Source organism: Aegilops tauschii, chromosome 5 (genome assembly GCF_002575655.3).
Source record: "Aegilops tauschii subsp. strangulata cultivar AL8/78 chromosome 5, Aet v6.0, whole genome shotgun sequence".
Classification (NCBI taxonomy): Eukaryota; Viridiplantae; Streptophyta; class Magnoliopsida; order Poales; family Poaceae; genus Aegilops; species Aegilops tauschii.
The window spans coordinates 55,595,686-55,739,864 of record NC_053039.3 but is presented as its reverse complement, the minus strand read 5'-3'; the positions used below and the strand labels follow the sequence as shown (position 1 = coordinate 55,739,864).

At 44.6% G+C, this 144,179-nt stretch overlaps 8 protein-coding genes and 1 pseudogene across 46 annotated transcripts; 3 read left to right on the top strand and 6 right to left on the bottom strand.

The window, feature by feature from the left end:
- Window positions 1–8,629: 8,629 nt before the first annotated feature.
- LOC109736382 (uncharacterized) lies at window positions 8,630–16,161 on the bottom strand. Of its 3 annotated transcripts, XR_012184063.1 has the most exons (4): window positions 15,227–15,988; window positions 11,528–11,773; window positions 10,813–11,010; window positions 8,630–9,188 (listed from the first exon to the last, which is right to left on the bottom strand). XR_012184063.1 is itself a non-coding variant. In XM_073499811.1 (3 exons), exons 1-3 carry the CDS (start codon window positions 15,917–15,919, stop codon window positions 10,879–10,881), a joined length of 1,071 nt encoding a protein of 356 aa, XP_073355912.1. In that variant the 5' UTR covers window positions 15,920–15,990; the 3' UTR covers window positions 10,298–10,878. The 3 variants fall into 3 exon arrangements, 1 of the variants encoding a protein (XP_073355912.1); XM_073499811.1 differs by lacking the exon at window positions 8,630–9,188 and having other exon boundaries at window positions 10,298–11,010; window positions 15,227–15,990; XR_012184064.1 differs by lacking the exons at window positions 8,630–9,188; window positions 10,813–11,010 and adding an exon at window positions 13,622–13,721 and having other exon boundaries at window positions 11,642–11,773; window positions 15,227–16,161.
- Window positions 16,162–19,187: 3,026 nt separating this feature from the next.
- Window positions 19,188–21,433, top strand: LOC109736389 (uncharacterized). The gene is made up of 3 exons (XM_020295610.4): window positions 19,188–20,368; window positions 20,575–20,784; window positions 20,936–21,433. Exons 1-3 carry the CDS (start codon window positions 19,217–19,219, stop codon window positions 21,239–21,241), a joined length of 1,668 nt encoding a protein of 555 aa, XP_020151199.3. The 5' UTR covers window positions 19,188–19,216; the 3' UTR covers window positions 21,242–21,433.
- A 26,559-nt stretch (window positions 21,434–47,992) lies between these two features.
- On the bottom strand, window positions 47,993–48,649 carry LOC109744551 (glutaredoxin-C1-like). The gene has a single exon (XM_020303705.4). The coding sequence runs from the start codon at window positions 48,540–48,542 to the stop codon at window positions 48,231–48,233; it is 312 nt and encodes a 103-aa protein (XP_020159294.1). The 5' UTR covers window positions 48,543–48,649; the 3' UTR covers window positions 47,993–48,230.
- Window positions 48,650–80,254: 31,605 nt separating this feature from the next.
- LOC109744552 (glutaredoxin-C1) lies at window positions 80,255–80,826 on the bottom strand. The gene has a single exon (XM_020303706.4). The coding sequence runs from the start codon at window positions 80,701–80,703 to the stop codon at window positions 80,392–80,394; it is 312 nt and encodes a 103-aa protein (XP_020159295.1). The 5' UTR covers window positions 80,704–80,826; the 3' UTR covers window positions 80,255–80,391.
- Window positions 80,827–88,955: 8,129 nt separating this feature from the next.
- Window positions 88,956–89,542, bottom strand: LOC109744548 (glutaredoxin-C1-like). The gene has a single exon (XM_020303701.4). The coding sequence runs from the start codon at window positions 89,406–89,408 to the stop codon at window positions 89,097–89,099; it is 312 nt and encodes a 103-aa protein (XP_020159290.1). The 5' UTR covers window positions 89,409–89,542; the 3' UTR covers window positions 88,956–89,096.
- A 5,250-nt stretch (window positions 89,543–94,792) lies between these two features.
- On the bottom strand, window positions 94,793–95,379 carry LOC109744554 (glutaredoxin-C1). Its single transcript, XM_020303708.4, has one exon. It carries the CDS (start codon window positions 95,259–95,261, stop codon window positions 94,950–94,952), a length of 312 nt encoding a protein of 103 aa, XP_020159297.1. The 5' UTR covers window positions 95,262–95,379; the 3' UTR covers window positions 94,793–94,949.
- Window positions 95,380–95,901: 522 nt separating this feature from the next.
- LOC109744545 (pentatricopeptide repeat-containing protein At4g18520, chloroplastic) lies at window positions 95,902–103,116 on the bottom strand. 37 transcript variants are annotated; one of them, XM_073499790.1, is made up of 7 exons: window positions 102,832–103,116; window positions 100,874–102,670; window positions 100,223–100,381; window positions 98,364–98,469; window positions 98,085–98,125; window positions 97,942–98,003; window positions 95,902–96,617 (listed from the first exon to the last, which is right to left on the bottom strand). In XM_073499790.1, the coding sequence occupies exons 1-2, from the start codon at window positions 103,099–103,101 to the stop codon at window positions 100,874–100,876; spliced, it is 2,067 nt and encodes a 688-aa protein (XP_073355891.1). In that variant the 5' UTR covers window positions 103,102–103,116; the 3' UTR covers window positions 95,902–96,617; window positions 97,942–98,003; window positions 98,085–98,125; window positions 98,364–98,469; window positions 100,223–100,381. The 37 variants fall into 37 exon arrangements, with proteins under 37 accessions (XP_073355891.1, XP_073355892.1, XP_073355884.1 ...); XM_073499786.1 differs by having other exon boundaries at window positions 96,178–96,617; window positions 98,222–98,469; XM_040388863.2 differs by having other exon boundaries at window positions 96,178–96,617; window positions 100,236–100,381.
- Window positions 103,117–128,745: 25,629 nt separating this feature from the next.
- Window positions 128,746–131,995, top strand: LOC109744549 (uncharacterized). Its single transcript, XM_020303702.4, has 2 exons — window positions 128,746–129,099; window positions 131,716–131,995. Exons 1-2 carry the CDS (start codon window positions 128,786–128,788, stop codon window positions 131,723–131,725), a joined length of 324 nt encoding a protein of 107 aa, XP_020159291.1. The 5' UTR covers window positions 128,746–128,785; the 3' UTR covers window positions 131,726–131,995.
- A 2,417-nt stretch (window positions 131,996–134,412) lies between these two features.
- LOC141022318 (uncharacterized) lies at window positions 134,413–136,172 on the top strand (annotated as a pseudogene).
- Window positions 136,173–144,179: the final 8,007 nt, after the last annotated feature.

Below are 144,179 nucleotides of genomic sequence, written 5' to 3'. Positions count from 1 at the left end.
TGTCCTTGGATATTACCTTGGGATGCCTTGGGAATCCCCAAGCTTAGGCTCTTGCCACTCCTTATTCCATAGTCCATCAAATCCTTACCCAAAACTTGAAAACTTCACAACACAAAACTCAACAGAAAATCTCATAAGCTCCGTTAGTATATGAAAATAAATCACCACTTTTGGTACTGTTGTGAACTCATTATTTATTTATATTGGTGTAATATCTACTGTATTCCAACTTTTCCATGGTTCATACCCCCGATACTACCCATAGATTCATCAAAATAAGCAAACAACATATAGAAAACAGAATCTGTCAAAAACAGAAGAGTCTGTAGTAATCTGTAACTCCCGAATACTTCTGTAACTCCAAAAATTCTGAAAAATTAGGACAACATAGGCAATTTGTATATATAAATCCTCTGCAAAAAGAATCAGTATTTTATCACGCTTCTGTGATTTTTTACAATTCTGGGACTGAGCACAAAAGTTTCTGTTTTTCAGCAAGATCAAATCAACTATCACCGTAAGCTATCCCAAAGGTCTTGGCACAAACACTAATTAAAACACAAAAAAACATCTAACAAGAGGCTAGATGAATTATTTGTTGAATAACAGCAAGGAAAAATATTGGGTTGTCTACCAACAAGCGCTTTTCTTTAAAGCCTTTTAGCTAGGCATTGATAATTTTAATGATGCTCACATGAAAGACAAGAATTGAAGCACAAAGAGAGCATCATAAAACATGTGATAAACACATCTAAGTCAAACATACTTCCTATGCACAGGCATTTTATAGGCAAACAAATTATCAAGGCAAGCAAAAACTAGCATGTGAAAGGAAGAAGAATAGAACATAGACAATCTCAACATGAAGAGAGGTAATTTAGTAACATGAAAATTTCTACAACCATATTTTCCTCTCTCATAATAATTACATGTAGGATCATAAGAAAATTAAACAATATAGCTATCACATAACATATTCTCAACACGATCCACATGCATGCGAAGTTGACAGTCTTCCAAAATAGTGGGATTAACATTAACTAAAGTCATGACCTCTTCAAACCCACTTTTATCAAAAAATTCATAAGATTTATCAATCTCCAAAGTAGTGGGATCATTATTTCCTAAAGTTGACACTCTTCCAAACCACTTTCAATATTATAGCAAACATATCCATCATGAGGCTTAAATAAGTTTTCAAGATCATAAGAAGCATTATCACCCCAATCATGATCATTGCAATAAGTAGCGGAAATAGCAATCCCCAAGCTTGGGGTTTTGCATATTATTAGCACAATTGCCATTAATAGAATTTATAATAACATCATTATCATGCTTTTGATTCAAGGAACTATCAAGTATGGGTGCAATAGCAACAATCTCATGTTTAGGAACTATAGCAAATTCATCTCCATAAATATTGGCATCATGGCCACAAGAATAGCAAGCATCATGTTCATCAAGGGGTATTTCAATCAAATCAACGGAATCATAACTATCTATAGATTCATGCATATCATTATTTTCTTCCAAAACCACGGTTATTCTCTCAATAAATTCTTTGACATAGACATTATGAGCATAGTTTTCATAGCAATATTTAAGTATGTCAAAATTTTCAGATTTGTAGAGAGTAATATCATACTTTTTAATCAAAGAAGCAACTTCATAAGCACCCTTAAAAGCAACAAATTCTTCAATTTGTTCGATATCATAGTAACTGTAAACACCCTTTTCATAAGAAGATAAGATTTCATTATCATTAAACTCACATAGGTAGGGAAGGTGTTTTTAGGGTTCTTAGAGCAACAAGTAAAATCATAAAGTTCAGAAAGATTCCAAGCATAACATAGCAAACAATTTATTTGATTCCATAAGAGTCTCCCTTTTTCAGACAAATGGTGACGCACAAAATGAGCATGCTCATCTAATAATTTTCCCTCAACTAAACTAGTTGGGGTTTCAGCACGAGCACATATGGATCTAAGATGATCCAAGTAGAAAACTTTAAGTGGATCCATATCAATAGATTTTTAGCAAGCAAAGATGCAAGCAAATATAAGGCACATGGCAACACAGGCAAATATAGCAAATGAGCAAAAAGGCATACGGAAAGAAGACGAATAAAAAGGCAAATATTTTTGTGTTTTTCTGAAATGTTTTAGAAGTGGGGGAGAGGAAAACGAGAGGCAAATGGTGAATAATTTAATGCAAGAGATGAGAGTTTTATGATGGGTACTTGGTAGGCTTTGACTTGGCGTAGATCTCCCCGGCAACGGTGCCATAAATTCTTCCTGCTACTTCTTGAGCTTGTGTTGGTTTTTCCCTTAAAGAGGAAAGGGTGATGCAGCAAAGTAGAGATAAGTATTTCCCTCAGTTAGAGAACCAAGGTATCAATCCAGTAGGAGACAGCGCACAAATCACCAATACCTACACAAACAATCAAACACTTGCTCCCAGCGCGATAAAGGGGTTGTCAATCCCTTCACGGTCACTTGCAAAAGTGAGATCTGGTAGAGATAGATAAAACTAAACAAAATATAAATTAAATATATTTGGGGTTTTTCGTATATAGATTGGAAAGTAAAAGATTGCAAAATAGTAGATCGGAAACTTATATGATGGAAAATAGACCCGGGGACCATAGGTTTCACTACAAGCTTCTATCAAGATAGCAAATAATACGGTGGGTGAACAAATTACTATCGAGCAATTGATAGAAAAGCACAAAGTTATAACGATATCTAAGGCAATGATTATGAAATATAGGCATCACGTCCGTGACAAGTAGACCGACTCCTACCTGCATCTACTACTATTACTCCACACATCAACCGACTCCTGCCTGCCTCTAGAGTATTAAGTTCATGAAGAACAGAGTAACGCTTTAAGTAAGATGACATGATGTAGAGGAATAAACTCAAGCAATATGATGTAAACCCCATCTTTTTATCCTCGATGGCAACAATACAATACGTGCCTCGCTACCCATTGTGTCATTGGGTGAGGACACCGCAAGATTGAACCCAAAGCTAAGCACTTCTCCCATTGCAAGAAAAACCAATCTAGCTGGCCAAACTAAACTGATAGTTCGAAGAGAATTACAAAGATATCAAATCATGCATAAAGAATTCAGAGAATATTCAAATAATATTCATAGATAAGCTGATCATAAATCCACAATTCATCGGATCTCGACAAACACACGCAAAAGAAGATTACATCGGATAGATCTCGAAGAACATCAAGGAGAACATGGTATTGAGAATCAAAGAGAGAGAATAAGCCATCTAGCTACTAGCTATGAACCCGTAGGTCTATGGTAAACTACTCACGCTTCATCAGAAGGGCAATAGAGTTGATGTAGAAGCCCTCCGTGATCGAATCCCCCTCCGGCAGGATGCCGGAAAAGGCCCCAAGATGGGATCTCACGGGAACAGAAGGTTGCGGCGGTGGAAAAGTGTTTTCGTGGATGCTTCTGGTGGTTTGGAATATATGTGAATATATAAGGCCAAGGGTTAGGTCAGAGGAGTCCCGAGGAGGCGGCAAGGCAGGGGGGTGCCCCCCTAGGGCGCGCCCCCCTTGCCGCCACCTCGCGGCTCTTCTGACTTGATCTCCAAGTCTCCAGGGTGTCTTCTGGTCCAAGAAAAATCATCACGTAGGTTTTATTCCGTTTGGTATTCCTTTTCTGCGAAGCTCAAAAACAAGGAAAAACAGAAACTGACACTAGGCTCTAGGTTAATAAGTTAGTCCCAAAAATAATATAAAATATCATATTAATGCACATAAAACATCCAAAACAGATAATATAATAGCATGGAACAATACAAAATTATAGATACGTTGGAGACGTATCACATTCATCCTTGAATCCATCCAATGTCCTTAAGGCATCACCTATGGAATATTCCTTCACATATATATCAATGAAAACATTAGTCCATAGGGATTGTCATTAATTACCAAAATTACACTTAGGTGCTCTATACGCCACTGGTGGCATGTTAGCAGTGGCAGCCGCCCTCCGCAAACCCGCTCGCCATTGGTGGGCCTTTTGCACCCGCCACTGCTGGCATGTTTTTGCAGTAGTGAGACCATTGTGAAATAAAAATAAAATATCTCAAACTAATGGATATGAGAGGAGCCATGCACCGAATCCAAGGAACATGAAAAACATTAGCACATAAGAAACATTTGGAAGATATGGTCACCATGGAGATGAAGTGAGGTGGTTCATGAGCAAGGGCCCAGTTTTGAGGAAGGCCCTAAGAAGGAGAAGATAGGGGAAGCCACACACGCCAAATATAGGAAGATCTAAACTATTATACATGTAAAAGGTCGCGGTTCCTGACTTCCTCACCTCGTTTTCATAGATGCCAAGGACCTTCGGGAGAGGGGGAAGTGAAGGATGAAAGAAGTCGAGTAGAGAGAGTGAATGGGTGACTACAAATATTTACTTTTCTTGATTTCAGAGATTGCATAATCACAAGTTCGCTAGAGGTGCAACTATGTCGGTCACCCTATATGTAGGAGGTAACTAGCTAGCATGGTCGAGAAGTAAGCAAGCCTAATTGCTCTAATCTAAGCAATACTATGAGGTGGGAAATGAATAACCAAAGGGGGAGAGAGACAATGATATATCCCGAAGTTCACGTCCTTGGAGGGATGTCAGTCTCCTTGGAGAGGAGGATGCCAACTAAAGCACCTCACAACACAAAATCTATCCTTCTTCTCCTTGAGCCTCAGACAACAAATGCCCAGCCTCAGACAACAAATGCCCAAGCGGAACAACCTTCAAGGTGGCTTGGAACCTTCACAACCTCCGGGGCACACAAGTGGAAAGCTCATGTGACACTAACCGCTTAGGGGTCTCCAACTTCGAAGAGCAACAAGATCGAGGAGGCTTGGAAAGTTACTCAAATGATTTAGGTCAAATTGGGGGAAAGCTTAGATCTCAAATGGGGAATATTTTCCTCTCTTTTCCCTCTCAAATCCACAACCCAAATTTAAGGATTTGCTCATATGGAAACTTAGGGGAGTGAGGACTAGCTTGGGGAGCTTAGATAGTCAAAGAGGTACCCCCTCCACGAATAAGAATGCTACATATATGTTAGGCCAAAACTAGTTGTTTTGCGAAAAAGTTGTATATTAATTACCTTTGATCCAGTTTTGGATGTAGATAGTCATGCTTTTACTCCGAGTGGTGACCTTGGATTATTGAACCCGCGGAAAGAATTGCTAATTGAAAGGTGATCTCAAAATTTCTCATCATAGCTAGAAGTTCCAATTCCTCGGACCAAAATCACACAGTTTTAAGAGATACACAACAATAGGAAAATAGGCTAGAACACCTGGTCAAAATGTTCGACTTTGGTCAAACAGCTCGACTTTTGTGGACAGTGCAACCAGTGGGAAGATTTGTGGGTTGACCTATATAAGCTCCTTTCTTCTTCCTTGAGAAGGGGACAAGTCCAACACATTCTCACCATTGATCCAAAAACTTCAGAGCTCGATTCCTCCCGGTCTAGTCACCCAATCGATCCCATATTTTAGAGAGAGACCAAGAGGTACACCTGATCTACAATCCACTAAAGCAAAACTCGAGTTCTTCATTCCCCACGAGATCCTAGCTAATCTTGTTACTCTTGGGTTTGTGGGGAACTCTGGATGGTTGGTGTTTCCTAGGAGCTTCCATTCGTGTGGTTGTGCACTGGGCTCATTTGTGAGGGTTTAGAGCTCTCCTCGAGAGCTACCCCAGAGGGAAATTTTCAAGATTCTCGAAGACATAAGGTGAGGCATTTGTTGTTCCTCACCTCTCCAACGGAGATTAGCACACCCTCAAGTATGTGAACTTCAAATTAGATCTTCATCTCCATCACTATCGGCTGTGTCTTAAGCCCTACCTTTACTTCTTGTTTTTACTTTGTACTTGCTTGTTTGTTCCCTTGTGTAGCTTGCGAACTTGCTGTAACACATCATATAGAGTGTATCATCTAGTTGCATATCTAGTGAACTTACATTTCCACACTTGCCTCTAAAAGCAACTAAGAAAAAGATTAATTTTTGTAGTCGCCTATTCACCCCCACCCCTCTAGTCAATTTCACGAGCATCTTTGATCCTTCATATCCTCTCTTACTTAAACAGGGCATAAGGTTCTTTTGTTCGTTTATCCTTCGTCCAACCTTGTACGCCCTCCCTCTCTTTCACCGTTTTGATTTTTTTTTTCTCTCATCTTTGTTCTTTTTCACTGGGTTCCCTTGTAAACTGCCTCAACTGTCTCAACAATAAGTGTTTACCAAATAAAATCCTATTTTGTTTACATAATCAAATTAATACGAACATGTAAACCACATGACAACCTAATATAAGATTTATGCCCCCGTCGCAACGCACGTGTAATTATCTTAGTTTCAACAAAAGTATGGTTATTGCGCATCCAAGAATGCAAAGAGCGGAGAGGAGGATCAACCTCTGTTCCTTTGTTTTTCCTTTTCGTTATCTCTTTTCTTTCTCTGTCTGCGGACCCATGCATATATGCGGTTTGTTTCTCCTTGCAAGCATCCTTTTACTGAATCTATTTGTGTCGGTACCTCAACCTGCAAGCGTTGATCAAAAGTAGAAAAGCACGACCTGCCCAAAACAGATCACTATTCACTTGCTGCCCTTGCTCTTGGTTGCCAAACTGTTGGAAAGTGCCCGACCAAAGAAAGTAATGGTACTGTCACTGCGAACCACTTCCACTCACCCAGGGAGATGAACCACCATAGCTAATGACACGTCAAAAGAAAGAATGAAAGAAAGAAAACAATACTATCTTGTCTCCATTATTCAAGTGAGACATATCTATGTGCCAGCCAACAAACAATCAGAAAACTTTGATAATAAAAAACAATGAGAAAACTCCAAAGATTGTGATTATCCATTTATTTAGGGGATCTATGTGCAAGGTGAGGTCAGTCACATGCGATGCACATGACTAATTATTGGGGAAGGTGCTACCAAATCATAGGGCTGCATGCTAAAGGTGAAAGAGAAGCAACCTCCCAGTTGACCTCTCCCATGAGCCGAGATGCTGCCATGTCAAGAAGCGTCTGCGTGACACTAGATTTGTTTTGGCTCAACCAAAGCAGCTTGCCATTTTCCTTTCTCTTTTCCCCCTCCTTTGATTTATTCCTCTTAACTTTTACATTTTTGCATATTTGATCCCTATCTACCATGCATTTTTGGCTATTTCTTTATAGATCAGTAAAGGATGATGCACCAGGGATTGCATCATGGGGTCTGGGGTCAGACGACCGAGGATCTGACTTTTCCTTGTAAATAATGAATGGCATGGAGCTCGACACAAGCAACACTGATACTGTTTCTTGGATCTTGACCTGGCATTCATGATCTGCATTCTGATTTTAAAGGTGTTTATATATATGTCCTCAACTCAAACTACTACAAGCTACCACCATAATGTAAAAGTTTTATGTCTTGAGCTTGACCTGATCTGGTGTCCTGGAACTCCTATTATATCATCCTCTCAAACTCAAATGATGAGAAAGTCAAACTATATGCACCTAGCGCGAACTTGCCAATACTTTTCTTGACTTGACTTGTGCTTACTGCTACTTAATCATCTGTTATCGCCATCACTGATAGTATTTCTCTACGCTCTCTAGCTAATTTTTATACGCGTCGTAATCCCCATCTGTCCAATCCTCTTCAAGCATATGATATATAATCCAGAGGCAAGAATTGGCCTCCTAAATTACGTGTTTTACGACCACGATAAAACTAAGATTATACGCTATAAATAAACGATGATTGCAGCAACAGTTGGCCAATCAACTTTGAGACAAATATGTCCTTGCAAGAGATTGGTTGAAACAGCTCAGCTGGATGGACAGTGATGGGGAGATAGTTGAAAGGAGGTAGAACTACTTCACAATTCACATGCTGTCCACAAGGCGCTACTTGCGCTCACCTGCTTCTCTCTTTCTGTCTCTAGATTCAGTCAAGGAGGAGTTGGATTAAAGGTAGAAGAAGAGGAGACGGCATCTAAGATCAAGGCTCCGACATTCATTCCTTTAGAGCAGGGATAACTTGTGCTTCAATCCTTGCTTGTCACGTCTTGATGATCTTTTTAGCTTCCTCTTTTCTTTGATTCTAAGATCCAACGGCTCACATTATGCCATGAATAACTTATCAACGGTTCAAATTTGCTTCATACTACAAGATAACATCAAAATGGAACCATTTTTTTTCCTCAGCAAGATGGTCAGAGAAGTATACTAAGGCTCAGTTTGCGATTGCTGAACTGTGTTGTGCGTGAGCTAGTTAAGTTGATTTTTTTGTAACAATGAAATAAGCAAAAGCTAATTAAGCAAACATGAATACCATATAATTCTAAAGTTCCAAAGGCAGCTTAAAACTAAGAACTTATTGGGCCCAGAAAAACAAAAACCACTCATCCTTGGCAATCGAGCTCTGCTCATCCGACACATACATAGATAAGCCAATGCGGTTGGTGACCGAATGTAACTAAGATGCAAAAACAGATCAAATGTATGATGCAACAAACTTCATGAGCACCATATTTCTAAAAGAGTTTAATGTTAATTTCAGTTATTCGAATGGCCATTCAAAAACACAATATATTTCTATTCCACGGGCTAAACATGTTGAGTTTTCAGCATATGATTTACCTGGAGATGGATCCAAATGGTGGGCAAGGAAGAGAAAACATTATCAGCAGGGGCAAATAATTAAGCACACCAGTCGCTTGTGGACGGCCGAATAATTTGGAGGCTACAAAAGCAGCCTCGCCCTCCAGATCACATCATCACAGACAGCCCAACACGCCAAAAAGAAGAATTGGGCACACATACCACCCCCTAAAAACAAATGCCAGGTACACCTTTTTGTATGCAAACTACTAGAAGACCTGTGTCCACCATAGCGTAGAGAAGCTTCCTTGGACCATCAATGGCAGCTCGGCAACAAAATACCATCTCATCTCACTCACATGCACAGGGATCATGATTGACTTGTACTATGTTATTGCCCACTACGACGCTTAAGCCGCAAGTGATAAGTGCCCCGGAGGGAATTATGTAATTGGGTTTTGCTCGCTTCTCGCTGAAGCCTGCCCAGAATATGAACATGGATACCGCCTTTTTCTTTTCAAACTGACAGGGGTCTGAAAAGCAGATGAAGAGAAAGAGCAGAGTTAGATATATGTCACGACAGAATATACAAGGAAAAGCACAGGAATGCACACAAATTCACGTGACGAGTTCTACAACTTTGGGACACACAGAGAAACATTATCTTTTTGCTTGAACCCACGATCAGTTCACACGTAGTCAGCATAGATGCAGCTTTGTGTGAACTTTGTTAACAATATCACTAACACCACTGTTGTGTTCCCCACATGAACTTTATAGTGGTGCTATCATGACTGCTAGGGCTGGAATTCAAGCCGAGTCGAGCCAGCTCGGCTCGACTCGCTAGAGCTCGTTTCGTTAACGAGCTAGCTCAACTCGACTCATTATTATAGCGAGCTCAAATCCAAGATTGGCTCGACTCGTATAACTCGCGAGCTGGCTCGTTTAGCTTGTTAAGCTCGTTAAAGATATGAACATAACACCCTCATATGTTATAAAATGATTATGTATATATTAAACATATATATCACTAAACAATAGTAATTTCCTTGTAACGCATGAGTCTCCTAGGTGGTTGGGCCTTCAACGACTAGGCCTTGTGTTGTGCGCCTAGGACATAGGGTGCTGACTGGCTGATCTTTTTTTGTATTGGGAGTGGCTGATCTTTTGTACCGAGCCTAATGAGTTACACGAGTACTCGTGAGATTGGCTCGTTTAACTTGGTCTATAAACGATATTTAACTAAAGCTCGGCTCAACTCGTATTCTTCGAGTTCGAGTCGATTCGAGCCGAGTCACGAGCTACTCGTTTAGCTCGCGAGCTTCGAGCTTTTTTTCCAGTCCTAATGACTGCAAAAAAAAAAACCTAGTTGCAATGCATATCAAAGCTCTACTGGATATGTTATTCGATCAGGAACCGGGTCAGCAGGGCTAGGAAGTTCAGACACCAAAATTCAGCAAACTTACGAGCGAAAACGAACTCACGTGAGATGAGGTTCCTACAATTAAACATTAATGGATATAATTGCCATCCATCAGGAGGTTCTCTCTTAAAAGTTTTTTATCTATGTGCAAGAGAAATTACATATGCACAGGCTTACAGTAAACTGCAAAACACCTCTTTGTTACACTAAGAGGACAGACGACGATAAGACAGCAATTATATCTTTCACAAAAGAGAGGTATCATTTAAAGCAGTGTTGTATCACTTGAATGACTAGGATATAAAGAAGCCATCATCTGAAGAAAAAGAAAAGGAACCTTAAAAGTTATATGACACCTTAGCAGTTAGCATATAATATGTCCCAAGCTGAGCGTCACTTGTCAGTTTTCCACAATCTAGCATATACTCCCTCCGTTCCTAAATACTTGTCTTTCTAGGCATTTCAAATGACTATCACATACGGATGTATGTAGACATATTTTAGAGTGTAGATTCACTCATTTTACTTCGTATGTAGTCACTTGTTGAAATGCCTAGAAAGACAAGTATTTAGGAACGGAGGGAGTAGTAACTATGGACTACCATAGAATAAGCACATATTTCACTAACTAAAGATCCACAAACTGCAGGGATGCCAGAGACAGAAGATGATGGTTGAAAACAACCAAGTGCTGCTGCTGCACTGCAAACAAGTCAGAAATTGGGCAATCTTACCCAAAATCACTAAGGAACAGAAGTGATCTCCAAGAATATTTCATCAGCATCCATGTTTTCTTTTTTTCATCTGCGGTACCCTCTTACAAAACGTTTGATGTCTGCAAAGTCTAAAACTGCCTCCACGTCGCAAAAAGATGAGCTCCACTTTGTACTAATGAAGTCGACAAGAAACTCTGACTGCTTGTTGCCATTTGTCTGCCACACAGACACAAAGAGATTTTTGAATCCTTCAGGACTTGCAAAGCAACAAATCCAAAAAAAGCGAAAGCATGATGTGCATCTGAGGGAATACCAATCAAGGCACTGTAGGGTAGTACATATAAAAGCAACACGGCTTGTTTCATGTTATGTGATATATATCAATATGTACGACATACAGACCGAAATGAGTGATCAAACACACTAAAATGCGTCTATATACATCAGAATCAGAAAAGAATTAGAGCATCTTATAGAAATGAATGGAGGGAGTATCTCTTTATGATCTTGTAAGCAAGTGCACAACCAATCACTTACAAAATAATTATCTGAAATCATAAAAACGAAATTGCCCTACAGCTAAACATAAAACATATTGGTAACAATTTAAGCCCATATTGGACTGAATTATTCGTTTGAAGTTATCTAGCAATTTACAGTGCCATGTACAATGGTGATGGTAGTTAACAAAAACATGCAAATCTAAGATACATGACATCTGAAGATGCTTTACCTCAAAAACAAAGAAACCTCCAGGCATCAGTGCCGAAGATAACCCTTCACATAGATGAAGCAAATGATCAAGGCCATCTTTGCCTCCATCAAGTGCCAATTTTGGTTCATGCCAACCAACTTCAGGTTGCAGGCCAGGTAGATCATCAGTTGGTATGTATGGAGGGTTACTAATGACACCCATCAGTTTTCCTTTGACATCTTCTAGAGGTTCGAACCATGAGCCGTGCCTTATCTCAACTTTATCCTATTTTCAGTACACGACATTAACAATAAGAATTCATGTACTTCTGCAAAGCAATACAAATTTAACTGTGCAGAACAATTAAAACCCGGAAGCAGCAGCCAATAATTTTGCTTCTGGGAGTAGCTGCAGTAGCATGTAGCTCTTATAAAAACGTGTAATAGACTGAAAGTAGAGTTACTAATAAAATGTGTTCTAACTCGAATATTTCCCTGAACATAAATCTCGGCTGCAACTTAGGTGGCCATTGTTTGGGCCCCAGCTACTGATTCTCAGATTCTAGGCCTTCCAAAATCAGAATCTCAAACAAACACATCAGATTCTTACCTAGCTTCCTATAATTGATTCTGGAAAATGAACTACCAGGCAAGCCAAGCTGGAAGCAGCGATTTCGGTGATTCTGCACCTTCCCGCAAAAGAAAATGGTTTATTTTCAGTCCTTGCACCTGTTTCCACTCAATATTACAATGAAACTGCCACCGCAGCCCTAAGCTATTCCTCCAGCAGCCGCCACTCTCACCCCGACCCGCCGTCTTTGCTCACCGCGTCCTCCACCCATGACTCCTCTCTCCTCTCATCTCTCCCGTCTGATCCAAGGGCCTCCCATAGGGCCTCGCCAGCCGTCTCCTCCTGTCGCTCGCGGCCGACACCTTGCTGCCCAGCATGCCGAACTCCTTGCCACCGTGATCCGAGACCTCCGTGAGCGGCAGCAGCTTCCCATCCTTATCCCCATCAGCAGCCATGGCCTCGTCGTAGTAATCAAATCGGGACCTGCTGGTGGCGTAGAAGTCCTCGGACTGGCTGGCGCCGTGGATGCTGAACAGCGGCTTGTTGGGCGCGATGCTCCACTCCACCTGCGACTACCCCGTCCTGGGCTGGAAGACAGACGCCGGGATCCTGTCCGGGTTGAAGACCTCGACTGCTGGAGCCATGGCAGCCGGCTTAGCCATTGTTAAGGCCTCCAGCGCCGACGACACCGTGCCTCCGTCAGACGAGAATGCTCCGTCGTCCTCCCACAGGGCCTCCAACCGTCTCCTCCTGCACCGCCCTCGGCGGTGGTCAGCTTCGTCCATGTCACGCCCTTCCATGGTCTAGTCCGGCCTCACCAACCCCACCACCCTGAGATTCCTCCTGCGCCGCCTCCTGCACCAAAATCTCCACTCTCCCCGAGCTGAGTAGTTGCTCAGACCATGTGTATTTTCTGTGTGCGTGTGCGTGTGCGTGTGCGCGCATGTGTGCGTATTGGAAGATTTGTGAATTGTTCAATGAATGTGATTACTTCTGCAAATTTCATGATTGACCAGTGCATTCAGGGGCGTTGCAGACGTTTCAAGCTGATTAGTCAGAAAATCTAAAATCCGGCAGTAGCCAATTTTCTTTTCTAAGCTGATTAGTCAGAAATAAATTTTAGCTGTGCAAACAAATAAAACCTGGTGGTAGTAGCCATTTCTTCAGGGTATAGTTGTGGAACTAACAGGAGCAAGTAAGCAGACTATGAAATACAATTACTACTAAATGGTGTTCCAACTTGAAGCATTTACCAAATGTAAATCTCAATTTTGGTTTAACTCGCTTGCTATCTAAACTAATAAGTCAAAAATAGAACATGAAACAACACCTCCGTTTTTGGCAACAAATCAAAATCCACCCTACGCTGAATTTATTATGCTACGAGCAATTATATTTTATTTTGCCAACAATGAATGCAGGAATTCTTACACCATGTGCTTAACCATATCGATTGCATTTAGTTGTTATATTCTGACATGAATTGGCATCTCCATTGAAACAAATAACCAAATAGAAACTTATCGACATGATCATTTGTGCATACTCAAGTCGGTTACTTACTGACATATCATGACTTCACTTATGGAAGTTGATCAGCGCATTGGTCACCTCCTTGATATCACCATGTCACTCAGCCCTTCATTTGGGCAGTCTGTTGCTTCTGGATTTTAATGTTAATGGGTCAGGCCTTGTCATCAACAAGCTTCAAGAATAGAAGCTTAAACATGCTGCGATGATTTGTGTCAAGTGCCAACACTTCCTGCCCCATGTACCAGTAAGAATCACACTTCTCCTTGAAGTGTTTCTCCAAAATACTCTCAGGCAGACCATGTTTGGCAACCTTAGCCGGTTGTATCCTCTTCAACTGAGGAGACAAGATCTTTTTCCTGGGCTCGGTTGGCTCGATGAGTTCGGCATGCAGCACCTTCATGTTGCGCTAGGGCTTCTTGGCCACATTCTACTTCGAGGGGAGCTGGCTTGGGCTGCACCATGTCAGCCTCAGACTCAATATCATGGGTCTCAATGTCCTCGGAGTCAGACTCAGAGTCTCTCACCTTGGCCTCAGGTACAAGATACTAAGTCTGAGACCTACGAGGTGGAACCCAAACCAGCGCCCTTTCAAAAGAGAAAGTGGCCAAGAAGGCCCAACGCAAGAGGAAGGCACTGCAGGCCAAACTCGCTGAGCCAATCGAGCCCAAGAGGAAGGCCTTCTCATTTCAGCTTGAAGAGGATGTGACCAACTAAGGTTGGCGAGGATGGTTTGTCTAAGAGTAATCTAGAGAAGCTCTGAAAGGAGAATTACAATTCGTGCCGGTGCCTCGGGCAAGAGGTGTGGACACGGGAGGCAAAACATCATGGCATGTTTAAGCTTCCGTTCTTGAAGCTTGTTAATGAAATGCCGAAGCCCTCCACACTAAAATCTAGAAGCAGCCCAAAACGAAGGCGCTGATCCGACACAGTAATATTAAGAAGGGGTTGACAAATACGTTGATCAGCTTGCTTAACTGAAGTCATGAACTCATGATAGGTTGCTAAACTGATCTTTTGTTATGAGCCTCCACTTGGTTAAAATTAAGTAATCTGGTTGATTATATATACAATGGTCATGTAGAATAAGCCTCTGTCTAATTATTTGTTTCAAATTTTGGTTGGTCGCATATCAGTTCATACTTGCTGTATAATAAATAAATGCAATAGATATGCTTAAGCACATGACACAACAATTGCCGCGTCCATTGGTGGCAAAATAGAAATGCTGGTAGCATAATAATAATTATCTGCATTTCACCCTACACCGCCAATTTATGTTAGCAGATATTTTGGTTGGTCATATATCAGATTGTACTTGTCGTATAACAAACAAATGCAATTGATATGGTTAAGTACAAGGCGCTATAATTGTTGCATCCATTGGTGGCAAAATAGAATTGCCAATGCATAATAAATGATTATCCACATTGCACCCTACACTACCAGTTTAACGGCACTGTCTTGGAGGGAGTACACTGTAACACAGATTCAGTTAGCTCACTACACCGATGGATGATAACCAGGAGACATCATGCATTATCTAGCAGGGTATAAGTGGCAGCATTTTAGTTTGATCAGAGTGGCTGTAAAACAGCTTAAATTTCCCAATCCTAGATACAACTGAGATCAACTCACCTGCACCCCGTACCTCTGGACGTTGAGCCGCGCGACCTCAACAGCCACCTCGCTGACGTCGGTGGCGAACACCCTCCCCCGGGGCCCCAGCATCCTGGCCACGGCCACGGCGATGGCGCCGCTCCCGGTCCCGAGGTCCGCCCACCACCCGTCCTGGAACCCCTCGACCGCCGCGACCATGTCCACGACGGCCTCCGTCTCGGGCCGCGGGATGAGCACGCCATCCCGGACGGCGACCACCAGGTCCTTCCAGTGCTCGTTCCCAACCACATACTGGAACGGGCGCCTGTCCCGGACGTGGCGGAGCCACAGGGCCTCGAGCTCATCGAGCGGCGCGCGGAGGAGGTGGGGCGCCGCCGGGTCGGCGCTGGACGGGGCGGGGGCGGAGGCGTCGGCGAGGAGCCAGCGGAGGTGGCGGTGGAGGTGCGGCGCGGATGGCGGGACGAGCGCGGCGGCCCTGCGGCGGAAGGCGGCGAGTGAGGCCTCCGGGACGGGGTGGGTCGGAGGGCGGAGGAAGAGCGGCGTGGGGTCTGCGTCCTCCGGGAGGTCGGGAGTGGTGGTACGCGGGGTGGGCGGCGTCAGCGCGGAGGCGGAGGCGGAGGAGTGGAGGGGTCGGAGGAGGCGGAGGCGGAGGGGTTTGGGCTTGGGGAGGAGGAAGGCGGAGAGGATGGGTCGGGCGGACAGCGAGAGCATGGCTTCGTGAGAGAGAGGGGAAAGGAGGAGAAAAATGGCGGCTGATGGGGTGAAAATGGACAGATTTGACCCTACGAGTTAGGGCATCTACGGGACGGGACCCTCGAATCGGATACTGTATCCGTCCGTGGACCAGTGAGGAATAATTCATGCATAATGATGCGGGAGCCGACCATCCAACTACGCCGGTATACGTTTCAAATAGAATGTCAACAAACCAGACAAGTTTCATCAAACACGACGTAATTCAAAAAAAAAAAGGCATATGTTCAACTAAACCAAGCCCACAACACTTAAAGTAGTAATTTTAGAAAATAGCACAGTTCAACCATGCAGATATCTCTAGCACAACAATAGTTTAAATTCAATGAGATAGCCTGATGTTCAACAAGTTTTCCAAAAACATATGTTCCAAATTCAACAATTCTAGAGTCAGACCCGGCACATGTCGTCCCACACAAATCTGCCCCTTAAGCTTCATCCAATAATGTATGTGCATGAATGGCGTGCCCTCGGTCATGTAGTACACCAGGGAAGCACGTGCAACCTATACATCATGTATATCAACATTGAGCGAATAAATGAATTAACCAACATATAGAATAACAACAAGCAACACTTACGATCTTCATGGTTGACGAGCTCAATGACCAACTTGTCTCCACTTGGTCAATTGCACCACAAAACTTCATGACGAAGATGCATACGCAATACATTAGTGAGTTCACATTACGTGCATGGATGACGTGCATGTTGTAGGGTGTTAAGTTCTTTCGCTCATGAAATGAAGCATGCAAGCTTTGCCAAAAGGTCAAGCTCTTGTCCATGTCTACAAACTCCTTAGAAACGGTCAACAACGCATCGCACAACAACTCATTCTTGATCACTAGCCCCCCCCCCCCCCCCGCCATGGTGCTTCTCACAACAAGAATTCAAAAAAAAAAGTGCAATGAATTTGACCGAACATCTGTCGAGCGCGGTGTCCGTCATGGACGATGTCAGCAAGGGTGCGGAGGTACCTAGCTACAAAGGGATTCCTAGGTGGACAACGACGTAATCCAAGGTGGACAGGCACGTGAGTGGGGTCTGCGGATGGCTGAGGATTCCTAGGCGGCGGTCGGAGAAGTACATCGACAATGCCAGATGATGAGTGTGCATATGAAAGAAAGGGGGAGCAGGGGCGGAGTGGAAAAAAGGGGACCGGGAGGGGGGGGGGTTGGGTGGACCGGGGTGTCGGTGTCCTACGTGGCTGGTGTCCGGACTCCTGCAGCCCCCCCCTCCCCTGAGTTTTCCTCCAGTTTGCGAGAAAACGAACGCCAGTACCAGCCCGCAGACGGATGAGGTACTACGTTGGATGGCAAAATACGTCTAGATAGCTCGGACCGAACGGATGCGAGTGGTTTGAGGGTCAGCATTGGAGATGCCCTTAGTTGTATCTAACGTAATTCGCATTGGTATGTATCTACGTAACATATGCCTTTACATAGTTCTAAACTGGATACTTGAGTCACTCTTGATATTTGTGATTGAGCGGATCCGGGTACAATATACGTTCTACTCTAGGTAGACTTCGTATCACACACGATACTACCGTAGTTTCCATGCTCCAATTCTCAGTACGGTAATTAAGGATTTCCCTGTAAAGGGCTCCCAGTTCTTCCCTATCAATTGTAAATGCGAGGTAGATAAGCTTTTACTGTCACCTCGAATTACCTCAACATCCTAACCTTTACAACAACAGTAATATGCTTCTTGGCCTTCCAGGAGAAATGCTTAGTGGGGCCCTTCATAACATCCACGAATGTTATTAAACCAAACATTCAACAAGGAATTGCATAACTTTATTAACGTCTCAGCTCTTATACATACCAAGGTTCATCCATATCCCTAACAACTGAGGTGGTAAACATCGATGGAACAAATGGGTAATACACGTAGGGATCAATAAAAGGGTCAGTATACAACGAGATGGATGGCGGTGAAGATGATGATGAAGATGATTGATGTCGTTGTCCCATTGCATGAGGTTGTGGTGACAGCGATCTCCTCCATGTCGATCCCCCCTACAGAGGCTAGGATTCTCTGTTCTGGAAGAGTTTCAGAAGTCTTTGGGCATCTGATCCATGATCCGATTGCGCGCAATGGGGGGGGGGTGAAGTAGGTGACCAGGCGGTAGCGACAACACATGGTACGACCAACAGTACGAGCGTGTGCGCTCCTCTTTTTTCATTTTTATCTTAATTTGCTGCGTTGCCTTGGAGCTCGTTTTACGCCCAATTTCAAAATTTGAGCACCACATTCGATTCCACACAATTTTTTTTATTAATTTGTTGTGTTGCCTTGGAGTTTGTTTTATGCCGAATTTCAAAGTTTGAGCACCGCATTCGATTCGACAGGCAGAAAGTAACGTAACACGCCGTCCTTTGCTTCCCCACCCCCTTCTTCTACTATATGTTTTATTATTTCGTGGTGATAATTTATCACATTAAATGACATAATTTCATCATCTTTTTGGGTGTTCTTTCCCTAATTATCCAAACACTTTGGAAAAACAACATCCCAAAGAAAACGGCAAAAAGAAGTGCGGAGACACGATAAAACCCGACAAAGCCTACTATGTAGGCACAAACAAAGGATAAAAAATCACATAGTTTGGACTCATGATCTACTACCCCCGTCCCGATTTATTGGTCCCCTTTGTAATTTGTGCCAATTTTTGACCAAATATTTAACTAACAAAATATTAATGCATGTCAACAAAAAATATATCGTTGGATTCGTATTTGAACATAGTTTCCAATGATATAATTTTTTGTGACATACATGACATTTTATTAGTTAAATTTTATGGTCAAAATTTGACACAAAATACAATGAGGATCAATAAACCAAGACGAATGTAGTAACTCTCAACAGGGAAAAATATCAGGTGATACCAGTCCTTAGATGATACCATGATACCAACTTGCAAAACTCAAATTTAAACATGTCAAAAAATTCTGAAAAAATCATGGATGTTCACAATACATATGTCGACAACCCCTAAAAAATTCAGATCAAAATTCGAAATAGAGAAGGAGAAAGAAAAAAAGACAAATCCATCATGAAAAGTGTCAAAAGAAGACAAAAGTTAGAATGCCACTATTCACATATGAATTTGTCTTTTTTGTTTCTCTTTGTGTATTTCGAATTTTGATCTGAATTTTTTAGGGGTTGTCGACATATGTGTTGTGAACATCTATAATTTTTTTCAGAATTTTTTGACATGTTTAAATTTGAGTTTTGCAAGTTGGTATCATGGTATCATGTAAGCAATGGTATCACCTTTTTTTTTTTCGAGCATCAGCAATGGTATCACCTGATACTTCCCCCTCTCAACAGGCTGACTTGGAATTACAAATTGTGGAAGGGCAGAGAAGCTCAATCGGCCCAAGCCCAACCGAACAGCCCCCAGTTCCAGAGCTCCCCCAATTCCTCTTTGCCGTCCATTTCCGGCCACCGCACTCGAAGTGGCGGAGTGGCGCGATGGAGTTGCCGTCGGGCAACCGCCTCAACCCTCCGTCGTCGTCCGTGTCCAGCCGGCGCCGGCGCCAGCGCTTCCTCTCAGAAGGCGGCAGAGTGGACCGGATCAGCGCTCTCCCCGACGACCTGCTCCTCCAGGTACTCTGCCGTCTCCGCTGCGCTCGCACCGCCGCCCTCACCAGCGCCGTCGCCCGCCCGTGGCGCGGCCTCTGGAGGCACCTTACCGAGCTCTCCTTCCGCGAGATCGCGCCGGACGCCCTCGAAGCCGCCCTCGGCCTGGTCGCCCGCCCCGCCATCTCCCTCCTCGAGATTGACATACCAGAGGAACACAGGGGCGAGATTGACCCTGCCCGCGTCTCGGCGCTGCTCCGCACGGCTGCGCGGCTGGCGCCCACGGCTCTGGTCTTCACTGCCTGCGGGAACTGTTCAGTGGCTCCTATCGAGGTTCCTGTCTTCCACCGAGCCACCTCCATCAAGCTGGAAGTGCACAACCTGTGTCTAACACCGCCGGCCCATGGACTTGAGTTCCCGGTGTTGGAGAGGCTGTCCGTCGGTGGCGGCTACGCCTTCGACACGGATGAGTTTATCCAGCGCTGCCCTCGCCTGCGCGTGCTGGAGGTGGGCAACCGCTGTCGTCTCCACAAGATCAAAGTCCACTCGACGACGATTGAGGAGCTTGTCGTGAGCGACGACTGTTGGGCGAACGGCATCGACATCATGGCGCCTGCGCTTAAGCAGCTGAAGCTATCGATCAGGATGGACTCGCAGTTCAGCGTGTCCTTCTCCGCGCCGATGGTGGAGAATCTCTGGTGGGACTTCTCGTGCCCGTCCCAAAATGTCGGGGACGACGGCTGGCGCATGCTCCACCTGAGCCTATGGAAGAAGGAGAGCGTCAACACCCTACGATTAACCATAGATGCTGGTCCGGTGCGTCATCTGTACTGCTCTATATATTTTCCTCTGCTCCAAATTTGTAGTATATTCATGTTAGAATGTGGTATGTTGCCAAATTGTTGTTCGTGTACTGTGATTTTCCCCCTAATTTTCTTCACTACATGCTTATACATTTGCGGGCTTATGCACCAGATGCAATCGTTGTTCTTATACTATGTTTTTTTTTCTATTTCCTTCAGTCCATGCTTATGGATTTGGAGGATTATGCTGAGGCTTATGCACCATTCGCGGATAGGAACTTCAGTGAAGAGATAGCATCACTTCCCAACTTTTCTGTTCTTCAGCTACATCTGATAAGACGGGGGCATGCTTTTGGGCCAGTGGTGTCGAATCTACTTGGGATATGCACCTTTATACAGAAGCTTAAGGTGGACATAAACGAATTCACGGTAATTCTTCACTTCAGCTGCCTGATATATACATTTATGATGAAATCTGTTTAGCTAAAGTGCTAGATTAATGAGATAACTGTATAAGTTAATTGCATTTGACATTGCATTTTGGTTACAAAGAATCAACAGTACTTCACTTGTATTTCAGTGCACGGGAGTGTGCCCACCAAATTGTCCTTGTGAGCAACCCCAAAATTGGAGAAGTCAAACTATCTCCCTGGCAGCTCTTGAAGAAGTTGAAATAGAAGGTTCAGAAGGAACTGGCGGTGAAATTGCTTTCTTGAAACTTCTGTTCAGATCCGCGCCTCTGATGAAAACAATGACCATGAAATTGCACCCTGAGAATTTACCAACCAGCAGAGGATGCAAGGAAACCTACAAAATTTTGAGGGAAAACCCATCTGTGAAATGCCGTGTTTATTGCAGCGGTGGGGAGGAGGTTCTGTACCCATGATGGTCCAATGCTTCTGTGTGTAATCAGAGATGGTATCTTCAAGCTATGTTGTCGAACTTGATGCCTGGTGTGTGTTACTTAGCCTAGCCTTCATGTTTTGCTGAAGATTTCAGAACAGTTCAATTAACATGTTTACTGTTCTGTCCGCTTGATTGAAATGTGTTGATGTGGATTAACATGATTGGTTTTAAATTTCCCAGACTTTTAGCTCTATGCTGAACCTGCATGTTCCTTTGGTTGAATTGATATCCACACCCCTATTGACTAGTACTCCCTCTGTAGTGTAAAAAATGTCTTACATTTGAGACAGAGGGAGTGGTATAGGTTTTGCATTACATAATAGTAGAGGTGTAGTCTTTTTTCCTGAGGTGCAGAGGTATATTTAGGTGAAGACCAAAGGTGATTTGGCACTGCCCCAGCTGACAGGACTCCAGGAGAGAAAGGGGGGAGGGGTGCTGCAGCTCGACCACTTCCAAGACTACTCTACTCTATCGCTGAAGAAGATCAAGAGGGACCAAAGATCTGGCCATCTCCTTCGGCTCCCACCATGTTATCAGACCAACCTGCCCAGAAAGAAATGAAGTGTTTGTGATTCTAATTGCAACAAAATTTATTCTTGTTCACAAGTTTGAGCTTTTCTAAACGCCGTCCTAGTGCAAGTCGTGGAGTAACAGAGTCCTGAGCTTCCTTTGGACAGCTGGGATTCCCGCTGCAGTTCATGATTCTTGGCTGTACAAGGGCAGTGCACTGCACTGGTTGATGGTATTCGGAATAACACTAACAAGGCTCTGTTTGGATGTAGATATTCGAGCCAAGAAATTGAAATGGGGTCCAATCCCAAAACTGGGTGGAAATGGAAATGGGCTTCAGTGGAAATGTTGTTGTTTGCATGTTCATGGAATCGGGGGATGGAGTAAGGGAGAATAGCCAATTCATATTCCTGCCTGGATGTAACAAAACTTGAAATTATAATTCTTAAAAGTGTTTGAAGATTGTAGAGTGATGTACATGTTTGGAATTTATTCTCCACAACAGTGCATATATTATTACGATGACTTGTCAATCTACAATACAATCATGAAAATGTTCAGAGCAGCCGTGATATTATTTGATAAACGTGAAAAATATCTTGAAAATGTGCATAACATCGATAATACTCCTGAAAATGAAAATAATATTATAGACAATTATAGAGCACAACAATTAAAACCGATAGTAGTAGCCATTATATTTTTTTGCTTCTCGGGATAGTTGTGGGACTGCCAGGAGCAAGTAGCACCCACAATCTTCAGGTGGACGTAAACAACAAAAGATGCACAAGATTATGGAGTACAGTCGCTACTAAATGGCGTTCCGACTTGAAGCATTTCCCAAACATAAATATCTATTGCACTTCAACCCGCTTCCTGTAGCCGGTGTCAACCCGTCCAATGTTACCCAGCAACAAATCAAAATCCACCCTACACTGAGTTTATTATGCTAGTAGCCATTCTATTTTGCCACCAATGGACGCAGGCGCCATGTTGTAGAACAAGTCCAATCTGGTATATGACCCCAAAATATTTTGCCACCAATTATAATATTCTACACCCAGTCTATTTTGCCACCAATTCTATTGTGCTTATAACCATATCAACTGCGTTTGTTTGTTGTAGAACAATTACAATTCGGTATATGACCCCAAAATATCGTTACATAATTTTGGCATCTTCATTGAAACAAATATCTATATAGAGGTTTATTCTACATGATCATTTTATATATAATCAAGTCGATTACTAGATCTTAACCAGATAGAGGCTAATAACAAAATATTAGTCTACTTTCCTATCAATGACCTCACTTAAGCAAGCTGACCAACGTATTGGCCATCTCCTTAATATCACCATGTCACATCAATACTTTCTTCTGAATTACCGAAAAAGGGTTTCCCCCTGTATTCCAAAGCAATCAACACCGATTACAGATCGCTGGGGCGAGCAGCACAACAAGCCCAAAAGAAAAAGAAGAAGAAACAAATGCCAACAACGGCAGCTCAACCAAGCGTGGATGACCCGCCACCGCTGCGCCCACCGGAGACAAACCACCATAGCCCGAGGCTTCGATCCGCCGCGTACCAAGCAGCACCCCCAAGAGGGAATGCGACGCCGACGACGCTGCTGCCCGGACGGGTCCTAGGGTTTCCCCCGGCACGCGGAGGGAGTTGGGGGATGGATAACAACGACACCCTCCAGGAAGGAATGGTGGCACCCGTAGGCGTCACCGCATCGGAGCCGAAGACCGGCAATGATTTCTCCCACACTCCAACCCCGCCGCCCGACCGAACCGGAGCCGACCAGCCAAACCTCCGCCCACCACCTTGCGCCATCACGATTGCGCCACCACCCACGCCGCCTCACCGCGAACACCACCACGAGGCCAAGAGACCCGAAGAGAAACGCCAAACGACGGAAGCAGCGGCACCGCTACCGAGCAGGAGGGACCCACCTCCCCCGCCAACGTGCGGGAGGCCCAAGCCCCCAGCACCGTCGCGGTCGCCGGCCGGACGCGGCAGCAGGGCACACCAAGCCACCCCTGGCCCGGCCGGCCCCAAACGAGCCCGCAAAGCCCCGCCGGCCACGCTGCAGCAATTCGGTATCCGCGTCGCCAGCCCGCCGCCGCTCGCCGCCACGCCCCGGCCTCCTAGAGGTCGCGCCGCAGGCTCACCCCACCGCCGTGTAACACCCCGGATGTAACTTTCCATATTTGTAATTCCGACTCTTGCCATTTTCGGCTATGTGTTATGATATTCCCTTCGTGGTCGGGTTTTGTTTTTCGTTTTGCATTTTGTTCATGTCATGCATCTCATATCATGTCATCATGTGCATCTCATTTGCATACGTGTTCGTCTCATGCATCCGAGCATTTTCCCCGTTGTCCGTTTTGCAATCCGGCACTCCCACGTGCACCGGCGCACCCCTCTTGTTTCTTTTCGTGAGCGGGTGTTAAACGTTCTCGGAATGGACCGAGTCTTGCCAAGTGGCCTTGGGATACCACCGGTAGACCACCTGTCAAGTTTCGTTCCATTTGGAGGTCGTTTGATACTCCAACGGTTAACCGGGTAACCGCAAAAGCCTTTTGTGTGTTGCAGCAAACCCCCCTCCAAACAGCCCAATAATCCATCTAAGCCCCCTCCATGCTCTCGGTCGTTCGATCACGATCGTGTGGGCGAAAACCGCACACCATTTGGAGTCTCCTAGCTCCCTCTACCTATAAATATGTGCTTCTCCCGAGATTTTCGCGCAGTCCAAACCCTAGCCTCTTCCTCCTCCGCGCGCCGGACAAAACCTCCTCCACTGCCGGACACGTTCGCCGCCGCCCCCGCCCAATCCGCCGCCGCCACATGTCCCGCTCTCGCCGTCTCCGCCGCCGCGGCCCGGAGAGCCCGGATCGGGCCCTCCCGGCCCATCTCCCTGCGCCGCTTCCCCGCCGCCCTCGCGCCTCCGCCCCTCCCGCGGATCTCTGTCGCCGCCGCCGTTCCCGCCGCCCGCCGTCTCATCGCCCGCCGATCGCCGCCGCCGCTCCTGCCGGCGCCGCCGCCCGCACCCGCGATCGCCGCGCCGCCCTCGCCCTCCGGTCGTCCTCCCGCTTGCCCGCGCCTCGAGGTGCCCCGTCGCCTCCTCGTCCCGCGCCGGCGCCTCCTCCCGGCCCGCTCCGGCCGTCTCCGTCCGTTCTCCGGCGAGCTCGCGCCGCCGCCTCGGTTCGCGTGCCCGATCCAGATCTGGGAGAGGTTGACCTCCCCCTCGTTTTCTGCTAAGTCCCGAGAATATTGCATTATGTGCTCATGTTCATCGCATCATATCTCATTGTATACTGCTCCGTTTTGCGTGCATGATATATCGAAATGTTCGTCACGAGATGCTCTTCATTTTGTTCCATTGTGCCATGCTTGTTTGAGTTCATCTTCATGCCCAAATCTCTGGTGCAAGAGTGCTATATGATGTTTACTACTGTTACTTACCAGAACTTGATGTTTTCTTATTTTTTTTGTATTTGATGTGTGCATCTTATGGGCATGAGATCTACAGGTGTTTTGATCTATGCCATGCCATCTTTACAGAGGTGTATGCCATGTATTTTTGTGATCTATGTGGTGACTAGCACAAGCATGCAAACTAGGCTTCGTGATGTTTCTGTTTTCAGGGACAGGATTTTTGCTGCCTGTTACTGCTGTTATTTTGTTGCCATGTATCCATGTATCTACAGAGATATCCATGTTTCTTTTGAGTATGTTAAGTAAGGATGTTTTGTAGATATAGTTGTTCTCTATCCATCCATGCGCCTGTTTGGAATTATGGAGTGCCATAGCATGTCGTAATCTTGATCTACTTTTGCTATAAAATATTCCTGGCAGATTGTTAACATGATATTCAATTTTGCCAAGGTTGTTGTAGTTGATCCATACATGCTATGAACTTGATCTTGCCATGGTTAGCTTCATAAACATGCCATCTTGCTGTAGGTATGCTTTTTTTGTCATGCATTGCTTTGTGATGAGTGAATCAATCTCACCAAGATGCCTTCATAATTCTGCTAATGCCATGTTCTGTTTTCTGCTAAGTCTGAAACCTGTTAACGAAACTTGCTATGTTTACATGGGTGCCATCATATCTTCTAATCCTTTTTGGTTTAAGGTCAGTAAGGGACTTTTGTTCTCTGCATTTAGTAGATTCATGACATGCCTTGTTTTACTATGTTAAGTTCCTGTAGCCTGTTGATTGCTTGCTCTGAACATTGTTACCTGATGCTGTTTCTGACATGTCCAGTATTTTCTCCCAAGTCTGTTAAGTTGATATCTTTTGCACTTTTGCCATGCTTGTTTAAGCCTGTTATGGTGTGATTTAGCCGTAGCTCAGTGTTCATCTTTTGTCAAGCATCTTCCGTAGATTACTGCCATATGCTTTGTTGCTATGTTGGGGTGCTGTAGCATAGTTACTTATTGTATTCTAAGTGCTATCATGCTGTTAATCGCAGAATCATGTCATTCTTGTTTTGCTTGCCATTTGCAAACCGTGCATCCGTTTCCGGTGATCTTTATATCGATTTCGACCGCAATCATCTCATCTTTCCAGTGGTATACTTGGTTTGCAAAGTTACTGCCTTGTTCATCATTTTTCTTCCGGAGCACGCATACGCATCGCATATCATATCTTACATATCATGCATGTATTGCATCATGTTGCTTGTGCTTTTCCCGTGTTTGATTGTGGTTCCATTGCTTGTGTTCTTGCTGTGGGTAGAGCCGGGAGACGAGTTCGTGAACGAGGAACCTGTTGAGTACGCTTACGAGGATCAAGCTTTCGACAACTCTGAGAACCTTGCAGGCAAGATGACCATACCCTCGAAATCACTTCTATCTTTGCTTTGCTAATTGTTCGTTCTATTGCTATGCTGCGCTACCTACCACTTGCTATATCATGCCTCCCATATTGACATGTCAAGCCTCTAACCATCCTTTCCTAGCAAACCGTTGTTTGGCTAAGTTACCGCTTTTGCTCAGCTCTTCTTATAGCGTTGCTAGTTGCAGGTGAAGTTGAAGTTGGTTCCATGTTGGAACATGTATATTTTGGAATATCACAATATCTCTTATTTAATTAATGCATCTATATATTTGGTAAAGGGTGGAAGGCTCGGCCTTATGCCTGGTGTTTTGTTCCACTCTTGCCGCCCTAGTTTCCGTCATACCGGTATTATGTTCCTTGAGATTTGCGTTTCTTACGCGGTTGGGTGATTTATGGGACCCCCTTGACAGTTTGCCTTGAATAAAACTCCTCCAGCAAGGCCCAACCTTGGTTTTACCATTTTCCACCTAAGCCTTCTTCCCTCGGGTTTTCGCGAGCCTGAGGGTCATCTTTATTTTAACCCCCGGGCCAGTGCTCCTCCGAGTGTTGGTCCAAACTAGAGCACCGTGCGGAACCGTCCCTTGGCAACTTGGGTTACATTGGTACCTGTACGTTTAGCTTATCCGATGTGCCCTGAGAACGAGATATGTGCAGCTCCTATCGGGATTTGTCGGCACAACGGGTGGTCTTGCTGGTCTTGTTTTACCATTGTCGAAATGTCTTGTAAACCGGGATTCCGAGACTGATCGGGTCTTCCCGGAAGAAGGTTTATCCTTCGTTGACCGTGAGAGCTTATAATGGGCTAAGTTGGGACACCCCTGCAGGGTATTATCTTTCGAAAGCCATGCCCGCGGTTATGAGGCAGATGGGAATTTGTTAATGTCCGGTTGTAGAGAACTTGACACTTGACTTAATTAAAATACATCAACCGTGTGTGTAGCCGTGATGGTCTTTTCTCGGCGGAGTCCGGGAAGTGAACACGGCTTGAGTTATGCATGAACGTAAGTAGTTTCAGGATTACTTCTTGGTCATTTCTAACTTCGCAACCATTGCGTTGCTTCTCTTCTCGCTCTCCTTTGCGTATGTTAGCCACCATATATGCTTAGTGCCTGCTGCAGCTCCACCTCATTACACCATCCTTTCCTATAAGCTTAAATAGTCTTGATCTCGCGGGTGTGAGATTGCTGAGTCCTCGTGACTCACAGATTCTACCAAAACAGTTGTAGGTGCCGACGACGCCAGTGCAGATGACGCAACCGAGCTCAAGTGGGAGTTCGACGAGGAACGTGGTCGTTACTATGTTTCTTTTCCTGATGATCAGTAGTGGAGCCCAGTTGGGACGATCGGGGATCTAGCATTTGGGGTTATCTTATTTTCATTTGGTTTTGACCGTAGTCGGTCTATGTGTGGATTTTGGATGATGTATGAATTATTTCATGTATTGTGTGAAGTGGCGATTGTAAGCCAACTCTCGTTATCCCATTCTTGTTCATTACATGGGATTGTGTGAAGATGACCCTTCTTGCGACAATACCTACAATGCGGTTATGCCTCTAAGTCGTGCCTCGACACGTGGGAGATATAGCCGCATCGTGGGCATTACACGCCGGCCCGCCCAGGAGGCCAAGCGGGCGCCGCCAGGACGCGCCGCCGCGCTACCCCGCCACCAACGGCGACGCTGCCGTCCAGCCATCCGCCCGCGTAGCGCCAGGACCCCGCCGCCACGCCGGACCGCCGCCGGACACCCCCCAGCCCGCTCCGTCCCGCGCCAGAGGAAGCCGAGAGGGGAAAAGCAAGGGGGCCGCCGCCGCCAGCGTCGCCCGGCCCAGGCCCGGCGGCGAGCACCGATGACGGCGGCGGGGAGGGAAGGAGGAGGGTGGGTCGCTGGAGAAGGAGATCGGGGTGCGGTCGGTCGCCCGCGAGGGCGACGCGGTCGCGAGAGCCCGAGTAGGGGGAGGGGAGAGATCTTTCTTCTGAATTTAGTCTTAATGATGACTCGAGCCTCGTTATCAACAAGTTTCAAGAAATAAAACCGTAAACATGCTATGATGATTTGCCTCCAAAGCAAACACCTCCTGCCCAAGCAGGTAAGGATCGCACTTCCTTTTCAAGAGTTTCTCCAAATTACTCTTTGGCAGACCATGTCTGTCAACCTCAGCTGGCTGCATCGTCTTCAACTAAGGCGACAAGGCCTTCCTCTTGGACTCAATTAGCTCGGCGACTTCAGAATGTAAAGCCTTCCTCTTGTGCTAGGGCTTCTTGGTCACGTTCTCTTTTGAAATGGGCGCTGGCTTGGGCTTTACCTCCTCGACCTCGGACTTGGTATCATGGGTCTCAATGTCTTTGGAGTCGGATTCTAAGTTTCTGACCTTGTCCTCAGGTCCATAATAATACCGAGTCCGAGGCCTATGAGGTGCAGCCCAACTTATCGCTCTTTCAAAGGAGAATGTGGCCGAGAAGCCCTGGCACAAGTGGAAATCGCAATCATTGTAGGCCGAACTTGCCAAGCCAACCGAGCATAAGAGGAAGCTTGTCGTCCCTGAAGAGGATGCAACAGTCAGTTGATTGCTGAACATGGTCTGCCTAAGAGTAATTTGGAGAAGCTCTTCCAAGAGAAATAGAATTTGTACCTGTACCTCAGGCTAGATGTGTTGGCACTGGAGGCAAAGCATCCCGGGTTGTTTAAAATAGCATTCTTGAAGCTTGTTGACGGCAAGGCCCGGTCCCTCAAGAGTAAAAATGTAGATTACCGAAATGACTGTGCTAATGAAACTTGGTGATATCAAGAAATAGATTGTGACATCCTGACTTAATAGGAATTATAGACTACTCATATCCACAAGGAATTTTTTTCTTTTCCGGAATACCGGGTGCGCACGAGTGAGAACAAAGTGCGCAGGAAAGGCTAGCATTGGCCCGTGGGGCCAGTCTAGATCCTGGGTGGTACTGTGATAGCCAACCGCAATGGCCAGGAAAGGCTCATCACTCATCAACTTAAGTGAAGTGATGATAAGTCAGCAGACTAATCTTTTGTTGTTGGTCTCTAGTGTTGGAAATATGCCCTAGAGGCAATAATAAATTGGTTATTATTATATTTCCTTGTTCATGATAATCGTTTATTATCCATGCTAGAATTGTATTGGTAGGAAACTCAGATACATGTGTGGATACATAGACAACACCATGTCCCTAGTAAGCCTCTAGTTGACTAGCTTGTTGATCAATAGATGGTTACGGTTTCCTGACCATGGACATTGGATGTCGTTGATAACGGGATCACATCATTAGGAGAATGATGTGATGGACAAGACCCAATCCTAAGCCTAGCACAAGATCGTGTAGTTCGTTTGCTAAGAGCTTTTCTAATGTCAAGTATCATTTCCTTAGACCATGAGATTGTGCAACTCCCGGATACCGTAGGAATGCTTTGGGTGTACCAAACGTCACAACGTAACTGGGTGGCTATAAAGGTGCACTACAGGTATCTCCGAAAGTGTCTGTTGGGTTGGCACGAATCGAGACTGGGATTTGTCACTCCGTGTAAATGGAGAGGTATCTCTGGGCCCACTCGGTAGGACATCATCATTATGTGCACAATGTGACCAAGGAGTTGATCACGGGATGATGTGTTACGGAACGAGTAAAGGGACTTGCCGGTAACGAGATTGAACAAGGTATCGGGATACCGACGATCGAATCTCGGGCAAGTAACATACCGATAGACAAAGGGAATTGTATACGGGATTGATTGAATCCCCGACATCGTGGTTCATCTGATGAGATCATCGTGGAACATGTGGGAACCAACATGGGTATCCAGATCCCGCTGTTGGTTATTGGCCGGAGAACGTCTCGGTCATGTCTGCATGGTTCCCGAACCCGTAGGGTCTACACACTTAAGGTTCGATGACGCTAGGGTTATAGGGAATAGATATACGTGGTTACCGAATGTTGTTCGGAGTCCCGGATGAGATCCCGGACGTCACGAGGAGTTTCGGAATGGTCCGGAGGTAAAGATTTATATATGGGAAGTCCCGTTTTGGCCACCGGAAATGTACCGGGACCACCGGAGGGTTCCGGGGGTCCACCGGGAGGGGCCACCAACCCCGGAGGGCCCTATGGGCTGTATGTGGAGAGGGACCAGCCCCTTAGTGGTGGGCTGGGCACCTTCCCTCCCAGGGCCCATGCGCCTGGGGGTTTGGGGGAACCCTAAGGGGAGGCGCCCCCCTTGCCTTGGGGGGCAAGGCAACCCCCCGGCCGCCGCCCCCTCCTCAGATTGGATCTGAGGGGGCCGGCCCCCTCTCCCTTGCCCCTATATATATGTGGGGGTGGGAGGGCAGCAACACACCCAAGTTCTGGCGCAGCCCTTCCCCTCTTCTATGTTCTCCTCCTCTCCTGCGGTGCTTGGCGAAGCCTTGCAGGATTGCCACGCTCCTCCATCACCACCACGCCGTCGTGCTGCTGCTGGACGGAGTCTTCCCCAACCTCTCCCTCTCTCCTTGCTGGATCAAGGCGTGGGAGACGTCACCGGGCTGCACGTGTGTTGAACGCGGAGGCGCCGTGATTCGGCGCTTAGATCGGAATCAACCGTGATCCGAATCGCTACGAGTACGACTCCTTCATCCGCGTTCTTGCAACACTTCCGCATCGCGATCTACAAGGGTATGTAGATGCACTCCCCTTCCCCTCGTTGCTAGATTACTCCATAGATTGATCTTGGTGATGCGTAGAAAATTTTGAATTTCTGCTATGTTCCCCAACAGTGGCATCATGAGCTAGGTCTATGCGTAGTTTCTATGCACGAGTAGAACACAACGTAGTTGTGGGCGTCGATTTTGTCAATTTACTTGCCATTACTAGTCTTATCTTGATTCGGCGGCATCGTGGGATGAAGCGGCCCGGACCGACCTTACACGTACACTTACGTGAGACAGGTTCCACCGACTGACATGCACTAGTTGCATAAGGTGGCTAGCGGGTGTCTGTCTCTCCCACTTTAGTCGGATCGGATTCGATGAAAAGGGTCCTTATGAAGGGTAAATAGAAATTGGCATATCACGTTGTGGCTTTTGCGTAGGTAAGAAACGTTCTTGCTAGAATCCCATAGCAGCCACGTAAAACATGCAACAACAATTAGAGGACGTCTAACTTGTTTTTGCAGGGTATGCTATGTGATGTGATATGGCCAAAAGGATGTGATGAATGATATATGTGATGTATGAGATTGATCATGTTCTTGTAATAGGAATCATGACTTGCATGTCGATGAGTATGACAACTGGCAGGAGCCATAGGAGTTGTCTTAATTTATTGTATGACCCGCGTGTCAATGAAAACGCTATGTAATTACTTTACTTTATTGCTAACCGTTAGCCATAGTAGTAGAAGTAATAGTTGGCGAGACAACTTCATGAAGACACGATGATGGAGATCATGGTGTCATGCCGGTGACGAAGGTGATCATGCCGCGCCTCGAAGTTGGAGATCAAAGGCGCAAGATGATATTGGCCATATCACGTCACTTTATGATTTGCATGTGATGTTTATCATGTTTACATCTTATTTGCTTAGAACGACGGTAGCATAAATAAGATGATCCCTCACTAAAATTTCAAGAGACGTGTTCCCCCTAACTGTGCACCGTTGCGAAGGTTCGTTGTTTCGAAGCACCACGTGATGATCGGGTGTGATAGATTCTAACGTTCGAATACAACGGGTGTTGACGAGCCTAGCATGTACAGACATGGCCTCGGAACACATGTGAAACACTTAGGTTGACTTGACGAGCCTAGCATGTACAGACATGGCCTCGGAACACAAGAGATCGAAAGGTCGAACATGAGTCGTATAGTAGATGCGATCAACATGGAGATGTTCACCGATGATGACTAGTCCGTCTCACGTGATGATCGGACACGGCCTAGTTTGACTCGGATCATGTATCACTTAGATGACTAGAGGGATGTCCATCTGAGTGGGAGTTTATTAAATAATCAGATGAACTTAATTATCATGAACATAGTCAAAAGGTCTTTGCAAATTATGTCATAGCTTACGCTTTAGTTCTACAGTTTAAGATATGTTCCTAGAGAAAATTTAGTTAAAAGTTGGAAGTAGCAATTATGCGGACTGGGTCCGTAAACTGAGGATTGTCCTCATTGCTGCACAAAAGGCTTATGTCCTTAATGCACCGCTCGGTGTGCTGAACCTCAGCGTCGTCTGTAGATGTTGCGAAACATCTGACATACATGTTTTGATGACTACGTGATAGTTCAGTGCGTAATGCTAACGGTTTAGAATTGTGGCACCAAAGACGTTTTTGAAACGTCGCAGAACATATGAGATGTTCCGAAGACTGAAATTGGGATTTCAGACTAGTGCCCACGTCAAGAGGTATGAGACCTCTGACAAGTTTCTTAAGCCTGCAGACTAAGGGAGAAAAGCTCAATCGTTGAGCATGTGCTCAGATTGTCTGAGTGCCACAATCGCTTGAATCGAGTGGGAGTTAATCTTCCAGATGAGATAGTGATGGTTCTCCATAGTCACTGCCACCAAGCTATTAAGAGCTTCGTGATGAACTATAACATATCAGGGATAGATATGATGATCCTTGAGCTATTCGCGATGTTTGACACCGCGAAAGTAGAAATCAAATAGAAGCATCAATTGTTGATGGTTAATAAAACCACTAGTTTCAAGAAGGGCAAGGGCAAAAGGGATACTTCATGAAACAACAAATCATTTGCTGCTCTAGTGAAGAATCCCAAGGTTAAACCCAAACCCGAGACTAAGTGCTCCTGTAATGAGGGGAACGGTCACTGAAGCAGAACTACCCTAGATACTTGGTAGATGAGAAGGCAGGCAAGGTCAACAGAAGTATATTGGATATACATTATATGAATGTGTACTTTACTAGTACTCCTAGCAGCACCAGGGTATTAGATACCGGTTCGGTTGCTAAGTGTTAGTAACTCGAAATAAAAGCTGCGGAATAAACGGAGACTAGCTAAAGGTGAGATGACGATATGTGTTGGAAGTGTTTCCAAGGTTGATGTGATCAAGCGTCGCGTGCTCCCTCTACCATCGAGATTGGTGTTAAACCTAAATAATTGTTATTTGGTGTTCGCGTTGAGCATAAACATGATTGGATTATGTTTATCGCAATACGGTTATTCATTTAAGGAGAATAATGGTTACTCTGTTTATTTGAATAATACCTTCAATGGTCTTGCACCTAAAATGAATCTCGATCGCAGTGATACACATGTTCGTGCCAAAAGATATAAAATAGTAATGATAGTACCACATACTTGTGGCACTGCCATTTGAGTCATATTGGTATAGAACGCATGAAGAAGCTCCATGTAGATGGATCTTTGGACTCACTCGTTTTTGAAAAGATTGAGACATGCGAACCATGTCTATTGGTATATATGCATAAAGAAACTCCATGCAGATGGATCGTTTGGACTCACTTGATTTTGAATCACTTGAGACATGCAAATCATACCACATGGGCAAGATGACTGAAAGGCCTCGTTTTCAGTAAGATGGAACAAGAGAGCAACTTGTTGGAAGTAATACATTTGATGGGTGCAGTCCAATGAGTGCTGAGGCACGCAGTGGATATCGATATGTTCTTACTTCACAGATGATTTGAGTAGATGCTGAGAATATTTACTTGATGAAACACAAGTCTGAATTATTGAAAGGTTCAAGTAATTTCAGAGTGAAGTTGAAGATCGTCGTGACAAGAGGATAAAATGTCTGTGATATGATCATAGAGATGAGTATCTGAGTTACGAGTTTGGCACACAATTAAGACATTGTGGAAAGTGTTTCACAATTAATACCGCCTGGAACACCACAGTGTGATGGTGTGTCCGAACATCATAACTGCACCCTATTGGATATGGTGCATACCATGATGTCTCTTATCGAATTACCACTATCGTTTATGGGTTAGGCATTAGAGATAACCGCATTCACTTTAAAAGGGGCACCACGCAATTCCGTTGAGACGACACCGTTTAGAGAAACCTAAGTTGTCGTTTCTTAAAAGTTTGGGGCTGCGAGGCTTATGTGAAAAAGTTTCAGGCTGATAAGCTCGAACCCAAAGCGGATAAATGCATCTTCATAGAATACCCAAAACAGTTGGGTATACCTCCTATTTCAGATCTGGAAGCAAAAGTAATTGCTTCTAGAAACGGGTCCTTTCTCGAGGAAAAGTTTCTCTCGAAAGAATTGAGTGGGAGGATGGTAGAGACTTGATGAGGTTATTGAACCGTCACTTCAACCAGTGTGTAGCAGGGCACAGGAAGTTGTTCCTGTGGCACCTACACCAATTGAAGTGGAAGCTTATGATAGTGATCATGAAACTTCGGATCAAGTCACTACCAAACCTCGTAGGTCGACAAGGATATGTACTACTCCTGAGTGGTACGGTAATCCTGTCTTAGATATCATGTTGTTAGACAATACTGAACCTACGAGCTATGGAGAAGCGATGGTGGGCCCATATTCCGACAAATGGTTAGAAGCCATGAAATCCGAGATAGGATCCATGTATCAGAACAAAGCATGGACTTTGGTGAACTTGCCCGATGATTGGCAAGCCATTGAGATAAATGGATCTTTAAGAAGAAGACGAACATGGACGGTAATGTTACCGTCTATGAAGCTCGACTTGTGGCAAAGAGCAATTTTTCACAAGTTCAAGGAGTTGACTACGATGAGATATTCTCATCCGTAGCGATGCTTAAGTCCGTCGGAATCATGTTAGCATTAGCTGCATTTATGAAATCTGGTAGATGGATGTCAAAAACAAGTTTCCTTACCAGTTTTCGTAAGGAAAGGTTGTATGTGATACAATCAGAAAGGTTTTGTCGATCCTAAGGATGCTAAAAGGTATGCTAGCTCCAGCGATCCTTCCATAGACTAGAGCAAGCATCTCGGAGTCAGAATATACGCTTTGATGGAGTGATCAAAGTTTTTGGGTTTATACAAAGTTTGTTAGAAACTTGTATTTACAATAAAGTGAGTGGGAGCGCTACAACATTTCTGATAAGTATATGTGAATGACATATTGTTGATCCGAAATGATGTAAAATTTCTGGAAAGCATAAAGGGTTGTTTGAAAGGAGTTTTTCAAAGGAAGACCTGGATAAAGCTGCTTACATATTGGGCATCAAGATCTATATAGATAGATCAAGACGCCTGATGATACTTTCAAAGAACGCACACCTTGACATGATTTTGAATGAGTTCAAAATAGATCAGCAAAGAAGGAGTTCCTGGCTGTGTTACAAGGTGTGAGTATTGAGTAAGACTCAAGACCTGACCACAGCAGGAGAGAGAGAAAGGACGAAGGTCGTCCCCTATGCTTTAGACGTAGGCTCTACAGTATGCTATGCTGTGTACCACACATGAAGTGTGCCTTGCCATGAGTTGGTCAAGGGGCACAATAGTGAACCGGGAATGGATCACATGACAGCGGTCGAACTTATCCTTAGTATCTAGTGGACTAAGGAATTTTCTCGATTATGGAGGTGAAAAGGAGTTCGTCTTAAAGGGTTACGTCGATGCGAACTTTGACACTAATCCGGATAACTCTGAGTAGTAAACCGGATTCGTATAGTAGAGCAGTTATTTGAAATGGCTCCAAGTAGCGCGTGGTAGCATCCACAAGATGACATAGATATTCGTAAAGCACACACGGATCTGAAAGGTTCAGACCCGTTGACTAATAACCTCTCTCACAAGCATAACATGATCAAACCAGAACTCATTGAGTGTTAATCGCATAGTGATGTGAACTAGATTGTTGACTCTAGTAAACTCTTTGGATGTTAGTCACATGGTGATGTGAACTAGATTATTGACTCTAGTGCAAGTGGGAGACTGTTGGAAATATGCCCTAGAGGCAATAATAAATTGGTTATTATTATATTTCCTTGTTCATGATAATCGTTTATTATCCATGCTAGAATTGTATTGATAGAAAACTCAGATACATGTGTGGATACATAGACAACACCATGTCCCTAGTAAGCCTCTAGTTGACTAGCTTGTTGATCAATAGATGGTTACGGTTTCCTGACCATGGACATTGGATGTCGTTGATAACGGGATCACATCATTAGGAGAATGATGTGATGGACAAGACCCAATCCTAAGCCTAGCACAAGATCGTGTAGTTCGTTTGCTAAGAGCTTTTCTAATGTCAAGTATCATTTCCTTAGACCATGAGATTGTGCAACTCCCGGATACCGTAGGAATGCTTTGGGTGTACCAAACGTCACAACGTAACTGGGTGGCTATAAAGGTTCACTACAGGTATCTCCGAAAGTGTCTGTTGGGTTGGCACGAATCGAGACTGGGATTTGTCACTCCGTGTAAACGGAAAGGTATCTCTGGGCCCACTCGGTAGGACATCATCATTATGTGCACAATGTGACCAAGGAGTTGATCACGGGATGATGTGTTACGGAACGAGTAAAGGGACTTGCCGGTAACGAGATTGAACAAGGTATCGGGATACCAACGATCGAATCTCGGGCAAGTAACATACCGATAGACAAAGGGAATTGTATACGGGATTGATTGAATCCCCGACATCGTGGTTCATCCGATGAGATCATCGTGGAACATGTGGGAACCAACATGGGTATCCAGATCCCGCTGTTGGTTATTGGCCGGAGAACGTCTCGGTCATGTCTGCATGGTTCCCGAACCTGTAGGGTCTACACACTTAAGGTTCGATGACGCTAGGGTTATAGGGAATAGATATACGTGGTTACCGAATGTTGTTCGGAGTCCCGGATGAGATCCCGGACGTCACGAGGAGTTTCGGAATGGTCCGGAGGTAAAGATTTATATATGGGAAGTCCCGTTTTGGCCACCGGAAGAGTTTCGGGCGTCACCGGGTAATGTACCGGGACCATCGGAGGGTTCCGGGGGTCCACCGGGAGGGGCCACCAACCCCGGAGGGCCCTATGGGCTGTATGTGGAGAGGGGCCAGCCCCTTAGTGGGCTGGGCGCCTTCCCTCCCAGGGCCCATGCGCCTGGGGGTTTGGGGGAACCCTAAGGGGAGGCGCCCCCCTTGCCTTGGGGGGCAAGGCAACCCCCCTGGCCGCCGCCCCCTCCTCAGATTGGATCTGAGGGGGCCGGCCCCCCTCTCCCTTGCCCCTATATATATGTGGGGGTGGGAGGGCAGCAACACACCCAAGTTCTGGCGCAACCCTCCCCCTCTTCTATGTTCTCCTCCTCTCCCGCGGTGATTGGCGAAGCCCTGCAGGATTGCCACGCTCCTCCATCACCACCACGCTGTCGTGCTGCTGCTGGACGGAGTCTTCCCCAACCTCTCCCTCTCTCCTTGCTGGATCAAGGCGTGGGAGACGTCACCGGGCTGCACGTGTGTTGAACGCGGAGGCGCCGTGATTCGGCGCTTAGATCGGAATCAACCGCGATCTGAATCGCTACGAGTACGACTCCTTCATCCGCGTTCTTGCAACGCTTCCGCATCGCGATCTACAAGGGTATGTAGATGCACTCCCCTTCCCCTCGTTGCTAGATTACTCCATAGATTGATCTTGATGATGCGTAGAAAATTTTAAATTTCTGCTACGTTCCCCAACATCTAGGTTAAAGTTAAGCAATCAACCTTATTGTATATATAATCGTCATGTAGAATAAACCTCTATTCTGTCATTTGTTTTAACAAAGATGCCAATTCATGTCTATTTTGGTTGGCCATATATCAGAACATACTTACTGTATTATAATTATAAGTAAATAAATGCAATTGATATAATTAAGCACATGGCGCAAGAATTGTTGCGTCCATTTCTGTCAAAATAGAATTGCAAGTAGCATAATAAATAATTATCAACAGTCCACCCTACACTGCCAGAATGACGGCACTGTCTTGTACTACATCGTAACACTGATTCAGTTAGCTCACTACACTGACGGATAATAACCAGGAGGACATCCATTAGCTAGCTGGGTATAAGTGGCGGCAAAAACAACAAATTTGACATGTGGAGAAAAAGAATTCACAAAATGAACAGTCCTTGAAAATTTTTCACTCCACTGACCTTTCATGTAGCGCCTGATAGCCCGGCGTCACACTACACTGTGCAGCGCCTAACTTATAGACGCTACATGCCTGGCCACTATCACACTCTGGACCATCTAAAAATTGCCAAGTCATGTGCAACGCTTAAGAGTTAGGCATTACACTATACAGTGTAGGGTCTGGTGTTTAGGCGTTGCACTAGTGTCCAGTGAATTGTGCGACCCGACACGCCCGTTCTTATCGTGGTTTGATGGATTCGTTTCCCAACCGACCGTCTCTGGTCTGGCAGGTGTGTGGCGCTGGGTAACTACGATGGTAACAGCAACTGCATGTTTTTCTAGTACTACAAAATCAAGCACTCTGCTGTGATCACTTTGATTGATGGAGTGATGACAGGACAGGTGAAAAGGCTTGAGCAAACAGCAGCCGCAGTTTTGCTATGCACGAGTTTTAGTACTCGACAACTGCCAGCCACTAGTACAACCAAACAACGATAAAAACACTACGCCCAATAATGCAGCGCACAGATGTTGTACATTGACTTAGTAATTTTTAAGCAGTCCGAGTTGCGACGCTGGCCCATGTAGTGCCTGTCAGTTAGGCGCTGCATAGTGTAGTGTGACGCCTAACTGTCGGACGCTACACAAAAAGGTCAGCCGGATAAAATTATTTCGTTAATAGTTTATTTTGTGAATTCTTTTTGTTCATAGATCAAATTTGTCATTTTTGCCATAAGTGGCAGCATTTTAGTTTGATCAAAGTGGCTATATAACAACTTAAAATTTCCAACTCCAAACAAAACTGAAATACCTCACCTGCATCCTGTACCTCTGGACGTTGAGCCGCGCCATTGAACATCCACTGAAAATTTTAGTTTTAGATACGCCTTAAATATATTTTAGTTACTTGCTGAAAATTTTAACTGAACGTATGCTAAACATTTGCCAAATGGACATTGAGCATATTTTATATATAGGTCTAACATTTTCTAAATAGACGTTGAACTTTTTCCGAATAAATGTTGAACATTTGTTAAATGCACATTGAATATTTTTAAAATACACGGCGAACATTTTGCAATAAAGATTGAATATTTTACATAAATTCCATAAATAATTTTTGAAAACGTGTGAAATATTTTTAAGTGTTACGAACATTTTTTACATTTTTTGTTTTTTTCAAAAAACCTGTAACAAAGATATTTTCAAATGTGTGAACATTTTCTTGATGTGATTTACATTTTTTTGAATGATATGAACTTTTTACAAGTTGCATGAACATTATTTTACATTACATGAACATTTTAATTGCACAGTGAACTTTTCCAAATTAATTAACTTAAAATTTTAAATATAAATTTTTCGAATATTTCAAAATGTATAAATGAAGAAATAAAAATAAAATAGGAAAAAGTGAATGAAAACAAAAGAACGAAAGAGACTAACAAAGCAAACCAACTGCTCTCTACTGGGCCGGCCAACTACAAGCTCCTTGAGGCGAATCGTTCTTCCATCTCGCTAGAAGACGCACGCGTGGGTTGTGGGGTGTTTGGGGTGGTGTGTGTGTGTGTGTTGGTGGGGTGGGGGGGGGGGGGGGGGGGAGCTTCGTTGTGCACCAGGAACATCATTGAGTTTTGGGCCTGGAGTGGTGAACGTCGGGGAAATTTTATGATCAAGTCAGCATATTGGATGATAATGAACATAAAATTACAGAGGGAGAATTGGATCAAGGAAAATGCTGGCACTTGCAATAATGAGACGCAGAGTAACGCATGGACGCATTTATGGAAAATTCGTGTCGTCTAAGCTGAAGGTCTTGTTGTGGCGACTTGCTCAACTATCACTTCCAACAACGAATATTATTCACCATATAAACATGTCCATGACATCTACCTGTCTTCTTTGAGGCACAGAGGACTCTGTTGGAACAAACCCACCGGCGACATACGCCGAACCGCCCTCCGGCGACAAACGCCGCACGAAGGTAGAAGAAGATGAACAGAATTTCCGGGCGACGAATGCCCCGACCGCCGAACAGCCTGTATGTTGGCTTCTATTTAACTCACCTACTCAAACACACATACATGGAGGTACACACGCACATACGCAGCACAACCCCGGAAGAACTCTCACATCGACTGGGCGCATACCACGGTCCCAACGGAGACTACATCTTCCTTAGGTCCCTCCCCCTCGGCTCGGCACATACCGTCACCGTGGCGCGGCAACAGACCGACGCACTACATTAATACACAGAGGAGGGGTTTATATAGGCTGGCTCAGGCTACGCCTCGCGCTCGCCCCCACTCCGCCTACGCATGCACGCAATCCGCCTGGCACGATTACACCCACGTCGCGTCCATTCGTGCATGACGTGAGCTGGCCACCAACGGATCCTGCATGCACGCACGATACACACAACTAATTGACCCACTAATCTCTCCACTCGAAGCTGCATGCACACACACGCACTGCCTAACCAACTGGAGACTAACCCTAAGTCATGATTATTCTAACAAACTCCCCCTAATCTTGACTTGCCTTCTCGCCTTGCCATCACAGGAGACATGGCTCATCGTCGACCATCGTCCACCTGATGCCGCCGCGCACCCCCACGCCCGCTGCGACGTGCCGTGTGCTCGCCGCGCCCGCGCCACACTTCCATGGCCTCCTCGCCATGCCGCCGCAGCCTCCACGCCACGTCGCCGCAGCGCGCGCACGTCTATGGGCCGACACACGGCGTGGAGCTCCGCACAGCCACGGTGAACGCCGCCACCGCCGGACTCGCCGTGCGTCGCCTTCGCCGCGCTTGCCACGCGCCGCAGCCGCGCCGCCGCGGACTCACCGCGTGTCGCCTCCACGTCCGCCATGACAATCGCAGCGCCGCGCACCTCCGTAGGCCGACAGATGGCCTGGAGCTCCGTCGCGTAGCCGTCCACGAACACCGGCATCGCCGGCACGCCTCCGGCACGGCGAACCACGTTAAGACAACCAAGCTCATGATACCAAATGTTGGAACAAACCCACCGGCGACATACGCCGAACCGCCCTCCGGCGACAAACGCCGCACGAAGGTAGAAGAAGATGAACAGAATTTCCGGGCGACGAACGCCCCGGCCGCCGAACGGCCTGTATGTTGGCTTCTATTCAACTCACCTACTCAAACACACATACATGAAGGTACACACGCACACACGCAGCACAACCCCGGAAGAACTCTCACATCAACCGGGCGCATACCACGGTCCCAACAGAGACTACATCTTCCTTAGGCCCCTCCCCCTCGGCTCGGCATATACCGTCACGGTGGCGCGGCAACAGACCGGCGCACTACATTAATACACAGAGGGGGGGGGGGGTGTGTGTGTGTGTTATATAGGCTGGCTCAGGCTACGCCTCGCGCTCGCCCCCACTCCGCCTGCGCATGCACGCAATCCGCCTGGCACGGTCACACCCACGTCGCGTCCATTCGTGCATGACGTGAGCTGGCCACCAACGGATCCTGCATGCATGCACGATACACACAACTAATTGACCCACTAATCTCTCCACTCGAAGCTGCATGCACACACACGCACTGCCTAACCAACTGGAGACTAACTCTAAGTCATGATTATTCTAACAGACTCATGGAGACACACTTTGGTCAACTGCTCAGACGAGGTGATGGTTGAACATATGTGTGCGAATCAGGATGGCAATGCAAAAACTGGCTTTCTGCTATGCACGATTCTCTATCCCAGGACGAGTTCATCCGCATGGTGGTGACTCTTTGGGCAATTTGGGGGCGAGGAGAAAGCTGTCGATTCTCTATCTCAGGACGAGTTCATCCACATGATGGTGACTCTTTGGGCAATTTGGGGGCGAGGAGAGAAGCTATCTATGAGGATATCTTCCAACGTCCACTTTCAACTCATCCTTTTGTTGTATCATTCCTCTCGGAGCTACAACAATTACAGAAGCTAAGAACACCCAACACAACTGAGGATACATCATCGAGACCAAAGGAGTAGATTGCCCCGCCGGCGGGATTGGCCAAGTTTAACATATAGACACCGCAGTCGCAAAGAATTTAGGAGTTGATGCAATGGCCGTAGTGAATCAAGATCATAATGGAGTTTATATGGGTGCTTCGGTGATTTTCTTCAGGGGATTACGAACCTTGCAACATTCGAGGCATTTGCTATCAGGGAAGCTCTCGCACTAGCCGAGGATCTAAATTCTAGAAGAATACATGTCGCTTCAGACTGCAAAGTGGTGCTGGAAGACATCAAGAAATGCAGTGCGTCCAGCTACGGCGCAATCATACATGAAATCATAGAACACTAGTATATTTAGTTTGTGTGATTTCGTTCACGAATTTCGGAGCTCGTATCTCGTGGCTCACAACCTAGCGAAGCATGCTTTATATTTAAGGGTTGGCGGGCATGTCTGGTTAGGCCTACCCGGTGATCTTGTTTTCATCCTTATAAACATTGCGACACATAAAATCTTCACATGATTGTCTAAAAGAAGTAATCGCGTAAGAAGAAATTTCCTAGGCATTTTCTATTCCGCTCTTGTGACGCCGATTACTTTGGTGATCATACATAGCGCACACACCACCGTGTTGGGAAACGTAGCATGCAATTTCAAAAAATTTCCTACGCTCACGCAAGATCTATCTAGGAGATGCATAGTAACGAGAGGGGGAGAGTGTGTCTATGTACCCTCGTAGACCGAAAGCGGAAGCGTTTGACAACGCGGTTGATGTAGTCGAACTTCTTCTAGCTCCGACCGATCAAGCACCGAACGTACGGCACCTCTGAGTTCTGCACACGTTCGACGCGATGACGTCCCTCGCCTTCTTCATCCAGCAAGGTGTCGAGGAAGTAGATGAGTTTCATCAACACGACGGCGTGGTGACGGTGATGGTGAAGTGATTCTCGCAGGGCTTCGCCTAAGCACCGCAAAACTATGACCGGAGGTGTAAACTGTGGAGGGGGGCGCCGCACACGGCTAACGATTGTTGTTATGTGTGCTAGGCGCCCCCTCCCCACGTATATATAGGTGGGAGGGGAGGAGAGGCAGCCATGGGGCGCCCCAAGTAGGAGGAATCCTACTTGGGGTCCTCCCCAATTCGGCCTTGCCCCTTTCCTTATTTCCGGAGGGGGGGGGGGGGGAGGGAAGAGGAAGGAGAGAAGGACAGGGGGGCCGAACCCCTTCTTTCCCTTCTCCAATTCGGCCTCCTTCCTTGGGGGGGGGGGGGGCACCCCTTGTGGGCTGGTGTGCTCCCGTCCTATGGCCCGTATCTTTCCCCCGGGGGTTCCGGTAACCCCCGGTACTCTGATAAATACCCGATACTATCCGGAACACTTCCGGTGTCCGAATACTATCATCCTATATATCAATCTTTACCTCTCAACCATTTCGAGACTCCTCGTCATGTCCGTGATCTCATCCGGGACTTCGAACAACATTCGGTCACCAAATCACATAACTCATATAATACTAAATCGTCATCGAACGTTAAGCGTGCGGACCCTACGGGTTCGAGAACTATGTAGACATGACCGAGACACCTCTCCGGTCAATAATCAATAGCGGAACCTGAATGCTCATATTGGCTCCTACATATTCTACGAAGATCTTTATCGGTCAAACCGTTATGACAACATACGTTATTCCCTTTGTCATCTGTATGTTACTTGCCCGAGATTCGATCGTCGGTATCCACATACCTAGTTCAATCTAGTTACCGGCAAGTCTCTTTACTCGTTCCGTAATACATCATCCCGCAACTAACTCATTAGTCACTTTGCTTGCAAGGCTTCTTATGATGTGTATCACCGAGAGGGCCTAGAGATACCTCTCCGATACTCGGAGTGACAAATCCTAATCTCGATCTATGCCAATCCAATAAACACCTTCGAAGATACCTGTATAGCATCTTTATAATCACCCAGTTACGTTGTGACGTCTGATAGCACACAAGGTATTCCTCCGGTATCCGGCAGTTGCATAATCTCATAGTCGAAGGAATATGTATTTGACATGAAGAAAGCAATAGCAATAAAACTAAACGAGCAATATGCTAAGCTAACGGATGGGTCATGTCCATCACATCATTCTACTAATGATGTGATCCCGTTATCAAATGACAACTCATGTCCATGGTTAGAAAACCTTAATCATCTTTGATCAACGAACTAGTCTAGTAGAGGCTCACTAGGGACACAGTGTTTGTTTATGTATTCACACATGTATTTGGCTTTCTGATCAATACAATTCTAGCATGAATAATAAACCTTTATCATGAATAAGGAAATATAAAATAACAACTTTATTATTGCCTCTAGGGCATATTTCCTTCACACCGATCAACTGGGTTGGCCCATAAGCGTGAACCGCTTATGTTTCATGTGTAGCTTTCTGGCCAGTTTTGAGAAGCTTAGCTTCCCACCATTTTATGTCTTTTCTTTACTTTTTTTTCATTTTAATATTTTGCACCTTTCTCAAATATGTTTTTTTAAATCATGAACAATTGGAAAATTGTGTTAGTGACTTCTTTATCAATGTTTTTTCAAATTTGCGAACAACTTATAATATCTATGAATAATTTCAAATTAGTGAACCTTTTCAAATTAGTGAACATTTTCTTAATTCACAAACATTTTTTTGATTTTCTGAAATTTGGAAATTCATGAATTTTTTTGAAATCAACAAATATATTTTCAAATCTGCAATTTTAAAAAAAATCCATAAATCTTTTCAAAGCTGTGAACTTTTTAAAATCTATGAACCTTTTCAATTCCATGTACTTTTTAAAATTCATTTTCTTCTCAAATTCATGAAAGTTTTTGAATTTCATGACTTTTTCAAATTTATGATTTTTTTCAAACCTTGAATTTTTTAAGGATGGTGATTTTTTTTCAAAAGTCAACGGTTGACCGGTTAACCATGGATGTAGCGGACCGAGCCAGCCAGGTCAACGAACGAACAGTTGACCATGCAAACAACGCGTGTTGGGCCAGCCCATGCAAGCGGCCACGCGCGCTATGTTTCAGAAACTCACACTCCAAATAAAGGAGGGCTCAATTTTCTCCGGACCACTAATTAAGGTATACCCTTTCAAAGGTCACACTACCTTTCACTAGCGCTGACAAATGGTAGACTGCATGTGCACCACTTATTTAACATGGGAGTTTTCTCTTCTTTTGTAGATGTATATTTTTTGAATCGATTTATCTCTTGAATAGTGCATCCAAATCATGAACTGTTTTCATTGTTGTCGAGATTTGCAAAACTTGATCTCATGTTAATAGCTTTGGATGAATTTTTTTCATGAAGAAATAAAAAAAAGGAAAAAGATGTAAATAAAAAACCAATAACCAAAAAATAAAACCGAATCAGAACAAGGAAAAGCAACCAAATAAAAAACCAAAACCCAGAAGCACAATTGTTATTTTTCCAAAAATAACAATTGGGAAGCACAATTGTACTTTCCTTTTATCAGGAACCACAGGTCGTGCTTCTCCTTTTTAGGGAAGCAGAGATGTGCTTTTGGGGAAAAGAACAACCATGCTTCTTGTGCAAGAACATGGTTGTTCTTCTCACAGAAGCACAATTGTGCTTCCTAAAAGCACATGTGTGCTTCTCATGGAAGCATGGGCTATGCTTTTCCCTTTTCAGTAGAAGCACATGCTTCTCGCGGAAAACTACTTTTTTCTCAAAAAAATATTTTCCTCCAAAATCTAAGGAAAACCAGGCAAAAACCGAAGTAAAAAACCTTGAAAAAACCCATCTAAAATTCAAAAACGCGTAAAAAGACAAAATCTAGAGGGAACGCCCAACGTGCAACACGTGGCGGCAGCTAAGTGCACCACTTACTACGCTCCCAGAAAGTAAAGACCTTTACGAGAATCAATAGTTAGTTGCTCCCTAGTTTCGTATTTGTCCCTATGTGTGACAAGATGTAACCCAAACGCTCAGAACGATCATCCATGGGCTAGCCCAGTGGCGAAGCCACACTTAAGCTGGGTAGTCAATTGACTACACATCTTATGGCAAAAACTACAAATATCAAGTAGAAATTATGCCAAAAAATATTATAAATGCATATACTTGACTATACAACATTCAATTGACCACACATGATTGGATTTCTGGCACCGCCACTGGGCTAGCCCAATTAAACATGTGGAGACGCGATATTGAGGGTAACTATTTTCCTTTTTTCGTTTCATCTCTATTTTAGGTGGTCTTTCTTTCGATAATTTCTTTTTATCCTTTACCTCTTTTAGAAATCATATTTTACAAAATTTAGAATGATTTTAGGAATACATGAATAATTATAAAATTCATGAACATTTTTGAAAACACACGAGCATTTTTAAAATTTATGAATATTTTTTAATTGGTGAACATACTTGAATTCAGGAGCATATTTAAAGTACCCCGAACATTTTTTTTGCAAATTCGTGGGAATGTTTAAAATTAAGCATTTTTAAAATATGACACGAATAATCCCTTAGTTCACTTTTTCTCGAGAAAACCGACTAGAAAACTAGAAGACGAAAGGGAAGCTATGCCCTATGCGCTCCGCCAATAACTGGCAATGAGCGACGTAGAGGGGGCCTCCATAAGGGGTCATTGCGCTGGCGCGGGCTTATTGTCGGCCTGTCGGGGGATTTAACACGAGCGCCCTACTCATGTCGGGCGGCCACACGTTTTTCTGAGGAGCTGCATGAACACAAAGAAGAGTTTCATGGTGGGGCCCACACGTGCAAAAATTTCATATTTTTTTCTATGCAACGTTCATCACAATTCTGAATATTTAATATTTCTATAAGTTCAAGTTTTCAAAAGTTCAATTTCGGAAAGTTGAATTTTACTTCACCTAGTTTGTTCTCAAAAGAAGAAAAAAAAACCTCAGTTTTGTTTACTTAACCTATTATCTTAAAGTCAATATTTTTGAAGTTTGAGCAAGGTTACAGAAAAAATATCACCATTCAGGATACCGAATATGTATCATTAGATCCATCATGTAATATATTTTCATATTGTATGTACTCCCTCTGTAAACTAATATAAGAGTGTTTAGATCACTATTTTAGTATTCTAAACGTTCTTATATTAGTTTACGGAGGGAGTATTTGGTACTCCCTCCGTTTCGAATTATAAGATATTTTCAATATTTGAAACTGGACTACGTACGGACTGAAATGAATGAACAAACACACTAAAACATGTCTATATTCATTCGATTCAGAAAAATGTTAGAACATCTTATAATTTAGAACCGAGGGAGTACTGTTCATATTTTAATGTAAGACTATTAGTACAAAGTTTAACTAAGACAACACTAATTATAATGCTTAACACTTTGACAGGACAGGTACTCCCAGCTACAGTTTAAAAAAAAGAAACACCTACATGATTTCCTTGGTCTCCACATCACCTAATACAGAAAGGATAACAGAGCACGTACACGTACGTGTATTACATTATTCTCTGCATCAGGCCGAATATCTACAAAACCTTCCCATGCACTACACCCAGACTGCACCTGCATGACGAAGCAGCGGGACAAGCTTGCCGCTGAGGTGAAGGGACATGACCTTGTCGGTGCATCCGACGAGCCTGCCGCCGATGAACACCGCCGGCACGGCAGGGTTCCGGCCGATGAGCCGCGCCAGCGCCTTCTCCATCTCCTTCCCCCTAGGTTCCTCGTCCAGTTCCACCACCGTCGGGTTCGCCCCGAGATCCCGGAGTAGGCTCGTCATCGTGTGGCACATGCAGCAGGAGCTCATGCCGAAGATCACCACTGCCCGCCGCCCCGCTAGCTTCGTCACCTGCTCCATCAGGCCGGCCAGGTCTTCAGTGTTAGTGCTAGAGAGCTTAATTTGTAGCTAAGCTTGCTCTCGTATACGAGGCTTTGACTTTTGAGTTGTGCTCGCTTGCTTAGAGTTGGGCACAGGGCGCGTTGCATATATAGCCATGGAAATGTGCACCGGCAGGATTATCTTCGAGCAATTTGACCGGAAAAAGGTGATACGGGAGCGTTCGGACAAATGCCGAGCTCCTTTGCACCACTCAGTGTCGTCTGTGGACTGTGGAGTATCGAATTTCTGGATGGCAATGGCGATGCGGCGACCTGATGCCAAAGGGGCCAAGATGCAATGGATTATATTGTGGATAAGGCATGGAGCTCTGACTTTTAGTAAATTCTCTTCTATCCCCTATTCGACAAGTCAGATGAGAGAGACATGGAGAGAGATCCTGCTGAGATCATATAGACCTTTGTTGATGGCGTCCGCCCAAAATCGCATTGAGGCCTTGTACTTATTAAGCATGATACCATTTTAATGAGCATCTGATTCTTCCTCTCCACCACTCCATTTTGTTGTGGAGTATAAGCTGCGAAGAACTTATGGTTGATGCCATAATCATCAAGAAATTCTTAGATATCTCCATGCCACTTTCACTTCTCACGTGCTTAATAGTGACTTCATATTCATTTTGAGCCTTCTAGGCGAAATGTTTCAAGATTTCCTGGGTTCTGAAATTGTTCTCGAAAAAGAATACTCGGGTGAATCGGGGAAAATCATAGAAAATGACGAGTCCATAGTGGTTGGCACCGAAGCTAGAGCAGTTCTGCGGGCCGAACATGTCCATGTGAAGAATTTCGAGTGGCCTTGTCATGGTTAGTCTTCACAGAATGCGATTTCTTCATGAGCTTGTCAGCTTCACATGCAGTCATGCACCACAGAGGCGATCTTTATCGAATTTAAGGCAATTCCTACGATGTGCTTTTTCTTCAGCAAAGTCTGCAAGTTTCCTGCACCTGCATGGCCAAGCCTTCAGTCCCACAACCAACAATCTGTAGTCTTTGCGGGCAAACATGTGATAACTGTTGGACCCTTAGAGAAATCCACAATATATAAATCACATTTTCTAACACCTTCAAAGACAAGGTGTTATCATTTTTCATGATAACCACACATCTAGATTTTGTGAATAAGACCATCATTTCCATATCACAAAGCTTTGAAATGGACATTAGATTCAATCCAAGAGATTGAACAAGCATGACCTTATCAATATGTTTCTCTTCAGATATGACAACTTAACCTAACTCAATTACCTTAACTTTGTTGGTGTCGCCAAAAGTGATATGCTTCTGTGAGGAAGTAATCAATTTAAGATCGACGAATAAACTTCTATGTCCGGTCATATTATTAGTACATCTATTATGTTAGGGAACGTAGCATGCAATTTCAAAAAATTTCCTACACTCACGCAAGATCTATCTAGGAGATGCATAGCAAAGAGAGGGGGAGAGTGTGTCCACGTACGTAGACCGAAAGCGGAAGCGTTAGCTTAACGCGGTTGATGTAGTCGAACGTCTTCTCGATTCAACCGATCAAGCACCGAACATACGGCACCTCCGAGTTCCGCACACGTTCATCTCGATGACGTCCCTCAAACTCTTGATCCAGCAAAGTGTCGAGGGAGAGTTCCGTCAGCACGACGGCATGGTGACGGTGATCGTGAAGTGATCCGCGCAGGGCTTTGCCTAAGCACTACGTGAATATGACCGGAGGCGTAAACTATGGAGGGGGGCGCCGCACACGGCTAACAATGTTTGTTGTGTGTTCTAGCGGTGCCCCCCACATATATATAGGTTGGAGGGGAGGAGAGGCAGCCAAGGGGGCGCCCCAAGTAGGAGGAATCCTACTTGGGGTCCTCCCAATTCGGCCTCCCCCTTTCCTATTCCTATTCGGAGTAGGAAGGGAAGAGGGGGAAGGGGGAATCCTATTCCCTTTTCCCTTTCCTTCTTCCCCTTTCTTTCTCCAATTTGGCCATGTTGGAAATATGCCCTAGAGGCAATAATAAAATGGTTATTATTATATTTCCTTGTTCATGATAATTGTCTATTGTTCATGCTATAATTGTGTTATCCGGAAATCGTAATACATGTGTGAATACATAGACCACAACATGTCCCTAGTGAGCCTCTAGTTGACTAGCTCGTTGATCAACAGATAGTCATGGTTTCCTGACTATGGACATTGGATGTCATTGATAACGGGATCACATCATTAGGAGAATGATGTGATGGACAAGACCCAATCCTAAGCATAGCACAAGATCGTGTAGTTCGTTTGCTAGAGCTTTTCCAAATGTCAAGTATCATTTCCTTAGACCATGAGATTGTGCAACTCCCGGATACCATAGGAGTGCTTTGGGTGTGCCAAACGTCACAGCGTAACTGGGTGGCTATAAAGGTGCACTACGGGTATCTCCGAAAGTGTCTGTTGGGTTGGCACGAATCGATACTGGGATTTGTCACTCCTTATGACGGAGAGGTATCTCTGGGCCCACTCGGTAATGCATCATCATAATGAGCTCAATGTGACCAAGTGTTTGGTCACGGGATCATGCATTATGGTACGAGTAAAGTGACTTGCCGGTAACGAGATTGAACAAGGTATTGGGATACCGACGATCGAATCTCGGGCAAGTAACGTACCGATTGACAAAGGGAATTGTATACGGGATTGATTGAATCCTCGACATCGTGGTTCATCCGATGAGATCATCGTGGAACATGTGGGAGCCAACATGGGTATCCAGATCCCCCTGTTGGTTATTGACCGGAGAGTCGTCTCGGTCATGTCTGCATGTCTCCCGAACCCGTAGGGTCTACACACTTAAGGTTCGGTGACGCTAGGGTTGTAGAGATATTAGTATGCGGAAATCCGAAAGTTGTTCGGAGTCCCGGATGAGATCCCGGACGTCACGAGGAGTTCCGGAATGGTCCGGAGGTGAAGAATTGTATATAGGAAGTCCAGTTTCGGCCACCGGGAAAGTTTCGGGGGTCACCGGTTTTGTACCGGGACCACCGGAAGGGTCCCGGGGGGTCCACCGGGTGGGGCCACCTATCCCGGAGGGCCCCATGGGCTGAAGTGTGAGGGAACCAGCCCCTGGTGGGCTGGTGCGCCCCCCTTGGGCCTCCCCCTGCGCCTAGGGTTGGAAACCCTAGGGGTGGGGGGCGCCCCACTTGGCTTGGGGGGCAAGCCACCCCCTTGGCCGCCGCTCCCCCTTGGAGATTGGATCTCCTAGGGCCGGCGCCCCCCCAGGGGCCCTATATAAAGAGGGGGGAGGGAGGGCAGCCGAACCCAAGCCCCTGGCGCCTCCCTCTCCCTCCCGTGACACCTCTCCCTCTCGCTGAGCTTGGCGAAGCCCTGCCGAGATCCCCGCTGCTTCCACCACCACGCCGTCGTGCTGCTGGATCTCCATCAACCTCTCCCTCCCCCTTGCTGGATCAAGATGGAGGATACGTCTTCCCAACCGTACGTGTGTTGAACGCGGAGGTGCCGTCCGTTCGGCGCTCGGTCATCGGTGATCTGGATCACGACGAGTACGACTCCATCAATCCCGTTCACTTGAACGCTTCCGCTCGCGATCTACAAGGGTATGTAGATGCACTCTTTTCCCTCTCGTTGCTAGAAGACTCCATAGATTGTTCTTGGTGATGCGTAGAAATTTTTTAATTTCTGCAACGATCTCCTTCAGTGGTATCAGAGCCAGGTTTATGCGTAGTTTCTATGCACGAGTAGAACACAAACTTGTTGTGGGCGTAGATGTTGTCAATTTTCTTGCCACTACTAGTCTTATCTTGTTTCGGCGGCATCGTGGGATGAAGCGACCCGGACCGACCTTACACGTACGCTTACGTGAGACAGGTTCCACCGACTGACATGCACTAGTTGCATAAGGTGGCTAGCGGGTGTCTGTCTCTCCCACTTTAGTCGGATCGGATTCGATGAAAAGGGTCCTTATGAAGGGTAAATAGAAATTGGCATATCACGCTGTGGTTTTGGCGTAGGTAAGAAACGTTCTTGCTAAGAAACCTATAGCAGCCACGTAAAAAACTTGCAACAACAATTAGAGGACGTCTAACTTGTTTTTGCAGCATATGCCGTGTGATGTGATATGGCCAAAAGGATGTGATGAATGATATATGTGATGTATGAGATTGATCATGTTCTTGCAATAGGAATCACGACTTGCATGTCGATGAGCATGACAACCGGCAGGAGCCATAGGAGTTGTCTTAATTTATTTATGACCTGCGTGTCAACATATAACGTCATGTAAATTACTTTACTTTATTGCTAAACCGTTAGCCATAGTAGTAGAAGTAATAAATGACGAGACAACTTCATGAAGACACGATGATGGAGATCATGGTGTCATGCCGGTGATGACGATGATCATGGCGCGCCGAAGATGGAGATCAAAAGGAGCAAAATGATATTGGCCATATCATGTCACTATTTGATTGCATGTGATGTTTATCATGTTTGACATCTTATTTGCTTAGAACGACGGTAGCTTAAATAAGATGATCCCTCGCAATAATTTCAAGAAAGTGTTCCCCCTAACTATGCACCGTTGCGAAGGTTCGTTGTTTCGAAGCACCACGTGATGATCGGGTGTGATAGATTCTAACGCTCGAATACAACGGGTGTAAGCCAGATTTACACACACAATACACTTAGGTTGACTTGACGAGCCTAGCATGTACAGACATGGCCTCGGAACACGGAAGACCGAAAGGTCGAGCATGAGTCGTATAGAAGATACGATCAACATGAAGATGTTCACCGATGTTGACTAGTCCGTCTCACGTGATGACCGGACACGGCCTAGTTGACTCGGATCATGTTTCACTTAGATGACTAGAGGGATGTCTATCTGAGTGGGAGTTCATTGAATAATTTGATTATATGAACTTAATTATCATGAACTTAGTCTAAAATCTTTACAATATGTCTTGTAGATCAAATGGCCCACGCTAATGTTGCCCTCAACTTCAACGCGTTCCTAGAGAAAACCAAGCTGAAAGATGATGGCAGCAACTATACGGACTGGGTCCGGAACCTGAGGATCATCCTCATAGCTGCCAAGAAAGATTATGTCCTAGAAGCACCGCTAGGTGACGCACCCATCCCAGAGAACCAAGACGTTATGAATGCTTGGCAGCAGCGTGCTGATGATTACTCCCTCGTTCAGTGCGGCATGCTTTACAGCTTAGAACCGGGGCTCCAAAAGCGTTTTGAGCAACACGGAGCATATGAGATGTTCGAAGAGCTGAAAATGGTTTTCCAAGCTCATGCCCGGGTCGAGAGATATGAAGTCTCCGACAAGTTCTTCAGTTGTAAGATGGAGGAAAATAGTTCTGTCAGTGAGCACATACTCAAAATGTCTGGGTTACACAACCGCTTGACTCAGCTGGGAGTTAATCTCCCGGATGACGCGGTCATTGACAGAATCCTTCAGTCGGAGCTTTGTGATGAACTTCAATATGCAGGGGATGGAAAAGACCATTCCTGAGGTATATTCAATGCTGAAATCAGCGGAGGTGGAGATCAAAAAGGAACATCAAGTGTTGATGGTGAATAAAACCACTAAGTTCAAGAAAGGCAAGGGTAAGAAGAACTTCAAGAAGGACGGCAAGGGAGTTGCCGCGCCCGGTAAGCCAGTTGCCGGGAAGAAGCCAAAGAATGGACCCAAGCCTGAGACTGAGTGCTTTTATTGCAAGGGAAGTGGTCACTGGAAGCGGAACTGCCCCAAGTACTTAGCGGACAAGAAGGCCGGCAACACCAAAGGTATATGTGATATAGATGTTATTGATGTGTACCTTACCAGCACTCGTAGTAGCTCCTGGGTATTTGATACCGGTGCGGTTGCTCATATTTGTAACTCAAAGCAGGAGCTGCGGAATAAATGGAGACTGGCAAAGGACGAGGTGACGATGCGCGTCGGGAATGGTTCCAAGGTCGATGTGATCGCCGTCGGCACGCTACCTCTACATTTACCTACGTGATTAGTTTTAAACCTCAATAATTGTTATTTAGTGCCAGCTTTGAGCATGAACATTGTATCAGGATCTCGTTTAATTCGAGATGGCTACTCATTTAAATCCGAGAATAATGGTTGTTCTATTTATATGAGAGATATGTTTTATGGTCATGCCCCGCTGGTTAATGGTTTATTCTTAATGAATCTCGAACGTAGTGTTACACATATTCATAGTGTGAGTACCAAAAGATAGAAGGTTGATAATGATAGTCCCACATACTTGTGGCACTGCCGTCTTGGTCACATTGGTGTCAAGCGCATGAAGAAGCTCCATGCTGATGGACTTTTAGAGTCTCTTGATTATGAATCATTTGACACGTGCGAACCATGCCTCATGGGTAAGATGACCAAGACTCCGTTCTCCGGAACAATGGAGCGAGCAACCAACTTATTGGAAATCATACATACTGATGTGTGCGGTCCAATGAGTGTTGAGGCTCGCGGTGGCTATCGTTATGTTCTCACTCTCACTGATGACTTGAGTAGATATGGGTATGTCTACCTAATGAAACACAAGTCTGAGACCTTTGAAAAGTTCAAGGAATTTCAGAGTGAGGTTGAGAATCAACGTGACAGGAAAATAAAATTCTTACGATCAGATCGTGGAGGGGAATATTTGAGTCACGAATTTGGCACACACTTAAGGAAATGTGGAATAGTTTCACAACTCACGCCGCCTGGAACACCTCAGCGAAATGGTGTGTCCGAACGTCGTAATCGCACTCTATTGGATATGGTGCGATCTATGATGTCTCTTACCGATCTACCGCTCTCATTTTGGGGCTATGCTTTAGAGACTGCCGCATTCACTTTAAATAGGGCTCTGTCAAAATCCGTTGAGACGACACCGTATGAATTATGGTTTGGGAAGAAACCTAAGCTGTCCTTTCTAAAAGTTTGGGGATGCGATGCTTATGTCAAGAAACTTCAACCTGAAAAGCTCGAACCCAAGTCGGAAAAATGCGTCTTCATAGGATACCCTAAGGAAACCATTGGGTATACCTTCTACCTCAGATCCGAAGGCAAGATCTTTGTTGCCAACAACGGGTCCTTTCTGGAGAAAGAGTTTCTCTCGAAAGAAGTAAGTGGGAGGAAAGTGGAACTTGATGAAGTACTACCTCTTGAACCGGAAAGTAGCGCAGCTCAGGAAGATGTTCCTATGGTGCCTGCACTGACTAGAGGAAGCTAATGATGATGATCAAGGTACTTCGGATCAAGTTACTACTGAACTTCGTAGGTCCACGAGGACACGTTCCACACCAGAGTGGTATGGCAACCCTGTCCTGGAAATCGTGTTGTTAGACAACGGTGAACTTTCAAACTATGAAGAAGCAATGGCGGGCCCAGATTCCAACAAATGGCTAGAAGCCATGAAATCCGAGATAGGATCTATGCATGAAAACGAAGTATGGACTTTGACTGACTTGCCCGATGATCGGCGAGCCATAGAAAATAAATGGATCTTTAAGAAGAAGACAGACGCGGATGGTAATGTGACCATCTATAAGGCTCGACTTGTCGCTAAGGGTTATCGACAAGTTCAAGGGGTTGACTACGATGAGACTTTCTCACCCGTAGCGAAGCTGAGGTCCGTCCGAATCATGTTAGCAATTGCCGCATTCTATGATTATGAGATATGGCAAATGGACGTCAAAACGGCATTCCTTAACGGCTTTCTTAAGGAAGAATTGTATATGATGCAGCCGGAAGGTTTTGTCGATCCTAAGAATGCTAACAAGGTATGCAAGCTCCAGCGCTCCATCTATGGGCTGGTGCAAGCATCTCGGAGTTGGAACATTCGATTTGATGAGATGATCAAAGCGTTTGGGTTTACACAGACTTATGGAGAAGCCTGTGTTTACAAGAAAGTGAGTGGGAGCTCTGTAGCATTTCTCATATTATATGTGGATGACATACTGTTGATGGGAAATGATATAGAATTCTTGGGAAGCATAAAGGCCTACTTGAACAAGTGTTTTTCCATGAAGGACCTTGGAGAAGCTGCTTATATATTAGGCATCAAGATCTATAGAGATAGATCAAGACGCCTCATTGGTCTTTCACAAAGTACGTACCTTGACAAGATATTGAAGAAGTTCAATATGGATCAGTCCAAGAAGGGGTTCTTGCCTGTATTGCAAGGTGTGCAATTGAGCACGGCTCAATGCCCGACCACGGCAGAAGATAGAGAAAAGATGAGTGTCGTCCCCTATGCCTCGGCCATAGGGTCTATTATGTATGCCATGCTGTGTACCAGACCTGATGTAAACCTTGCCGTAAGTTTGGTAGGAAGGTACCAAAGTAATCCCGGAATGGAACACTGGACAGCGGTCAAGAATATCCTGAAGTACCTGAAGAGGACTAAGGATATGTTTCTCGTTTATGGAGGTGACGAAGAGCTTGTCGTAAAGGGTTACGTTGATGCTAGCTTCGACACAGATCTGGATGACTCTAAGTCACAAACCGGATACGTGTATATTTTGAATGGTGGGGCAGTAAGCTGGTGCAGTTGCAAGCAAAGCATTGTGGCGGGATCTACATGTGAAGCGGAATACATGGCCGCCTCAGAGGCAGCACAAGAAGCAATCTGGGTGAAGGAGTTCATTACCGACCTAGGAGTTATTCCCAATGCGTCGGGCCCGATGACTCTCTTCTGTGACAACACTGGAGCTATTGCCCTTGCCAAGGAGCCTAGGTTTCATAGGAAGACCAGGCATATCAACCGTCGCTTCAACTCCATTCGTGAAAATGTTCAAAATGGAGACATAGATATTTGTAAAGTACATACGGACCTGAATGTAGCAGATCCGTTGACTAAATCTCTCCCTAGAGCAAAACATGATCAACACCAGAACTCTATGGGTGTTCGATTCATCACAATGTAACTAGATTATTGACTCTAGTGCAAGTGGGAGACTGTTGGAAATATGCCCTAGAGGCAATAATAAAATGGTTATTATTATATTTCCTTGTTCATGATAATTGTCTATTGTTCATGCTATAATTGTGTTATCCGGAAATCGTAATACATGTGTGAATACATAGACCACAACATGTCCCTAGTGAGCCTCTAGTTGACTAGCTCGTTGATCAACAGATAGTCATGGTTTCCTGACTATGGACATTGGATGTCATTGATAACGGGATCACATCATTAGGAGAATGATGTGATGGACAAGACCCAATCCTAAGCATAGCACAAGATCGTGTAGTTCGTTTGCTAGAGCTTTTCCAAATGTCAAGTATCATTTCCTTAGACCATGAGATTGTGCAACTCCCGGATACCATAGGAGTGCTTTGGGTGTGCCAAACGTCACAACGTAACTGGGTGGCTATAAAGGTACACTACGGGTATCTCCGAAAGTGTCTGTTGGGTTGGCACGAATCGAGACTGGGATTTGTCACTCCGTATGACGGAGAGGTATCTCTGGGCCCACTCGGTAATGCATCATCATAATGAGCTCAATGTGACCAAGTGTTTGGTCACGGGATCATGCATTACTGTACGAGTAAAGTGACTTGCCGGTAACGAGATTGAACAAGGTATTGGGATACCGACGATCGAATCTCGGGCAAGTAACGTACCGATTGACAAAGGGAATTGTATACGGGATTGATTGAATCCTCGACATCGTGGTTCATCCGATGAGATCATCGTGGAACATGTGGGAGCCAACATGGGTATCCAGATCCCGCTGTTGGTTATTGACCGGAGAGTCGTCTCGGTCATGTCTGCATGTCTCCCGAACCCGTAGGGTCTACACACTTAAGGTTCGGTGACGCTAGGGTTGTAGAGATATTAGTATGCGGAAATCCGAAAGTTGTTCAGAGTCCCGGATGAGATCCCGTCACGAGGAGTTCCGGAATGGTCCGGAGGTGAAGAATTGTATATAGGAAGTCCAGTTTCGGCCACCGGGAAAGTTTCGGGGGTCACCGGTTTTGTACCGGGACCACCGGAAGGGTCCCGGGGGGTCCACCGGGTGGGGCCACCTATCCCGGAGGGCCCCATGGGCTGAAGTGGGAGGGAACCAGCCCCTGGAGGGCTGGTGCGCCCCCCTTGGGCCTCCCCCTGCGCCTAGGGTTGGAAACCCTAGGGGTGGGGGGCGCCCCACTTGGCTTGGGGGGCAAGCCACCCCCTTGGCCGCCGCCCCCCCTTGGAGATTGGATCTCCTAGGGCCGGCGCCCCCCCAGGGGCCCTATATAAAGAGGGGGGAGGGAGGGCAGCCGAACCCAAGCCCCTGGCGCCTCCCTCTCCCTCCCGTGACACCTCTCCCTCTCGCTGAGCTTGGCGAAGCCCTGCTGAGATCCCCGCTGCTTCCACCACCACGCCGTCGTGCTGCTGGATCTCCATCAACCTCTCCCTCCCCCTTGCTGGATCAAGAAGGAGGAGACGTCTTCCCAACCGTACGTGTGTTGAACGCGGAGGTGCCGTCCGTTCGGCGCTCGGTCATCGGTGATTTGGATCACGACGAGTACGACTCCATCAACCCCGTTCACTTGAACGCTTCCGCTCGCGATCTACAAGGGTATGTAGATGCACTCTTTTCCCTCTCGTTGCTAGAAGACTCCATAGATTGTTCTTGGTGATGCGTAGAAATTTTTTAATTTCTGCAACGATCTCCAACAGGCCAGCCCATATGGGGGGCACACCAGCCCCTTAGTGGCTGGTGTGTTTCCCCTCTTGGCCCATTAGGCCCATATAGCTTGCCGGGGGTTGCCCGGAACCCCTTCCATTGACCCGATACGTACCCGGTACCCCCAGAACACTTCCGGTGTCCGAATACTATCGTCCTATATATGAATCTTTACCTCTCGACCATTTCGAGACTCCTCGTCATGTCTGTGATCTCATCCGGGACTCCGAACAACATTCAGTCACCAAATCACATAACTCATATAATACAAAATCGTCATCAAACGTTAAGCGTGCGGACCCTATGGGTTCGAGAACTATGTAGACATGACCGAGACACTTCTCCGGTCAATAACCAACAACGGAACCTGGATGCTCGTATTGATTCCTACATATTCCACGAAGATCTTTACCGGTCAAACCGTAATGACAACATACGTTATTCCCTTTGTCATCGGTATGTTACTTGCCCGAGATTCGATCGTCGGTATCTTCATACCTAGTTCAATCTCGTTATCGGCAAGTCTCTTTACTCGTTCCGTAATACATCATCCCGCAACTAACTCCACATTGCTTGCAAGGCTTCTTATGATGTGCATTATCGAGAGGGCCCAGAGATACCTCTCCGATACTCGGAGTGACAAATCCTAATCTCGATCTATGCCAACCCAACAAACACCTTCGGAGATACCTGTAGAGCATATTTATAATCACTCAGTTACGTTGTGACATTTGATAGCACACAAGGTATTCCTCCGGTATCCGGGAGTTGCATAATCTCATAGTCTATGGAATATGTATTTGACATGAAGAACGCAATAGCAATAAAACCGAACGATCAAATATGCTAAGCTAAAGGATGGGTCATGTCCATCACATCATTCTCCTAATGATGTGATCCCGCTCATCAAATGACAACACATATCTATGGTTAGGAAACTTAACCATCTTTGATTAACGAGCTAGTCTAGTAGAGGCTTACTAGGGACACAGTGTTTTGTCTATGTATGCACACATGTATCAAGTTTCCGGTTAATACAATTCTAGCATGAATAATAAACATTTATCATGATATAAGGAAATATAAAATAACAACTTTATTATTGCCTCTAGGGCATATTTCCTTCAGTCTCCCACTTGCACTAGAGTCAATAATCTAGTTCACATCACCATGTGATTTAACACCAATAGTTCACATCTTTATGTGATTAACACCCATAGTTCACATCGCCATGTGACCAACACCCAAAGGGTTTACTAGAGTCAATAATCTAGTTCACAACGCTATGTGATTAACACCCAAAGAGTACTAAGGTGTGATCATGTTTTGCTTGTGAGAGAAGTTTAGTCAACGGGTCTACCACATTCAGATCCGTATGTAGTTTGCAAATTTCTATGTCTACAATGCTCTGTATGGAGCTACTCTAACTAATTGCTCCCACTTTCAATACGTATCCAGATTGAGACTCAGAGTCATCTGGATTAGTGTAAAAGCTTGCATCGGCGTAACTCTTTACGACGAACTCTTTATCACCTCCATAACCGAGAAATATTTCCTTAGTCCTCTTAGGTAACTAAGGATAACTTTGACTGTTATCCAGTGATCCACTCCTGGATCACTATCGTAACCCCTTGCCAAACTCATGGCAAGGTACACAATAGGTCTGGTACACAGTATAGCATACTTTATAGAACCTATGGCTGAGGCATATGGAATGGCTTTCATTCTCTTTCTATTTTCTGCATGGTCGGGTTTTGAGTCTTACTCAACTTCACACCTTTGCAACACAGGCAAGAACTCCTTCTTTGACTGTTCCATTTTGAACTACTTCAAAATCTTGTCAAGTTATGTACTCATTGAAAAATCTTATCAAGCATTTTAATCTATCTCTATAGATCTTGATGCCCAATATGTAAGCAGCTTCACCGAGGTATTTCATTGAAAATTTCTTATTCAAGTATCCTTTTATGCTATCCAGAAATTCTATATCATTTCCGATCAACAATATGTCATCCATATATAATATCAGAAATGCTACAGAGCTCCCACTCACTTTCTTATAAATACAGGCTTCGCCATAAGTCTGTATAAAACCATATGCTTTGATCACCTTAGCAAAGCGTATATTCCAACTCCGAGATGCTTGCACCAGTCCATAGATGGATCACTAGAGTTTGCACACTTTGTTAGCACCTTTAGGATCGACAAAACCTTCTGGTTGCATCATATACAACTCTTCTTTAATAAATCCATTAAGGAATGCAGTTTGGACATACATTTGCCAGATTTCATAAAATGCGGCAATTGCTAACATGATTCGGACAGACTTAAGCATCGCTACGAGTGAGAAAGTCTCATCGTAGTCAACTCCTTGAACTTGTCAAAAAACCCTTTTTTGCGAAAAGTCGAGCTTTAGTAACACTACCATCAGTGTCCGTCTTCCTCTTGAAGATCCATTTATTTTTAATGGCTTGCCGATCATTGGGCAAGTCCACCAAAGTCCACACTTTGTTCTCATACATGGATCCTATCTCAGTTTTCATGGCCTCAAGCCATTTATCGGAATCTGGGCTCATCATCGCTTCCTCATAGTTCGCAGGTTCGTCATGGTCTAGTAACATGACTTCCAGAACAGGATTACCGTATCACTCTGGTGCCGATCGTGCTCTGGTTGACCTACGAAGTTCGGCAGTAACTTCATCTGAAGTTTCATGATCATTATCATTAGCTTCCTCTCTATTTGGTGTAGGCATCATGGGAACGGTTTTTTATGATGATCTACTTTCCAATTCGTGAGAAGGTACAATTACCTCATCAAGTTCTACTTTCCTCCTACTCACTTCTTTCGAGAGAAACTCCTTCTCTAGAAAGGATCCATTCTTAGCAACAAATATCTTGCCTTCGGATCTGTGACAGAAGGTGTACCCAACATTTTCTTTTGAGTATTCTATGAAGACGCACTTCCCCGATTTGGGTTCGAGCTTATCAGGCTGAAGCTTTTTCACATAAGCATCACAACCCCAAACTTTAAGAAACGACAACTTAGGTTTCTTGCCAAACCATAGTTCATACGGTGTCGTCTCAACGGATATAGATGTTGCCCTATTTAACGTGAATGCAGCTGTCTCTAATGCATAACCCAAAAACGATAGTGGTAAATCGGTAAGAGACATCATAGATTGCACCATACCTAATAAAGTACGGTTACGATATTCGGACACACTATTACGCTACGGTGTTCTAGGTGGCGTGAGTTGTGAAACTATTCCACATTGTTTTAAATGAAGGCCAAACTCGTAACTCAAATATTCGCCTCCGCGGTCAGATCGTAGAAAAACTTTATTTTCTTGTTACGTGATTCTCCACTTCACTCTGAAATTCTTTGAACTTTTCAAATGTTTCAGACTTGTGGTTCATTAAGTAGATATACCCATATCTGCTCAAATCATCTGTGAAGGTCAGAAAATAACGATACCCGCCGCGAGCCTCAACACTCATTGGACCGCATACATCGGTATGTATTATTTTCAATAAGTCATTAGCTCGCTCCATTGTTCCAGAGAACGGAGTTTTAGTCATCTTGCCCATGAGGCATGGTTCGCAAGTATCAAATGATTCATAATCATGTGATTCCAAAAGCCCATCTGCATGGAGTTTCTTCATGCGCTTTACACCAATATGACCTAAACGGCAGTGCCACAAGTATGTCGCACTATCATTATTAACTTTGCATCTTTTGGCATCAATATTATGAATATGTGTATCACTACGATCGAGATTCAATAAACCATTCATATTGGGTGTATGACCATAGAAGGTTTTATTCATGTAAACAAAACAACAATTATTCTCTGACTTAAATGAATAAATGTATTGCAATGAACATGATCCAATCATATTCATGCTCAACGCAAACACAAAATAACATTTATTTAGGTTCAACACTAATCCCAAAGGTAGAGGGAGTGTGCGATGGTGATCTTATCAACATTGGAATCACTTCCAACACACATCGTCACCTCACCCTTAACTAGTCTCTATTCATTCTGCAACTCCTGTTTCGAGTTACTAATCTTAGCAACTGAACCGGTATCAAATACCCAGGGGCTACTATGAACACTAGTAAAATACACATCAATAACATGTATATCAAATATACCTTTGTTCAATTTGCCATCCTTCTTATCCGCCAAGGTTTTTGGGGCAGTTCCACTTTTAGTGATCAGTCCCTTTGCAGTAGAAGCACTCAGTTTCAGGCTTAGGTCTAGCTATGGGCTTCTTCATGGGAGTAGAACTTGCTTGCCATTCTACTTGAAGTTCCCTTTCTTTCCCTTGCCCTTTTTCTTGAAACTAGTGGTCTTGTTAACCATCAACACTTGATGCTATTTCTTGATTTCTACCTTCGCTGATTTCAACATGAGCTTGGGAATCGTTTTCGTCATCCCTTGCATATTATAGTTCATCACGAAGTTCTAGTAACTTGGTGATAGTGACTAGAGAACTCTGTCAATCACTATCTTATCTGGAAGATTAACTCCCACTTGATTCAAGCGATTGTAGTACCCAGACATTCTGAGCACATGCTCACTAGCTGAGCTATTCTCCTCCATCTTGTAGGCAAAGTACTTGTGAGAGGTCTCCTACCTCTTAACACGGGCATGAGTCTGAAATATCATTTTCAGCTCTTGGAACATCTCATATCCTCCATGGCCTTCAAAACATTTTTGAAGTACCGGTTCTAAGCCGTAAAGCATGGTGCACTAAACTATCAAGTAGTCATCATATCGAGCTTGCCAAACATTCATAACGTCTGCATCTGCTCCTGCAATAGGTCTATCACCTAGCGGTGCATCAAGGACATAATTTTAATGTGCAGCAATGAGGATAATTCTCATATCACAGACCCAGTCCACATCATTGCTACTATCATCTTTCAACTTAGTTTTCTCTAGGAACATATCAAAAACATAGGGGAGCTACAACGCGAGCTATTGATCTACAACATAATTTGCAAATACTACCAGGACTAAGTTCATGATAAATTAAAGTTCAATTAATCATATTACTTAAGAACTCCCACTTAGATAGACATCCTCAAGTCATCTAAATGATTACATGATCCAAATCAACTAAATCATGTCCGATCATCACGTGAGATGGAGTAGTTTTCAATGGTGAACATCTCTATGTTGATAATATCTACTATATGATTCATGTTTGACCTTTCGGTCTCCAGTGTTCTGAGGCCATGTTTGTACATGCTAGGCTCGTCAAGTTTAACCCGAGTATTCCGCACGTGCAAAACTGTCTTGCACCCGTTGTATGTGAACGTAGAGCTTATCACACCCGATCATCACGTGGTGTTTTGGCACGACGAACTGTCGCAATGGTGCATACTCAGGGAGAACACTTATACCTTGAAATTTTAGTGAGGGATCATCTATAATGCTACCGCCGTACTAAGCAAAATAAGATGCATAAAAGATAAACATCACATTCAATCAAAATATGTGACATGATATGGCCATCATCATCTTGTGCCTTTGATCTCCATATCCAAAGCACCGTCATGATTTCCATCGTCACCGGCTTGACACCTTGATCCCATCGTAGCGTCGTTGTCGTCTCGCCAACTACAACTATCGCTAACGCGTAGTGATAAAGTAAAGCAATTACATGGCGTTTGCATTTCATACAATAAAGCGACAACCATAAGGCTCCTGCCAGTTGCCGATAACTTTTAAAAAACATGATCATCTCATACATCAACGTATATCACATCATGTCTTGACCATATCACATCACAACATGCCCTGCAAAAACAAGTTAGACGTCCTCTACTTTCTTGTTGCAAGTTTTACGTGGCTGCTACGGGCTTCTAGTAAGAACCGTTCTTACCTACGCATCAAAACCACAACGATGTTTCGTCAAGTTTGCTATTTTAACCTTCAACAAGGACCAGCCGTAGTCAAATTCGATTCAACTAAAGCTAGAGAAACAGACAGCCGCCAGCCACCTTTATGCAAAACAAGTTGCATGTCTGTCTGTGGAACCGGTCTCATGTAAGGTTGGTCTGGGCCGCTTCATCCAACAATACCGCCGAATCAAAATAAGACGTGGTGGTAAGCAGTATGACTATAATCACCCACAACTCATTGTGTTCTACTCGTGCATATCATCTACGCATAGACCTGGCTCGGATGCCACTGTTAGGGAACGTAGCGTGCAATTTCAAAAAAATTCCTACGCTCACGCAAGATCTATCTAGGAGATGCATTGAAACGAGAGGGGGAGAGTGTGTCCACGTACCCTCGTAGACCGAAAGCGGAAGCGTTAGCTTAATGCGGTTGATGTAGTCGAACGTCTTCTCGATTCAATCGATCAAGCACCGAACGTACGGCACCTCCAAGTTCTGCACACGTTCAGCTCGATGACGTCCCTCGAACTCTTGATCTAGCAAAGTGTCGAGGGAGAGTTCCGTCAACACGACGGCATGGTGACGGTGATGGTGAATTGATCCGCGCAGTGCTTCGCCTAAGCACTATGTGAATATGACCGGAGGCGTAAACTGTGGAGGGGGGCGCCGCACACGGCTAACAATGTTTGTTGTGTTTTCTAGCGATGCCCCCCACATATATATAGGTTGGAGGGGAGGAGAGGCGAGGAGAGGAATCCTACTTGGGGTCCTCCCAATTCGGCCTCCCCCCTTTCCTATTCCTATTCGGAGTAGGAAGGGAAGAGGGGGAAGGGGGAATCCTATTCCTTTTTTCCTTTCCTTCTTCCCCTTTCTTTCTCCAATTTGGCCAGCCCATATGGGGGGCACACCAGCCCCTTAGTGACTGGTTTGTTTCCCCTCTTGGCCCATTAGGCCCTTATAGCTTGCCGGGGGTTGCCAGGAACCCCTTCCGGTGACCCGATACATACCCGGTACCCCCAGAACACTTCCGGTGTCCGAATACTATCGTCCTATATATGAATCTTTACCTCTCGACCATTTCGATACTCCTCGTCATGTTCGTGATCTCATCCGGGACTCCGAACAACATTCGGTCACCAAATCACATAACTCATATAATACAAAATCGTCATCGAACGTTAAGCGTGCGGACCCTACGGGTTCGAGAACTATGTAGACATGACCGAGACACTTCTCCGGTCAATAACCAACAGCGGAACCTGGATGCTCATATTGGTTCCTACATATTCTACGAAGATCTTTATCGGTCAAACCATAATGACAACATACGTTATTCCCTTTTGTCATCGGTATGTTACTTTCCCGAGATTCGATCGTCGGTATCTTCATACCTAGTTCAATCTCGTTACCGGCAAGTCTCTTTACTCGTTCCTTAATGCATCATCCCGCAACTAACTCATTAGTCACATTGCTTGCAAGGCTTCTTATGATGTGCATTATTGAGAGGGCCCAGAGATACGTCTCCGATACTCGGAGTGACAAATCCTAATCTCGATCTATGCCAACCCAACAAACACCTTCGGAGATACCTGTAGAGCATCTGTATAATCACCCAGTTATGTTTTGATGTTTGATAGAACACAAGCTATTCCTCCGGTATCTAGGAGTTGCATAATCTCATAGTCGAAGGAATATGTATTTGACATGAAGAAAGCAATAGCAATAAAACTGAACGATCAATATGCTAAGCTAACAGATGGGTCATGTCCATCACATCATTCTCCTAATGATGTGATCCCGCTCATCAAATGACAACACATATCTATGGTTAGGAAACTTAACCATCTTTGATTAACGAGCTAGTCTAGTAGAGGCTTACTAAGGACACGGTGTTTTGTCTATGTATCCACACATGTATCAAGTTTCCGGTTAATACAATTCAAGCATGAATAATAAACATTTATCATGATATAAGGAAATATAAAATAAGAACTTCATTATTGCCTCTAGGGCATATTTCCTTCACATTATTCATGACCCATTCAGTGCCATCAGAGAAATAGTCCTGTAGAGTAATTAGTTCTTCTTAACCAGACATATCTTTATGGGCGATTGTGAAGATTTAGCTGGACGCTAAATATAAGAGTACATTGCTCAAGGAGCATTGGAGTTTTTTCTTGGAGAGTGGTAGCATGGTTGTAAGAATATGCAGATTTTTTTTCTTAGAAGCATGAATATAATGGTTAGAAGACTAGTGCTCATATTCATACAAGGAAGAATCAACATTGGAACCCTTTGAGGAATTTCCATTCTGGATCAGCGATGAATTCTTTCTGGATGGACAGTTCTTACAGTTAGATGATTTTGCCATGAAGCAGAATTCAGGTGCCTCGTCATCGCTTTCATAATTATCGAAGAACGAGCTCGATGTTGGTGTAGAGGCGTAATAAATACCTGCCATGCCAAAATCAGATTCCTTGGCAGATGATTCTAATTCGGCGGCTTTGGACTCAGAGGTTTCTTCCTTGGAATCCATCTATTTGTCAATATAAGACGGGTTGGCAATAATGTATCCATCTACAATGTTTCTCTAGAGTCGATGACGTTGATACGTCTCCAACGTATCTATAATTTTTGATTGCTTCATGCTATATTATATTCTGTTTTGGATGTTTAACGGGCTTTATTATACACTTTTATATCATTTTTGGGACTAACCTATTAACCGAAGGCCCAGCCCAAATTGCTGTTTTTTTGCCTATTTCAGTGATTCGCAGAAAAAGAATATCAAACGGAGTCCAAACGGAATGAAACCTTCGGGAACGTGATTTTCGGAACGAGCGTGATCCAGAGGACTTGGACACTACATCAAGAAAGCAACCAGGAGGGCACGAGGTAGGGGGGCGCACCTACCCCCCTGGGCGCGCCCTCCACCCTCGTGGGGCCCATGTTGCTCCACCGACGTACTTCTTCCTCCTATATATACCCACGTACCCCCAAACCAACAGACGCATCCACGAAAACCTAATTCCACCGCCGCAACCTTCTGTACCCGTGAGATCCCATCTTGGGGCCTTTTCCGGTGTCCTGCCGGAGGGGGCATTGATCAGGAGGGCTTCTACATCAACACCATAGCCTCTCCGATGATGTGTGAGTAGTTTACCTCAGACCTTCGGGTCCATAGTTATTAGCTAGATGGCTTCTTCTCTCTCTTTGGATCTCAATACAAAGTTCTCCATGATTCTCGTGGAGATCTATTCGATGTAATCTTCTTTTGCGGTGTGTTTGTTGAGACCGATGAATTGTGGGTTTATGATCAAGTTTATCTATGAACAATATTTGAATCTTCTCTGAATTCTTTTATGTATGATTGGTTATCTTTGCAAGTCTCTTCGAATTATCAGTTTGGTTTGGCCTACTAGATTGATCTTTCTTGCAATGGGAGAAGTGCTTAGCTTTGGGTTCAATCTTGCGGTGTCCTTTCCCAGTGACAGTAGGGGCAGAAGGCACGTATTGTATTGTTGCCATCGAGGATAACAAGATGGGGTTTATATCATATTGCATGAGTTTATCCCTCTACATCATGTCATCTTACTTAAAGCGTTACTCTGTTCTTTTGAACATAATACTCTAGATGCATGCTGGATAGCGGTCAATGTGTGGAGTAATAGTAGTAGATACAGGCAGGAGTCGGTCTACTTGTCTCGGACGTGATGCCTATATACATGATCATACCTAGATATTCTCATAACTATGCTCAATTCTGTCAATTGCTCAACAGTAATTTGTTCACCCACCGTAATACTTATGCTCTTGAGAGAAGCCACTAGTGAAACCTATGGCCCCCGGGTCTATTTTCCATCATATAAATCTTCCAACACTTAGCTATTTTTATTGCCTTTTATTTTACTTTGCATCTTTATCATAAAAATACCAAAAATATTATCTTATCATATCTATCAGATCTCACTCTCGTAAGTGACCGTTGAGGGATTGACAACCCCTTTATCGCATTGGTTGCGAGGTTCTTGTTTGTTTGTGTAGGTGCGAGGGACTCGTGCGTGGTCTCCTATTGATACCTTGGTTCTCAAAACTGAGGGAAATACTTACGCTACTTTACTGCATCACCCTTTCCTCTTCAAGGGAAAACCAACGCAGTGCTCAAGAGGTAGCAAGAAGGATTTCTGGCGCCGTTGCCGGGGAGATCTACACCAAGTCAAGTCAAGTCAAGACATACCAAGTACCCATCACAAACTCATCTCCCTCGCATTACATTATTTGCCATTTGCCTCTCGTTTTCCTCTCCCCCACTTCACCCTTGCCGTTTTATTCGCCCTCTCTTTTCCGTTTGCCTCTTTTTTGCTTGCTTCTTGTTTGCTCGTTTGTTGGATTGCTTGCTTGTCACGATGGCTCAAGATAATACTAAATTGTGTGACTTTACCAATACCAACAACAATGATTTTCTTAGCACTCCGATTGCTCCTCTTACCGATACTGAGTCTTGTGAAATCAATGATGCTTTGTTGAATCTTGTCATGAAAGATCAATTCGCCGGCCTTCCTAGTGAAGATGCCGCTACCCATCTAAATAGCTTCGTTGATTTGTGTGATATGTGAAAGAAGAAAGATGTGGACAATGATATTGCTAAATTGAAGCTATTTCCTTTTTCGCTTAGAGATCGTGCTAAAGCTTGGTTTTCGTCTTTGCCTAAAAATAGTATTGATTCTTGGAATAACTGCAAAGATGCTTTTATCTCTAAGTATTTTCCTCGCGCTAAAATCATCTCTCTTAGAAACGATATTATGAATTTTAAGCAACTTCATCATGAACATGTTGCACAAGCTTGGGAGAGGATGAAATTAATGATACGTAATTGCCCTACACATGGTTTGAATCTGTGGATGATTATACAAAAAATTTATGCCGGATTGAATTTTGCTTCTAGAAATCTTCTAGATTAGGCCGCAGGAGGCACTTTTATGGAAATCACTTTAGGAGAAGCTACTAAACTCCTAGATAATATTATGGTTAATTATTCTCAATGGCACACTGAAAGATCTACTAATAAGAAAGTGCATGCGATAGAAGAAATTAATGTTTTGAGTGGAAAGATGGATGAACTTATGAAATTATTTGCTAATAAAAGTGTTTGTTCTTATCCTAATGATATGCCTTTGTCTACTTTGATTGAGAATAATAATGAATCTATGGATGTGAATTTTGTTGGTAGGAATAATTTTGGTAACAACGCGTATAGAGGAAACTTTAATCCTAGGCCGTACCCTAGTAATTCCTCTAATAATTATGGTAATTCCTACAACAATTCTTATGGAAATTTTAATAAGATGCCTTCTGAATTTGAGACTAGTGTTAAATTTATGAATTCGCAAAAGAATTTCAATGCTTTGCTTGAAGAAAAATTGCTTAAAGTTGATGAATTGGCTAGGAACGTTGATAGAATTTCTCTTGATGTTGATTCTTTGAAACTTAGATCTAGCATGATATCAATGAGTCTCTCAAAGCCATGAAAATTTCCATTGATGAGTGCAAAGAAAGAACCGCTAGGATGCGTGCTAAGAAAGATTGCTTTGTGAAAGTGTGTTCTTCTAGTTTCTATGAAAATAAAGATGAAGATCTAAAAGTTATTGATGTGTCCCCTATTAAATCTTTGTTTTGCAATATGAATCTTGATAATGATGGGACTGAATATGATCCACCTTTACCTAGAAGGCGTTCCAAAAATTCGGAGTTGTTAGATCTTGATGCAAAAATTGGTAAAAGTGGGATTAAAGAGATCAAAACTCTAGATATTAATGAACCCACTATTTTGGATTTTAAGGAATTTAATTATGATAATTGCTCTTTGATAGATTGTATTTCCTTGTTGCATTCCGTGCTAAATTCTCCACATGCTTATAGTCAAAATAAAGCTTTTACTAAACATATCGTTGATGCTTTGGTGCAATCTTATGAAGAAAAACTTGAGTTGGAAGTTTCTATTCCTAGAAAACTTTATGATGAGTGGGAACCTACTATTAAAATTAAAATTAAAGATCATGAATGCTATGCTTTGTGTGATTTGGGTGCTAGTGTTTCCACGATCCCAAAAACTTTATGTGATTTGCTAGGTTTCCGTGATTTTTATGATTGTTCTTTAAACTTGCACCTTGCGGATTCCACTATTAAGAAACCTATGCGAAGAATTAATGATGTTCTTATTGTTGCAAATAGGAACTATGTGCCCGTAGATTTTATTGTTCTTGACATAGATTGCAATCCTTCATGTCCTATTATTCTTGGTAGACCTTTCCTTAGAACGATTGGTGCAATTATTGATATGAAGGAAGGGAATATTAGATTCCAATTTCCATTAAACAAAGGCATGGAACACTTTCCTAGAAAGAAAATTAAACTACCATATGAATCTATTATGAGAGCCACTTATGGATTGCCAACCAAAGATGGCAATACCTAGATCTATCCTTGCTTTTATGCCTAGCTAGGGGCGTTACACGATAGCGCTTGTTGGGAGGCAACCCAATTTTATTTTTAGTTTTTTGCTTTTTTGCTTCTGTTTAGGAATAAATATTTGATCTAGCCTCTGGTAAGATTTGTTTTTATGTTTTAATTAGTGTTTGTGCCAAGTTAAACCTATAGGATCTTCCTGGATGATAGTTATTTGATCTTGCTGAAAATTCCAGAAACTTTCTGTTCACGAAAACAATTGTTAAAAATCACCATAACGTGATAAAATATTGATTCCAATTTCTGCTGACCAATAAACAAATTGTATAGGTCGTCCTATTTTTGATGAATTTTTTGAGTTCCAGAAGTTTGCGTTAGTTACAGATTACTACAGACTGTTCTGTTTTTGACAGATTCTGTTTTTCGTGTGTTGTTTGCTTATTTTGATGAATCTATGGTAATAAAATAGTTTATAAACCATATAGAAGTTGGAATACAGTAGGTTTAACACCAATATAAATAAATAATGAGTTCAATACAGTACCTTGAAGTGGTGTTTTGTTTCCTTTCGCTAACGGAGCTTACGAGATTTTCTGTTAAGTTTTGTGTTGTGAAGTTTTCAAGTTTTGGGTAAAAGATTTGATGGATTATGGAACAAGGAGTGGCAAGAGCCTAAGCTTGGGGATGCCCATGGCACCCCAAGATAATTTACGGACACCAAAAAGCCAAAGCTTGGGGATGCCCCAGAAGGCATCCCCCCTTTCGTCTACTTCCATCGGTAACTTTACTTGGAGCTATATTTTTATTCACCACATGATATGTGTTTTGCTTGGAGCGTCTTGTATTATTTGAGTCTTTATTTGTTAGTTTGCCACAATAATCCTTGCTGTACACACCTTTTGAGAGAGACACACATGATTCGGTATTTATTAGAATACTCTATGTGCTTCACTTATATCTTTTGAGCTATATAGTTTTTGCTCTAGTCTTCACTTATATCTTTTAGAGCACAGTGGTGGATTTGTTTTATAGAAACTATTTTTCTCTCATGCTTCACTTATATTATTTGAGAGTCCTACAAAATAGCGTGGTAATTTGCTTTAATTATGATAGGCATTCGATATTAATAAAAAAATTCTTATGAGTGTGTTGAATACTATGAGAAGTTTGATGCTTGATAATTGTTTTGAGATATGAAGATAGTGATATTAGAGTCATGCTAGCTGAGTAGTTGTGGATTTGAGAAATACTTGTGTTAAAGTTTGTGATTCCCGTTGCATGCACGTATGGTGAACCATTATGTGATGAAGTCGGAGCATGATTTATTTATTGATTGTCTTCCTTATGAGTGGCGGTCGGGGACGAGCGATGGTCTTTTCCTACCAATCTATCCCCCTAGGAGCATGCGCGTAATACTTTGCTTTGATAACTTGTAGATTTTTGTAATAAGTATATGAGTTCTTTATGACTAATGTTGAGTCCATGGATTATACGCACTCTCTTCCTTCCACCATTGCTAGCCTCTCTAATACCACACACTTTTCGCCGGTATCATACACCCACCATATACCTTCCGCAAAACAGCCACCATACCCACCTATCATGGCATTTCCATAGCCATTCTGAGATATATTGCCATGCAACTTACCACCGTTCCGTTTACTATGACACGCTCCATCATTGTCATATTGCCTCGCATGATCATGTAGTCGACATCATATTTGTGGCAAAGCCACCGTTCATAATTCTTTCATACATGTCACTCTTGATTCATTGCATATCCCGGTACACCACCGGAGGCATTCACATAGAGTCATATTTTGTTCTAAGTATTGAGTTGTAAGTAAATAAAAGTGTGATGATCATCATTTTAGAGCATTGTCCCAAGTGAGGAAAGGATGATGGAGACTATGATTCCCCCATAAGTCGGGATGAGACTCCGGACTAAATAAAAAAAGAAAAAAAAAGAGGCCATAAAAAAGAAGAGAAAAGGCCCAAATAAAAAAATGAGAGAAAAAGAGAGAAGGGACAATGTTACTATCCTTTTACCACACTTGTGCTTCAAAGTAGCACCATGATCTTCATGATAGAGAGTCTCCTATGATATCACTTTCATATACTAGTGGGAATTTTTCATTATAGAACTTGGCTTGTATATTCCAATGATGGGCTTCCTCAAAATGCCCTAGGTCTTCGTGAGCAAGCGAGTTGGATGCACGCCCACTTAGTTTCTTTTGTTGAGCTTTCATATACTTATAGCTCTAGTGCATCCGTTGCATGGCAATCCCTACCCACTCACATTGATATCTATTAATGGGCATCTCCATAGCCCGTTGATACGCCTAGTTGATGTGAGACTATCTTCTCCCTCTTTTGTCTTCTCCACAACCACCATTCTATTCCACATATAGTGCTATGTCCATGGCTCACCCTCATGTATTGCGCGAAGATTGAAAAAGTTTGAGAACAACAAAAGTATGAAACAATTGCTTGGCTTGTCATCGGGGTTGTGCATGATTTAAATACTTTGTGTGGTGAAGATAGAGCATAGCCAGACTATATGATTTTGTAGGGATAACTTTCTTTGGCCATGTTATTTTGAGAAGACATAATTGCTTAGTTAGTATGCTTGAAGTATTATTATTTTTATGCCAATATTAAACTTTTGTCTTGAATCTTTCGGATCTGAACATTCATACCACAAATAAGAGAATTACATTGAAAATTATGCCAAGTAGTATTCCGCATCAAAAATTCTGTTTTTATCATTACCTACTCGAGGACGAGCAGGAATTAAGCTTGGGGATGCTTGATACGTCTCCAACGTATCTATAATTTTTTATTGCTTCATGCTATATTATATTCTATTTTGGATGTTTAACGGGCTTTATTATACACTTTTATATCATTTTTGGGACTAACCTATTAACCGAAGGCCCAGCCCAAATTGCTGTTTTTTGCCTATTTCAGTGATTCGCAGAAAAAGAAAATCAAACGGAGTCCAAACGGAATGAAACCTTCGGGAACGTGATTTTCGGAACGAACGTGATCCAGAGGACTTGGACCCTACGTCAAGAAAGCAACTAGGAGGGCACGAGATAGGGGGCGCGCCTACCCCCCCTGGGCGCACCCTCCACCCTCGTGGGGCCCACGCTGCTCCACCGACGTACTTCTTCCTCCTATATATACCTACGTACCCCCAAACCAACAGAAGCATCCACGAAAACCTAATTCCATCGCCGCAACCTTCTGTACCCGTGAGATCCCATCTTGGGGCCTTTTCCGGCGTCCTGCCGGAGGGGGCATTGATCACGGAGGGCTTCTACATCAACACCATAGCCTCTCCGATGATGTGTGAGTAGTTCACCTCAGACCTTCAGGTCCATAGTTATTAGCTAGATGGCTTCTTCTCTCTCTTTGGATCTCAATACAAAGTTCTCCACGATTCTCGTGGAGATGTATTCGATGTAATCTTCTTTTGCGGTGTGTTTGTTGAGATCAATGAATTGTGGGTTTATGATCAAGTTTATCTATGAACAATATTTGAATCTTCTCTGAATTCTTTTATGTATGATTGGTTATCTTTGCAAGTCTCTTCGAATTATCAGTTTGGTTTGGCCTACTAGATTGATCTTTCTTGCAATGGGAGAATTGCTTAGCTTTGGGTTCAATCTTGCGGTGTCCTTTCCCAGTGACAGTAGGGGCAGCAAGGCACGTATTGTATTGTTGCCATCGAGGATAACAAGATGGGGTTTATATCATATTGCATAAGTTTATCCCGCTACATCATGTCATCTTACTTAAAGCGTTACTCTGTTCTTTTGAACATAATACTCTAGATGCATGCTGGATAGTGGTCGATGTGTGGAGTAATAGTAGTAGATACAGGCAGGAGTCGGTCTACTTGTCTCAGATGTGATGCCTATATACATGATCATACCTAGATATTCTCATAACTATGCTCAATTCTGTCAATTGCTCAACAGTAATTTGTTCGCCCACCGTAATACTTATGCTCTCGAGAGAAGCCACTAGTGAAACCTATGGCCCCCGGGTCTATTTTCCATCATATAAATCTTCCAACACTTAGCTATTTTTATTGCCTTTTATTTTACTTTGCATCTTTATCATAAAAATACCAAAAATATTATCTTATCATATCTATCAGATCTCACTCTCATAAGTGACCGTTGAGGGATTGACAACCCCTTTATCGCGTTGGTTGCGAGGTTCTTGTTTGTTTGTGTAGGTGCGAGGGACTCGTGTGTGGTCTCCTACTGGATTGATACCTTGGTTCTCAAAAACTGAGGGAAATACTTACGCTACTTTACTGCATCACCCTTTCCTCTTCAAGGGAAAACCAACGCAGTGCTCAAGAGGTAGCAGACGTTTATGTGGATGCTTATCTTGTTCTTCGAGAATGGACAGTCTTTGCCATCAAAGACATGAATATTCTCGGATGACTTGAAATTGACTAGAGTCGGCATTCTGAAAACTCCAGGAGGTTAGACCAAAATGTGCAGAGACAAGTGAGTACCTTGCTCTGGTAGGAATTGTAGGATCACAAATCAACTAGAGGGGGAGGGGTGAATAGGAGATATAAAGTTTTTCAACAAAAGCAAGTTTCTCGGAGAAGCACAACAGGAATTCTCTCTAAGACAGAAACTAAACACAGACAAAATTGCAAAAGTAAATGACTTATAGAAATAACTAGGCAACTTCACTGAGATAAATCTATCAGAACGCAAGATAGAAGAATAACTAAGTAGAGGTAAATGACAACTAGGCGAGCATACAAGTACTGCAACTTCAAGAGATAAATATAATGCCGATATGTCTCCAACGCATCTATAATTTTTTATTGTTTCATGCTATTATATTATCAATCTTGGATGCTTTATATGTAATTTTGTATCGTTTTGGGAACTAACCTATTAACTCAGTGCCCAGTGCCAGTTCCTGTTTTCTGCAAGTTTTTTGCTTTTCAGAAAAGCAATACCAAACGAAGTCCAAACAGGATGAAACTTCACGGTGATTTTTTCTAGACCAAAAGGGACCGTAGAAGCCTCGGGAGGAGACCAGACGATCTACGGGAGAGCCACAAGCTCACACGGCGCACGCCCTAGGGGGCGCCTAAGCTTGTGGGCCCCATGCAACTCCCTTTGTCATAATTCCAAGCCTATAAATTCTCATAAATCCCACAGAGAGCCACCTGAAACAATTTGTTCGCCGCCGCAAACTTCTGTTCTTCCACGATCCCATCTGGAGGCCTTTTTCGATACTCTGCCGGAGGGGAAATCGATCATGGAGGGCTTCTACATCAACCTTGCCGCCCTTCCGATGATGTGTGAGTAGTTCACTATAGACCTACAGGCCAAAAATATTGAACTTTCTTTTGCTCCTGTTGGTTCGATAACCTTGGTTTAGCACTGAGGGAAATACTATCCGCTACTATATTGCTTTACCCTCCCTCTTCGGGGAAAATCCCACCGCAACTCACAAGTAGCAAATGCTAACATGACGAGCAAAATGGCAAGTACTTAGCAGTTTTGGCGAACTTGTCACAGAGAGAAATTGCGGGGGAGAAGTTTTTCGATAACAGGGGAAATTACAGAAAGTGATGTGAGTGAGCAAAAGAATCGCGGTGTTCGATGGAGACTCTAGATTTGTTCACACTGCCGTCACAATGCTACGTGTGGTTAGAGGAACTTGTGATTTAACACTGAAGAAAACCTCTCTTCGTCCTATTCTGCTTGACCTGAAATCCCTCGGACTCCGGCCAACTACTCTAGGTAGATCTTCAAGGTGACCTCCGACCTTCACATACTTGTTTTTGGTGATCCATGGTATCTCTTGGATACCCCGAACTGACACCTAACCGTCTAGTGGATGCATAGTTCACAAGAGTAACACGTACAAGCTAAGATTCAATCTAGTTCATCATGATGCTCAATCACTTGACATATTTTAGGCTCTGGGTTTTCCCTCATTAGTATTCTCTCAATTCTCTCAAAGGAGGGGTTGCTCAGATAATGTCTTGTCAAGTCAAACGAAGCAGCCAACCATCTTAGGCTGGGATGAGGGTATATTTATAGGCGGGAGCGATCCCAAGGTGTGAAATGAGCATAAGGGCACTACCCACTCAACGAAGAACAAACACATGGTATAAAGGTCGGATTTCAAACTCACACATCGACTTAATTGAGGAACAAGTCACGTCGACTTAACTACAAATGTTTCCTACTCGGAGTCCTGAAGAACATTGTAGCGGACTTAGAGAATAAACACTTTGCACGAAGAGATTTCTCTCATCTTCACTCAAAGAAATAGGTTTTGGATTGAGCATACATCGATGACCTAAATATCAACACATGGCATAAAGGTCTGATTTCAAACTCACCCACCGACTAACTTGGGGAACAAGTCAAGTCGACTTAACCGCAAGTGATTCTTTCTTGGAGTCCCGAAGAACATTGTGTCGGACTCAGAGAATAAACACTCTGCATGAAGAGATTTCGCTCATCTTCACTCGAAGAAATAGGTTTTTGATTGAGCATACATCGATGACCTAAATATCAACTTAACTTGGACCCCCTCTCCTTAATAGTATGGTTTGCCCTATGACTCAATAAGTGAAAAGTCAAACTAGAAAACTCTATAGTCTTCACGTCTGCGTCATTTTCCTCGCTGCAGTCAATTGTTCCTAAAACAGCACACCAAAACTATTGCTTATAAACACAATTTTGAGGGGTCGTCTACTACACGATAAACAATCTTCTAGAGTCCTACTTCCCGAGTATAGTCATAAACTAATCAGTCCATTAACTGTTTTGTCCAACAATCTCCAAAACTATCGAGGAGCACTGGATGCACCTACAACCCACTAGGCCAGCCATAAGTCCATGCCTCTACGTGACCAATATGCCTCCTTCAGAAGGGCACCTCCTTACTTGGTGCACAAAACATGTACTCTAATAGATTACTTGGGCTACAAGCCATGTAAATCGGCTCAAGCCCATGTAGTCCTACCCCTCGTCCACCAATATAAGTCGAGGCCCCATGAGTCGGTATGCGTGTAACACATATCATACATGTCTCACTCAAGACAACATTAATACATATCAGACATGCAAAATGTAAGGTATTACCTCACCCTGAAGAAGTGAACCTGACTATATCCTTGTCTCGTGTACATCCAATCTGATCCTTGTTGCGTACACTGCCCCATGAGCAACCCTATCAAGGGATCTGCTGATATAATGAATGGACACGAATGAAGCAAACCAACTGCTCGTGTAAAAGGGGAAATTTCTAATCATCCCTCTTTTATTACAACAAGATGTCACCCAAACGAACAGAGCGACCGTCCATGGGCTGGACATCTTAAACACGTCGGGATGCAGTTTCCAGAGTAATTCTTTTTGTTTTTTGTTCTGATCCGTCTATTTTCTATGGTCTTTCTTTTGCTAATTTATTTTTTCTACTTACTTTCATATTTTTGTTTTACATGTTTTAAAAAACATAAACATGTAACAAAATTAGAACAATTTTAGGAGTATATGAATATTTTTTATAACTCGACAACATTGTTTAAAATACATGAGCATTTTTAAAATTTGTGAATATTTTTAAAATTGATGAACACCCTTGAATTCCAGAACACGTTTAAAATACATAATCATTTTTAAGATTCGTGGACATTTTTTAAAGAACTTAATTTTTTTGAATATGAATTAAATCTTACAGCTAGCTTTTTTTTCCTGAGAAAACCAACTAGAAACCAGAAGAACAAAAGAGGAATAGTCCCCATTGCATTTCCGGCATTATAGGGGGCCTCCGTAGGGGGTCATCATGTGAGGCGGCCACTCGACTTTTTTCAAAGGAGTTACATTAGCACAAGAGTTTCATGGTGGGGCCCACACATGCGTTTTTCATATATTACATTTCTGTGCAAAGTTCATTACAATTTTGAGAGTTCAATATTTTTATAAGTTTAAATTTTCAAAAGTTTTAAATTTTGAAAGTACAATACCAAAAGTTGAAATTTTGAAAGTTAAAGTTTAAAGTTCATGTACCCGCCTGGTTTGATATGAAAAGAAAAAAAAGCCCCTTTTTTACCTCACATAATAGTGTTGTCTTAAGTCATTTTTTTTTAAGTTTGAGCAAAGTTACATAAAAACAATATCACCATTCACTATACCTATTATATATCATTAGATTCATCATGTAATATATTTTCATATTATATTTATTTGGTACTGTTTGTATTTATTATAATTTTGATAAAATATAACAAAGTTTGATTGAAGACACCATTAATTATAATGCGTAACTATGGGGCTTAGCACGACGATTTTTTGACTGTCTACTACAACAAGGTTTGGCTGACAGCGATGAGGGAGTGGCGATGACGGCGGTGTGTCTTCGGCGCGCACTTGTAGTCATCGCTAGGTGGTCTACGTACTTGGATGTAATTTTTTTTTAACTTCTGGTGTTCTTTGTACCCGCTTGACAATTGAGAAATAGAATGAAAGTTCTCTCGCAATTTGCTTTTATAATGTGTAACACTTTTTTTTTGAAAGGTATAATGTGTAACACTTTGATAGGACAGGTACTCCCATCAATCAACAGTAAAAAGACCTGCATGGTTTCCTTGGTCTCCATCATCCCCAAATACAGGAAAGAATAACAGAGCACGTACACATTACATTATTCTCTGGCGCCCAATGCATCAAGCCGAATATCTACAAAGCCCTCCCTGGACTACACCCAGACAGCACCTGCATTACGAAGCAGCGGGACCAGTTTGCCGCTGAGGTGAAGGGACATGACCTTGTCGGTGCATCCCACGAGCCTGCCGCCGATGAACACCGCCGGCACGGCAGGGTTCCGTCCGAGGAGCCGCACCAGCGCCTTCTCCATCTCCTTCCCCCAAGGGTCCTCGTCCAGTTCCACCACCGTCGGGTTCGCCCCGAGATCCCGGAGGAGGCTCGTCACCGTGTGGCACATGCAGCAGGAGCTCATGCCGAAGATCACCACGGCCCGCTGCCCCGCTAGCTTCGTCACCTGCTCCATCAAGCTGGCCCGGTCTTCAGTGCTAGTGCTAGAGCGCTTGATTCTCGTATACGAGGCTTTGACTTTGAGTTGTGCTCGCTTGCTTAGAGCTGGACATAGAGGAGCCTTGCATATATAGCCATGGAAATGTGCACCGACAGGATGATCTTCGAGCAATTTGACCGGAAAAAGGTGATACGGGAGGGTTCGGATAAATGCCGAGCTCCTTTAATTTGCGCCACTCCACGTATGGGTTCAGTGTGGAGCATCGAATTTTTGGATGGCAATGGCGATGCGGCGACCTGATATACCAAAGGGGTACAATGGATTATAGTGGATAAGGCATGGAGCTCTTACTTTTAGTAAATTCTCATCTATCCCCTATTCGACAAGTCAGATGAGAGAGACATGAAGGGAGATACTGGTGAGATCATACGGTCCTTTGTTGATGGCGTTCGCTCAAAATTGCATTGAGGTTTTGCAGTCATCAAGCATGATGCATACCATCTTAATGAGTGTCTTCCTCTCCACTACTCTATTTTGCTAGGGAGTATAAGCCGCAGAGAACTCATAGGTGATGCCATAATAATTGAGAAACTCTTCGGTATGAGTATTGTTGAACTACGTGCCACTTTCACTTTTCATATGCCTGATGGTGACTTCATATTCGTTTTGAGCCTTTTTGGCAAAACATTTGAAAATTTTCTGGGTTCTAGATTAATCCTCGTGAAAGAAAACTCATGTGAAGAAAAATCAGAAAGTGACGAGTCCATAGTGGTTACCACCGAAGCTAGAGTAGTTCTCTGGCCCGAAGAGGTCCATGTGAAGAATCACGAGTGGCCTTGTCATGGTCATGATAGTCTGCGGAATGTGATTTCTTCACGAGCTTGCTAGCTTCGCATGCACCAAAGAGGCAATTTTTATCGAATTTTACATCGGCAATTCCTATGATGTGCTTTTTCTTCACCAACACCTGCAAGTTTCTCATACATGCATGGCCATGCCTTTAGTGCCACAACCAGCCATCTATAGTTTCCGCAAGAAAACAGGTGGTAACTAAGGGACCTTTAGAGAAATCCACAATATATAAATCACATTTTTACACCTTAGAATATAAAGGTGTTATCATTTTGCACGAAAACCACACATCTAGATTTAGTGAATAACACCATCATGCCCATATCACAAAATTTGAAATGGACACTAGATTGAAAATCCAAGAGATTGAACAAGCATGCAATGTGCTTCTCTTTGGATATAGCAACTTTACCTAACTCAATTACCTTTCCTTCATTGGTGTCGCCCAAGGTGATATACTTCTATGAGGGAGTAGTCAATTTAAGATCGACGAATAAACTTCTGTCTTTGGTCATATGATTAATACATCCACTATCCATGACCCATTCAGTGCCACCGGAGAAATAGTCCTGCAGAAGAATTAGTTATTCTTAACCACCGAAATCACGATGGGCGACTGAGAAGATTTAGCTGGACGCTGAACATAAGAGTACTTTGCTTGAGAGGCATTAGAATTTTTTTTCTCAAAGAGTGATTAGCATAGTTGTATGAATATGCAGATTTTTTTACTTAGAAGTATGAACATAATGGTTAGAAGAATAGTGCTCATATTCATGAGAGGAAGAATCAGCATTAGAACCCATTCGAGGAATTTCCATTCTCGATCTACGAGGAATTCTTTCTCGATCGAGAGTTAGTTCCCTTAGAGGTTTTGTGCCATTAAGAAGAATGGAGGTGCCTCGTCGTCGCTGTCATCATTGTCGAAGAACAAGCTCGATGTTGGTGTAGAGGCGTAAGCAATACCCACGATGTCAGAACCAGATTCCTCAACAGACGATTCTTCTTCAACGGCTTCAGACTGAGAGGCTTCTTCCTCGGATCCATCTCTTTGCTAATGTAACCCTTGGCCTTGTGAGAATTCTTCTTCTTGTAGGTTCGAGGATGAACTCTCTTTATTCTTGAAATGCTTCTTTTTCTTCTTGTCATGCTAAGAATCATAGTTCTTACTCTTGCTACTCTTGCTGCTCTTGCTACTATTGGTAACTTTGCCATTGTTCCTAGCCTCAATTTCCCATAGAGGAAATTCATTGATCAAATGGTCGTATTTTTGCATTTGTAGCAGGAGTTTTCACTCGAGGAATTTGAGCCATAGGCAGATTTTGAGCTATACTTCAACCATTTTTTCGAGAAGTGATTCTTCTTCTTGTATCGGTTGAAGCGTTTCACAATCAATGCGAGATCTTGGACGATATTATCAGGTTGTCAAATTCATAGTCATCAATTTTTTCTTCCGAGGAAGAATCAACAACAACCTTGAGAGCATGGCTTTCGCAATAGTTGAAACCATACAAATCTCTCGTCTCTTCTTCTTGCGGCTCATCTGAGTTAAGTCTCTCAAGAACATTTGCGGGTTTGAGATCTTTGTAATCTGGGCGCTCTTTGATCATCGTAACCAGAGTATCAAATGAATTGTCCAGAGACCGAAGTAACTTCTTAACCACTTCATGATCAGTAATGTCAACAGGGCCAAGTTCGTTGAGCTCAGTGGCGATATAATAGAGACAATCATTAGTATCTTGAACACACTCATTGTCAAGTCTTCTGAAGAGATTGAAGCAGCTTCGTACAATATCGACCAGAGATTCTTTCTGAGTGGAAACACCTTCATTCACCTTAGCAAGTCTATCCAGATTTCCTTTGAGTTCCTCGAACTATCGTGGCCGAATTGCCCCTTAGAGAGATGATTCTAGATGATGTCCTTAGCTTGAGCATTAAGCTGTCAGTATTTCCTCTCTTCAAGATTAACATAGGCAGTGTTGGCTATAATATATCTTTCTTCAACGATTCTCTAGAGATCTTCATCTATGACATTTATGTGGATGCACATCTTGTTCTTCCAGAATGGGTTGTATTTGCTATCAAAGACATGAGATTTCTCCGTCGACTTGAAATTCACTAGAGTCAACGTTCCCAAAAGTCCAGGTGGTTAGACCAAAATGTGCAGAGACAAGGCGGGGTACCTTGCTCTGATAGTAATTGTAGGATCAAAAATCAACTAGAGGGGAAGAGGTGAAGAAGATATTTAAAGTTTCTTCGACAAAAGCAAGTTTCTTGAAGAAGTACAATGAAAATTCTCTCTAAAGTAGAAACTAAACAGAGATAAAACTGCAGAAGTAAGTGACTTCGAGAAATAACTAGGCAACTCCACTAAGTAAGTGACTGCGTGATAGAAGAATAACTAAGTAGAAGTAAATGACAAGTAGGCGAGCATACAAAAGTACAAGTACTACAAGAGATAAATATAATTCTAACATGGTGAGCATAATCGCAAGTACTTGGCAGTTTCAAAGAACCAATCACATAGAGAAATCGCGAGGGAGAAGTTCTTTAAGAGTAGGGGAAAATTACAGGAAGTAATGAGAGTAAGCAAAAGAACCGTGGTGCTCGATGGTGACTCAAGATTTGTTCACCTATTTCACACCACAAGCACAATGCTAGTCTGGTTGGAGAAACTTGTGATTTAACATAGAAGAAAAACACTATTCCTTCTATTCTCATTGACCTAAAGTCTCTTGGACTCCGGCCAATTACTCTAGGTAGATCTTCAAGGTGATCTCCAGACCTTCACAGACTTGTTCTTAGCGACCCCCACGATAGCTCTTGGATACTCTGAACCGACACCTAACCATCTAGTGGATGCATAATCCACAAGAGTAATAGGTACTATCTAAGCTTCAATCTATTTCATCGCGATGCTCAGTCACTTGGCATATTTTAGGCTCTGTTTTTTCCTCTCTGGGATTGTCTCAGTTCTCCCATTGGAGGGGTTGCTCAAACAGTGTCTTGTCAAGTCAAACGGAGCAGCCAACCATCTCAGGTTGGGATGAGGGGCTGTTTATATACAAGAGCGATCCCGAGGTGTGAAATGACCATTAAGAGCTCTGACCACTCAACGGAGAACCGACACATGGCAGAATGGTCAGATTTCAAACTCACTCAATGAGTCAAGTTAACTTAACTGCAAGTGATTCTTTCTCGGAGTCTCAATGTCTCTTACTCGGAGAATAAACACTTTGCGTGAAGAGATTTCTCTCGTCTTCATTGGAAGAATTTGGTTTTGGATTGAGCACACATCGACGACCTAAATCTCAACTTACCCCCTTAATGATATGGTTTGCCCTATGACTCAATAAGTGAAAAATGAAACTACAATCTTCACGTCTGGTTCATTTTCCTCGCTACAACCAATTATTCCTCGAACAATATACCAAAACTATTACTTGTCAACACAATTTTAGGGTTGTCTACCACACGATAAGCAATCTCCTCAGGGACCTACTTTCTGTGTATACTCACAAAAAATTAGTCCCTTAACTGTTTTGTCCAACAATCTCCAAAACTATCGAGGGGCACTAGATGCACCACGGTTCGCCAGGCCGGCCACAGACCCATGCCTCTACCCGCTCATAGGCCTCCTTCAGAAGGGCACCTCCTTACTTGGTGCACAACACATGTACTCTAATAGATTACTGGGGCTACAAGCAATGCAAATCAACTCGTCCCATGTAATCCTACTCATCGTCCATCAATATACGTAGGGCCCCCGCGAGTCAATGTCCTTAACATGCCAACATGCACCTCTAATACAAGAAAACATTAATACATATTAGAGCATCTCCAGTCGCGCCCCCAACAGGCCCCCCAGGCCACTTTTTGGGCGCCGGCACCAAAAAAATGCCCCAGTCGCGCCCCCAGGACGACGAAAAGCGCCGGTTCGACCTTTTTTCCGCCCGGCGGCCGCAGGCCGAACCCGGCGCACTCGGGGGCGATCGGAGGCTCCGGCGCAAGGGAAAAGCGCGGCTGGCCCACACCGTTAGGTGAAAAGTCAAGATTTTCTTCCCCGACTCGCCTTCCACCCCCCACGCCCTCGGCCGCCAGTAGCTATATCCCGGCGCCGCCCGCCGCCCTTCACCGCTAGATAGCCATTCCCCGCCGGAAATAGCAGAGGTTCGCCACGGCAGCCCCTCCAACAGCAGCTGGGCGTTCCCGGCCGCCGTTTCCGGCCGCGGAGGGGCAGTTTAGCGGCGGGTGCACGCCCACCGGGCGCAAGGTGTTCGGCGATTTGCCTGCCTCGGCGATGGACTCGGATGACGAGGAAGCGCTCGCCGCGCTGCTGGAGGAGGAAGCCGAGGCCGACGTCCAGGAAGAAGAGCATCTGATGGTGCTCGCCGCCCTCGCCCAGCTGCTGGCGAGCAATGAAAAGCCGCGGCAAGGTGGCTCCGCGCCGGGGCGGGTGAAAGCAAAAAACTGCCATCGTCTCGAAGGCTACTGCATGCTCTGCTCCGACTACTTCGCCGATGCTCCACTTCACGGCGACAAAACATTTCGGCGCTGTTATCGGATGAGCCGAAAGCTCTTCCTCAGAATTGTGAATTCCATCCGGGAGTTCAACAACTACTTCAAGTGCAAGATGGATTGCACCGGCAAACTTGGATTCACCTCGATCCAGAAGTGCACGACAGCGATGAGGATGCTTGCATACGGAGCTCCCGGTGATTCACTCGACGACTATGGGCGCATGGCCAAGTCCACCAGCATAGAGTGTTTCTACAAGTTCTGTCGGGCAGTGGTGGCAGTGTTTGGACCGCAATACTTGAGAACACCCAATACGGATGACACTGCTCGGATCCTAGCACAGAATGCAACAAGAGGATTTCCTGGGATGCTTGGAAGCATCGACTGCATGCATTGGAAATGGAAGAATTGCCCATTTGCTTGGCAGGGGATGTACAAAGGCGCCAAAGGCGGTTGCAGTGTGGTACTTGAGGCGGTGGCCACACAGGACCTCTGGATTTGGCACTCCTTCTTTGGTATGCCAGGAACTCACAATGACATCAACGTGCTGCAGTGCTCTCCTGTCTTTGCCAAGCTTGTTGAAGGTCATTCTCCTCCGGTGAACTTCGAGATCAATGGGCGGCACTACAACAAGGGGTACTATCTAGCTGATGGCATCTATCCGAGATGGTCGAAATTTGTGAAGACGATCTCAAACCCTGTGTCAGGAGGCAAGAACGCCTTGTTTGCGAAGATTCAGGAGGCTTGCAGGAAGGATGTCGAGCGGGCATTTGGTGTGCTCCAATCTCGATTTGGTGTTGTCCGGTACCCCGCTCAGACCTGGTCGAAAGATCAAATGTGGGAGATTATGACTTGCTGTGTCATCTTGCACAACATGATCATCGAGAGCGAGCAAGAAGACCCAGTGTTTGACACTGAACCATACTATAGGCAGGGTCCTCTAGCCGAAGTTGATCACCAGCTACCGGCAACCTGGACTGCCTATCTCAGTATGCGTCAGGAGATCCGAGACCCACAGGTGCATCATCAACTGCAGCAAGATCTGATAGAGCATCTATGGAGGCTCAAGGGCGACGTCGGGCGCGACGTGTGATGAAATATGAGTTTTATTTGTTGAACTATATAATTTGTATTGAACTATTTGTTGTTGTACTATTTTGTTGAAGTATTTGATTTTTTTGTGATGAAATATGTGATAAAAATTTTATGTTGATAATTGAACGCCGAGCCACGGCGAACCACGCCGAATATGGGCATATTCTCACCCATATGGGCCCTTTATTAGCCAAAATGGGGCTGAAAAGTGGGCCAATATCGGCGCCTGGGCGCGACGACTGGGCGCAAAACCGCCCCAGCGCCGATTGTATCGCCGGCTCGTCCCCAGGGGATGATTTTTATGCGTCCTGGGAGGGCCAACGGCTGGAGATGCTTTTAGACATGCAAGATGTAGGGTATTACCTCACCCCAAGGAAATGAACCCTGACTATACCTTGTCTCGTGTGCACCTAGTCTGATCCTCCTTGCGTACTCTGCCCCATGAGCAACCCTATATAGACATCTGCTGATATTACGAATCAATACCAACGTAGCAAACCAACAACTCCCTGTTGGACCAGCCATATTGGTAGTATGGTACTCTTTTCGTTCCAAAATAGATGACCCAACTTTGTACTAACTCACGGAGGGAGTAGCTCTACCACTTATTTTCCGCAGTCTTTCTTCTGGTAATATCTTTTTTCTTACTTACGTATGTTTGTTTTACCTCTTTTAAAAACATGAACATTTGAATATTTTTATAATTCATGAACATTATGTAAAATATGCGAGCATTTTTTAAATTTATGAACATACTTGAGTTCAAGAACATTTTTAAAATAGACAAAATTTTAAAAACAATTTTGGTTTTTTTATAAAAAACTTAAACATTTTTAAATATGAAATAAATCTTGCAGCTAGATTCTTTCTTTTTCCGAAAACTGACTAGAAACCAGAAGAACAAAAGGGGAGTCGTCCCCTGTGCATTTGCCCGAATTATAGGGGACCTCCGTAGGGGGTCTTCACACGCGTAGAGGCATTTTGTCGGTTGGCCGAGTGATTTAACACGAGAGCCCCACCTATGTGAGGTGGACATACGCATTTTGTTTAGGAGCTGCATTAGCACAAGGAAGAGTTTCATGGTGGGGCCCACACATGCGTTTTTTCATATATTTCATTTGTGTGCAAAGTTCATCACAATGTTCAAAGTTCAGTATTTTTACAAGTTAAAATTTTCAGAAGTTTAAATACCAAAAGTTTAAATTTTGAAAGTTGAAGTTTAAAGTTCATGTACCCGCCAATTTTGATCTCAAAAGAAAAAAAACTCATTTTTACTTGACTAATAGTGTTATCTTAAGTCATTTTTTTTGATATTTGAGCAAGGTTACAGGAAAAATAATCACCATTCACGATACCTATTATATATCATTAGATCCATCATGTACTATATTTTCATATTTTATTTACTTGGTACTATTCATATTTGATATAACTTTGATAAACTATTATAAAGTTTGACTTAAGACACCACAAATTATAATGCTTTTCTTTTTTGTGAATGCACAAATTATAATGCTTAACAGCTTGACATGACAGGTACTCCCATCAGAAGTAAAAAGACCTGCAAACCAACCTGTAGTTGGATGGTTAGGACTTAGGTGGACAGTGGTTTGACTTGACACCGGTGCTTGCATTTTCCTGAATTTATTTCAGGCTTTTCGACGATGTGCGTTTAGTGGGAGGAGACATTTCCGTCGACTACGAAAGCTTGCGATCACGTCAATGTCAAGATGATGTGCATGTAGGGATAGAATGTGTGAGGATGAGTGCATGTGCATGTACTGTGTTAAATGTTAAAAAAATTAGTAAAAAGTCCTGCATGGTTTCCTTAAGTCTATCATCACCTGATACAGGAAAGGATAACAGAGCACGTACACATACGTGTATTACATAATTCTCTGGCGCCCAATGCATCAGGCCGAATATCTACAAAGCCCATGCACGCACTACACCCAGACCGCACCTGCATTACGAAGCAGTGGAACAAGCTTGCCGCTGAGGTGAAGGGACATGACCTTGTCGGTGCATCCGACGAGCCTGCCGCCGATGAACACCGCCGGCACGGCAGGGTTCCGGCCGAGGAGCCTCGCCAGCGCCTTCTCCATCTCCTTCCCCCAAGGGTCCTCGTCCAGTTCCACCACCGTCGGGTTCGCCCCGAGATCCCGGAGGAGGGTCGTCACGGTGTGGCACATGCAGCAGGAGCTCATGCCGAAGATCACCACCGCCCGCTGCCCCGCTAGCTTCGTCACCTGCTCCATTAAGCTTAGTGCCAATGCTAGTGAGCTCAATTAGTAGCTACAATCGCTTCTAGCTAGCTCTTGTATACGAGGCTTTGAGCTGTGCTGGCTTGCTTTGAGCTGGGCATAGGGGAGCCTTGCATATATAGCCATGGAAATGTGCACCGACAGGATGATCTTCGAGCAATTTGACCCGAAAGAGGTGATACGGGAGGGTTCGGACAAATGCTGAGCTCCTTTAATTTGCGCCACTCCACGTATGGGCTCAGTGTGGACTGTGGAGTATCGAATTTCTGGATGGCAATGGCGATGCGGCGACCTGATACCAAAGGGGCCAAGATGCAATGGATTATATTGTGGATAAGGCATGGAGCTCTGACTTTTAGTAAATTCTCTTCTATCCCCTATTCGACAAGTCAGACGAGAGAGACATGGAGAGAGATGCTGGTGAGATCATATGGTCCTTTGTAGTTTTTTGTAAAGCACAGTACAGACGTAGACGCTCATATCACTCATCCTTTTAAACGCACGCATACATAACCTATCCGGCCCTATGAGCACGAGAATATTTTTTTTCTTCGGAATATGCATAAGCATGCGTATCAACATTCATAGAAGAAGAGCGTGGAACCACCCGTTCACCAATTTTACAAACGGGACTACTCGCGGTTCATCCGCACATACAACCTTTGGAAAACCGTAGTTACATCTTCCTTAAATTTACCCGCCGCCATCCATTATGTCCCTTCTTCTAGGATCTTGCCAATCACGGTCCTAACACACGGGATGGCCTTCTCACACACCATGTTGTTTCTATGCTTCCACGGTTGCCACATGACCAAGGAAACGAATGTGTGTAGGTCTTTGTGGTGTGGGGGTGTTCGTTGGAGCGAGATGCACCACGCTAGAAGTCGGTCATCCGTGGATGGAGTCCACTCTGGGTGTCCTCACGCCGTCCGAGCTTCGAACTAAAGTGATCTCGAACATGAGATCAGTACATGGTCGATACTCTCTTGTTCCTGATCGAGTAAATAGCATAAAACTATCCCTTTTCGTCCTATGGTTCTAAAAAACTACCACAAATTTGTTTGTGACTGATAACTATCAGAATCAGCGTCGGCTGTTTCAAAAAACCCAAAACATCCGTGGCTAAGGAATTAAACCGGTTTATGACAGGTCGGGCCCGCACCTAAACGAACCGTTTGTTTGACCGTTCGTTTGACTGTTAACTGGCGTGGCATAAAATCAATCAGGTCCCTGCCAAAAAAATGAAAAGCAATCGGGTCCCTCCAGACAGCTCCCAGCCGCCGTCCACCTCGCCTCCTTTCCCACCCCACTGGAGCTCCGCCTCCGCCTAGCGGCCGCCACGCCGCCACCGGCGAGCTCACCTCCAGAGGGCATGAAGGCAGGGGCTGCCGGCGGCGGCCCGTGCCCCCTTGCCCCGGCGCGGCTCGCGGTGGCCCCTCAGCACCTCCCGATGGCGCGCGGCAGCGCGGCGACCGTGCCGAAGCCCCATGGAGGGGCGCACCGCCCACCTCCGATGCCCGCCGCCGCACAGAGGTCGGCCACCTCCGCTGCCCGCCTCGACAGAGAGGCCGACCACCTCCGCTAGCCGCCTCCGCGACGAAGAGGCCGACCACATCCAAGGAGTCGGCGGCTGCTCCAGCGGCTCACCCGAGGCACAGCCGGGCACGGGAGCGGCCGGAGGGAGCGCGTCGCCGGCCCTGCAGCACGGCCGAGCAGCCCGACGAGGTCGCCGCGTGCAGCCCGACGAGGTCGCCGCGTGCGGGCGTGCAAGCTGCAGGACGACCTCCCCAGGGACCCGATTGCTTTTTTAAAATTATTCCAGGGACCCGATTGCTTTTTTACAAAACTTACGTGTAGGACCCACATGTAAGTTAGCGGTCAAACAAACGGTTCGTTTAGGTGCGGGCCCGACCTGTCATAAACCGGTTTAATTCCTTAGCCACGGATGTTTTGGGTTTTTTGAAACAGCCGACGCCGATTCTGGTAGTTATCAGTCACAAACAAATTTCTGGTAGTTTTTTGAAATCATAGAACGAAAAGTGATAGTTTTATGCTATTTACTCTTCCTGATCGCACATTGGGCATGCTGCCTGGTGCGGAAGACCCCTCCTCGCTAGGCGACCCGAAGTCCAACACCAGTTGCAGAGTGCAAGCCATGACAAGATCTTGCACCTAAGCGGTGCCCTCGATTGCCACATGAATTTGGCTCCCAAATTATGGACATTGGCAACAAATTTGCTTGCGTAAATCCTGCCGAGTATTCTCCCGAGGCCTCCCATGCCCATCTCACCTGACATGGCTGCCCTTCATGCAACTCTACCGTGTTGGTCATATCCCTGAGGACTAGGTACTCGGCCAGCTCTTCGGCTCTCGGGACTGGTCCCAAATCCATAGGCCAGCTTCCCGTGAGTGCGTCGAACACCGTACGAGAGGCATGCACGCATGGTCTGATCTGATCATAGAGCGTAGGTGTGAAATCCTGTACATGATGCCTGTCGAGTCATCTTTCCAACCAAAAGTCGGAGGATTTGCCATCTCCAACAAGAACGAACATAGCCGCATGATATATTTGAGTTGCCTCGGGCGGCACCTTGATGTCGAGCTCAGCCCATGGCATGTCCCGGTCTGTGTGCCGCAGCCATAACCAACGTGCCCTGAGGGCCACGTTCATCCATTTGAAGTTTGGCAGCCCAAGGCCTCTCACCCTCTTTGGCATGCAAACGTCGTTCGAGGCAACTGCATAGTGGCTGCCTAGAAGAAGCTCCGACAAATCCGGATAATACTATCGAGAACCTTCGGGGGTATATCAAGGGCCATCATTACATGTATCGGCATGTCACTTAAAACTGACTGTACTAGGATTAATCTCACGGGTCACCGCCTTGTCCATTCCAGCTGCGCGCTAAGTCAGCAGCTTCTGTGCCACTCCATCCATCAATTCCTGAACACAATACAGACGTACATGCTCATATACACTCACTTATATAAATGCTCACACACCCCTACCTCTATGAGCACGAAAACTTCACCTCTCATTGAAACAATATTTCGCCCTTTACAAGACACAAGGAAGTTGAACATGAGATTTGGTACCTGGTGGGCTAGGGGTACCCATTGGATTTGCTATCTTGATCTATCAACAACCGTATGATCATGGCGATATTCTCTACGATGCAACATGCGTTAGTGCATTCTAAGCATGTTTTAAATCTCATTGCTTTTAATTATGCGATGCTTAATCTTTTATGGTATTTTTTAAATTTCTATCCAATTTAATTTTTTCACATGGTTTGAATCTTAATAATGAATTTACACCATGTAAAATATTTAGGAACCAAATATCCAATTCCGCATCAACACATGAGTTATCATCTTTGTTAATTTGATGATTGATTCTTTAGTACTACATAGAACCTTGATGCTATAGCCTATTAGCAGTCCAAGAAGATAGTCTTAAATATTGTTTGAAAAATAACATGGGCATATTTAAAATTTGTAGGTGATGAACCAACAACTAAGTCTATAAGTGATGAACATGTCCATGGTGCTCCAAGAGCAAAGTATAATGCTTACGAGGAAATATTATTGCAGTTTATCTACTAAATAAAATTGAAGTTTGGATAATCACGAAGTGGTAACAATTTGGGCACAAACGTATGATTTTTTTTAAATTGGCTTTTATGAAAATTGTTGTCGATCCTTTAACCGATATTTCTCACTTATGTGTTTATTAACTTATGGGAAACAATTTTGCAATGCTTCATGTATTCAGGATTGCCCTTCTTCTATTGGTTTAATCAATGTAATCACAACGAGCTCACATGGCAAGAGATCAAACTATTCTTGGACTGCAATGGTACTCGCGCACCGCACATAGAATCTCCTTCGAGAGCATTCATAATTTCATATCCATATTGGGCAACTATACAGGGCCAGCCCTAGGACACATGACGAGAAGTGTGGTGGCCTAGGGTCCATCTTAAATAAGGGTCCAACACATATACATAAATATATACATTACTAAAATATAGTTTGCGTAACATAGCACAAACACTAATAAGAACTAGAAAAATGACATGTTGATGGATACCTACATACGACTAGTTACGTTGGATAGGGGGGTTTGGCCAACCTCCATCCACCTTATGTTAGCCTATGATATTATTTCTATCTTGCAATCACATACATTGTGTAGTAAAGAGCTTATTTGCTAATGAAAACTACACTTTTTGTTTATGTCTTTTATAATGACCTTCATATTGTGCATTGTATATCATGGATCGCTTCTTTTACTTTATCAATAGTCGTTGGGCCAATGTACCTATTCCCATATAAGCTCCCCAAAATGCAAGTGTCGGCCTTGTGAATATACTTAATAAACGCATCAAATATTGACATGCTAATTGATGTGTCTAGCTTTCTTATCCTTTATATAAAATAATCGAATGCGCCAAACTACTCTCAGACGTTGTGCAGTGGTTCCTCACTTCAATCCTGATTGGGAGAGACGTTCCCAAGGGATTATCATATTATCCAGCCTTGTTATTTGAGTGATTAATACATTTATGGTCTGATCTAACATGTTATTGTTGTTATTATTCAAGCAATAAACTTTGTAAAACTGGAGAGTCTCTAGTATGCAGGAGGCCATGGGATGGACAAAAAGATAGTGGTTATACGGTTAGAATTCACCCAGGGGGTGGGGGGCTTGGCCCCCTCCCTCCATCTTATGTTTGTGCGGACGATTTTGACCCTCATCCTTTTTTTTCTACAATCAACACGTCCTTTATTAATTGGCTACAACCATAGCATCAGAAACAAGCAATGGGACTACAACCCCTGGATCAGCATCCAGCGTGTGAAGACATAGAAAAGCAGCCCTCAAAGATTGCACTCGCCATCGAAGAAGAGCTCCCCTCTTGAAGAGCACATATGACTTCCAGACTGCCGGAGTTCGATTCAATCCTACTGCATCCAATGGTTTGGTCTAAATTCAGTCCAAATCTCATCGCAATTGCTTCAGCTGTGAACGCATTATAGCAAATATCTAATTTTTCATTTGCTGCAGCAATAAACTAGCCATTGTGGTCTCTCAATAATAACTTCTAAAAGATTCGGTACGTAACAATCCTACAGCTGAAAAATTGAATGAACAATATTTTTTTTTCATGCGCCTGACTAATAGCAAAACCGAGTTAATAAAGTTGAAATAGTTAGCCCTTAAAATAGAGGGAGTAAATCCTGCACGTTACAAAGGCATCTCCAATGCAGGCTGAGATCCTTTGACTTAAATCACTCGGCTTTAGGATGAAGGCCATGTGGGCCCAGCATCAAGCTGGTCCACATGCATGCCAGTCACAACTTAAGCCATAGAATCGTACTAAAAGAAGACCTGCATGGTTTCCTTTTTTATCTTTGATAATCACCTGGTAGAGAAAACAGAACACGTAGGCATACGTGTATTACATTATTCTCTACTAGCTAGTGTCCACTGCATCAGGCATCTACAAAACCACATCTCCCGCGCACAGCGCACTAGACCCAGACAGCACCTGCGTTTCGAAGCAGCGGGACAAGCTTGCCGCTGAGGTGAAGGGACATGACCTTGTCGGTGGATCCGACGAGCCTGCCGCCGATGAACACCGCCGGCACGGCCGGGTTCCGGCCGAGGAGCCTCGCCAGCGCCTTCTCCATCTCCTTCCCCCTAGGGTCCTCGTCCAGATCCACCTCCGCCGGGTTCGCCCCGAGATCCCGGAAGAGGCGCGCCACCGTGTGGCACATGCAGCAGGAGCTCATGCTGAAGATCACCACCGCCCGCTGCCCCGCCAGCTTCGTCACCTGCTCCATCAAGCCCACCCGACCTTGATCTTCACCACCAACTCAGAAGAACAATGTTGTTGATGTACAAGTCTTCAGTGCTACGTGTATGAGTCTTTGAGCTGTGCTCGCTTGCTTGGAGTTGGGCACGGGAGGCCCTGCTTATATAGCCATGGAAATGTGCACCGGCCGGCTGGATGAGCTTGGAGCAATTTGATGGACCCGAGAAAAAAGGTGATACGGGAGGGTTCGGATAAATATATGCCGAGCTCCTTTAACTTGTGCGGCTCCACGTATATAGGTCTAGCTAGTGTGGAGCATCGAATATTTCGACGGCAATGGCGATGCGGCAACCAGCAGATATCAATAGGGCAATGAGACAATGGATTGTGGTATTGTTGATAAGGCCTGGAGCTCTGACTTTTAATAGTTCTCTTCTATCCTCTATTCGACAAGTCAGCTGAGAGAGACATCGAGAGAGATGCAGATTCTAGCTATTGAGATCATATGGAATCTACGTAAGGTCTTACTCCCTCCGTCCCACGAGTCTTGCTTCAGTACACCCCTTAAAAGTTTACACGAATTTTGAAGTTACTTAGTTTTGCTTCCATACACCCCCTACAAAACTTTACAGATTTCAATGCAGATTAAAGATGGCAACAACATATAAACCTCAAACTTTGCTTCACGTCCACAAGGATTTAGATGTCACTATCATCTGAAGTATCTGCACATGACCAGTTGGAGGAAATAAATAACAGCAGGGTTGCTCATTGTCATTGCCAACCAAGCAAACATACCCAAGCTTGGCGTAGCCCTTGAAGTAGAAGAACCTGGAGACTACAAACTTACAAACATCGAGGGAAAAGACACAATAATAGAATACCTAACCCTATCGATCGAGCAAATCACCAATCCTTAATGAACCACCAACGACTAATCCTAGTTAAAGGCGCATCACGAAATTCTTTCTTCCCATGTGTTTATGTGGGGCATTTAAATGTTCAGAAAACTTGGCACAGGGAGATGAAACAACTGGCATACCTCTCTACTCTACTTTAGCACCTTCAAGAGCCTGAATGCACAAGTAGCATAGCAGCAGTGATAAAGCACCTTCTGGGCTGATTATTGCTTGTAAGTGGAGAGATTCTTCGCACTGGACCAAGTTTATGATTTGGAGTTGGAGTAGATCGATTGGCCGTTAAGTTACTACTCAAAGAGACAAGGGGCTGTCCATGCTTAAGCCCAGACCTACGATCTGAGCATGCATACGCTGAATACACCTTCACAGGAAACCGGGCTTGTAACACTGATCTCCGACATGGGAAAAAAACGTCTCTTCGTATAAGTGGGATCCCATCCTCCGCCTACTTTCTTTCTCACGGCCTGTCGCATATTTCATTAGAGGTACATCATAAAAAACATTGCAACTGAAACATGCTTTTGTTATTGCCCTCTAATGATTACTTCCTCCGTTCCTAAATATAAGTCATTTTAGAGATTTCACTAGAGACCACATACGGATGTACATACACATATTTTAGAGTGTAAATTCACTCATTTTGCTCCGTATGTAGTTCATATTGAAATCTCTAAAAGGACTTATATTTAGGAACGGAGGGAGTATATTACACTGCATCTTCCTATATCAGAATCTTTCTCACAGGCACCAAATAAATTTCAGATGCAACAGATCATTCAGGAACACCAAGGTGCTGGACATAACAATAATGTGCAAGCCCCCTTGGTGAAGTCCTAACGCTCACGTTACTTGGAACCTACACATCTCAGCTATGTTATTAAGCTAATTATGCCTGCTTTTTATTGCATTGCCCCTTTTCTCTGGTAAAAAACCTGATGGGAAACACATTAGGATGGCAGGGATGAACCATAGTTGGAATGTCGGCATTGCAATAGGTGATACATGTATTTGGAGGCAACTCAAAGCAGTGTCAAACTAGATATGTCTTTCTGCTTCAAAGGAAGGCAAACCAACCATGGTGGCTGTCGAGGTGCATCAGATATGAGGAATTGCCTAGATAAACAGAGTTCCCATCCGTAAAGACACGTCTTGATCACTATTTTTTGCTTGGCTGTTCTAGTAGCAAAATCTCGTTTCTATACATTTGTGTGTGTACACACACTAGGTATTGTAGCCTAGAATTTAGATATTTTGTAGCTCATTTAATTAGCACTAGAAGCAGCTTGAACCTGTCCAGGTTCAGTAGCCAAAGTCCATTACAACACGAATACTTGTACTCCATGAATATGGCTTAATACGCTACTACTACCCAGCTTTGCAGCACCAAAATCATCACTCTGTTCTCTAGTTATTAACTTATTTGTGCTGCCATAAGGTGTAGGGAAAGCTGCTTAGTGCTGCTACCGTGCCATAAGGGAGAGGCTGTCATTTCCAACAGTTGTGACCTGGACTCGAGATTAGGGCAAGATGAGCACAGTCAAAAGTCAAGAAAACGCACCTTAAAACAAAGATTTTATTATGTATCTGAAAGCGTTCATGGGATTTGTCAAGTTGGGAAATTTTTCTATACATATTTTAAAAAAAGTTAATGTAAAATAAAAAAAATTGAAGGAAAGGGCAGATATTCTTAGAGCTTTCTTTCTTTCTGCTGCGACAATATCATTATTCATTACCAAACACCATCAGCCTGTCCAAAACTAGATCAAAGCCAGATTTGATTATCTTTACCTTTTCCTCTCCAGCATCCACATTGGCCGTTTCCGTAACTGCCATGTTTGCATCTGTAGGCCCTATTATCCATTTTAAAAAGAAGGGGAGAGATTATGACTCAGTTTGTTAAATGTAAAAGGAATCACTTGAGCCCGACACACCTTTGCATGATTCTCCGTCTGACTTTCTGCAGTCATAAGGCCTGTTTCAAGAAGTGGAAGACAAAATAAAATAATCAGCAAAATAACCGTTTATTCACATAGAAAATTATTGTGTGGAGCAATACAAAGAGTAGTACAGGTTTATAGTATCCATGGAATCTCCAGTTGGGAAAAATCCATAGTCCATGAGGATAGATGAAACTTTTTTTTTTTTGACAGAAAGACGGTACGGGAGGTCCCTACAGTATAATTGGTGCAACAAACCCAAATTGCAAGTACCATGCCTTGAACCTGGGTGGGTGGGAAGGCATCAACCCCTTTCCATCACTAGGCTATGCCTTAGTCTGCTAGATGAAACATGTTGAAAGACCTCCACATGGGGCACCTACATGACATACAAGCTGTTGTATAAGGCAATATATCGCTAACATAAATCTATTGTTTATACAATGTACCAATTCTATAACCAATTGTAAGCAGCGAGATGATTGAAAGAATTGTTTGGAGGAGAAAACTGCAATTATGCAATATGAGTTAGAAGGCAATAGAACAGTGTGCAAAAGGAGTTATCACATTCAATTCACTACTTAGTTTTATAAACTGCCCAATATACATATTCGGATTCATTAGATTGATGTATCGTGTCTATCTTAAAGCAAAATCTGTTAGCTTCCACAAGTTCTGTAGTCAGAATTTATGATCTAGACGCTTCAAAGGTATGAGTCCAGAACTGCATCACACTTCTGTATATTTAACTGAACTTTACAGTTCTTCAAATTCCAACTATTTGAAATCGCTTCAATTGTTTTGTTTTGGTTTCCCAAAGAGAAAGGTGTCAATTTCTTCAGGCTATACGATCCAAATGAAGTTCAGACAGACTTAAAAGTTAAGTCATGAATTGCATACACCTAGTGTTTGCTGAATTAAATTGAACTGTCCTCTGGGGCCACAGACAAGTTAAGGTAATGAGCTCCAACTCCCTGTTTCTTGCAGGACCTGGAGTTTGTAGGCTAAATAAAGTACCATTAGCATAAATTTTCAGTCTAACATGAATAAAGAAGGCTCATGTCAACACCCTTAATATACCCCTAGCTCCAGCACCTAGATTTTTTGGAGCCCCAGACAGCTGCCACCATAAAAAATATGGAAGTGCTTGTTTTTGCCAATTTATCTGCCATGCATCCAGAAAATAAACAGAGAGAAATGACACATGTGCATGTTCTCTATTCATGCACCATGCAATAGCATTAACCAAACACTTGATGTTGATATGGGAAATTTTACTGCTACAAACAATACAAGGCAGTGACAAAACCAGAAAATAGACATAAGTGAAGCCAAGAACAAACAAAATTGGCATTCACACTGTACTCATGTCAGACATATTAATATGGAGATTGAGTGTTTCTGTCACAAATGTTTTCACTATTTACAGATGCATTAAGTATTCACTGTAAGCTTTGCATTTCCATGACAAAAATACATATGGTACTGGAAAAGGAACTAACATTCTCCTTTTAGTTGTAGTGTGTGACTTCAATGCAGAAATCATCAATAATTATATCTATCATGAACTCATATAGCAATCTCCTTCACAATGTAACAATCAAGCGGTGTCTTAGAAGATGAAGCACAAAAGGTGTTCTTACAGTTTGTTTGCCCGTTCGATGATGAAGATAAAAGGAAAGAAGTGGCCAGACAGGGGATCTAATGTCAATGAGTATATGGATAACTAATAACAGGCTGGTTGTTACTAATACTTTTGACATAAAACATTTCATTAGAATAACTATTACAACGGCTTTACTCCATCAATTATTTGCTCTTGTTTTATTATCTCTGTCATCACCTTTCCCAAGTGTTCAGAAATAAGAGGGGTTTGTATCTGATTACATTATATGGCAAGCTAAACATTAGAGCAAGAATGAGCTATTCAAGCAACAAACCGATGAAGTGGATGGAAACTTTCTGAATCTAAGAAACATCTTGGGTTTTAGATTCTTTCAATGAACAAGAACAGAATTTAGTGAGAAAAATATTAGAGAACATGTTAAATTGGTATATAGCATCAAGCAAGAAAAAAGAAATATGCTTCTTGAAAAAATATTCACAAACTACGCATTCTCCGCACATATTACCAGGAAACTACACCTTTTTTTAGCATGAGCTGCAACATTATGCCAACCGGTCAACCACTCTGAAGTCAGCAGAGCCACATGTGCATCACATTTGGTTCATAGTTGTCCAGCTGGTAAAATGTGAAGCTTTATGATAACATTAGCACAACAAGTACAAATCTGGGATAAGGGTTTGAAAAGTAGTAGTTCAGTGATAATTTTGAGATAGATAATTGCTGCAAGAAAAGTTCATTTGTTTAAGCAAGATAACTCTGAAAACATTGCAGCAAAATAATAATAAAAAATTGGTGTAAAATCAAAGGCAAGGTTCAACGATATATAACAGTTCCATCCTCCATATTACCCCAAAGAAAACCTCATATATATATGCTACTTGGCTTTCAGGTAGAATACACCAACTCTGGAATTCAGAAACTAAAACTCTTAACAGTAAATAAACAATATCAATTACCTAGCATCACTAGTGCAGGAAACAGAGTAAAGTAAATCAATATTTCTTTTCATGAGATTGCTCAATCTCAAAAGCAATCACATCACATGATAACCGATACAGAGTACGCGGAGAACTACTAGTAGCATAAATAGTTAAGCTAACTGCCAGAACTCTGTACAGATTAATCCCTAGAAATTAACTCAGACAGTAAATTTTACCTATCTTAGTGAACCAGTATTCGAACCAGAAAAAGAGATGGAATCTGACTTCCATTGAAGATCACCGCATGATGTCAGAACTTTTGAAAACATAAAGTCATCAGCATCGTGCCCTTGTTGCTGCATTAGGTACATATACTTAAAAGCCTCTTCACAGAGGCCATTCTGAGCAAATCCTGTAATTATCACTTTCCATGTTACCAAGTTGTGTTCTGGCATGGCGTTGAAGACTCGTCGAGCTTCGTCAACTTTTCCACACCTCATGTACATATCGATCAATGAGCTTCCCACAAACACATCTGAGAAGGCAGGAGTCTTGTTAACAACACCGTGAATCCTCCTTCCATCTTGCAGAGCCTCTAGTTTCGCACAGGCTTTCAAAGCTGAGGAATAAGTGTAGGTATTTGGAGTCACACCATCCCATAACATATCATCTAATGACTTGAGTGCTTCAGCACTATGACCAACACTATTGTAGCCTGAAATCATAGCTGTCCATGAGACAGCATCACGGTCTGGCATTTCTTCTAGAATTCGTGCAGCATATGTATACTCTCCACATTTACAGTAGCACCAAACAAGCGTACTCCCAATTTGAAGATTCTCTTGGATCGAATTCTTTATTACCTGTGCATGCAGTTCCTTACCAAGACTGAGTGATCTTATGGAGCCACAGGCACTAAGAAGACCAACAATGGTAAGGTTGTTAACAGACACCCGTCGCGTCTTCATCTGTCGAAACAACATGATAGCCTTTTCAGCCTGGCTACTCTGCGCATAGCCCGAGATCAGAGAAGTCCATGTAATAGTGTTTCTTCTAGGCATCATATCAAACACTGCCTGAGCATCAGACACTTCCCTGTTTCTGGCATACATGGTAACAAGAGCACTGCCGACATGGATGTCATTTTTGAACAACTTCTTCACAAGAGCACCATGCAGCTGCTTCCCACATCTTAGAGCCTTCTCTTCTGCGCAAGCCTTGAGGATGCTGCACACCGTGAACTCGTTAGGGTGAAATCCCTCAGAGATCATCGCCGGAAACATCTGAAGGGCCTTATCCCCATGCCCATGCTGCACATAAGCTGTGATCATTGTTGTCCACGAGATGACATCACGAGAGGTCATCTTATCGAACATCATTGAAGCACTGGCAACATCACCACACTGAGCATAGAAGTGTGCGACGGCACTATCCAGAATCACATTGCTCCACCCTCCTTTCACAACACAACAATGGACCTGCCGCCCTAGCTTAGCATTGGATTGCTCACCACAAGACTTCAACAGGCAAACGAGACTCAAGCTGTTACCTCGCTCCCCGCTGGCCATCATATCCAAGAACAGCCTGACGACCTCACTGTAGTTGCCCGATTTCTGATACCCATTCATCATAGCCGTCCACGACACAACAGTCCTCTCAGGCATTTCATCAAACACCTTCCTCGCGTCTGAAATCTCATGGAACCTCGCATATGAAGTGATCAAATTATTAGCCAGAAAAATCCCCGGACCATCTGGCGACCGCACAGCAACCCCGTGCACTCGCCGAACATCGGCCACGGTGCCGCAAGAACGCAGCCAGGAAGCAAGCGTCTCCGCGTCCGGGGAGCCCGGCGAGTGCCCCTCCGCCTCAGGGTCTTGCTCCGGAGGGCCGTAGCCACCATCTGGATGCGCTTGGGCACGCAAGGGTTGGTCCCCGGTCCGGAAAGATTGCGCCCCGAAATATTGATGCTCGGCCTTGCTGCTCTTGTGCCGGCGGAAGCTGCGTACTTTCCGCGGGGAGCTGCTCTGCTGCTGGAATGGTGGGAGCGGATAAGTTTGGATTCCCGGGGGCGAGAGAGAGCAACAGAACAGCATCTGGTTTCCTCCCTCCCAGCTCCGGCGCGCGGGTGGAATCGGAGAGCTGGAAGAGGGGCGAAGGGAAGACAACACCGGGCACGGACGGAGTGGTGTACCTGGTGGTCCCCCGCCCGCTCTAGGAGGCGGCGAGCAAGCGGCGCAGCACCGGCGGCGAAGGGTGGGGAAGTGAAGTGGCTGGAGGTGACGATGGGGAGACTCGGGTTGCCTGCCGGAGGCGATGATGGTGTTGCTTGGCGTCGCTCCGGCGAGTGTGGGGTGTGGATGGGTTTTTGTTTTCTTTCTGCTTTCTTTCGTGGATTTTGTCCAGCGAGTGGACCAGGGTTTACAAGAGTTAATATTTTTCCCAAGAGCTGAGCTAAAAACATGTTAGATTTTCGGAAATCTTATCTAGCTGACATCAGATATTAAAACTTTCCGAGCGAACGCCTTTTTAACCGTTGGATTGAAAATGCGGATCTTAAAGCATCTCAGTGTCACGTCAGAAGGATCAGCCCATTCGCGGGAACCTGACCACACAGGGCGCGTACACGCCCTATGCAATCAACAGCGGGTGCCCCCCTCCCCCTTCGCGTCCCATTTGCCTCATTTTCGAGCGCATAGAGTGAGTGAGAGAGAGCGACCTCGCGCCGGTGTCCTTGACAGGGACCACGCTGGCTAGGCGCTAATCACCGATGCATCTCAAAGTCTGCGAGGTCGCAACGACGGAGCCTGGCAAAGGTGACGGCGGTGGATGGCGAGCCGATGATGGTGGGAGCCGAGGACGACAACGAGCCCTTCCCGAGGCCGGGACCAAGGCGACTACTCTACTGTCGAGGACAGTCATCTCTGACACCACGCGCCTCCCCACGAGATGCGTCTCACCAAGTGTTGGATGCTGGTGTTCACCGATAGCTTGCGGCCAGCGTTGTGGCTGGCCTCTGCGGAGGAGGCCTGGAGCAAGGCGGTGGCGGGGGCGAGGGTATTTGGGAGACGGTCGTTTGATTTTTTGCGACGGTAACGAGGTGAGAGGGAGGCTGACGACCGGACCTACGCCATTGGAGCTCGTAAAGGTTGACCCCCCTCCCCCCCCCCCCCCCCCCCCCGCGTCTTCTTCTCTTGCACCCACGCCATTCTCTCTTGGTTTTCTGTTGTTCGATTTTTTTCCATTCTTCGTGTAGTGATACGGGGGTACGGCTGTGTAGATTTTAGGGGGGATTTGCCATGATTGCATATAAAATGCAGGGAACTACGAAAATATTGATGTGTAGAATTAAAACAACGCATAGAAATTGCGATGGGCAATTCAATGTCAAAATTGCCACGGTCTGAGTTTTACCTTGTGTTTGTTTTCCTGTAGTTTGCCATACAGTTTTTAGTTTTCGGCCATGAAATTTTGACATGTTCATTTGGATACATGTCCGAAGTTCTTTTTGTTTGATTGTATGGCATTTTTGTGTTCACTTTTGCCTGGCTAGTGCTCTAGCTAGTGCTTTGCCGAGCATGTTCATTTTGCCTGTGTTTTGCTACTGGTCTTTGTATGCTCTAGCTAGTGCTTCTAGTGCTACCAAGCAATGGCAATGATCCATAGCAAGATTATTATGCTTTTTTGTTCTAAAATAGATGGCATTTTTTGTGCAACGTGGCATAAAACTCATATGGCAAATTCAACACATTCCAATTTTTTTTGTCAAACATGTTTTTTTAGAGCAATTTGTATTGATCACATGGCATTTTTGTGTTAGGTATATGGCAAGTTCACACGTGCAAACAATGTCCACATGGCTAATTCCTAGAGTTGGCCATGGCAAATAATGTTTTAACATGGCAATTTTCCTAGAGTTTTCCTTAATGTCCACACGTGAAATATGTTTTTACCCTGGCAAATTCATAGAGTTGTCATGACATATAATGTTTTTAACATGGCAAATTGTTGCTTTTTTTAACAAACTTGTTCTAATGTTGTCATGTGTAAATTTTCAATATAGGTAGCTTGTCATTTTCACTTTTTTGACCATGGCATTTTAAACTTGTTAGACCATGTCATTTTTATTAACCTGACATGGTAGTTAATTAATAACATGTTATTTTTATTAATAGTATGGCATTTTAATAATTAATAACATGCCATTTTTATTTATAAGAGGATGTCAGTTTTTATTATTAAGAGCATGCCATTTTTAATAAGTAATAACATGACATTTTTATTAATAATAGGATAGCATTTTTATTAATATCATGGCATTTTTATTAATATAGGATGATAGTATTACTTAAAACCATGACATTTTGTATTGGTTATGCCATGGTAGTTTATCGTAGGTAGCATGGCAGAATTTATTTTCTACGCACCATTCATATTTTTGCCATGCTATGTCAGTTTGTTTTTCACATGCTATGGCAATTTATTTTAACATAACATGGTAGATTCCTTTTTTTTGTTTCACACTTATTGTTGTGTCATTTTCCCAAAAGTTGCCATGTTTTCTCGAGAGAACAACTTTCCCCAATTTTTCATGATCCCAAATGGCCTGCTTTTTATATGTCATGGCGTTTTCCTAGTGTGTTTTTGTATCATTGAAGTGAGGTCCAAAATAACGGGGGTTAAGGCCTTTTTAGTACATGAAAATGGGCTTTTTTGTCCAATTTGAAATCATTTTTTTCTTTTTGTGTTTGTAGACGCGTAAAGGGGGAGGGGTTTGCTGGAAGGGTGTCTCCCTAGGGAATGTTGCGGCCTCACAGCTGCCGTTCCCTTTTTATTATTGGCGTCCTAGAATTTTGGTTTGTGTTTCGTTTCCTAACAAAATCATCACAATAGAAAAAAATGCAAGGACAGTTTTTCCACAAGAAAATGTGACTGGCAGTAGTGTCTTGCATATTGCAATCCATGGAAAGGATCACCCCCATCCGAATGCTACTGGCATATGAGCACACACTAGGAATCACCGTGGACTGAAATGCAATTTGAGATAGTGCATCTTACCGTGGACGCAGGGTGAATGCATAGTTTAAAAGACCAGACCGGACTGGCGATTGGACCGAAAAAACCCGGAACCAGCGATCCTAGTGGTTTTTTCAGCGTAGCGAACCGCCCCGCGGTCAAACGGGAAAAAATCAGTCGAATCAGCCAGTTTTTTAAAAAAAAACTGATGAACCGGACGGTTCACAGAAAACCGGCGGTTCGATGTTGATTCTAGAAAAGCCTCTTGGTCGACTCGTTTTTGTGCGTACAAGCTAAGGGTAGAATCGGTAAAGGAAAAAACCCTCTTTTGATAGGGTTTTGGTTGATTGGGAGCTGTGCCAGCCCACGTGGCTCGCTTCCCGGCCCAGGCACAACCTAGTTATTAAACGGGCCGGCCTATGGCACGTTTAGCACGCTGGGCCGCATGGTTTTCAGCCTATTGGGCCTTTTTTGGTCTATTGGCTGTATTTTAGGTTACATATATAATTCTAGAAAAAAATTAAGCGGGTCACGCCGTGCCATACCGCGTGCCCAACCACCAGGGCCCTAGGCGTGCCGTGTGCCGAGCACAACCCTTTAGCCCATGTCGTGCCTGGCCCATGCCAGGGCGTGCCGGTGTGCTCGCGGGCCGGCCTGGTAGTGAAGGAAATATGCCCTAGAGGCAATAATAAAGTTATTATTTATTTCCTTATATCATAATAAATGTTTATTATTCATGCTAGAATTGTATTAACCGGAAACTTAGTACATGTGTGAATACAAGACAAAAACAGAGTGTCCCTACTATGCCTCTACTTGACTAGCTCGTTTATCAAAGATGGTTATGTTTCCTAACCATAGACATGTGTTGTCATTTGATGAACGGGATCACATCATTAGGAGAATGATGTGATGGACAAGACCCATTCGTTAGCTTAGCATTATGATCGTTACAGTTTCATTGCTACTGCTTTCTTCATGACTTATACATGTTCCTCAGACTCTGAGATTATGCAACTCCCGAATACCGGAGGAACACTTTGTGTGCTATCAAACGTCATAACGTAAATGGGTGATTATAAAGATGCTCTACAGGTGTCTCCGAAGGTATTTGTTGGGTTGGCATAGATCGAGATTAGGATTTGTCACTCCGTGTTTCGGAGAGGTATCTCTGGGCCCTCTCGGTAATGCTCATCACTATAAGCCTTGCAAGCAATGTGACTAATGAGTTAGTTGCGGGATGAAGTATTATGGAACGAGTAAAGAGACTTGATGGTAACGAGATTAAACTAGGTATGATGATACCGACGATCGAATCTCGGGCAAGTAACATACCGATGACAAAGGGAACAACATATGTTGTTATGCGGTTTGACCGATAAAGATCTTCGTAGAATATGTAGGAGCCAATATGAGCATCCAGGTTCCGCTATTGGTTATTGACCGAAGATGTGTCTCGGTCATGTCTACATAGTTCTCGAACCCGTAGGGTCCGCACGCTTAACGTTCGATGACGATTTGTATTATGAGTTATGTGATTTGATGACCGAAGTTTGTTCGGAGTCCCGGATGAGATCACGGACATGACAAGGAGTCTCGAAATGGTCGAGAGGTAAGGATCGATATATTGGAAGGCTATATTCGGACATCGGAAAGGTTCCGAGTGATTCGGGTATTTTTCGAAGTACCGGAGAGTTACGGGAATTCGCCGGGGGAAGTAGTGGGCCTTAATGGGCCATAGGGGAAAGGAGAGAAGGGCCTCAAGGGGTGGCCGCGCACCCCCCATGGGCTGGTCCGAATTGGACTAGGAGGGGGCGGCGCCCCCCTCCTTCCTTCTCCCCTCTTCCTCCTTCCCTTCCTTCTCCTAGTTGGAATAGGAGGGGGGCGAATCCTACTTGGACCGGGAGTCCAAGTAGGACTCCCCCCTTGGCGCACCCCTTCTAGGGACGGCGACCTCTTCCTCCCTCCTTTATATACGTGGGCAGGGGGCACCCCAAAGGCACTCCAAGATTTGTTTTAGCCGTGTGCGGTGCCCCCCACCACAGTTACACACCTCGGTCATATCGTCGTAGTGCTTAGGCGAAGCCCTGCGCCGGTAACTTCATCATCACCGTCGCCACGGCGTCGTGCTGACGAAACTCTCCCTTGGCCTCAACTGGATCAAGAGTACGAGGGACGTCATCGAGCTGAACGTGTGCTGAACACGGAGGTGCCGTACGTTCGGTGCTAGGATGGGTCGGATCGTGAAGACGTACGACTACATCACTACAGGAATCAGCTATTTTGCCGTCTGCCACGGCGGACGGCAAAGACCTTTGCCGTCAGCCTCGGACGGCAAAAGGCTCCGGCAAAGTAGGCTACGGTAAAGAGCTACTTTGTCGTCTGCTTCCGGGCGGCTGACGGCAAAGGCCCTTTGCCGTCTGCCGCGGACGGCAAAGAGAGCGGACGGCAATAATTGCGCTGTCAGTCCGTTAAGTGGCTAACGGCAGGCCTTTGCCGTCCGCGGCAGACGGCAAACTTTCTAGTGTCTTTGCCGTCTGCCATATGATGTCATCTACACGTCACTACATGGCAGGCCTTTGCCGTCCGCCGCTGACGGCAAAATTGTTTACTCTTTGCCGTCTGCCACTGTAGGCAAACTGACCAAATGGGTCAGCTCCCAGGAAGCACAGCTGGATGCCACGTGGCTTCTTTGCCGTCCGCGGCAGACGGCAAAGAGCCCGTTGCCGTCGGGGGCAGACGGCAAAGAGCCTGCATATTGGCTCTTTTTTCTGTTTTTTATTAAATCCAACAATTTTCACAGCAAACATATATGACATATATAGATATATTTCACAGGCATTCATATCACATATATCCAGCACACAAGTTCCATCCATTCATACATAAGCAAGTTCAATCCATTCATACATAAGCAAGTTCCATCCATATATACATATTACATAAGCAAGTTCCATCCATCAATTCATACATAAACAAGTTCCATCCTGTTGGGGAACGTAGCAGAAATTCAAAATTTTCTACGCATCACCAATATCAATCTATGGAGTAATCTAGCAACGAGGGGAGGGGGAGTGCATCTACATACCATTGTAGATCGCGATGCGGAAGCGTTGCAAGAACGCGGATGAAGGAGTCGTACTCGTAGCGATTCAGATCGCGGTTGATTCCGATCTAAGCGCCGAACCACGGCGCCTCCGCGTTCAACACACGTGCAGCCCGGTGACGTCTCCCACGCCTTGATCCAGCAAGGAGAGAGGGAGAGGTTGAGGAAGACTCCGTCCAGCAGCAGCACGACGGCGTGGTGGTGGTGGAGGAGCGTGGCAATCCCACAGGGCTTCGCCAAGCACCGCGGGAGAGGAGGAGGAGGGAGAGGGGTAGGGCTGCGCCGAAAGAGAGACGTTCTCCTATGTCTTGGGCAGCCCAAACCTCAACTATATATAGGGGGGGAGGGGGCTGCGCCCCCTCTAGGGTTCCCACCCCAAGAGGAGGCGGCCAGACCTAGATCCCACCCAAGGGGGGCGGCCAAGGGGAGGAGAGGGGGGCGCCACTAGGGTGGGCCTTAAGGCCCATCTGGACCTAGGGTTTGCCCCCTCCCACTCTCCCATGCGCCTTGGGCCTTGGTGGGGGGGCGCACCAGCCCACCTGGGGCTGGTCCCCTCCCACACTTGGCCCACGCAGCCTCCTGGGGCTGGTGGCCCCACTTGGTGGACCCCCGGGACCCTCCCGGTGGTCCCGGTACATTACCGATATCACCCGAAACTTTTCCGGTGACCAAAACAGGACTTCCCATATATAAATCTTTACCTCCGGACCATTTCGGAACTCCTCGTGACGTCCAGGATCTCATCCGGGACTCCGAACAACATTCGGTAACCACGTACATACTTTCCCTATAACCCTAGCGTCATCGAACCTTAAGTGTGTAGACCCTACGGGTTCGGGAACCATGCAGACATGACCGAGACGTTCTCCGGTCAATAACCAACAGCGAGATCTTGATACCCATGTTGGCTCCCACATGTTCCACGATGATCTCATCGGATGAACCACGATGTCGGGGATTCAATCAATCCCGTATACAATTCCCTTTGTCTATCGATATGTTACTTGCCCGAGATTCGATCGTCGGTATCCCTATACCTTGTTCAATCTCGTTACCGGCAAGTCTCTTTACTCGTTCCGTAACTCACATCATCCCGTGATCAACTCCTTGGTCACATTGTGCACATTATGATGATGTCCTACCGAGTGGGCCCAGAGATGCCTCTCCGTTTACACGGAGTGACAAATCCCTGTCTCGATTCGTGCCAACCCAACAGACACTTTCGGAGATACCTGTAGTGCACCTTTATAGCCACCCAGTTACGTTGTAACGTTTGGTACACCCAAAGCATTCCTACGGTATCCGGGAGTTGCACAATCTCATGGTCTAAGGAAATGATACTTGACATTAGAAAAGCTCTGAGCAAACGAACTACACGATCTTGTGCTAGGCTTAGGATTGGGTCTTGTCCATCACATCATTCTCCTAATGATGTGATCCCGTTATCAACGACATCCAATGTCCATGGTCAGGAAACCGTAACCATCTATTGATCAACGAGCTAGTCAACTAGAGGCTTACTAGGGACATGGTGTTGTCTATGTATCCACACATGTATCTGAGTTTCCTATCAATACAATTCTAGCATGGATAATAAACGATTATCATGAACAAGGAAATATAATAATAACCTATTTATTATTGCCTGTAGGGCATATTTCCAACAGTCTCCCACTTGCACTAGAGTCAATAATCTAGTCCACATCACCATGTGATTAGCACTCATAGGTCACATCACCATGTGACCAACACCCAAGAGTTTACTAGAGTCAACAATCTAGTTCACATCACTATGTGATTAACACTCAATGAGTTCTGGTTTGATCATCTTATGCTTGTGAGAGAGGTTATTAGTCAACGGATCTGAACCTTTCAGATCCGTGTGTGCTTTACGAATATCTATGTCATCTTGTGGATGCTACCACGCGCTATTTGAAGCCATTTCAAATAATTGCTCTACTCTACGAATCCGGTTTACTACTCAGAGTCATCCGGATTAGTGTCAAAGTTCGCATCGATGTAACCCTTTACGACGAACTCCTTTTCACCTCCATAATCGAGAAAATTCCTTAGTCCACTAGATACTAAGGACAAGTTGGACCGCTGTCATGTGATCCTTTCCCGGATCACTATTGTACCCCTTGACCAACTCATGGCAAGGCACACTTTACGTGCGGTACACAGCATAGCATACTGTAGAGCCTACGTCTAAAGCATAGGGGACGACCTTCGTCCTTTCTCTCTCTTCTGCTGTGGTCAGGTCTTGAGTCTTACTCAATACTAACACCTTGTAACACAGCCAAGAACTCCTTCTTTGCTGATCTATTTTGAACTCTTTCAAAATCATGTCAAGATGTGCGTTCTTTGAAAGTATCATCGGGCGTCTTGATCTATCTCTGTAGATCTTGATGCCCAATATGTAAGCAGCTTTATCCAGGTCTTCCTTTGAAAAACTCCTTTCAAACAACCCTTTATGCTTTCTAGAAATTCTACATCATTTCGGATCAACAATATGTCATTCACATATACTTATCAGAAATGTTGTAGCGCTCCCACTCACTTTATTGGAAATACAAGTTTCTCATAAACTTTGTATAAACCCAAAATCTTTGATCATCTCATCAAAGCGTACATTCCAACTCCGAGATGCTTACTCCAGTCCTTAGAAGGATCGCTGGAGCTAGCATACCTTTTAGCATCCTCAGGACCGACAAAACTTTTCTGATTGTATCACATACAACCTTTCCTTACGAAAACTGGTAAGGAAACTTGTTTTGACATCCATCTGCCAGATTTCATAAATGCAGCTAATGCTAACATGATTCCGATGGACTTAAGCATCGCTATGGATGGGAAAATCTCATCGTAGTCAACTCCTTGAACTTGTGGAAATACTCTTTGCCACAAGTCGAGCTTCATAGACGGTAACATTACCGTCCACGTCCGTCTTCTTCTCAAAGTTCCATTTATCTCAGATTTCATGGCTTCTAACCATTTGTCGGAATATGGGCCCACCATCGCTTCTCCATAGCTCGTAGGTTCATTGTTGTCTAACAACATGACTTTCAAGACTGGATCACGTACCACTCTGAAGTAGCACGCATCCTCGTCGTCCTACGAGGTTTGGTAGTGACTTGATCCGAAGTTTCATGATCACCATCATAAGCTTCCACTTCAGTTGGTGTAGGTGCCACAGGAACAACTTCCTGTGCCTTGCTACACACTAGTTGAAGTGACGGTTCAATAACCTTATCAAGTCTCCACCATCCTCCCACTCAATTCTTTCGAGAGAAACTTTTCCTCGAGAAAGGACTCGTTTCTAGAAGCAATTACTTTTGCTTCCAGATCTGAAATAGGAGGTATACCCAACTGTTTTGGGTTTTCTATGAAGATGCATTTATCCGCTTTGGGTTCGAGCTTATCAGCCTGAAACATTTTTCACATAAGCGTCGCAGCCCCAAACTTTTAAGAAACGACAACTTAGGTTTCTCTAAACGGTGTCGTCTCAACGGAATTGCGTGGTGCCCCTTTTAAAGTGAATGCGGTTGTCTCTAATGCCTAACCCATAAACGATAGTGGTAATTCGATAAGAGACATCATGGTATGCGCCATATCCAATAGGGTGTAGTTATGATGTTCGGACACACCATCACACTATGGTGTTCCAGGCGGTATTAATTGTGAAACACTTTCCACAATGTCTTAACTGTGTGCCAAACTCGTAACTCAGATACTCATCTCTATGATCATATCACAGACATTTTATCCTCTTGTCACGACGATCTTCAACTTCACTCTGAAATTACTTGAACCTTTCAATAATTCAGACTTGTGTTTCATCAAGCAAATACACTCAGCATCTACTCAAACCATCTGTGAAGTAAGAACATAACGATATCCACTGCATGCCTCAGCACTCATTGGACTGCATACATCAAAATGTATTACTTCCAATAAGTTGCTCTCTTGTTCCATCTTACTGAAAGCGAGGCCTTTCAGTCATCTTGCCCATGTGGTATGATTTGCATGTCTCAAGTGATTCAAAATCAAGTGAGTCCAAACGATCCATCTGCATGGAGTTTCTTCATGCATATATACCAATAGACATGGTTCGCATGTCTCAATCTTTTCAAAAATGACTGAGTCCAAAGATCCATCTACATGGAGCTTCTTCATGCGTTCTATACCAATATGACTCAAATGGCAGTGCCACAAGTATGTGGAACTATCATTACTATCTTATATCTTTTGGCATGAACATGTGTATCACTACGATCGAGATTCATTTTAGGTGCAAGACCATTGAAGGTATTATTCAAATAAACAGAGTAACCATTATTCTCCTTAAATGAATAACCGTATTGCGATAAACATAATCCAATCATGCTCAACGCAAACACCAAATCTCGATGGTAGAGGGAGCATGCGATGCTTGATCACATCAACCTTGGAAACACTTCCAACACATATCGTCATTTCACCTTTAGCTAGTCTCCGTTTATTCCGCAGCTTTTATTTCGAGTTACTAACACTTAGCAACCGAACCGGTATCTAATACCCTGGTGCTGCTAGGAGTACTAGTAAAGTACACATTCATACAATGTATATCCAATATACTTCTGTCGACCTTGCCTGCCTTCTCATCTACCAAGTATCTAGGGTAGTTCCGCTTCAGTGACCGTTCCCCTCATTACAGAAGCACTTAGTCTCGGGTTTGGGTTCAACCTTGGGATTCTTCACTAGAGCAGCAAATGACTTGCTGTTTCATGAAGTATCCCTTTTGCCCTTGCCCTTCTAGAAACTAGTGGTTTTACTAACCATCAACAATTGATGCTCCTTCTTGATTTCTACTTTCGTAGTGTCAAACATCGCGAATAGCTCAAGGATCATCATATCTATCCCTGATATGTTATAGTTCATCACGAAGCTCTAATAGCTTGGTGGCAGTGACTATAGAGAACCATCACTATCTCATCTGGAAGATTAACTCCCACTCGATTCAAGCGATTGTGGTACTCAGACAATCTGAGCACATGCTCAACGATTGAGCTTTTCTCCCTTAGTTTGCAGGCTTTAGAAACTTGTCAGAGGTCTCATACCTCTTGACGTGGGCACTAGTCTGAAATCCCAATTTCAGTCTTCGGAACATCTCACATGTTCTGCGACGTTTCAAAAACGTCTTTGGTGCCACAATTCTAAACCGCACTGAACTATCACGTAGTCATCAAAACGTGTATGTCAGATGTTTCGTAACATCTACAGACGACGCTGAGGTTCAGCACACCGAGCGGTGCATTAAGGACATAAGCCTTCTGTGCATCAATGAGGACAATCCTCAGTTTACGGACCCAGTCCGCATAATTGCTACTATTAACTTTCAACTAAATTTTCTCTAGGAACGTATCTTAAATAGTAGAACTAAAGCGTATGACATAATTTGCAAAGACCTTTTGACTATGTTCATGATAATGAAGTTCATCTGATTATTGAATGAACTCCCACTCAGATAGACATCCCTCTAGTCATCTAAGTGATACATGATCCGAGTCAAACTAGGCCGTGTCCGATCATCACGTGAGACGGACTAGTCATCATCGGTGAACATCTCCATGTTGATCGTATCTGTTATACGATTCATGTTCGACCTTTCGGTCTCTTGTGTTCCGAGGCCATGTCTATACATGCTAGGCTCGTCAAGCCAACCTAAGTGTTTCGCATGTGTTCCGAGGCCATGTCTGTACATGCTAGGCTCGTCAACACCCGTTGTATTCGAACGTTAGAATCTATCACACCCGATCATCACGTGGTGCTTCGAAACAATGAACCTTCGCAACGGTGCACAGTTAGGGGGAACACGTCTCTTGAAATTTTAGTGAGGGATCATCTTACTTACTACCGTCGTTCTAAGCAAATAAGATGCATAACATGATAAACATCACATGCAATCAAATAGTGACATGATATGGCCAATATCATCTTGCTCCTTTGATCTCCATCTTCGGGGCACCATGATCATCTTTGTCACCGGCATGACACCATGATCTCCATCATCATGATCTCCATCATTGTGTCTTCATGAAGTTGTCACGCCAACGATTACTTCTACTTCTATGGCTAACGCGCTTAGCAATAAAGTAAAGTAATTTACATGGCGTTATTCAATGACACGCAGGTCATACAAAAAATAAAGACAACTCCTATGGCTCTTGCCGGTTGTCATACTCATCGACATGCAAGTCGTGATTCCTATTACAAGAATATGATCAATCTCATACATCACATATATCATTCATCACATCTTCTGGCCATATCACATCACATAGCACATGCTGCAAAAACAAGTTAGACGTCCTCTAATTTTTGTTGCAAGTTTTACGTGGCTTGTATAGGTTTCTAGCAAGAACGTTTCTTACCTACGTAAGACCACAACGTGATATGCCAATTTCTATTTACCCTTCATAAGGACCCTTTTCATCGAATCCGTTCCGACTAAAGTGGGAGAGACAGACACCCGCTAGCCACCTTATGCATCTAGTGCATGTCAGTCGGTGGAACCTGTCTCACGTAAGCGTACGTGTAAGGTCGGTCCGGGCCGCTTCATCCCACAATGCCGCCGAAACAAGATAAGACTAGTAGCGGCAAGAAGAATTGACAACATCGACGCCCACAACTACTTTGTGTTCTACTCGTGCATAGAAACTACGCATAGACCTAGCTCATGATGCCACTATTGGGTAACGTAGCAGAAATTCAAAATTTTCTACGCATCACCAAGATCAATCTATGGAGTAATCTAGCAACGAGGGGAAGGGGAGTGCATCTACATACCATTGTAGATCGCGATGCGGAAGCGTTGCAAGAACGCGGATGAAGGAGTCGTACTCGTAGCGATTCAGATCGCGGTTGATTCCGATCTAAGCGCCGAACCACGGCGCCTCCGCGTTCAACACACGTGTAGCCCGGTGACGTCTCCCACGCCTTGATCCAGCAAGGAGAGAGGGAGAGGTTGAGGAAGACTCCGTCCAGCTGCAGCACGATGGCGTGGTGGTGGTGGAGGAGCGTGGCAATCCCGCAGGGCTTCGCCAAGCACCGCGGGAGAGGAGGAGGAGGGAGAGGGATAGGGCTGCGCCGAAAGAGAGACGTTCTCCTATGTCTTGGGCAGCCCAAACCTCAACTATATATAGGGGGGGAGGGGGCTGCGCCCCCTCTAGGTTTCCCACCCCAAGAGAAGGCGGCCAGCCCTAGATCCCACCCAAGGGGGGCGGCCAAGGGGAGGAGAGGGGGGGCGCCACTAGGGTGGGCCTTAAGGCCCATCTGGACCTAGGGTTTGCCCCCTCCCACTCTCCCATGCGCCTTGGGCCTTGGTGGGGGGGGGGGCGCACCAGCCCACCTGGGGCTGGTCCCCTCCCACACTTGGCCCACGCAGCCTCCTGGGGCTGGTGGCCCCACTTGGTGGACCCCCGGGACCCTCCCGGTGGTCCCGGTACATTACCGATATCACCCGAAACTTTTTCGGTGACCAAAACAGGACTTCCCATATATAAATCTTTACCTCCGGATCATTCCGGAACTCCTCGTGACGTCCGGGATCTCATCCGGGACTCCGAACAACATTCGGTAACCACGTACATACTTTCCCTATAACCCTAGCGTCATCGAACCTTAAGTGTGTAGACCCTACGGGTTCGGGAACCATGCAGACATGACCGAGACGTTCTCCGTCAATAACCAACAGCGGGATTTGGATACCCATGTTGGCTCCCACATGTTCCACGATGATCTCATCGGATGAACCACGATGTCGGGGATTCAATCAATCCCGTATACAATTCCCTTTGTCTATCGATATGTTACTTGCCCGAGATTCGATCGTCGGTATCCCTATACCTTGTTCAATCTCGTTACCAGCAAGTCTCTTTACTCGTTCCGTAACTCACATCATCCCGTGATCAACTCCTTGGTCACATTTTGCACATTATGATGATGTCCTACCGAGTGGGCCCAGAGATACCTCTCCGTTTACACGGAGTGACAAATCCCAGTCTCGATTCATGCCAACCCAACAGACACTTTCGGAGATACCTGTAGTGCACCTTTATAGCCACCCAGTTACGTTGTGACGTTTGGTACACCCAAAGCATTCCTACGGTATCCGGGAGTTGCACAATCTCATGGTCTAAGGAAATGATACTTGACATTAGAAAAGCTCTGAGCAAACGAACTACACGATCTTGTGCTAGGCTTAGGATTGGGTATTGTCCATCACATCATTCTCCTAATGATGTGATCTCGTTATCAACGACATCCAATGTCCATGGTCAGGAAACCGTAACCATCTATTGATCAACGAGCTAGTCAACTAGAGGCTTACTAGGGACATGGTGTTGTCTATGTATCCACACATGTATCTGAGTTTCCTATCAATACAATTCTAGCATGGATAATAAACGATTATCATGAACAAGGAAATATAATAATAACCTATTTATTATTGCCTCTAGGGCATATTTCCAACACATCCATACATAAACAAGCACTCCATAGCAAGCTAGCTTCCATGAAGTGAATGAAATCTGCAAAATGGCAAAATAAGAAAGTTAGAAATAGGTGACTAGAATAAGAAGACTAGAACAAGAAGAGTAGAACAAGAAGAAGACTAGAACAAGAAGAAGACTAGAACAAGAAGAAGACTAGAACAAGAAGAAGACTAGAACAAGAAGAGTATGTCATTTATGAACTAACTTACGTGAAATGGATCATATATGAGCTAACTAAGTTGAAATGGGTCGTTTATGAGCTAGCTAAGGTGAAATGGATCATTTATGAGCTAACTTAGTTGAAATGGGTCGTTTATGAGCTAACTAAGGCCAAATGGATCGTTTTTGAGGTAACTAAGGTGAAATGGATCGTTTTTTAGCTAACTTAGGTGAAATGGATCATTTATGAGCTAACTTAGTTGAAATGGATCATTTTTGAGCTAACTTAGGTGAAATGGATCATTTATGAGCTAATTTAGTTGAAATGGATCTTTTTGAGCTAACTTAGGTGAAATGGATCATTTAAGAGCTAATTTAGGTGAAATGGATCGTTTTTGAGCTAACTTGGTGAAATGGATCGTTTATGAGCTAAATTAGTTGAAATGGATCGTTTATGAGATAACCTAGGTAAGATGGGTCATTTTGGAGTTAACCTAGGTGAAATGGGTCATTTTAAAGCTAACGTAGGTAAAATGGATCATTTAGAGCTAATCTAGGTAAAATGGGTCATTTTTGAGCTAACTTAGATGAACTGGATCATTTATAAGCTAACCAAGGTAAAATGGGTCATTTTAGAGCTAACTTAGGTAAAATGGATCGTTTATGAGCTAGCTAAGCTAATTATGCAATTTTTGACATAAGTAAGCTAAGTACAGATCGTTTTAGAGCTAACTTAGGTAAAATGGATGGTTTTGGAGGTCAGTAAGCTTATTAAGTCATTTTGGAGGAGAAGAAGCTAAGTCTAGGTCATTATGGTAAGCATTGGAGGAAATAAAGCTAAGTCTAGGTCTTTATGCATGTGTTAAGCAAAACACTAGATAAACTTACCATGATCCAGGAGGTGTAGGAGCTGGCTGGCTCGTGTCGGTAGCTGGAGAAGGATCGTGCGATGCTTGTCTGGAGTTACGCTGCACCAAAGATCATTTCCAATGTCTTGTTAGCATGATGACACTCAAATGTTAAGACTAGCAAGTAATGTCCATTCAAATTAAACTCACCGTGGTCCCAGGAGCAATCACTGGCATCGGCGGAGCGGTCTGACCGGTCTTCTCGCACACAGACTGCACATTTGGTTTTGACGACTCAGTCATACTAGTTAGTAATGAGACAAACACTACATGAATGTTTTGGCTAATCTGCAGAAGAAACTTACCACAAGGAGCTCGTACATGGCCCTTGCCTGCATGTCATTCTGTGGCCTCTCCTCCTCCAACATCTTTGTCGTCCTCTCCTCCAACTCCGGCTGCCTCTCCGCCGCCTCCGCCAGAAGTTTCTCCGTTCTATCTCTCTCACTCTGTATAGCAGCCTGCAACACCACTCACATGACCATTTGTAATCATTGATGAAAGCGCACACAATGTAATGGAGAAAGATAGCTGAGGACGTATCACTAACCTTGATGGCGAGTTGCACTGGCCGTTCACGAGGCCTTATCTCAGGAGCGGAGCTCGACTGGCGCGCCTTGATCTCCGGGAGAGTGCTAGGACAACGGATAAGTCCATCTCCAATGGCTATGGAGCCATGGGACCTCCCGCCACCAGATATCATCACCAGCTCTGGATCAATGGGACCCTGGCTCGGGTTAAAGTCCTCCCCTTTACTCGCCTTCCCCTCATCTCTATATCTCACGAGCTTGTTGTGGGAGGAGATGTTGGTGAAGTTGTTTGCATCATCGAGGTCAGACTGAGAGAAAGCCTTGACTTTCTTGAAAGAGGCAGTGTGGGCCATGGCATACAGGTCGTACACCTCTAGCACCTTATCCACCTTATTGTGGCGTGCCTGAAAGAGAGAAACAATGTAAATTAGTAATTAAAGGGCTCAAGCTAGCATGATGAATGAATTGCATGAATCATGAAGCAAACCACATACCCAGTTCCGCCCGAACTGATATAAGTTGGAGCTGCCTTGATGGTGTGGCACACCTTCCATTTGGGCACGTTTGTCCTTGGCCTCGTTGTGGAGGGCTAGCCATTCTTTTGAGCACCACTCATTGACCAACACCTCCCAACAATCCATCCGATCCGCACACCATCTCGGAGGCGCCTAAGTTAGCAAATAGAAACTTGAGCGCTACGGCTAAGAATTACTAAATGAAGGAACTTAAGTAGAAGGCCTTAAGAATTACCTTCATGTACTGCTCCTTACTCAGGAACTTATCGCGGCACGCCGGCTTGGTCTTCTTGATACCACGCAAGGCGTAGTAGTCTCGAACAGCCTGCACCCGAGCCTCGTGCCGTAAGTTCTGTAGTAGGCGCTTGCAGACGTTCTCGATAACATGTGCCGCGTCCTTCTCGTATCCCTCCTCACACATGTAGAATGTCTGCAATCAAATGAGACAATATTGATTAGTACAATTAATAACTAGCTAGTTGAAGATTTTTAAATGTGTAAAGGAGAAATTACCCAGAACTTTCTGATCACCATGTCTGCCCTCGTGTCGCACAAGACACCGTCGATAATCTCATCCGGCGGGGCCGGGGCAGCCAAGTAGTGCTCCCAGCTCAATCCAAGCTCTGGAAGCCGACCCTCACCAGGCAACGTGACAAACCCCGGGAAGTTTTGCCGGCAAAGAACTCCAAGGACGGAGTTGGGCCGGCGGACACTATGATGGTGGTCCCAACCCCTGCAGCATGACAAGGCCAACGCATTAGTTATTTGAAGAAACGTGAATGCAGAAGGTAAAAAAATATTAAATGCACTTACGTACCTCTCCCCATCAGGGAAAATCAACCACCTCTGCTCGCGGCTCTCCGGCACGGACGGGAGCCGTGTAGCACCACGCTGGTAGACGGTGCCCCCCTCCTCCTCAATATCAGTCGGCTCCCCGCCATCATCAGCATGGCCACTCGGCTCCTCGGGCTGATCCGGCCAGGTACCCCATCCGGACGTGTGCTCCTCCGGGGTCTCGTGGGCCGAACTCTCGTGGGCCGAAGGCCAGTCGACCCGAGGCTTGTGGGCCCAAGACCCGTGGACTGGAGGCTCATGGACTGGAGTCCGTGTAGCCTCCTCCTCGGACGAGTCCACCCTAGCAGTCACGTGCTCGGGTGAAACAGCTGGGGGTGGCGGCCAGGAAGGCGCCGTAGCAGTCACTCTACCTCCTCTCCCACGACCACGTGCCCCACCTCCTCTCTTCCTACCTCGTCCCCTGCTGGGCACCGCGGTCGACGAAGAAGGGCCCGACGGTGTCGCCATACTGTCCAGCAACGCTCGGCGGAGAGGTGCGTCTGGAATGGAAGACCTCAGACCACGCGCCGACGAAGAAGGGGCCTTGGCGCGCTCCCGACCAGCGCCCACCATCTTTCAACACCTGCCATGACAAACAGTAAACGAAATTAGTACAACATAAAAAAAAGACCGTCATGAATAATAATATGTGTATCACTTAAGTGTATCATCATCAAGTACAACATAAAAAAATTTAATACCTGACACTACTAATAATCTCGATCAGTATCATCAATAAATGCATAATCATCATCATCACTATAATCAATGACGGGCTCATAGGGTTCAGTGGCATCAACATGTGGAAGGCCACCTTGACGTAATCGGTCAAGCAATGACAGGTCATCCGCAGCAGTAACCTCTTCTTGTTCCGGCTCTTCTTGTTCCTCCTCTGGGGTGATGTCAGATTCACTGTCGCTGTCTACTTCAATGTTTTGGGGGTGAAGTATAGCGGTTCTTGAAACGCTTTTTGGAAAGACGTGTCTCTTGGAAGAATTCTCCTTCATATGTGTCTGGGTTAATGTGAGGTTCATAATCCTCTTCCTTTGGGGGAGATAGTCTAGCACGTGGCGGCACTTCATAAACGACATCCCAACCTTTCAGATTTGGATTAGTTTGGCAGGCCCACGGTAGATAGAATACTTGGGTCGCCTGTTGAGCCGTAATATAGACATCAGGAACATCTAAATGGGTGCTTTGGTTGATTTCAACTAGCCCTATATGTTCATGAGTCCTTCTAGTCTCCTTAGGCTGAAACCAATAACATTTGAAGACTACGACATTCGGTGGGTTTTCACCATAGAATAGAAGTTCATAAATTGCTTCAACTCTCCCATAATACTCGGTACCTCCTTCGCCGATAGCAGATACACAACAATTTGTAGACTTTCGGTCGGCCATAGATAGCTCTTTGCCATAGGTACGAAAGCGATACCCGTTGATGTCGTATTTGTCAAATGAACGGACCTTATAGTCAAAACCATTAGCGACTTGTCTCAATTCGGCGTCCATAGACTCTGAATTAGCCTACAAGTTTAATATGAAAGGATTGTTGCATTACGCACAAATTAGCGAATGAAATGAAATTGTCTAATAGAAATTACCGTTTGTTTGAACCAAGAGATGAAACCGGGATAGCCGCCTCCTTGCTTTGCGAGAAGCTCATACTCTTCGACAGAATCCTTTTGGATCACCGCTCCATACGAGAATAAGGCGACGTATCGACTGTATGAAATATCCAGGAATAAGAGCAGTTCAAAGGAAATAGAAGTTGCGAAACAATGTACCGAGAACTTACTCGATGTACGGCTGCACTTCTATCAGGTTGTTGAAGATATACAACGAAATGGTCTGCCATTGTTCGTTATCCAAAGATACTGGATTTGAAACACTGGCTGGTGCGAGATTCCCTTTGAATAGGCTGAGGTTGGATCCACCCTTTTTAGGGTCGTCAGCATTGTACCGAGGCTTCAGATTATGCAAATGACGATTTTTGGCTTCGTAGTGTGCTGTCACGAAGTTTGCCGCCTCCTCAGTGATGAATGCCTCAGCCATCGATGCTTCAATTCTACGTTTATTTTTACATTTTTGTCGAAGCGTCTTCTGCATCCTCTCAGTTGGGTAGCACCAACGATTTTGCACGGGCCCCCCCAATCTTGCCTCGGTCGGGAGATGCAAAATCAAATGTTGCATTGGATTAAAGAAGCCCGGTGGGAAGATCTTCTCTAACTTGCAGATCAACTCCGGCGCCAACTCTTCCATTTCTTCTAGCACGCCAGGCGATAGTTCTTTCGCACAAAGAACACGGAAGAAATAGCTGAGTTCTGCCAGTACTAGCCATTCATCCTCAGGGATGAAGCCACGCAACATCACCGGCATTACCCGCTCAATCCATATGTGCCAATCATGACTCTTGAGACCAAATATCTTCAATTTATCAAGACTGGCTCCCCTCTTTAGATTCGCTGCATACCCATCGGGGAACATCAACTGCAATTTCACCCACAAGATAATTTCCCTCATAGCTGGCCTTCCAAGATTGAACCATGCCTTTGGCTTCGTCCAGTTCTGCTTTCCTTTCGGTTCTTTCATGTTTTGTAACAACCTATCACATAGCGCCTCCAGATCGACTCTAGCCTTAGTATTATCCTTTGACTTCCCATCTATGCCGAACAATGTACCAAAAAGTGCCTCGGCGATATTCTTCTCAGTGTGCATCACGTCGATGTTGTGTGGGCAAAGGAGGTCTTTGAAGTAAGGCAGATCCCATAAGCATGTTTTGTGAGTCCAGGCGTGCTTAGAATTATACCCCTTGAAGTACCCTGGACGCTCTGGATCTAGCTCGAGAGCGTTTAACTGATCCAGGGTCTGTTGGCCTGTCAATGCAGGTGGTGCAGAGTTTTTGACAACTCTACCTCTGATGAAGTTCTTCTTGTCTTTCCTGAACTTATGGCGAGGATTCAGGAACTGTCTATGCATGTCGAAGCAAGAAAACTTGCGACCGGCCTGAAGCCAACGAAACTCAAGAGCTCCCTTGCATGTGGGGCACGGGAACCTTCCATGCACACACCAGCCAACGAATAGCGCATACGTCGGCAAGTCATGCGTCGAGTACATGTACCAGACACGCATTATGAAGTTCCGTTTGCTATAGGCGTCGTATGTCTTGAACCCATTATCCCAGGCTTCTTGCAATTCGTCCTTAAGCGGCTGCATGTACACATTCATATTTTTCCCCGGATAGTTGGGCCCTGGAATTATCAACGTCAGGAAAATGTTCTTTCTTTGCATAATCTGTCCGGGGGGAGATTGAGTGGAAAGACAAATACGGGCCAACAACTGTATTGGGCTGCTGTCATACCAAACACACTGAACCCATCCGTGCTGATGCCGACTCGAGGATGCCTCGGATCTGCCGCTTTGTCACCATGTAATTCATCAAACTTTTTCCACGCAACACCATCCGATGTGTGTACAATCATCAGATTCCCATCTGCATCTAGTTCGGTTCTTTTGCCCGTTTTGTGCCATGTCATCTGTCTGGCCGTCTCTTCGACCATGAAAAGACGTTGAAGTCTTGGTACGATTGGCATATACCGAAGAACACTAACAGGGATTTTGGTCTGTGTCTTCTCACCCATACCGTTGTCTACCACAACATACCTGGAAGACCTGCAAATGGGACAATAGTTCAAGTCCGCATAGTCAAGCCTAAACAAGACACATCCTTTCTCACAGGCATGTATCTTATCATAGGGCATCTTCAGTGCACGGAGGATTTTGTCCGACTGGTACAGGTTTGCAGGCATTACATGGCCTTTGGGTAGAAAGCGTCCAAATACTGTCATCATTGCATCGTAGCATTCTCTGCCCAAGTTGAACTGAGCCTTCAGAGCCATTACTTGTGAGATGGCATCCAACTGACAAAGCTCAGTGTGCTCATGGAGCGGACGTTTTGAAGACTCCAACATTTCATTGAAGGCCTTTGCAGATTCCTCCATCTCCTCGTCCGAACCCCGAACATCATCGAAGTCTTGCACCATGTTTTCCATCCCGGTACCATGCTCGTCGGTGCGACGACGATCCACCTCAGCTCGTTCACGTTGGGCAGACTCACCATGAAATGTCCACACCGTATAATCGGGCGTAAAACCACTCTTCTGCAGGTGTTTGCCCATTTTAGCCTCTGTCCTCTTTTCCCAATTGCCGCACCGTAAACAGGGGCACCAGGTTTTCCTCTGGCCATTTGCAAATGCGGCTCGCACAAACCCCTTGGTTTTTGTGAACCATTCAGTGCTCCATTTGTTCTGACCAGTGTGACCGGTGTACATCCACGCACGATCACTCATCTTGACTTTCAGAGCTACTAGACACACAACAAATATATATATATATATAATTCACCATGTATATATTCATCAGTTGATCTACTTTGTCAATTTTATTACGTCCATGCAACCTACACTCTAATAGGTAATGATAGGTCCTAATCCCACCCGAGTATGTTTAGATTGGGTTCATTTTCCCATGCTATGCTCCGGATCCTACGCAAAATTTCGGCAGCACCTCCCCGCTGTTCTCCTGATACACGTCTCTGCAATAAACAGAGAGGATGTGTACCCGGAGAACAACAGGGGAGGCACTGACGAAACTTATGCGTCAGATCCGGAGCAAAGCATATGGGAAAACGAACCCAATCTAAACATACTCGGGCTGTCCATGGATAGCGTTGGACAATTCGAAAGAATCAAGGTTATAAATATGCAAATGCATGCATATTTATAACTATGACACTTTCGAACGGGAGACACATATTGGTTACGCATACTGATGATTCAAGACACATATATAGCTAGCTATCAAGTTTCATCGGCACGAACACCGGAACAGAGCAAATAATTAACGATGGAGGAGGACATGTCATTTGTGCTCACCCACGAACGAAGGGGCAGAGCTCGTCAAACGCACGGCGAGGTCGTCGACCACCAAACCTCGCAGCGATGAAACAACTGCACATTTAAATCTACCCGATCAACACAATTATATATGATGTTTTCATAACAAAATCGAAAAATATATGACCTAACTAATAATTCACAAATATATGACCCTGTCAGGGTGTCGGGGTCGGGGTCGGGGTGTGGGTCGGGGTGTGGTGTCAGGGTGTCGGTGGTCGGGGTAAGGGTGGGTGTGGTGTCAGGGTGTCGGGGTCGGGGTGTCGTGCCGGGGTGTCGTGTCGGGGTGTCGTGTCGGGGTCGGGGTGTCGTGTCGTGTCGGGGTGTCGTGTCGTGTCGGGGTGTCGTGCCGGGGTGTCGTGCCGGGGTCGGGGTGTCGTGTCAGGGTGTCGCGTCGGGGTGGGGGTGTCGGTCGTCGGGGTCGGGGTGTCGGTGGTCGGGGTGTCAGGTGTCGGGGTGTCGTGTCGTGTCGGGGTGTCGTGTCGTGTCGGGGTGTCGTGTCGTGTCGGGGTGTCGTGTCGTGTCGTGTCGGGGTGTCGTGTCGGGGTCGGGGTGTCGTGTCGGGGTGTCGTGTCGGGGTGTCGCGTCGGGGTGGGGGTGTCGCGTCGGGGTCGGGGTGTCGGTGGTCGGGGTGTCAGGTGTCGGGGTGTCGGTGGTCGGGGTCGGGGTGTCGGTGGTCTTCTTCTTCTCCTCCTCTCCTCTAGCTTTCTCCTCCTCCTCCTCCTCCTCTCCTCTTTCTTCTTCTTCTTCTTCTTCTTCTTCTTCTTCTTCTTCTTCTTCTTCTTCTTCTTCTTCTTCTTCTTCTTCTTCTTCTTCTTCTTCTTCTTCTTCTTCTTCTTCTTTCTTCTCCTCCTCCTCCTCCTCCTCCTCCTCCTCTTCTTCTTCTTCTTCTTCTCCTTTTTCCTCTTCTTAAACCTAGCACTAAGTAACCTAAAACAAAACAGGAAAAAACTACACCTAAACCTAACTACACCTAAAACTACACCTAAATCTAAACTAAACTAAATCTAAAACTAAACTAAAAGTAATCTAAACTAAAAAACAGAAAAAACAGAAAAAAGAGGAGAAGAGGGGTGCGACCGGGGCTCACCTGCGGCAGGGGTGGGAGGCCTGTGGCACGCCGGCAGGGCACAGGGGCGCCGGGCGGTGGGGTTGCTCACCGATGGAGGGGCGCTGGCCGGGCGATGGTGGCGACGGGGCCACAGCTCTGGGGCGGCGGGGTGGCGCTGGTCGGGCGGAGGGGCGGGGGGGGGGGGGGGGTGACGGGGCGGCGGCGGGCGGCGGGGCGGCGGGTGGCGGGGCGACGGGGCGGCGGCGGGCGGCGGCGGCGGCGGCGGCGGCGGGGCGCGTCGGGGAGGAGAGAGGGAGAGAAGACAGAGTAACGGGTCGGGGGTAGGCACCGTTAGGTACTCTCCACTTTGCCGTCCGCCAATCTTTGCCGTCCGCCTTTATGTCTAGCAGACGGCAAAGAGGTGGGGCGTTAAGTTTTTTCCAAACGGGCGGGGGTGGGGGCCACCTCTCTCTTTGCCGTCTGCCAAAGAGCTCGCAGATGGCAAAGACCTGTTTTGTCGTCTGCCATTTCTTTGCCGTCTGCTTTTGGATAGCTGATGGCAAAGAGCTGGCAGATGGCAAATTGGCTAATTCCAGTAGTGCATCAACCGCGTTGATAAAACGCTTCCGCTTTCGGTACGTGTACACACTCTCCCGGCTCGTTGCTATGCATCACATAGATAGATCTTGCGTGATCGTAAGTAAATTTTTTGAAATACTGCGTTCCCCAACATGTAGGCCTGTCCCATTTGGCCAGATTTCCCTCGTTTTGCCATACAAGCCAAAATGCAATTCCAGAATAGCATAGGGATCTGAGTGAAAACATAGGGAAAAACAAACAATCTAGACCCCGAAAGCGCATAGCTAGCCAAATAGGCTGCCCTGGCACGGCACAGCCCGACCCATGCTAATCGTGCCAGCACAGCATGGCCCACAGGGGCATGTTTAGTAAGCGGGACGTGTCGTGTTGGCCCACGTGCTGCGCCTCCAGGCCCAGGCATGATCTAAACGGACCGACACGTTAGCCCGTTTAGCACGCTGTGCTGCACATTCTCAACCTGTTGGGCTGATTTTTAGGACTATTGGGCTCTATTTTAAGTATATATATGTATATACATATTCTGAAAAAATATAAAAAAGTAAACGGGCCATGCCGTGCCGGCCCACGTGCCCGGCCTCCAGGCCCAGGCGTGCCGGGCACGGCCCATTTAGCCCGTGGAAAATCCTATACGACGCACTCTACATTAAAATGTGGGGTATCACACACCGTTTCTTAGCGATCGAATGAGTCGGGCCAGCCCATTAAAAGCGTTCCACTGGTCCCGGTTTTGGGAACCTACCTGCTGGAAGGTTCCAGCCGGTTTTTCCCGGTTTTGGGAATCTTCTAGTAGGTTCCTGAACCGATTTTTCTTTTTTTCTTGTTTGTTTATTATTTTCTCTCTTTTTTCGTGTTCTTCTTTCTTTCTTTTTCCTTTTTTTGTGTTTTTGATAAAATGTTCTTAAATTTCAAAAAAAAATTGATCTATAAAAAAATGTTCAAAATTTCAAAAAATGTTTCCATTTTCAAATTTTATTCAGAAATTCAAAAAATGTTACCTTTTTCAAAAAATGTTTGCACTTTTCAAAAGTTGTTCAGAAATTCAAATTTTGTTCAAAATTTCACAACTTCTCAAATTTTGTTCAGTATTACGAAAATTGTCTCAAATTTATAATAATAATCGGGTTTCAAATTTTGTTCGGGAGTTTAAAAAATGTTCATGTTTTCAATTTTTGTTCTGGGATTTTAAAAATTATTCGCAATTTTCAAAAATTGTTCATGCTTCGAATTTTGTTCTGGTGTTTAAAAAATATTGGTATTTTCAATTTTTGTTCGGGAGATTCCAAAAAAGTTCCCATTTTTAAAAAATGTTCGCGTATCCAAAAACTGTTTTGCCATTCAAAAAATGACCGTATTTTCAATTTTTTTTTGGGGGGGGGGGGGATTAAAATTGTTTCCGTTTCCAGAAATTGTTTGTGTTTTTCGAAATGTTTGAGTTTTACAAATATACACATTTTCGAAAAGTGTTTGCGGTTTGATGTACAGAATTCACTTTTTCTCCAAAATAATATTGCACGTTCAAAATTTAAAAAACGTTCGTATCCGTGGTTGGTTTGGTTCTTAAGGATTTCTGCTGCCCATTTTAAACGCCTGCTTAAGTGGTAGTACTACGACTTGTGAAGCGCGTGGTCTTGTGTTCGAATCCTGCTTGACGCATTCTTTTTTGCGGGCGAGCGCTCTAGTTTCTTCGCTAGCCGGAACGGGAGAGCCACATGGGCTGGCCCAGTCGGGGAGACCCGCTGTGCGTTCCCTCGACATTTTGCCGCAGTTAGCGGCAGATAGGAGCTCCCCCGTGCCTGGCCCATGGCAGGCCGTGCCGATGTGCTCGCGGGCTGGCCTGGTTGGCTCGGCCCGTTTGGCCAGCTACACGAGAGCGAGTCGTCCCGAATCTCGACGCAACGGTACCCCCGGCAGGCACTCATTCAGGAGCGAGCGAGCGAGCGATGCAGGCACTAGCACGAGCGGCGCGGGGGTTCTGGCCGGCGGCGGCCGCGGCCGCGGGGAGGGGGAACCGCGGGCAGGTGCAGCCGTCCCGGGGGATCGTGGTGCATGTGAGGGATGGCAACCTGGAGCGCGCGCTCCAGGTGATGGAGCGCAAGATGCGGTCCAGCGGCATCGAGCGGCTCATCAAGCGCCGGACGGAGCACCACGTCAAGAACTCCGAGAAGCGCGTGCTCGCGCGCAAGGCTCTCATGGCGCGCGTCCGCTCCCAGGAGCTCGGCAAGAATCTCCGCGATATCCTCATCAAGAAGATCAGGTCAGTGCCACTGCCACTGCTCTCCAAGTGCTCGACGAAATGTTGGTTGCGGCTTTAGCTGTAGGGCCGTGTGAAATTAGGCGCGTTTTGCCAACAAGGATGTGGGTTAGAATTCTCGTAGCAGATGTTTGATGAAATGCTTGAGTTGAGATTAATTACAGGATCATGACAGCATCGGTAGGGGTGGCAAATATGTGCTTACTAGTACTTTAGTACTGTGGGCCGTTGAACATGAAGCAGATTTTACTAATTCGTCGGGTGAATTAGGTTGGCCTCGGATTAGAGATCCACAGACAGTCACATTGGCAATCCTATCACCGATGTTCTTTAAATGTGATGCGTATTAGGAAGGAATAGATAAAATTGCAAGCCCATGGTCCACAAACTTATAATAATCTAGTAAAGATTCTCAAAATAATAATAATAATCTAGTAAAGGGAATGACAGTTTGGTCACTTTAACGATCTACAAAAGATCGTTTAAACCCTTGAATGTTGGCTTAATTTATCAGTTCACCATTACTTGATCTGAAAATAGCTCCATACATGTTGTGTTGGCAAAGTTATTCCACGGGAAGTCCACTTTCTGTCCGTTTGCATCAGTGTCGAGCATATGGCATAACCCTATGATATTTAACTGAAATCGTTAGATTAACTCTATACAAGTCATCTGGTCATGAGGTGTAATGCAAATGTAGAATGTGATCCGCGCTCCATTCTAAATCATTTGAAGTTCTATTTTGCCCTGATTCAAACTTCTTTAAGTTTGACAAGTTTGACTAGGTCTATTCATAAATATATCAGCATCTACAACACCAAATTAGTTTTGTTAGATTCATCATAAAATATATTTTTGTGCTATATATATGATGTTGTATATATTATCACATTTTCCTATAGGCATGGTCAAATGTAGACAAGACCGACTTAGGACAAAAATCAAGTGTCAAGTATGCACTTCTGAACTGGTGTGAATTGTCCCATTTCCTGATGACTTGGGCATACTGAATCTCATAGTGACAACATGTACTTACGAGTTGTATGAGACATGTATAAGCCAAATTCTGCTGGGCTGCCATTTCTCATTTATTATCATTTAAAAAAATACATGCTAAACAAAGTAAAGCTAATATCCTGGTAAAAATGAAAAAGACAATCTAATCGTGTCCTATATTGTCACTGAGGAGGTTAATTTAAGTTGATGTCGAGTGTTAGAAAGTACTCCCTCTGTAAACAAATATAAGAGCATTTAGAACACTACTTTAGTTATCTAAACGCTCTTATATTTCTTTACGGAGGGAGTACTTATTAGAACCAATTCCTGCAATTAATTGCACTAATTGAAAAGACCAGCTGAACTAGCGAGTGCCAACTTTCTGCTTAGCTGCAACCTGATCACTACCTTTGTCTGATGCGACAACATTGCTTCCTGATCAAGCAGTTGGGTCATGGATGGTACAATTTGAATTGCTACTCCCAGGATTGCCTTGAGGTAGTAAAACATTTAGTGGATATAGCTAGTGTAGCATATATTTACTGATGAACTAAATCAGTGGAGAATTGCAAATGGAAACAGTAAAGATTCAAATCTAGGCCATACTGATAGTAATACAGCGAACAGGTATGATACAATAACTTTATCTGTTCGCTTACGATTGGGTCATTGCATAGTTTATGGAGTACCTACATCTGTATTCACGTTATTGTGGTTATTGAATATTTATATCTGATGCTTCATCATGGAAAATTTTATGACACATGTTACTGCACTGATCACACGTTTGAGATAATCAGATAATGCAGGCAAATAATTCATTTACAGACTCATTGATGACAGTATGACCACACACGTGCAATCGTTGTACTCCAATGTTGTATATATATGTAGTTAGGTTCATACTAGTCCAGATTGGGGCGCTGTGCTGTAGCTCCGTATCTATGTAACTTAAAGCCCTGTTCGGAGTCCCTCCGCTCCGGGAGCAGGCGGAGCTGCATTTAAGAAGCACGGAGCTGCAGTCCCTCCACTCCGCAGCTCCTCGTATTTTTAGGTGCTGGTGGGTTGCCGAACAGACCTTTAGTATTGCTTCCAGATACATGCTACTGCATTGGATTGGGCATGACGAGTAATGGGCAAACTGCTAGCGTTTACTGATATGGAAAGTTGATTATGCTAAGCAGACTGTAAATCTTACTACAAGGCATACCATTTATGTGATTATCACACCACATCAGAGTGAGAAGTCATTTTATTTAATTGATTTATCTGTCTGTATAGAAGGGAACAAAAAAAGAAATAGAATTCCATTTTAGTAGGAGGTACTTAAGGTGTACTGTTTTTGTGATATTGTTTGCACTTCGCGCAAACTATTTCTACAAGTGCTTGAAGGTGAAAACGTTCCCATGATGGAAGTCAATTATGTAGGTTTATAATGTAGTTTAATAGGTTCTCTAAAGTACATAGTCATGGGGCCTAATTCCGTATTAGTATATATTTACATTTTGTCGAAAAAACACATTGTGGCATTATGCTCCATGAAAACCATCAGGCGTGTTAACTATTGTTGTATGAATCACATTTTTTTCTATCTGTTTATTGAAGAGTGTTCGCTTTGTGCAGGGGTCAGTAAGGGCATCTCTCAATGGGCAGCATTTCAGCGACATTCGACGGTACTACAGCAGGGTTACAATGCTATTTCTTCGTGGGTGCATCATGTTGAACATGTAATCAATCTTCATGGTGGAATTTAGTAATTGAACTGACTATTTTCTTTTTCCAACTATGGATCTGTTTAGAGCTGCGTTGATAAATGCTCACATGTGTGCCAGGAATCTGTTCATTTCTTGGATCACACACAAGTTTGCGATAAATTATTGAGGAATTTTTGTGGTACACCTTAGTAATGTGTCTGGGTCTCTGTGCTATGAGGGCATGTGCTCTGTGCATAATAATTCAGACCGTGTGTGGCTGATGGAACACATACACGTACGTAGCAAATTACGCACTTCGTTTCCATCTATAACTCCCACAAATCACCGCCTTGGTTGCAGGTTTGCAACAGATGACGGCGCATTAAGCTCCTCGCCATAGGAGATATATGCGGCAAAGCTGGCTAAAATGGACAAAAGTAGTGAACAATAGTACACCAATCATTTTGTTCTATGATTTAAATCATTTTTTTTCAAATGGCTTAAAAGGCTTATTGCACCTGATCATCAATTTTGATTGCATTTGACATGTTTCGGGTATAAAAACGTTGTACCTGTCACAGATGGCTAGTTGTAAACTAAGAATACAAAATCTCAAGTGGCCAATGAGCAATCTGGTGTTTATACATAAGTTGGTCTTTGTTGCATACAGCAAGCATGTTAAAGTAAACATGCATATGATCGAAATATATACCATCTCTTGTAAGCATAGAAAATATTTAGCACACCATTTGTTTAGCACATCATTTGCTTTATAAGGGCATCTTTTTTTCCCCGGAGAGCACGTCAATGGTGTGCATATTTGTGCCCCTAACTCGAACCCACTATTTAGATTTACCTCTAATTTAGAAGCATACTCAAATTTACCCCTCTGCCATTAGGTGACCTTATAGAAATGTCCTTCTGTGTTGTTACCGTTCGGTCAAAGGCCTTTGACCGTCTACCGGGCGTTTCCTGGACATTTTGGCCCCTCCATACAGTTAGGCCCTCTGAGTAAAAAAAAAACTCTCTCACCTCTCTTCTGTATCACTTACATGTGGGCCCAAAAAAAGAAAATGGAAAAACTCTGTCCCACCTCTCTCTCTAACTTACACATGGGGCCTAACAAAAAATAAACAAAAGCAAAATATATATCTCTCTTACATCTCCGGTGAATGATATGCAACGGCCCGGTCCTCGCGCCGCCGGTGGCGCTAGCTCGCCATGCGCCTCCGCCAGCTCGTCGTGCTCCGCCGCCAGCTCGCTGCGCTCTCTCTCTCTCTCTCCCTCCCTCCCTTCCTCCCTCCCTCTCTCTCTCTCTTGCCAGGGAAGGACAAAGCAACCATCGTTACCGTTGACTCTCGCACGCACGGCCAATGACAGCTCAGATCCCCAATAAGGCCGCATTTGGTTTCACAGTTTCCCCCCGGGATCCCTGTCTGTTCCTCAGGCTGGGAACCCACGAGCCAAGTTAGCCCTGGGTGATCTACCCGGCCATTTGGCGACCCACGATATGGGGGTAGCCCGACCCTTTCCATGTCTTTTCCCTGGGAGAGCCTTCCACGCCTGCTGTGGTCGGGGAGGAAACCCTCGTTCTCTTGGTCTCGCGAACGAGAGGCGGCGGCGGCAAGATCCAAGAACGACGCGCCACCACCCTCCGCCCTCCTCCGGCCAAAGTTCCGCCCGACAATTGGAAGCGACGCACCACCACGCTCCGGCCTGTACCTCCATGCTCTGTCCCTCCGGCGGGAGCGACGACGACCTGGTTCGTCATCCCCTTCTTCTCGTCTCTCCCTCGAAGCATCACTCACCTACGATGAAGACGACGGCCATAGATCACCCCCTCTTTCTCATCAAGGTTATCCCCTCGTCCTCCTCTTCCACTCACTATTTTTCTTTGCCATGGTGATTTCTTTCCTGCTACACGCACTGACGAGCGTCTATACAGATCAAGGGACCTCCTCTCCTGTTTGAGGTTTGTACCCCAAGTGAGCAGCTGTACTGAAGAACATCGAATGCTTTGAAGTGCTCTATCTATCCTGACCTCACAAGTGAGCACAGCCACCTTTACCTCCCTGTGATGCTAATCTATATGCACAATGTTCTAGTATATTGTGAAGAGGGCAAATTTGTTTTCTAGTAGGTGTTGATTTGTGGGTCTACTCTATTTAGTTATCTACATGTATCTATTCATTATTTTATCGTGTTTCAAATGCAGGTGCTCTGACATTAGAAGTTGGCTTTATCCGAAGACTTTGTGTTCAATTGCTTGGTGCCTTTTGATACATCGGTCATTGAGAAGTTTTCACTCAGAGCAAGAAAGGTATGTGACGCAGTCATCCCTTTGACATGGTCACTGAGGAAGCTTAAATTATGCAAAACTACTGCTCTTGTGTTGTTATTTTTCTCTGCCTAGTATTGAAAGTGGTCTTATTTTAGTATATGAGAAAACCGATGCTCTTAATTATGTACGTAGATGTTACAATAGAAATGGTATTATCTTTGTATTCACTCCTGAGCTTCCTAGGCTCCTAGCTATTGGTTTTTTGCAGCCATAATAGAGATGGTATTATTATTGCTTTAGTTATTATTATTATCGTTGTATTAATTTTGTTTTCATTGGGTATAATACTGATGGATTCTAGGAGAAAAACAATTATTAAGATTATCTCGCAAGAACAAGAAGAAGACGATGAACTATTTTTCCTTTTGGTTCCCGCTTTATATGCTTCCCTTTATGAGGAAAAGCATCTAGTTCACACATCATCTTTATCCGGGGCTGCAAAGGTTAAGGAAATATTAGAAGGCCACGAGAGTTGGTCTAGGGTTGAGTTTCGGATGGAACCTGAGATTTTTAAGTCTATCATGGATTACCTTAGAAGAGAGAATCTATTGAAGGGCACGTCGTGTGTTGCTGTCGAGGAGCAGTTGGCAATGTTCATGTACATGATTTCGCACAATGCTAGTAATCAAGATCTACAAAAATACTTTCAACACAACGTAGAAACAATTCATAGGAAGATAAACAATATTTTTGACTTAATTCCAACTCTAGCCCAAAGATTTATAAAGATTCCAAGTTCACTCCTGCCCCACCCGAAGATTGTTTCGAACACTCGCTAATGGCCTTATTTCCAGGTGAACCACTGCACACACATCTCCATATCAATGGATTTTTTAAAACTTCTCCACATAGATTTCTAAACCTACCAACTTTGTTGTTTCTTTTTCAATGTGCAGAACTGCATTTGGTGCTATAGATGGAACACATATCCCCATCACCATTGCTGAAGATAAGGCCCCCCATTAGGAATAGGAAAGGAACCCTCTCACAGAATGTCATGGTTGCTTGTGATTTTGATATGAATTTCACATTTATTTCATGTGGGGGGGGGGGGGGAGGGTCCGCATCAGATGCAGGAGTTCTTCGTTCTACTATTAGCATGGGGTTTCATGTGCCAGGAGGAAAATTTTATCTCATAGATGGTGGATATGCAAACATGCCTTCTTTTCTTGCACCATATCGAGGAGTTCGGTATCACCTGAGTGAATTTAGGAGGCGACACTCATCTAATATGGGCTATGCCGACCATAGGGAGCTGTTCAACCATACCCATGCAATTCTTCGGAACCACATCAAAAGGAGCATCGGTGTTTTAAAAAGACGGTTCCCTATCTTGAAAGTGGGCAATCACTACCCTATAGAGTCACAAATCAGATCCCGGCGGCATGTGTTGTATTCCATAACATCATTAGAGCTCAGAGTGGTGACGAGGCATGATTGGATCACCAACCACCGTTAATTCCACTAGAAACATATGTTGATGTTCCAGAGGGAGATGATGTCAACCAACATCATCACAATGAGGCAAACAATGGAAACACTCTTAGAGATCAGATCGCGATGCAAATGTGGGCTGATTATAACAACTAGTCGGACATGAGTTTATTTTGTAATTTTTTCTCACCTTTTCTTAGGTAAAGTAGTGATAGAGAGAAATTTAACTAGTACCCCATTGTTGGTTCAATAATGTAGCTATGTCAGCGCCTAGGGCATCTTGGGACCATGCATATGAGAAAGGTCTTGTTTATATAATGCTTGACCACAACAATCCCATCTACCGAGGTCAAAATGGGTGGACTGCTAAAGGGTGGACTAGCATTACAAATACATTCAATCAGAAATTTCCATTAGCTCATTTCACCAAGCAACAAATCCAAGAGAAGGATAAGGATTTAAAAGGAAATTATAAGGCAGTGAGAGACTCTCGTAAACACAGGGGCATGGGATGGGATGATACACTTTGCATGATCATCGCTGAACCTGTAATATGGGATAAACTTACCAAGGTTATCTCTTTTCTTGATATATTGTTTGTTCACGACCATTCATGCTCTTCAAGGCATTGTTTTATTGATCCCAACCATACAATGTTTCTACATTCAATAGGATCATCCAAGGATAAAGAAGTTCCGTTCAAAACCATTCATGCTCTTCAAGTCATTGGCTTCACTACATGAAGGTGTGTTTCCTGTATCACGTGTTTCCATCGACCCTGCATATTAAATCTTTTTCATTCTTGCTTTAATTATATAGTATTTGGGAGATTGTTGAGATACTTGTATTTTTTCATGTGTTTCCATCGACCCTGCTTGAGTGCTCCTTTTCTTTCTAAACAGTTGTATGATGAAGGACCAAGTTATGTGTATATATACTTTCTTTCTGGAATGGGTGGCAGTAAATATATGTATTTGCATTTATAGATGACTCTGATGTTTCTGAGCGAACATGCTGATATGTTTCTTTTTTTTGGAGCAGGAAGTGTTGCTTCAGGAGACTTGAACTTTGTATCAATTCCGCAGGTGGATCGCACAAGCGATGCCATTTCTCCTATGGATTCCTCTACCAATGATTTGAACCATATCTCCTCTACCAATGTTGATGATGGTATGTCCTCATCTGATCTACAAGGGCAAGGGGCATCAAGAAGAGATGAACCTGAAGCTACAACATCTACCAACTCTGAACAAAAGGGAGCACTGCCTGTGAATAAGAGGAAGCAAAGCCAGATCGTTGTTGTACTTGAGGACTACATGGATTTTCGTAAGAAACAATCTGCAAAAATGATTGACGAGTTGAAGGAATCAAAGCAAGATGGAAACTGTGTGGTTGCGCTAGAACCAATGGAAGATCTATCAGTTGCAAGCAAAGGCACTGTGGCTTTTCAAATGCCCAATGAGTCGAGAAATATTCAGCAATACCAAGGACTCAAATCTTTGGCTTTATTGGTTGAAGGAGGAGATTTCTGAGATGTAGATAGCATAAGGTGTGTAAACAATTCACCTTCTTGTTTTGCACTACATCCATTTTATATTTATTTACTTTGTGGCATTATGTTGGGGAACGTAGCATGCAATTTCAAAAAAAATTCCTACGATCACGCAAGATCTATCTAGGAGATGCATAGCAACGAGAGGGGGACAGTGTGTCCACGCACCCTCGTAGACTGAAAGCGGAAGCGTTAGGTTAACGCGGTTGATGTAGTTGAACGTCTTCACGATCCAACCGATCCAAGCACCGAACGTACGACACCTCCGTGTTCAGCACATTTTCAGCTCGATGATGTCCCTCGAACTCTTGATCATGTAGAGGGTCGAGGGAGAGTTCCGTCAACACGACGGTGTGGTGACGGTGATGGTGGTGTGATCGGCGCAGGGCTTCGCCTAAGCACTACGACGCTATGACCGGAGGAGTAAACTGTGGAGGGGGGCACCACACACGGCTAAGAGAACAATTGATGTGCCTTTGGGGTGCCCCCGACCCCCGTATATAAAGGAGGGGAGGAGGAGGTGGCCGGCCCTAGGGGTGGCGCGCCATGGGGGGGGGGAGTCCTACTAGGACTCCACTCCTAGTAGGATTCGGCCCCCCTTCCTTCCAACGGAGAGGGGAAAGGGGAAAGAGGGAGAGGGAGAAGCAAAAGTGGGGCCGCGCCCCCACCGCTTGTCCAATTCGGATTGGGCAGGGGGGATGCATGCGCCTCCTCTTGTGGCCGTCCTCCCTCTGTCCACTATGGCCCATGAGGCCCATTAACTTTCCCGGGGGGGTTCCGATAACCTCCCGGTACTCCGAAAAATCCCCGAATCTCTTCGGAACCATTCCGGTGTCCGTATATAACCTTCCAATATATCAATCTTTACCTCTCGACCATTTCGAGACTCCTCTTCATGTCCGTGATCTCATCTAGGACTCCGAACAAACTTCTGTCACCAAAACACACAACTCATAATACAAATCATCATCGAACGTTAAGTGTGCGGACCCTACGGGTTTGAGAACTATGTAGACATGACCGAGACACATCTCCAGTCAATAACCAATAGCGGAAACTAGATGCTCATATTGGTTCCTACATATTCTATGAAGATCTTTATCGGCCAAACCGCATAACAACGTACGTCATTCCCTTTGTCATCGGTACGTTACTTGCCCGATATTCGATCGTCGGTATTATCATACCTAGTTCAATCTCGTTACCAGCAGGTCTCTTTACTCGTTCCGTAATGCAGCATCCCGCAACTAACTCGTTAGTCACATTGCTTGCAAGGCTTATAGTGATGTGCATTACCGAGAGGGCCCAGAGATACCTCTCCGATACATGGAGTGACAAATCCTAATCTTGATCTATGCCAACCCAACAAACACCTTCAGAGACACCTATAGAGCATCTTTATAATCACCCAGTTACGTCGTGACGTTTGATAGCACACAAGCTGTTCCTCTGGTATTCGAGAGTTGCATAATCTCATAGTCAGAGGAATATGTATAAGTCATGAAGAAAGCAATATGAATAAAACTAAACGATCGTAATCCTAAGCTAACGGATGGGTCTTGTCCATCACATCATTCTCTAATGATGTGATCCCGTTCATCAAATGACAACACATGTCTATGGTCAGGAAACTTAACCATCTTTGATTAACGAGCTAGTCAAGTAGAGGCATACTAGGGACACTCTGTTTTGTCTATGTATTCACACATGTACTAAGTTTCCAGTTAATACAATTCTAGAATGAATAATTATAAACATTTACCATGATATAAGGAAATATAAATAACAACTTTCTTATTGCCTCTAGGGCATATTTCCTTCAGTCTCCCACTTGCACTAGAGTCAATAATCTAGATTACATAGTAATGATTCTAACACCCATGGTGTCTTGGTGCTGATCATGTTTTGCTCGTGGAAGAGACTTAGTCAATGGGTCTGCAACATTCAGATCTGTATGTATTTTGCAAATCTCTATGTCTCCCTCCTTGACTTGATCGCGGATGGAACTGAAGCGTCTCTTGATGTGTTTGGTTCTCTTGTGAAATCTGGATTCCTTCGCCAAGGCTATTGCTCCAGTATTGTCACAAAAGATTTTCATTGGACCCGATGCACTAAATATTACGCCTAGATCGGATATGAACTCCTTCATTTGCTGCTTCCGAAGCAGCTATGTACTCCGCTTCACACGTAGATCCCGCCACGACGCTCTGCTTGGAACTACACCAACTGACAGCTCCACCATTCAATATAAATACGTATTCGGTTTGTGACTTAGAGTCATCTGGATCAGTGTCAAAGCTTGCATCGACGTAACCATTTACGACAAGCTCTTTTTCACCTCCATAAACGAGCACTGGTGCGCGTCGGTCCTAAACAAACGGTTTTTTACCCCTTTCCGCGATGGCATTTGGAACCGTCGCCAAGTGAGTGTGTGCGATAGGGTGTCCTTCCCAAACGACCCAGAAATCATCAGGGATAGACCCTCCTGGGACCCAGGCTGGGGCCGTGTGCGATCGGGCGAGGCATCGAAACCTAATCATTTCCATAGGTATGTACATCCCACATGGTGAATCCCAGAAATCATTTCCGTAGGTATGTACATCCCACACGGTGAATCCCAGAAATCATTTCCGTAGGTATGTACATCCCACACGGTAATCCGAGAAAATCATTTCCGTAGGTATGTACATCCCACACGATGAATCCCAGAAAAAACATTTCCGTTCGTATGTATATCACACACAGTCAATCCAAGGAATACGTTTCCGTTCTTATGTACATCCCACACAGTTCTTTGTGTGGAAACGTTTGTGCAAGGTGGCCTAACGCAAACAGTTCGCTACCGGAAGCCGTGTGTGATTGTTAGTTGATCGAACACGCCTACTTTCTAGAAACCGTGCGGGTTGTTTGAGTTCATCGCCCACGGTGCTGTCTGAGTAACCGTTTGCAATAGAAAACTCCAATAAGCAGGGTAATTAGCCTATTATTGATAATCCATGTACTAATCAAACTGATATTTCTTATAAAACACGCCAGATATTTCATATCCGTATAAAAGCAACCAGGATTTCATAATCGAATTGCATCAGATAGCTTCGGCACTCAGTTATGCCATTACACAACAGCACCAAGTTTCATATGCAGCATCAAAAACCTTTGGAAAGTAGCATCATACACGGTAAATAGACATATGAATCTCATCTGGGAAACTGCAGAAGCGGAAGGCAAATATTGAGCCTTTAGTGATGTTGAATGTCCTTGCAACTTTAGGCCAGTGGCTATGGATAATTGCCCGTCCAAACTTCGTCCTCTTCAGCAAGACTTTAATATTGTACCGTGGGTGTTGAATGAATACCTTCCTCGCCTCTTGACCATGAAGGTGGTTTGAGAGGAAATCATCGATGAACTGCTTTGAAAAGTACTGAAAACAAAGCTATGCATAAATCGCTGTTGTAAATTTTGAAATGGCGCAAGGGGTAAAAACAAGGTAAAAGAGTTGGTACCATCCTATACTTGACTGATGTCTTCTTCATTGTGCAAACAAAGATCTTGCTGTTATTCGTCGCAAGTTTCTTCATCCTAACAATCTTTCTGAGTTTCTTGACTTGACTGATATTCATGGACATCTCATTTCCCCATATGCAAAATGGGTCGAACAATGGGTCTAAGCCTCTGACAACAGGACCAACATGTGCAAGACCAAATTGTAAGAAACCTAAATATTAGAATGATTCCTGCAACTGCACAATAATGTGCTATTAGCCAAAGGACCCTGCTTGAACAAACCTTGATGGTAAACCGTAGTGTCTCCCATTATTTCCCTGCAACACACATAAGAAAGATCTTGATCAGGTTAACTGAGAGTTGCCATACTATCAGTAGAATATGTATTGAGTACAGCCAAATTCGATTGGTGTCACATGCATAACAATACAAAATTGTACCCACAGCAAATGAAAATCAAATTGCAGAACTGAACCAAACAGTTAAATGGATAGCAGACCAAATGAACCAAAATAGTTAACTGAGCACGACATTGCATAATAGAAACATGTACTAGAAGATAAGACAGTTAACAAAATAAAGAATGCTTGAGAACAGTACTACGAAATGTAGCAATTGTTGGACCAAAGTGTTAACTGAACATTACATTTCAGAGGACCAAACTGTTAACTGAACATTAGATTGCATATTAACATTACAGAGGACAAATCACTAGAAGGCACTGGCGGTGGCCTCGAGAAAACATCACGAACTGTATTTTAAAGTAGACAACCGCGCGGCGGTGTCAACGGTGGCCTCGAAGACGAGGTGCTCCTCCAAGTTCTGTCGGTCGACACGCATGTCACCCATAGCGACCTCGTTCACGCGTGCGGCCGCATGCTACTCAGCTCCACGTTATACTTCGTGTAAAATGGCTGTGGGCGGCGCTTAATTGGAGGAGGGGGACAGTGATTTCGGTGGATGGTGTCGCTCCGTCAGTCGGGGCATGTGGGACGGGAAAGGAGGAGGATGGTGTGGGTGGGGTGTGGATTAGCTGACCGTATCGACGAGGCCGCGCAGCAAGAAGAAGGGTCGGCGGCGAGGAGGCCGCGCAGCAAGAAGAAGGGTCGCCGGCGAGGAGGCGGCGCTGCAAGAAGAAGGGTCGCCGGCGAGGAGGCGGCACTGCAAGAAGAAGGGTAGCCGGCGAGGAGGCGGCGCTGCAAGAAGAAGGGTCACCGGCGAGAGGCTGAGCTGCCAGTAAGCAGCAGTGAAGGTTTGAACTTGGAAAGCAAGGAGGAACAGTGGAAATGTGGCTTTTGGCAGGAGGGAGGGGGCGGGGAGATAGATATTTCCGCGGTGGCAAAAAAATTTTGCTCGGTGCCGCGAGAAACTGGCGCGCAAGTGTGGTTCAAGCGGGGGCGGTGGACTGTAGACGACGAAGCTTCCTGCGTAAGCCAGACAAGACGGTGCGCCAAGATATTTTATATCGCATCCCACACGATTCTTTCTAGTAAACTGTTTGTGGTATACCTGATTTTTTCATTACGTTTTGAAAGATAAAATGGTGTTACGGAGGGAAAGGATGGTGTTTGAATTGCTAGAACATTTACGTACAGTGAACATGCAACTAGTACATGAGTGTTGTTGGGGAACATAGTAATTTCAAAAAATTTCCTACACACACGCAAGATCATGGTGATGCATAGCAACGAGAGGGGAGAGTGTTGTCCACGTACCCTCGTAGACCGAAAGCGGAAGCGTTAGCACAACGCGGTTGATGTAGTCGTACGTCTTCACGATCCGACCGATCAAGTACCGAACGCACGACACCTCCGAGTTCAGCACACGTTCAGCCCGATGACGTCCCTCGAACTACGATCCAGCCGAGTGTTGAGGGAGAGTTTCGTCAGCACGACGGCGTGGTGATGATGATGATGTTCTACCGACCCAGGGCTTCGCCTAAGCACCACTACAGTATTATCGAGGTGTAATATGGTGGAGGGGGGCACCGCACACGGCTAAAAGATCAAATCAATTGTTGTGTCTTTGGGGTGCCCCCTGCCCCCGTATATAAAGGAGCAAGGGGGGAGGTGCGGCCGGCCAGGAGGAGGCGCGCCAGGAGGAGTCCTACTCCCACCGGGAGTAGGACTCCCTCCCTTCCTTGTTGGATTAGGAGAAGGGGGGAAAGAGGAGGGAGAGAGGAAGGAAAGGGGGGGGGGGGGGCGCCGCCCCCCCTCTCCATGTCCTATTCAGACTAGAGGGGAAGGGGCGCGCAGCCCTGCCCTAGCCGCCTCTCCTCTTCTCCACTAAGGCCCACTATGGCCCATTAAACCCCCGGGGGGGTTCCGGTAACCCCCGGTACTCCGGTAAAATCCCGATTTCACCCGGAACACTTCCTATTCCCAAATATAGGCTCCCATATATCAATCTTCATGTCTCGACCATTTCGAGACTCCTCGTCATGTCCGTGATCACATCCGGGACTCCGAACAACCTTCGGTACATCAAAACACATAAACTCATAATATAACCGTCATCGAAACTTTAAGCGTGCGGACCCTACGGGTTCGAGAACTATGTAGACATGACCGAGACACGTCTTCGGTCAATAACCAGTAGCGGAACCTAGATGCTCATATTGGCTCCCACATATTCTACGAAGATCTTTATCGGTCAGACCGCATAACAACACACGTTGTTCCCTTTGTCATCGGTATGTTACTTGCCCGAGATTCGATCGTCGGTATCTCAATACCTAGTTCAATCTCGTTACCGGCAAGTCTCTTTACTCGTTCCATAATACATCATCCCGCAACTAGCTCATTAGTTGCAATGCTTGCAAGGCTTAAGTGATGTGCATTACCGAGTGGGCCCAGAGACACCTCTCCGACAATCGGAGTGACAAATCCTAATCTCGAAATACGCCAACGCAACAAGTACCTTCGGAGACACCTGTAGAGCACCTTTATAATCACCCAGTTACGTTGTGACGTTTGGTAGCACACAAAGTGTTCCTCCGGTAAACGGGAGTTGCATAATCTCATAGTCATAGGAACATGTATAAGTCATGAAGAAAGCAATAGGAACATACTAAACGATCGAGTGCTAAGCTAACGGAATGGGTCAAGTCAATCACATCATTCTCCTAATGATGTGATCCCGTTAATCAAATGACAACTCATGTCAATGGCTAGGAAACATAACCTTCTTTGATCAACGAGCTAGTCAAGTAGAGGCATACTAGTGACACTCTGTTTGTCTATGTATTCACACAAGTATTATGTTTCCGGTTAATACAATTCTAGCATGAATAATAAACATTTATCATGATATAAGGAAATAAATAATAACTTTATTATTGCCTCTAGGGCATATTTCCTTCAGTCTCCCACTTGCACTAGAGTCAATAATCTAGATTACACAGTAATGATTCTAACACCCATGGAGCCTTGGTGCTGATCATGTTTTGCTCGTGGAAGAGGCTTATTCAACGGGTCTGCAACATTCAGATCCGTATGTATCTTGCAAATTTCTATGTCTCCCACCTGGACTAAATCCCGGATGGAATTGAAGCGTCTCTTGA

Bases quoted from the DNA above. Each gene is read 5' to 3' on its own strand.
- LOC109736382 (XM_073499811.1), bottom strand. From the start codon at position 15,919: ATGCTCTCGCTGTCCGCCCGACCCATCCTCTCCGCCTTCCTCCTCCCC. The intron at 11,774-15,226 runs GTGAGTTGATCT...TACTGAAAATAG, and splicing joins TCCAGAGGTACGGGGTGCAG to GATAAAGTTGAGATAAGGCA. The intron at 11,011-11,527 runs GTAAAGCATCTT...TCTGTGTGGCAG, and splicing joins GAGGTTTCTTTGTTTTTGAG to ACAAATGGCAACAAGCAGTC.
- LOC109744548 (XM_020303701.4), bottom strand. From the start codon at position 89,408: ATGGAGCAGGTGACGAAGCTAGCGGGGCAGCGGGCGGTGGTGATCTTC.
- LOC109744549 (XM_020303702.4), top strand. From the start codon at position 128,786: ATGCAGGCACTAGCACGAGCGGCGCGGGGGTTCTGGCCGGCGGCGGCC.
- LOC109744551 (XM_020303705.4), bottom strand. From the start codon at position 48,542: ATGGAGCAGGTGACGAAGCTAGCGGGGCGGCGGGCAGTGGTGATCTTC.
- LOC109744552 (XM_020303706.4), bottom strand. From the start codon at position 80,703: ATGGAGCAGGTGACGAAGCTAGCGGGGCAGCGGGCCGTGGTGATCTTC.
- LOC109744545 (XM_073499791.1), bottom strand. From the start codon at position 103,101: ATGTTTTTAGCTCAGCTCTTGGGAAAAATATTAACTCTTGTAAACCCT. The intron at 102,671-102,831 runs GTACACCACTCC...CCACCATTCCAG, and splicing joins AGCGGGCGGGGGACCACCAG to CAGCAGAGCAGCTCCCCGCG.
- LOC109744554 (XM_020303708.4), bottom strand. From the start codon at position 95,261: ATGGAGCAGGTGACGAAGCTGGCGGGGCAGCGGGCGGTGGTGATCTTC.
- LOC109736389 (XM_020295610.4), top strand. From the start codon at position 19,217: ATGGTATCATGTAAGCAATGGTATCACCTTTTTTTTTTTCGAGCATCA. The intron at 20,369-20,574 runs GTGCGTCATCTG...TATTTCCTTCAG, and splicing joins TAACCATAGATGCTGGTCCG to TCCATGCTTATGGATTTGGA. The intron at 20,785-20,935 runs GTAATTCTTCAC...CTTGTATTTCAG, and splicing joins TGGACATAAACGAATTCACG to TGCACGGGAGTGTGCCCACC.